The sequence below is a fragment of the Oreochromis aureus genome, linkage group 3, assembly GCF_013358895.1.
Source record: "Oreochromis aureus strain Israel breed Guangdong linkage group 3, ZZ_aureus, whole genome shotgun sequence".
In the NCBI taxonomy this organism is placed as follows: Eukaryota; Metazoa; Chordata; class Actinopteri; order Cichliformes; family Cichlidae; genus Oreochromis; species Oreochromis aureus.
The window spans coordinates 41,297,869-41,442,047 of record NC_052944.1 but is presented as its reverse complement, the minus strand read 5'-3'; the positions used below and the strand labels follow the sequence as shown (position 1 = coordinate 41,442,047).

Below are 144,179 nucleotides of genomic sequence, written 5' to 3'. Positions count from 1 at the left end.
TAGCCTCCCGAAAACTTTTGCTAGTTGCCAACTTGAAAGCCATCGCACGAGGCGTTCCTGCTTTAATTTTCCCCCAGTCTGGATTTGGTGATTGATCAGCTTTGAAGGGGTTTTTAAGCTGTCGAATGTAAAAGGCGTTTTTTACGTGGTTGCAAAAACTTGGGCGGTTTCACGTGTCTCTTGAGCTGCAGAGGGTTCTTCGAGTGCTGCTCGGGACTCAACAAAGGTGGAAAATAATTGAGTTCTAACGGCGTTGCTGAAGAGCTGCGGTGAGTTATTGGCTGTGTTAGGCTGCCAAGGCTTTCCCAAGACCACGCAAGGCCTCAGTGAAGGTGAGCTCCATAAAACAAAGCCGGCTGGAAGGTTAAACCTGCGGCAGGTGAGATTTTAAGGTAAAAAATGCAGCCCGTCTTATCGTCTGGAGTCATAAAGCAAGCGTGCGGCAGGAGAGTCACAAAGAGTCTCTGATCTCACACTAACACCTGTTTATTCGTATTACACGAGGAATATATACACACAAACACACTTACCTCTTTCAGAGAGTGCTGCAGGGGATTTTAAAGGTGGAACACCTGGAAATATACACTACATGAAATAAAACTGAAACCAGATCAAGACTGAGAGGGACAGTTTACCTCGAAATCATACCGGACATTTTTCCTCTGAGCTGTAATATTTAGAGCAACACCTTTATTCTCTGTTTCCTGTTTTATTTTGAAAGTATTTCATGCCTTGTTTCATGTGTGTTTCTGCTTCTCATCTTTGTCCACATTTCTGCTATTTCTAGCTGTCTCCACTGGCCTGCCTGCATTTTACATCATCTCATATAATCATCATCATATATATATATATGTATATATATATATATGTATATATACTGTATATATACACATTCTTCACAAAGGTGCTGGAAATTGTCCTCAGAGATTTTGGTCCATATTGACATAACAGCATCACGCTCATTCATGCTGTCAATCTCCTGTTTCACTCCATCCCAGTTGTGCTCTACATGACTGACATCTGGTGACTGTGGAGCCCATCTGAATACAGTGAACTCACTGGGATGTTCATGAAACCAGTTTGAGATGATTTTAGGTTTGTGCAATGATGTGTTATCCTGCTGGAAGCATCCATCAGAAGATGGCTACACTGTGGTCATATAGGGATGGACATGATCAGCAACGATACTCAGGTAGGCTGTGGTGTTTAAATGATGTTCAGTGGCCCTACGTGTGCCAGGAAAATATCCCCCACTCTATTATACCACCATCAGCAGTCTGAAGTGTAGATATAAGGCATGATGACCCTACCATTCGAATGTTGCTGCAGAACTCGGGACTCGTGAGACCAGCAACATTTTTCTATCTTCTAGTGTCCAGTTTTGGTGAGCCTGTGTGAACTGTTCAGTGCGAACTGTTCAGTTCTTAGCTGTGTGGTCAGTGTGGCCTTCTGCTCCAGGTCATCTGCTTGAAGGTTTGAGGTGTTGTGCGTTCAGAGACACTCTTCTGAATACCTTTTGTCAACAAGTATTTGAGTCATTGTTGCCTTCCCGTCAGCTCATTTTCCTCTGACATCAATAAGACGTTTTCACCCAGAGAAGTGCTGCTCATTGGATATTTTCTCTTTATTGGGTTATTCTGTGTAAACCCTAGTCGTGTGGAAAAATCCCAGAAGATCATCAGTTCCTTAAATAGAGTCATCCTGTAGATACACAGCCAAAATCCATCAGCATTGTAGTATAAGCTTCTTCTGATGCCATAATTTAACAAATCATTATAACCTTTTCAGATAGTTGGAAGGATTTAGATTCTTCCCTGCGGCTCCCAACAAGGTAGTAAGTAAAAGGTACTTTTATGTGCAGTTAAGGGCTTGAGCGTGTGGTAAGAACAGGGGCTGTAGTAAATACAGCAATAAAGGGACCTGGGTTCGATGTTTTTTCATCTTTTCTTCTTTTTGTAAAATAATTCTCCAGCAGTGTCAAGATCAAGTTCCAGTTGTTTGTCTCACATTTTGATCATCCTGTCTCATTTGATCCCTTTAGGTCTCAGTCACACAGGCCAAGAGACCAGTTGGCAACCTCCTGACAACCACCAGTATTCATCGACCAGCTATTGCGTGGTTGCTGGAGGCTGCTTGTTGTTGCCAGGTGAAACTGTAAAGAGCGTGCTGGACCAAAAACCTTGTGATGGGTTGGTTGCTATCAGATTGCCACGGTTACCCATAGTTTGCATGGAAGACACCAGCTTGTCTGCAAACACTCGCATTTTCCTCGACATTCTCACTGTCTGGTTTGAGTTTCACTTTTTGTAGTTTCACTACGGCTTAAATGAGTAGTTGACGAGTGTTTGCAGATAATTCTCTGTTGTCCATTAAAACCTACAGGCAGCTGTAGTAATCACTATGCACTCAATTTCATATTTGCAACAGGCAACAACCACCAAAAAAACCACTTACCAACCGGTTGCAAAGTACACACTTTTACCCTAGCAACCAGTGGTGACCAAGAGGTCACTGAGTTGTCTGTAGACCTGCATGACTGGCCAGGAATCATATTCTTTGACCAAGAGTTAGTGCTGGTTGCTGAGAGGTGTCTAAGCCTGTGTGACAGAGGGTTTTTTTTTTATAGCTGTGCAATGAAGTGAAAGCAGTAGTGTTTGTTTTAAAAGTGCATTATTTTGTGCTTGTTTTTAACGGTCACTGAGGGTGTGTTAACATTTTTGGGTCACATGATTTGGTTATTTTACACCTCATTTTGATCATTTTCATCCCTCTCTCTCAGTAGTTCTTCTTTTTTAATTTGCTACATATATCTCTTTACGGAAAACTTTGTGTCGCATTTTCACTGTTCTTCATCTTTTTTTGTTTGCGTCCTGTATTCATGGGGAATATTGCGGGTAAAGACCAAAGGCCAACCTCAGTAGATATTTAAAAGTTTAACACTGTTAAAGTCCAGCATTTTAGCTTAGCAGTTAGCAGTTGTCACCTCATGGTTTCAAGACAACACAGAAAAAATAAACTGCTTTTATGAGTTTAACCAGCAGACCGCAGGAGCACATTCAAGGCACACCAGACACAAAGTCAGGTTTAATGCACACAAACACTTGCAGACCTCTCAATTACACACACACACACACACACACACACACACACACACACACACACACACACACACACACACACACACACACACACACACACACAAACAGTCACCGCAGGGTGTTGGAGGGAGAAATGATGAGAAGATCAATCATCAGCTGTCAACAGTGGCTAATAGAGTATGAGAACAACATATTAACTATACTGGTTAGATTAACACTTAAACACACACACACACTCACTCACATGCACACAACTGAAGTGCATTAAAATACAAAAACCAATTCACTGCTGACTATTGATTAGTTTCATAGATGATTAGTCATTATTAAGTGACAGATACAATTTTACTGCACAAACGCAAAAAGGAACGCTGTGAAATCACACGGATCAGGCCACATGCAGACTGGCACACACGCACACACGAGTCCAGAGATATAAATAAAAAAGCACCGACTCAAACACAGCCTACAAATCAAGCCTGTTTGTACTGCTGGTGATTTTCTCTGTATTGTGTTGGTTTCGGTGGTAAACAGATCGAGCTCTGTGGAGACAAACTGGCAACGTGGCAGAGTTTCCTCCTCAAAGCTGCCAGACAGCAGCAGAGATGCTTGATTTCCGAGGGGTTTTCTCCTTCGCACACGCTCAGAGGGGCTGACTGAGAGCTGGAATTTCACCTGGGCGTTAACGGAAGAATGTGAACTCTCTTAACGCTCCAACTGGTCTGGGTTGAACAAAGGCAGTACAGAGGGGGGTCAAACCAGAAGTTTGATTATTCTGCACTCACATGAATAGTCAGAATTGCTGAAGTAAGAAGCAAATCCTCCAAATTACATGACTAAAATGTGCAAATAAATGACATACTCTTAAGTTTGTACAGTAACACCTCTCGTTATTATCAGTTTAACATAAAGGATAAAAATCTACTTCAAATGTGGGGTTGATATGCTTTAACTGATAATGCTGGTTGTGTTTCATGTTTTTCTTATTGTAAAATAAAAATAAATCTGTTAGGCAGTCATTAAATACTGTATCTATAGTTCCGGGTTACATTTTAAAAAGGTGGGCACTTACATTTTTGAAAACTTTTTTTTCAGTCAGCAGGAAAGAGTGTTTGAAGGGACTATTTTCTTTACAAAGCTGATGATTTTCAGCCGCAGACTGATACATAATTGATCATAAACATAGCCTGTATACAAAAGATGGATGTAGCCACTGTGTTGTCATCCACTGTGTGGATTACCAGTTTAATGCCTTGAGTTTTAGATGCCATCATCTTGTTTTTTAGTGCCATAAAAGTGACATTTGGAGAGGAAGTTGCAGCGCTAAGTCATCAGCTAACATTTGTTAGCCTGGTTAGCAAGCCATAATTACAGAACACAGATTCCTGCTGTGTTATAAGTAGCATACTAATAAAATACTAGAATCTCACTCAGTGAATCTGACGCATGTCGCTCTCACACAGGGCATTCATAAAATTAACTATGCATCCATATTTTTATATTAAAATGCTCCAAAAGGAGCCAACTATCATGATCGGCTCTGTGGGAGGTTGGGTGTGGACCCAAACGCAGGACTCAGTAGACCAGAAGTGAAAAGGCAGCTCTAATGCTGGTAAGAGAAAGAAAGAAAACTCAGAGAATGCAGGGTATGGAAGCATACACCCATGGGTGATGATGCAATAAAGGACAATTAAATGCACGCCAGACAAGCATGGGGAGAGGAAACAGCTGAAAACACCTGAGTGAAAACACCTCAGGCAACTAACCTAATATACTGGAGGGGAAAGTTAACCTTAACACGAGACACAGCGAACAACCACTGTCAAAATAAAACAGGAAACAACTAAACAATGAGCAGCATAGTTGAGGATGTGGGTTGCTTGCCAAATCTCTTCCAATGCCAAAAATCCTATTTTGTGACCAACACAACCGATGGAACAGATGCTGGTTGAAGAATAAGATGGCATCCCACAGCAGTGTGTGACCAGCAGGGGAGGAGGTGCCAGGCTGTCGTGGCTGCGCATGGTTCTTCCACATGCTGCTGAGGCCTCTGTTTGCTAAATGAATAAACTGTTACATTGCAAGTGTTTCTTTAGACTTCAATTATCCAATCCAATAAATGAGAGAAAATGAGACTTAATACCAGAATGAGCAACCCACAAATGAATTTTCCTTACATTCACCATTTAGGAGACAATAAACAGGCTTTCCAGTGGTACGAGATTTAAGAAGCAGTCGACCAAACAGAAATTTCCTTACGTTTTGTGCTACATTTATATAGACACAAAATCCATGTTTTGCACAAGGCTGTATCCATGTTTACTTTTGCTGTAAAGTTAGAGCAAAAACATGGGTAGCAAAAACATAAATATGCACTTAGATGGAATATGGAAGAAACATTTTGGCACTGGCATCTAGTGGTCATTTATTGTACTGCACGCTCAGGTTGATACCATAGCCTTACCTGAAATAATGTTCATAATCCGTTAAATAACTCGGAGAAATGCTTCACAGCATTGAAAGTCTCCATAATTCACATGGCTGTGTATCTCAGTGAAATCACTGCTCTCACTTTAAGGTGTGTATAATGGCATTAATGGAAAAATCACATTAAAGTGAAAATACTATTGACTCTTAAACAGGAAACTACAGCAGCACTCCTTTCTTTGACCTCCTTAACGATCCATTACAGCAGTGTGTGTGTGTTTGTGTATGTGCGTGCGTGTGTGTGTGTGTACTGACCTTTCCCCAGTGTTAGCCAGTCTGAGCCATCACAGGAGGTATTAATGGACTAATCACATTAAACAGAGAATCATTAATCATCTCCCCTCAGCGCTGTCACTGCCACGCAACGCCTAATCAACTCTATTGTTTACACACACACATGCACTCGCACCCAGGCTGGCATTAGCCTGGCACATACACTCATACACACACACAGGGAATGAGTGCGCACAGCTGTGCATTTAAAGTACACACACACACACACACACATATGGGTATGACGGGTAATGTTGAATCCAAACGCACATCAAAACTTACTAAAAACAAGCAAAATATAAATAAATAAATATAATTTATGTCATCTGTCATCACATTTTCCAACTCATTTTTATTATTTTTCCCACACATGCGCCCACCTTTCTCCTCTTTGTCCCTCTTTCCATGGTTTTGTGACATCTCTTTCTTAATTCATCCTGTCTCGCATCCTTTGCATTTACCGTCCATCTCTCCTCTCTAACCCTCCCTTCCTCCCCTCCATCCTGACTCTCCATCTTTCATCCTCTTCACTCCGTTTTGCTGGTTCAGCAGCGGCGTCATTAAGATGCCAAGTAAAAGGCAAAGACACACACACGCACACACCCAAGCACGCACTTTGCATCTTTAATAATCCCACACGCAGCTGAAAGTGACACGATGCTGAACGAAGCTAAATACCTAAAAGTTCATCCTAATCCTTTTTTCCCAAAGATGTATTCCGGATGTTGATTTTAATCAGGTTTCTAGCCGTCTTACTGATCAGCTGTCATATTACTATCAGGTTCCTGTTGTTTTCTAAACAAATTACCAGAGATGTTTTAAAAATATGCCATAATTTGATTATGCTTATGAGTGACTGTATGTGCTGTTTTCATCAAGTTAATCCACATTTCCTGTTTGTTTTCTGCTTTAAAAAGTTTCAGATTCTTGATTGGACAGCATATGTGGGCATGTTGTTGGAACTGATGAGTATCCCATGATGCACTGAGTGTTTTTCTTCACTCATCTTTGTTTATACACCCCTCTGCATTTAATCATTAGTTAGTATTAACCTCTGGCTCTCTCCCACAGTGTTTCTTTGTCTTGTTTTCCTTCTATCAACCCAACCGGTGGCAACAGATGGCCCCGCCCCTCCCTGAGCCTGGTTCTGCTGGAGGTTTCTTCCTTTTAAAAGGGAGTTTTTCCTTTCCACTGTCGCCAAAGTGCTCATAGGAGGTCATATGATTTTTGGTGGGGGGGTTTTCTGTATTACTGTAGGGTCTTTACCTCATAATAGAAAAGTGCCTTGAGGCATCTATTGTTGTGATTTGGTGCTATATATACACTTCTATAAATAAATATATACAGTCCCGTTTAAAGTTTTAGACCACCTGAAAAATGGCAAAAAATCATATTTTGCATGGTTGGATCTTAGCAAGGTTCCAAGTAGAGCTTCAACATGCAACGAGAAGAAATGGGAGTGAGACAACATTTTTTTGAGCATGCAATTTATTGAAAACAACGCTTAAACTGAAATAGGCTGATCAAAAGTTTAGGATCACACCTCCACAAAACACCAGTAAACTCCCTCAAAACAGTTTTCAAATTCCAATCATGAACTCAGTAATGAGTAGCTCTACCATTATTGTTGATCACTTCAAAAATTTGTTGCGGCATGCTTGATGCAAGGGTTTCCATGAGGTGAGTGGGAACATTTGTCCAAGTGGTGAAGACGGCTGCACGAAGGGCATCTACTGTCTGTAACTGTTGTCCACTTTTGTAAACTTCCCTTGCCATCCATCCCAATGGATCTCAACTTGATTTGGATCAGGGGAAAATGCAGGATGGTCTAAAAGAGTGACGTTATTCTCCTGGAAGAAGTCCCTTGTACTGCAGGCATTGTGTACTGTAGTGTTGTCCTGTAAAAAAGAAACAGTCATCAAGACAAGACAATGGGCCTCAGTCATGAGGGATGCTCTCTGCAACATCTGGACATAGCCAGCGACCTTTTCATGCCTCTGCACCTCCTGAAGCTCCGTTGTTCCACTGAAGGAAAAAGCACCCCAGACCATTATGGTGTCCCCTCCACTGTGGTGCCTAAAAAACATCCAAGGTGGGATCTGCTTGTCATGCCAGTAACGTTGGAAACCATCAAGGTTACATTTTTCTCATCAGAGAATAAAACTTTCTTCCACCTTTCAATGTCCCATGTTTGGTGCTCTCTTGCAAAGTCCAAACAGTCAGTTCCGTGGTGTTCAAGGAGACGAGGCCTTTGAAGATGTCTTTTGTTTCTGAAGCCCTTCAGTCTCAGATGCTGTCCGATGGTTATGGGGCTGCAGTTGGCAGCAGTAACAGCATTAATTTGGGTTGACGAATATCCAGTGTTTTAACGGACAGCCAATTGAATCCTCCGCCTTGGTACTGGTGACATTTTTGGGGGATTTTCCACTTGACTTTTTTGTTCCATAACCCTCAGGATCATTTAAGAAATTCCAAATGACTGTCTTACTGTGTCCCCCCTTTAGCAGTGATGGCGTGCTGCGAGAGACCGTGCTTATGCAGTTCAACAACCCGACAACGTTCAAAAAGGGAAAGTTTGTTTGCCTTTGCCATCAGAATGTCATGACAGTGTGACTACCTGACAGAAAATGACAATTAATCCATATTTTTGCACAGATTTGACCTTTTAAAGGCATGTGGTCCTAAACTTTAGATTAGCTGTTAAACAGCCTGTTTCAGTTTTCAATAAATTGCATGCTCAAAAAAATGTTTTTGTCTCACTCTCATTCCTTCTTGTTGCATGTTAAAGATCTACTTGGAAACTTGTTAAGATCTAATCATACAAAATATGATTTCTTTGCCATTTTTCAGGTGGTCTTTAAATTTTGATCAGAACAGTATGAAGCTGAATTGAACTGAATTGTAGGTTTTATTGTACACTGACAGCTTTTTAAACTGGTCATATTACATTAAAGTATTTGATTGTCAAGCTTCATTTAGCCCCAATCCTCAAAGGATTTCCTGATGTCTTGAGAAAACTAAAAGAAAACTCACACTTTTTCTGAACAGCGCCCTCTTCCTGTGCTTCCTTGTAGTCAATCCAGTTTGTTATCAACAAAATTTGATGCCGTGTCAGTAAACGAATGTCTTAGTGATTTACTGTTAATAAAATGCCACATGGGGCAACTTTAAAACACGAAGCAGGGCACTGAGGATGAAGGATGAACCCAGGTGTGACAGATGATGAATGTAAAACAGATAGATGGTTTATTTATTAGCAATTTTTTCCTAAAAGACGAAGGAATGTTTTTATTTTGTGTAAAGAGCTGCCAGTTAACACGGCACAGATATTCCACAACCCTACTCTTCTTTGTTTTTCCTCCGCTCATCCAACCTAACCATCAAAGTCCTGGAAAGTGTGTGTAAATGATTAGACATGGATAGAGGGAGGAAGGAAAGATCAGGGGAATTCCTGCGCAGCAAGTGCGAGGTGGTTGCACCTCCGGACACAAATAAAAATATGCATAGATGGAAAGAACGAGAGGGAAATCTAGAAGGGAAAAAGAAGGCAAGAGGCTGAGGTTTGAGCTAAAGATAAAAAAGTCCAAGATTTAATGGGTCTTAAAATAGAGAAGATAAAAGCTGAACATCCAAAGACTGAAAAAAAAAGACAGATGGGACAGCAAAGGAAAGGCAAGGATAAACACAAGCAAAACAAGGTAGGGAACTCATACTCTTATAAAGTCTATAATGTTTTAAAAAATGATCCTGAATGAGTTTTATTGGTTTGATGTGTTGCTGCAGATTAGTGGCAGACTGAGATTGAGGAGAGAAAGACTGACATGATTTGAAATTTGATGACCTTGAAATAATTTATGTAAAAAAACCCCCAAAAAACAGGGGCTATTTATAAGGAAGCTTGTTTTTGCCACTGAAAAGAAAAAAATGTGTAGAGTAAAGCTAAATCAAAATTTTGAGTTAGGTATCTTGAAATTTTGACTTTAAGACTCAAATTACTGAGTAAGCTGAGTAACCCAACTTTAAGTTTTAAGATAATAACCCAAAATGTTGACTCATGGCTTCCATAGCTTTATGTGTATAATTCATTCATTAGGAAGGGAACCTCCCATGATGTCCTTACATCGATTTTATGTATTTAAAGCATGTAAGTGGGCTAGCACACACATAATGCTTTACTACTTAATTTGAACACTTTTAGGACTTTCTTACTACAACAGTGGTGGGCAACTCCAGGCCTCGAGGGCCGGTGTCCTGCAGGTTTTAGTTGTGTCCTTGATCCAACACAGCTGATTTAAATGGCCAAATTACTTCCTCAACATGTGTTAAAGTTCTCCAGAGGCCTGGTAATAAACTCATCATTTGATTCAGGTGTGTTGCAGGGTGATATCTAAAGCCTGCAAGACACCGGCCCTCGAGGCCATAAGTTGTCCACCCCTGTACTACAAGGATCGTTTATTTATTTATTCAAGTGCTTTTTTCTCCTATGCCTAAGCACTTTTAACTTAAACTCCATCCCAGTATCTTGTCCATGGATATTTCAACAGGCTGGTTGGATGGATCGAACCACATACCTTCTCTGCCTGCTGAAACAAAACAGCCATGTAGTGCTGTTTATCCATCAAGATTATTCTGGTTTTGAGTTTTAAAAGGGTGAATCTCATATAAATCAGCATTAATTCCATTAAAAGAAACCATAACAGGTTATTCAAAATATCCACAAACATTTGTAGGAACTATTTGGGTTTTTTGAAGGGGGCTTGCCATACATCATCCACCAACAGGGTTTGGTACCTTTCACATTAAAGCCAATACCAATATCTATACCTGGAATTCTCTACAAGGAACACTTGATCTGTAGTTGCTCACAAATAATAAATAAAAAAGTTTTCTTACAAAATAATACCAGATTTTCAATTTTGACGCAGGACTCAAATGGAGGATGTACAGAAAAAGGTTCAGTGCTTTAGTGTGAATCGATATTTGGTTTCACCAACGAAATTTAGTGAAGGACTTGGTTGGTACCCAAACTAATGCAGCAACCCTATGACTGTGTAAGAAAAAGAGTGCACGTACTATAATCTGCATTTTAAAGCTGGATGAAGCTTCTGAAAAATGAACCCAATATGAAAATGCTATAAATCTGCATTTTTTTCATACATCATACATTAAGATGTATATTAGTTTATGACAAAATGGCCTTTAACTCTCAGGATTCACGCTTTCAGTAAACATTTTCATGGTGAAATTATGGTCTCAATCGCTAGTTTAAAGTCTTGTGTAGAGAAGACTTCAGAAAAGGGGTTTCTCAAACCAGTGGTGTGGTATCAAGGTATTCACCATGATTTTTTTTAAATGCAGCTGTGTCTACAGCAACTAACCATGATCAAAACACGTGTTCGTGACAGTGTGAGAGCAGGTAAACATTACCTAGCTGCAAGGCACTTCTGTTGGGGGATGTAGAGATCAGAAAAAAAAATTAATGATGTTACTACATTACCGCCTAACTTTTTAGTTTTTTTGGCACTTTGTGCACACCAAGATGAGTACTACTGAGTTCCATTATATTGAAGACAAAGTAGACAACTCTAAAACTCGCCAGCTTTCATCATTTCATCAATACCAGTGGAAACTATTTAATATTCTCTTTTTTAACAATATTGAAAGAAGAAAACAATGAAAATACAAGCAAAGCATTGGTGGAATATAAGAAAACAATAACAAAAGGAGCAATCACGACAAAAGTCAGGAAATGCACCAATCACAGGAAAAAGGAGTGTTTTAAGAGCAGCCGTGGCATATTTTAGCAAACGTCTAATTTTTAAGATGAAAAAGAGACAGAGCTAACCAAGTGGAAAACACCATCTAGAAAACTATGATTAAACCCGTCCACTGTAATAATGAGATCTGCTCCAATCCTTTTAACACCATCCTTCACACACACTCTCAAGCCCGGGATTTTATTTCAACCATATAAATTTAAGGTCAGACATGTAATTTGACTCGTGTTTTAATCACTTTATGGATTTCTTTAAGTGAGTGTGTGTAGCAGTATTTAAACTCATGCTGTGGAGTTACAAACACAACAAAGGCAAAAATACTACAATTTGGAAAGTTCTTTAAATAACTACATTATTTTGAAGCTTATGTTTGGATTATGTCATCTTATTTATAATTAAGAATAACCAGGTCAGACACTGAAAATACAAACCATCCCAAAGTGCAAAATGAATGCAACAGGAGTGAGTGCACGTGTAACCGTAGACATGCTGCACCAGCTGCTTTCCACCACCAGTGTTTCTGGTCACATTATACACCCTATTAATGACATTACACAGTCTTTTGTTACACACCTTATGTAATTTGTTATTCTAATTCAGGTTCATGTGTCTTAGGTAACGTTCTCTTTCATGCTTCTTTAATTTGCACTTAGTACTTTTGTACCTTTGTTTTCTGACTGAGCTGCTCTGGCGAAAGATCTGATCACGCCACCAAAGTGTAGCAGAGAGGAAACAGAAGAGGCCAAAAGTGGGAGTAAAGAAGAAGGTGATCCTGGAAATTTACTTTTAAAAAATAAATAGAAATGACTGATTTTGCACATATGTTTGAAACCTATTCTTATTTTATTCTTTGTTTTGTTTTTTAAGAGACACTGAGAGACAGATGGAAAATGCTGAAGAGAGTAATATGCAGAAAATTCAAACCAGAGACTCGCTGCTCAGTGCAGAAGGCCACACTCACAGGTGTGTGTTTCGGGTTTCACCGCTCTCGCCTCTCATTTGCTTTGAATGGGTTGACGTCATGCAGCATTGTGGATCCGTTACTCTGCTTCGCTTCAGTAGCTCTGCTTGGAGCCGCCAGTTGATGAAATCACATTTATGAAAACATCCAGAGGAAGAAGTTGATCATTGTGATGAGTAATGATAGAATGAGGTAGTAAGAAGCACGTCGCCAAGCTCATGCTAATAGCTAATTGATGCCAAGTCTTTCTGGACACTCAGCAGCCATCTTCTCCAGCCAGTTATTTGGTAAATTTACACCAAAAAAGGTTTTAAAAGCTTTTCTATCCACAAGATCATTAATGTCTTGTTACAGAGGGCTAACATAATCAACATCATCAGCACCTCTGGCATTGAACAAACTAGCATATCCCCTCCCTGTGCATGGGTGTTTGCTTTGGTGTCAGGTAAACAAACGGCAACTGTCAAGAAAATCGTTATATACGTACATGTGGAAGATTTAATACCTAACGGCTTGCTTCATAAGGTGTCTTGTGATGATGACACTCACCCAGACTTCGTTGTCTTGTCCCCACAGTGTTGCTCTGGGTTTTGGAGGTCTGTACAAGAGCATACTTACCAACGTCGAAAACACCTCGTAGGCAAATACCCACCCAAATGGACTTCACCATAGCAGCATTAAAAAACCTCCAAAAGTCAGTTTCAAAACACTGAGATGGCAACAAACATTAACCCTTAGATGCACGAGTGATTAGGAAAATTAACCCGAATAATGTCTTTTTATGCCACATTTGTCATTTTGGTTAAGACTAATCATTTGTATTATATTTGTTCCCACTCAAAAGATTTAATGTTTGACATATATATATATTTTTTTTACTTTTAACATCTTTAAAATGAGCTTCTCGTGTGTGACCTGTCATCCACTGGTGATGCCATTCTTGAATTCAGGGTGCTGAGCTGTGAAAAACTGTAGGCATTCACAGTGGGGATGTCAAGTATGTTGTACCGCAGCACCGTGGGCCACCTCTGTGTTTGATGCTTGCAGGTGTAGGTGCCCACCATCCAGTCATGGTGTCTACACCTCCTTTGGTCTCGTGGTAAAATGTGATCACTTCTGGTCTTTTTCACTTCTTTTCCTTCTGCTCTTTCTATTCTCCACTTTGCTGCGATGCATCGTGCTCAGGAGCCATTCCTCTTTTTCTGACACAGCTGAACATGGTAAGGCTGCCACTGAATCTAAAATCTGTGCTGTAAAACTCTCTGGGCTTGGAAGGAATCAGAGGAAGGATGTCTGCCTTGTTCTGTTGTAGTGTCCCCAAAACAGTGAAATCCTTCTGTAAGTGATGCTGGGCAAGAGGCGCACTGGAGATAAAGTTATCTGTGGCGAAGTTGCACCCTGTGTTTCTGAATCTATCGCACATCTTCTGGACAATGTTTGTGTAATCCATTCCATCTATTGCATGGGGGGGTGCGTGCTTTATAAAAGATCTTTCGACATACTTGGCGGGCTAGTTTGGCATGTCCTGTAGAAACTTGGAACTCCACCTGAATGGTACAAGCTGTTCATCTACAGTGACACAATTACTGGGGATGAATTGCAACCTGCTGTCTGTTAGTTCTTGCTGTCTAAAATCATTTTAAGCACAGAATATATATTCTTGACAATTGGTAAACAATTGGTAAGGAATCATAGACTCATATGAAATTCAATAGGAAATGAATGGGGGTCATTTTTTACCTACCTACCTGGAAGCTTGCAATAGTAATAAAAGGCAACTTAAAAAAAATAAATGGCATGTTTCCTGAGGAATAGCTGGAATACGAAACAATAACTTTTCATTACAAAGATATTGCAAGAAAACACCTCACTAACAAATGGCTGGTGCCACCCCAGACCAGATGACTAAGATGTTTCCTAACATTCACGCAACTTGCTATTTAGTAAAGAGCCGAGAAATGACATGAAAACAAAGGATTGGAGGAAACTTATACATAGGGTATTGTTCTGCACATCAAAGCTAAGTATGTCAAAGAAGTCTCACTTAGTGTGAAATTGTCGTTCGATTCTTCTAACTGGCTTATGACTCGTCCAAAGATTAGCCTTTGGTGTCTTTTTTTTGTCAGCTTTGTTGAGAACCATTTATGTGGTAGAAAAAGAGAATAATCTCTTTGGCAGAATGTGAATTAAATCAAGTGTTATGCTGCTGTAATTAGGTTATTTTTTATCTTGAAATTCTGTATTGAATGTGGCTCTATTTTCTTAGTGTGAAATAGGCTGCACTAAACTCCTAACTGGCTTATGAATGCTCTCTGCTGTGTCAAAGGCAAATCCTGTGTTCTGCCCCGAAAATGAATGTAAAAGATTCAACCTCTTAAATTAATGTCATTTTCTGTCCTGTCTGCTGCTTCTAAATGATTTCTGATATCCTCACACTGCTGTTTGAAATCTGTTGGAGGGTCTCTCTCTTGAAGAGAGACCACATTGAGGTATTTAATGGGATTCATGACTTTACCTACTTAACTACAGAGTTTATTTATTGTTTGATTGTTGGTATGGTGAAGGTAGGTGTGCAATATAAAAATTGCTGTGGCCTAAAATTTACACATAAAATTCTTCAGCTTAGAGAGGCATCCTGACTCAAATTCTACATTTAAAGCACCAGTTTATATTCTCCTTAATGCTTACATTAATGCATACATAAATTCCCTCGTGATTAATAAAGTATTCAGATTCATAAAGTACTGCACTGAAGGTCCATGTCTTTGACAAAGCTCTGCAAGAGGTTGAAGTTTTGAATTGCAGACGAGCTTGCATTTAGCTCAAAGACTATGACAAAACACGGAGACAATTCAAGTCTTTCATCCAAGTCATCCAAGAAAGCAGAAATGTATTTCATACAAGTAACCTATATCATTGTGTATTGTAAGCACGTCAGTACTGTAAATAATCTGCATATAATAATATTTGTCACAAGATACACAACATCATGATCACAAAGAGTCAATTTCTCCATATCTCAAGCTGTAGGTGAATCACAGCTGGTTCTATACACCACTACTATGCGATACCATTGTAGCTATGGACATGTTTTATGTGACGGTAAATAGATGCTAATTATATTTTTGATGTACTGCCAGTAGGTGTGTTCAATATGCTGATATCCCTCACAAAAAAATTGTAACACCAGTAACTGTACACCAGTGTTGGTCAAGTTACTTGAAAAAAGTAATCAGTTACTAATTACTGATTACTTCCCCAAAAAAGTAATCCCGTTACTTTACTGATTACTTATTTTCAAAAGTAATCAATTACTTAGTTACTTAGTTACTTTTTAAAAACACGATTTACAACCTGAATAGGTGATAAAGCGATAGATCTTTCAGCCCAATTCTACTTTTTCTGCATAATTCATCATACAAAATGTAATCAAATGGAAAAGTCTCTTTTTAAAACTTGTTTTATTAGTTTTAATCTTTTAACTTTATGCATCAAGCAAAAATTAAATTATATGCAACATTCTCTGACTGGAAGAAATTTGTTTAACATTTAAACCTATTTTCTGCACATTCCAGCACATAAAATAAAATATTTTTTGTGTTTACACTCACTCTTTCAAATAGATGAAAGTAAAACACAGCAGAAAATAAATAAAATCAAAGACTAGCGGTCCTGTTGCTCTATTTTCACCTGTAAAGCAGGACTGGGGTAGGCGGAGGTTTACCCTGGTGCAGGTGTGCTGCAGCGGTCAGTGGAAGAATCATGAGTTTCTCTGTGAATTTCACATTACGTCGTAGTACACTCGGTGCTTGCTTGGAAGTTTAGGGTTTTTTCGCTGTAAAAAGAAGTTTTCTTCCACGCTAACGGACACTAATGTTTTTGTCACTTTTATGGAATCAAACTCAAAATAAGGTCAGTACTTCCACGCTTTAAACGCTGCATGCTACACTCTGTCCCGCACTCCATATATTATGATCTGCAGACAGCTGTTGTCACGAACGTCGCACTCGCTTACGTCACTGTCATGAGACGTTCTCGCAAAAAAATCACGGTTTTAGTAACGCAGTAACGCAGGCGTTCCTACGATGAAAGTAACGGTAATCTAATTACCGTTTTTGCAATAGTAATCCCTTACATTACTCGTTACTTGAAAAAAGTAATCAGATTACAGTAACGCGTTACAAGTAACGCGTTACTGCCCATCTCTGCTGTACACATAACAGTAATGAAATGACTCAATTTGTTCAGCATTTATACTGAATTTATAAAAATGTAATGAGATTACAGTAACACATAAGTTTGATTGAATTGATTGAAAATTCTGGCATGTTTTGGTTCTGACAATGGAAAGATGCCAAGTAGACATGTTAGAGACATGTTTGACCAGTTTTTTGAAAAATTCCTCCCTCTTTACTGGAAAGTTTCAGAAGACCTGGAGGCTGGGTGGGATGATGGTGGTGGTCCCTGATATGCGACAGCTGGGATAGTATCCAGCCCTCCTGGAGTGACCTGCGGCTGAAAAGTAGACAAATAGATGGAACTGCCAAGCTATTTCTCTTTTCCAAACCATCTGGTATATTCAGTTATGATTTCACTGTATACCTTGAAAAATTAAACAAACACATTTGATGTCCAAAAAAGCCAAACTGTCATAATTTAGCACAATGAGGACCCATTGCAGACGCTAAAGGAAGGCAGAAATAAACAAAAAAGCTCATCTTTTATTGCAAAAGTCCAAAGAAACCAAATTCCATGTGGAAGACAGCTAAATACAGTGACAGACATACTTTGAAATAAATGTATGCAGATGTCACCAGAAGTAACAAACGGAAAACTTAAGCTATATATACAAGCTGATGCACTAAGGGGTAATCAGGGGAATAGGGAACAGGTGTGGAACAAATAACAGCTGAGAGACTAATCAGGATACCAAGACAAATGAAGTAAAACTAAAAGTACAAGAAACAAGAGAGGTGTTTCACTGTAATATAGAAGGGTCTTTATTTTACAATTTAGAGCACCTTGAGGTGACTGTTGTTGTGATTTGGTGCTATGCAAATAAAACTGGATTGAAATGATTTGAAAGGACTACCAAAACAATACAGGAACTAAATGCAGAGAAGCCTTGACCAAGAAGAACACAAGGGAAAAGCTATGAAAAATAACATGGGTAACTATACTAAAAAACAAAAATCCTAGCTAAGATAAAAATGGAAATGAAACTAATAATAACAACCAACTAGGAACCAAACAGAGTATCAAATAACAAGACTTAAGTCAGAGAAACTCTGGGCCAAATTTCAGAACCATGACGCAACCCTTTAGTGTGAAGGCCTTTACACAACACATGTGTAAAATTTGTGCAAATATTTTGTGGGTTAAAATACTTTTTGGACTCGCCTATTCTTGATGGAGCTGTTCACAGCAAACATAGAATTTCACAGGAAGAATTTGCAGCACTTACTTTTGCAGCTCGAACCACGTTTTTCAGATTTAAAAAAAAAAACAGAATAAACAGATCTGACCAATCAGGTCACTGTATTTGGCAACAAGTGTTGACATACCTCAAAACGCACACCGGTACTTAGTATAGAATGATATGGAAATAGTAAAATAATACTGTTTTACCTCAGGGACACAGCTAGACCCTCTTCCAGGTCAATCCGCTCTCTGAAACTATTTCTCTTCCTCCTCAGATGTGGACCTAACTCTGCCAACAAGAGCTTAAAGTGGCGCAATGATATCCTGAAATATGCACAAAAGCAGCCGTGATATAGCTTCATCTCCTGGATGAAATCATGAAATTATCCATGCTATTCCCTTCTGGAGAGAACTGGATAAACCCAGAATTTTCGTTTTTTTCATCAGGACCAGCTCATCATTGCTTGATGTCGACTTTGGAAAAAGGAATTATACAGAATTTGCATTTAGCAACTCATGTTAATAGTGCTCAATTGAATTAACTGGAATCTGTCAATCTATTGAAAACAAGGTATTCTCAAGCAAGTTTAAAAAGCAAATCTCTTTGTATATTTTTTAAGCCAGTCTGAAGGTGTTTAATCATAAAAGCCATTTGAGATATCTATATGCCCAGAAAGTGTAGCTCGCACCGGATCTAAATATGTGAATCAGACAACATTCATGACACAAATTGTGGTAATTGGGCTCTAAGGGTTTTAAGGAAATGTAACCCACCCAAATGGTAAGAAATTGTTCCAAATTTTTTTTGTACCCACTCAGTTCAAGAAAAACTAGGGCAGTTGGACAGAAAACAGCCTAATCTGGCAACAGGCGCCTGTATTGTTTGAGCTTCACTGACACCAATACAAGAGAAAGCTGGCCTCTTCTCCAGGAAACTCAGTTACATCTTTGAAGGTCTGACAATCGCACAACAATCAAAAAGCTCTATTCCCCATGTTCGAACCGAAACACAAAACCAATGTTTTCACATTAAATCCACTCTGCAGGGTTTTGTCGAAATGCTCTGCTATCGACAACGTTAAAAATCTGTACCTTTTAATCTTTGTTGTCAGAGCAAAACCCTCAAACAAACGTCTCACACAGACTTCCATTTCCTCAGTGTGAAATGGGCTCTCCAGCCGTCTTAACTGGCTTACAGCCGTCCCCTTCTGTTTCAAACATAAATCCTATTTTCAGCTCTCATCAGTCAAGAACAGACGCGAGGATGTCTCTGTTTCAATAACTCATTTAGCTGCACACACACTTGTGCTCGCACACACTCACACTGCCTGTTGCTACAGCTGCGTTTGGAGACAAATCCCTTTTTCTGCTTTGCCCTCTCAGACAAAAAACGCCCGTCTCATTTCTTAACACTGCCTGTTGCACAAGACAAAACCTCCTTCAATCCTCTTTTCCTCCTTCTTTCTTTTTACTTTTTCAGTGCCAAATTTTGCTCAGGCTTAAAACAGGAAAGAAGTCACTGAAAACAGGTGAACAGAACACGAATACTTCTTTTTTTCCCAGGTAAGTGTTGAGTAATTCTTACTGTGCAGCCAAACCAGGACAAGTGTGCGGTTACAGGAAACCTTGTCTCCATGAAATAATTCAAGAGGAAGTGCCTTTCAATGGTAAATGGTAAATAGACTGGTACTTACATAGCGCTTTTCTACTTTTTTCTACTTTATCTGGAGATCTATTCTGTCATATATGAACTGTTGCAATGTTAGATTTTCAATTCTGTTTTAATTATAGCAGCAAACACTCACAACAGGCTGTAAGTTAAACACCCTACAATGATACAAAGAAGATCCCAACAATCAGATGACCCAGTATGAGCAAGCACTGGGCGAAAGCGAGAATAAAAAACTCCCTTTTGATAGGGAGAAACCTCCAGCAGAACCAGGGAGGTGGAGCCATCTGACTTAATGTTCATTAAAACAAAGATAAAGCATTACAATGCTTTAAGTAATCTGATGAGCCAAAGGCTTAGAGCACTTGATCCCACCCACTATGTGGTAAAAATTCTCCATCTATGAGGGGCAGCCAATCAGACAAGCTTGGGGCTAAAACAGCTTTAGTTAGACAAGCCCAGTCACAGCTAAAAAATGAACAATTTGAATGGATTTTAGAAAATTACTCAGAGTTTGCTAGAGTCTGAGTTTCCTGGGTCTGAGTTATGGAAATTTCACCATCAGGTGATGAGCGCAAGAGTCTGTGCGGATGCCTGTGCCTGAGTGTGCAAACTCATCGGAGGAGAAGTTACATTACAAAGCACAGACAACACATGCTTCAGGCAGTGAAATTCAGAGAAGTGTAACAGGGATCTGCTTGGACATGGTGGCTCCAGCTTTCTTCTATATTGAAGGCCTTATCTAGTTACTGATGTCCATTTGACACTTACTCCCTAGAAAACTTAGAGTTCAATTAAAGATTTTGGGAATTATTTTTAAATTGCTTTATTCTTGAACCAATATATCTGCATGTAACTGCTAGGTCTCTGAGCTAGTCAGCGCTTGTTGGTGGTGCCTCGGAAGGAAGATTTTGAGGTTGTGGAGCTAACATTCATTTGTGGACAACACCTTTAAAACAAATAGAAAAACTCTTACAGCTACACCTCACATCTCTCTGCCCCTGTTGCAAAAATCACAAGCTTTAATAATTTTTGAAAAGCACAAAATCCTGGAACGATTAGACCTTCATGTACAACTATTCAGACCTACAGAGCTGTCCACTAATTTGGCTTTTGAGATAAAACCCAAACATTTGCATAGCCTCAAAGGAACTTTCCAAAAGAATGCATTCACAGATTGTGACATTGACTGAGAGGAAGGCTATTTATACACTTAAGGGTATAAATAAACTTTTGCTTCCCATTTTTTAATAAAGGAAAGCAAAAGTTTCATTTGTTTATTTTTTTTTTAACCAAAACCACCTGTTGGAAAACGGGCATCATCTCATAATCAGGGTCGTCTTACATTGTTGCCAATAGAGTTACACATTTCCCATTAAGGCCTTAATGGGAAATGTGTAGGTGCACAGTTGCAGTCTACTGCTGACATTTAAAGAAAATGTGTTTTATTGCTCATATAATTGGAGCACACTTTGACATCCACGAGACACATCTGTAAATCTTCACACTCGTCATCATCTGATTGGAAAATTAGGCTTTGTACTTAAGCCAGGAAACTCGTCAGATGTCGTCCTGAATTGGTGCCGACAGTTCGTTGCACTGCTGCACATCTGGGCAGGGAGAACATGTGAAAGAGGGGAAAAAAGCATTTTAATACCAGAGTGAGACAGAATTTACACGACCTTTTGTGCTCTCCATATCTCTTTCATTCAGTGAGTGTGTGAGTGTGTGTGCGCCTCTCGAGGCTGACGACGGGGTGTGAAATGGAGTCGCGCTGTAAGTGGATGTAATTGAAGCAGGATAATTAACCGTCGAGGCTCCTCTGCAGCCCTCAGCACTGCAGAGATGGAGGGATGATGTGGAGAAGAAGGAGGGGGGAATGGAATATGAGGGAAAGAGACGAAGGGGAAGAAAGGGAGGGTAAAAGGTAATTTTGGGGAAAACTTGAAAGCACAGAGGAAAGAGCAGGAAGAAATAAAGGCAGGGAAGAATGAAGGAGAGCAGCATTTTAAAAACAGAGAAGGTGTAACGGGGTGGACGAGAATAAACTAAATAAAAGCACAAAAATGATGAAAGAAATTGAAATAGCAGAGAAAGAAATGTGAAAATAAGAAAGTGAAACCAGGAAGAATAAAGAAAAACAATGAGTAGAAACAAAAAAGTGAAAGAAGAAAAGAGGAGAAGGGAAAGACAGAGAAGAGAACAAGAAAAACGTGGGAAGAAGAGACGGAGGGAAAAGGGAGACTGAAAAGGAAAAGTGCCCATTACATCAGAATTAAAGATTAATGTAAAAAACGATAGACACAAGCAGAGAGAAAACAGAGGGCAAAACTTCAGCGGCAAAAATAAAAGAAATAACTAAAGAAACAGAAAGAAAGCAGAGGTTAAGTTTTAACAAATGATTTATTCAAATAATAAAAAAAATTCTACCTTTATATGCAACAGTTAATTTAAAAAACACAAAATAACCACATTTTTGCAAAAGATCTCCAAAAAAAAGGAAAACATTGTTGGATAATCCCAAAAACTGATTTTAATGTAATATGAGTAATTTAATAATAGCCACAATTATTTAAGGTTAAAAAGAGAAGAAGACAAAGAAGAAGAAAGTAAAGAAAAGGAGGAAAACGAGGAAGATAATGTGGAAAGATCACAAGAGGAGAAAGCACCAAGAACGAAGAAATAGAAAATATTTTGAAGAAGACATTAAAAAAGACAAAGTAAAAACAAAGGCTGTGACAAACAGTGAGCATGAAGACAGAAAGAAAAAGGGGTTTAGTGGAAAGACAGAAACGTTAAACTGCTGTGAGAACAAAAACAGATTTGAAGGAAAGAAACATTTAGAGAAAATTGAATTATTAAGAGAAATGTTTATGAAAAAAGACAAGAGAAAAGCACGAGACAAGGATGGAATCAAGCAAGAGGGGGAAAGGAGACAAATGAGACACGTCAAACAAGCGAACAGGGAAGGGATGGGAAAAAGACAGAATCTCAATGGGGAATGTAGAGGAGTTCAGGAAAAATAATTATTTGGAGGAAGATGGACTAGAAAACATAAAAAGCAGAAAACAATGACAGAAAGAAAACAAAAGAAAAGAAAGAAAAGAAAGAAAGTGAGGAAGGATGAGGTAAGATGGGAAAGAGGCTGGAAGGATGGGAGGAAGGCAATATGGATGAATCAAGAATGCTTGACAAAGCAAAGGAAGAAAAGAGGAAAAAATGAAAGTAGACGGAGGAAATGCATCATATCTGAGAGAAGTAGAAAAAAAACAAGGAAGAAGAAAGAAGGAAAGAACGAACAGCAGCAATGCAGGTTTGTTTTTCCCAGCAGATAGAATCTCTGCCTTCAGCTTTCTCTGCGTTTTCCCACATCAGATCCGTCCTGCTGCACATTACAATCAGACCTCCATTATCTCCCATTAACCCGCCAGGAAACTCACTTCATTTTTTTCTGTTCCTTTTTTTTTTTTTTTACCTTTTCCAGGCCTTAAATGTTGAGTCTGACTGCTGATAAATTCATGTGACACAATCACTGATACATCTGAGAGTCAGCTCGGCCTAACGACTCTTTCACTCATTTAGCAGGAAACAGCTCATCCATCACTGCCACAGAAGAGATCCAATCACAATACAGGAAGTTTTTGGAGAGATTTAACATAAAGTTTCCTCAACTAAGGGTTATTTTCATTGTCAGATAATCTGTGGGATTTTTTTCTGGTTATTATTTAATCTTTTGGTCTAAAATGTCACAAAATTGTCAGAAATGCCCGTTTAGTTTCCCACGTTTTTAAAGCTGTTTGATTTGCCCAACCAAGAAGCCAAAAAAAGTTTAAAGTGCTGAAAACCCATTAATATCAGTGACATTTCAGTTCTTTATATGTGGAAAGTTTTTTAAAATAGTTGTATGAAATGGTGTTGCTTCCAAAATAATGTCCCTCCTCCCAATTATTCCCAAAGTTTGGCTTCTTTCCTCAGTTTTACATTAAAAAATGAATCAGTGACACATAAATGGGGTCAAATACACACGTTTGGAGATATATAATTTTTTTAAAGTGTCCTGATATGATTAAAAAATGTCTGCAGTGATGGGAAACATGGAGAGGAAGCAGGAGATGAGCAGAAAGTGAAAGTGGAGTTTGTTTTGAGCACCTGGGTGAAACAGGCAGGTGGAGTTTACTGATTGCGAAGCCAGAAAGTCTGACTGTCAGTGACTTTAGGTGGCCATTGTCTCGCTCCCTTTCTCCATCTCATCCAGCTTTCTGACTTTCCACACAGGCTTTAATGGCTTGCACCTGCCCTGCTCTGCTCTCGGCAGCTTTTTTCCAGCAAACCCTTCATCAGAGTTTTCGAAAATCAGCACATGTACAGTCAGATTGCCTGGTTTTTCCACATCCTGTCCCCCTTTTTTTTGGTCACGGTGCATCTCCTATTTCAGAATGACCAACTACTCTATGTCGGGTTTTTCCCCCATAAGCAGATGTTAACTTCTATATTTGAACATTTCTTCTCTTTCTTTTTCTGACTTTCATAGTTTGGCATATTTAAAATTTTGCTGCCTAACCAACTCTCTGCATTTAAAATTTGCATCCGGCATTTATAAATTGCCATGTATGTTATTTACAGAAGTATTAAAGTAGTGTTTACCAAAGATCTATCAATTTCTTGATGGTTGTCTCATAATAGGTAATGGGCAGAGTTATTATGGGTAGTGCCTCCCATCTCCTTGTGGACTTAAATGCATTACTGAACCAGTCTGCATGTCACTCACTCTGGCACATCCAAAGGCTCATGGTGAAGAGCCCCAGTTTAACATGATTTATTCGCATTTATTGGTGAAAAGTCAATCTGGTAATAACAAAAAGACACAAAGTTAATAGAAAAGACAACAAACAAACAAAAAAATGGGGCACAATGTTTCCACTTGCATAAATAAATAATAAATGTTTGTTTCCCTGGCTTGTTGTTGCCGAATGTAGCCTAGGCTGGACAATCTGAAGGTGACCCAGGTCCAAATACACAGTCTCTCCAGTGTGTTTTTGGTCTACCCTTGGAGTCTCCTACCAGGTGGACTAGCTCTGAAACCCTAGTTAGAGGCATCCTGATCAGAGTTCAGACTGATTCAAGTTCAAGCTTTTGCTCCTAAACTATCTCTATGAGGCCCAGGTGCCTGATGCCAAAGTTATGCTTCAGTGGAGGATATATTCAGAGCCCATGATGTTGTATAAACAAGTGGTTGAAGCCATTGCGGGATTTATATCTGTGTGGGTTGCATCAACAGCAAGATGTGGTTATAATTCTAGGAAGGTACACATCAGGTTACCAGGTGTAGGGTTACCAAAAAGTTGGCAGTTACGACATAGCTATGATGTAGATTTAACACAGTCAAACATATTTGTTCCTCCTCCTCACTTCCTCATTAGCCTGTGTTTAACAATGTGGACCCAAATACACTTCAGTTTCTTGAAGCAGTGACCCTCTATCCTCTAACTTTTGTTAGACAGACTGGTGATCTGTCATGGTTGTATCCTGCAAATCCCAGCCCGGTGACAGCCACCCTTACACACACCCTTGGATAAGAGCGCAAAAAAACGGATGGATCAGCATAACATGGTGATTTCTAGTTGAGCTTAAAATAGCAGACATCTGTAGTTAGGGAAGCATTAGAGTACTGCTCTTGGGCTTAGCAGTTACATTAGACATGTGCCATACTTGTAGTCCAGTCAAACTTGGCAAGTGGGTCAAGATCCATCCATCCATCCATCCATCCATCCATCCATCCATTTTCTTGAATCAAAATCTAGTCTGTCATGGTAGAGATTTTGAGGACTCTAGAGTTCTAACGTGTAAATCAAGAGCTGCCACGCACAACAGCAATCCGATACAGGGTAAAGCACCACTCCACACTCATCAGCAACACCCAGACATACATCAATTCATCAGTTTGGGTTAGCATGTGAGTCCCACTGGATTGATTTACAGAACCTGAAGCTGCCTTGAAGAGAGAACTTTGCTGACAGGTGGTGCAATCCAGAACAGAAACACAGTCCTTGTGGGACTACTTCCTCAAGGATGAGCAGAGGGCTGGGTATGAGGCAGACATGGAGGAATAATGGAAAAATTAAAGGTTTTAGACAAACTTAAGTAATGTAAAAACATGGATGTAACCATTTTTGTTGTTGTTGTTGTTGTTGTTTTTTGGAGACAAAACTGCCATATTTAGAGAAGAGGCTGAAGCTACCAGCTAATATTTTTAGCTGACTGAACCATAAACTGTACAGATGTAAGTACCTGTTAATTAATACTAGACTAATAAAGTACTAGACTTTTACTCACCAAAACTGGTATATAGACCTATATGATGCCCTGTACCACAGAGCGCACCATAACATCAGGCAGTCCATTAAAATGCCCTAAAAAGGCTCCATCAGCACAAACATAGTGGAGTTCAGTGACTCCAGTTGGCAGGATTGACCTCTTGCAGACACACTTTGGCTTGTCCTGTGTCAGGACCAGTGTTGGTCAAGTTACTTGAAAAAAGTAATCAGTAACTAATTACTGATTACTTCCCCCAAAAAGTAATCCCGTTACTTTACTGATTACTTATTTTCAAAAGTAATTAATTGCTTAGTTACTTAGTTACTTTTTAAAAACACGATTTACAACCTGAATAGGTAATAAAGCGATAGATCTTTCAGCCCAATTCTACTTTTTCTGCATAATTCATCATACAAAATGTAATCAAATGGAAAAAGTCTCTTTTTAAAACTTGTTTTATTAGTTTTAATCTTTTAACTTTATGCATCAAGCAAAAATTAAATTAAATGCAACATTCTCTGACTGGAAGAAATTTATTTAACATTTAAACCTATTTTCTGCACATTCCAGCACATAAAATAAAATATTTTTTTGTGTTTACACTCACTCTTTCAAACAGATGCAAGTAAAACACAGCAGAAAATAAATAAAATCAAAGACTAGCGGTCCTGTTGCTCTATTTTCACCTATAAGGCAAGGCAAGGCAAGTTTATTTATATAGCACAATTCAACAACAAGGTGATTCAAAGTGCTTTACAGAGACATTAAAAACAAAATAGATAAAAAGCATGATTTAAAATTGATTAAGACAAGCAAACAAGCAAACAAACAAACAAAACAGTATATAAAATCAAAAATCAAAACAGTAGATAAAATCAGAACAGTAGATAAAATCAGTAGTTAAAATGCAAGTTTTGGAATTTAAGCTTAAAAGTGTGGATTTGGTGCTTTATTCAAAAGCAGCTGAGAACAGGTGAGTCTTCAACCTGGATTTAAATAAACTGAGTGTTTCAGCTGATCTGAGGCTTTCTGGGAGTTTGTTCCAGATATAAGGAGCATAAAAGCTGAATGCAGCTTCTCCGTGTCTGGTTCTGACTCTGGGAACTGATAAAAGACCGGATCCAGATGACCTGAGAGATCTGGAAGGTTCATACTGGGTCAGGAGGTCACTGATGTATTTTGGTCCTAAACCATTCAGAGCTTTATAGACCAGCATCAGAACTTTAAAGACTATCCTCTGACGGACAGGCAGCCAGTGTAAAGACCTCAGAGCTGGACTGATGTGGTCCACTTTTTGGTCTTAGTGAGGACTCGAGCAGCAGAGTTCTGAATGAGCTGTAGTTGTCTGACTGATTTTTAGGTAGACCTGTAAAGATGCTGTTACAGTAATCAAGCCTACTAAAGATGAATGCATGGACTAGTTTTTCCAGGTCCTGTTGAGACATCAGATCTTTTATCCTTGAAATATTCTTGAGGTGATAGTAAGCTGATTTTGTTATTGTCTTAATGTGTTTTTCTAAGTTTAGGTCTGTATCCATCACTACACCCAAATTTCTCGCCTGGTTTGTGGTTTTTAGGTGTATAGATTGAAGTTCTCTGGTGACCTGTAATCGTTTTTCTTTTGCACCAAAGACTATTACTTCAGTTTTGTTTTTGTTTAGCTGGAGAAAATTGTGGCACAGCCAGTCATTAATTTCCTCAATGCATTTACCAAGAGCCTGTACAGGGCCTCGGTCTCCTGGTGACATTGTGATATATATTTGTGTGTCATCTGCATAGCTATGATAGTTTATTTTGTTGTTCTTTGTAATCTGTGCCAGTGGGAGCATGTAAATGTTGAACAGAAGGGGTCCCAAGATGGAACCTTGGGGAACTCCGCATGTGATACTTGTCTGCTCAGATGTGAAGTTACCTATTGATACAAAGTATTTCCTGTTTTCTAAGTATGTTTTGAACCAGTTTAGTACAGTTCCTGAAAAACCTGCCCAGTTCTCCAGTCGTTTGAGTAATATGTTGTGGTCAACAGTATCAAATGCTGCACTGAGATCCAGTAAAACTAAGACTGACATTTTTCCACTGTCTGTATTCAGACACATGTCATTAAACACTTTGGTCAGAGCGGTTTCAGTGCTGTGGTTCTGTCTAAAACCTGACTGGAAGGCATCATAGCAGGTATTCTGTGTTAAGAAGTAATTGAGCTGTTGAGAAACTGCTTTTTCAATGATCTTACTTAAAAATGGGAGATTTGAGATCGGCCTGTAGTTATTCATTTGTGTCTTGTCAAGATTGTCCTTTTCAGTATAGGTTTTATTACAGCAGTTTTAGTGATTCTGGAAACACACCTGATATTAAAGAAAAGTTTACGATCTGTAACAGGTCTGACTCCAAAGTCTTTGAGACCTTTTTGAAAAAACTTGTTGGCAGGACATCTAAACAGCAAGAGGAGGAGTTCAGTTGACCTAAGATGTCCTCCAGGTCTTTGCTGTTAATAGGTTGAAACTGTTTCATGGTATTTAAACAGTTTTTCGGTGGACACAGTACATATCCTGGATCTGCTGTTGATGAACTAATTGCTTGTCTAATCTTTTGGATTTTTTCTGTGAAGAATTTGGCAAAGTCATTGCAGGCCATGGTCGAATGAAGTTCAGCTGCCACTGACACAGGAAGGTTTGTTAGCCTGTCAACTGTAGTAAATAAGACCCGAGCATTATGATTGTTTTAGGTGATGATGTCAGAGAAGTAGGACCTCCTTGCACTCCTCAGTTGTAAATTATAATTGTGAAGTTTCTCTTTATAGATGTCATAATGAACCTGGAGGTTTGTTTTTCTCCATCTGCGCTCAGCTTTCCTACACTCTCTTTTTTCATTTTTCACCAGTGTGGAGTTTCTCCATGGGGACTTCTTCCTTCCAGAGATAACCTTCACCTTAATGGGAGCAATAGTGTCCATTACATGTAAAGCAGGAGTGGGTTAGGCGGAGGTTTACCCTGGTGCAGGTGTGCCGCAGCGGTCAGTGGAAGAATCCGCGAGTTTCTCTGTGAATTTCACATTACGTCGTAGCGCACTTGCTGCTTGCTTGGAAGTTTAGGGGTTTAAAAAGAAGTTTTCTTCCCACGCAGTGAACAGCGGACGCTAATGTTTTTGTCACTTTTTATGGAATCAAACTCAAAGTAAGGTCAGTACTTCCACGCTTTAAACGCTGCATGCTCATACTCATATTGTTGATCTGCACACAGCTGTTGTCACGAACGTCGCACTCGCTTACGTCAGTGTCATGAGACATTCTCGCAAAGATGTAGATCAGCCTCAAGTGGCAACTAGGGGAACTGCAGTTTTCAGCTATGGAGTTTTCTGCTTAATTAATAGTTATTATTCTTTTCTACTAGTCCTGTTGTCATGTCATCTATTTTTTTTTTTTTTTTTTGTCCTTTAAACTGTACAGTGGTAAAAATTTGGTATAACTTTATTGTGTTTCATAAAACAGGTTTGCATTTCCACCTACAAAGATTTAATACTATAGCTTCCCAACAGTGACTGTTTTCTTCTTTGACCTCAAGACCCAAAAGATTATACACCTAAACATTAAAAACACAATGTACATCCTCAATGACTCATTTATGACTGACAGACTTTTTATTGTCATTCAATATACAGCCAGCGCTGGATCAACACAGGAGAAAAAATTTATATAAATATAAAACTGTTTTAAATATATTAAAATATGTACAGCAGCAAAAATTCTATAAAATGCAATGATATGATAAAAATGTAAAATTCACATTTGGATTTTTTTGTAGTGGCAATAAAACTTAAAGATTAATTGCATTTAGCTGTGAATTTGCCTTAGCTGCACTTTAACTTTGTCACAGAAAGTTCAGTGTCCCTATCTGGGCATAGCGTTTTCAGCGGGAGATTCAACTTTCCGGGATTTCCTTAACTGGATGATTGAGCATCCATCAAGACATCTATATGTGTGTGTGTGTCTGTGTGTAGCTGTTAACAGAAGGTTGGTATTTTTAAATATTTGCACTTCCTCTGTCAGTTATTAAACTGCAGGTAAATTATGATCCTGTGACATGTTGCTGCTGCAATAGTAAAGTGTGTGTGTGTGTGTATGTGTGTCTCAGGAGAGAGGCAGCAGCATAGAGATACCAGATGCTACTGTGTCAGACAGGTTAGGTGTGTGTGTGTGTGTGTGCGTGCGTGTGTGTGTGTGTGTGTGTGTGTGTGTGTGTGTGTGTGTGTGAGAGAGAGAGTAAGACAGTGAGACGGGTGAGGAATGGGGACAAGTAATAGAGAAATGAAAAGTGTGTGTGCGTGTGTGTGTGTGTGTGCGGCAGATGGTGAGTGGAGATGGAGAGAGGCAGGTTCATATTGCAGTATCAGAATAACTCCTCATGTTTACTGTACGTTTTCTGCATCCCTGTGGACAAACTGTCAGTTTGGCCTCTCTTTACAGCTTCAACAGGCTGATCGAAGCCTCAGTCTCACTTTTAGCGATTAATTTGTGAAAGATAAAGTTGGAGTAAAAAGTAACACTCGTGTATTCTAATAAAGTTTGGACACTTGCAGCCATGTTTGTCTTTGTATTACTCATGTTGTGGGGATAAAAATGTGTTTGCTGTGAGTGTGTTTTAGTGTGAAAACTTGTAAAGTATTAGTCTTATGCCAGCAGTTATTGTGTGTGAACCTGTATTAGGGACTTTGTTTGCATAGACATATTGTGGGGACTAGCCTCCCTTATGGGGACCTATGCCATATATTAATATATTTCAGAGCAAAGACTTGTTTCAATGCAAGGTTGAAGTTTAAATTTACATAAGTGCTATACCTTCCACACCTGCAACACTCCACTTGGGTCCAGCAGATGGAAATTTTGTAATCAGAGGGTAAATGCAAGGCTTTGTGTGAATGTCTGTGTACCTCCCATTTCTTTATGACAAACTGGGGGTGGTACAGCTCAGACACAGACATTTTACTACAGGGGCACCAACTATGAAAGTGTTCTCCAAGCAGACTACAAAACAGGCCTATCCAAGTAAAGCTTATGTGTGTGTTTGCCAGACAGCCCTAAATTTAGATTTCTAATTCTTCTGATATTTAAGGAAGGCAAGGACAACTTTGGCTGGTCCCCACTTTGGGACAGACTTTCAAAGGCATGTTTGAGTGTTCAGACTGGGTTTGAGGTACTGACCACAAACAAAAGTACAAAAACACGCTAGTCCGTGTTAAGCAGACTGTCAAATTGTGGACACCTTGTCTTTGTGATCTAAAAATAATTTATTACTATGTAAATCACTAACTTTCAGTGACACATTTTAGTTTAAGTGAGGTAGTGGTTATGGTTTAAAGGGTGCCTGTGCTGCTGTATTTGTGAGAACTGGGTTCAGTTTTAGTCCACAGGTCTTTGGATATAACTTCAAAGAGCTGTTCTATACTAGACTTGTACTGTTCATATTGTGGGAGATGGGACAAAGAATCAGTCTGTATTAGTCACATTTCAGGAATCTGCTAGTTTGAGTTTTTGACCGTAGTAGGACCTTTTAGCTGGTTCACACTATTAGCCATTTTCCATCAATACACATAATCCTTGTGAACAATCTAGGACAAGTTATTCTAAAAAAAAATGCTGGCAACCACAGAACTGATGTGCCCACAATCCATGGATACAAGAGTGGTTTCCTCAAAAGAAATAAACAATAATTGGCAAAGACGGCCTACAGATTGTGACTAGTATGATATTCTTCCCATGGAAATTACTCCCATTTCTGCTACTGATGGTACAAATGTTGTCAAAATCCACAAAGCCAAAAAGTTCAGGTTAAGGTAAAGATGAAGTCAGCAAGTGTATTCACAAAGATGCAAGCACAAATATATGTGTGTGTTACTGCACTGGACCTTTTTATCAGTTACTCTGGATTATCCTCAGGCCTTTATCTCCATCTAGTGGTCTGATTGTAGTACTGACAAATAAATGTGATCCACCAGGCTGCAGCACTATAAAATCATCACTGTCCTCTCTGTCCTTTGAATCACTGTTGTATTTTTATTCATTCAGCCTTTTTGCACCTTTTTGCAGCTTTGCAGATGTGCTTAGATCACCAGGAACGCGGTGGGTCTCAAAGGCTCCAGTTATGCTTAATAGTCCCTATATGATTTGAGCACTTATACATTTATTCTTAAATTTCTCAGCTTAAGTGGAAAGTCAGCTGTGTGGCCTTGTCTTGTGTTGTGTAGCTATGCCAAGGGAAGTGGTCTATATATCAACCAGAAGTAGACAGAAGTGATGATAACACGTTAGTTGGTCGACCCTGAAGAATGCTGAAGTACTTTCATAGCCTGATAGGCAGTGACCATAAAGACATCAGAGGCAGAGTTAATAAAGCTTGAGGTGCTTCTAGCCACCTCTGTCACTTCAGGAAGTTGAAGCAACGCAACTTTAAAACCAAGACTAGGCTCTATAATAGTGATGTTAACTCGGTGCTACCATGTGGCTCGGGATGTTGGAGGGTAGTGCAGAAGGACATGAAAAAAACTGCCACCTTCCAGCTGTCTTAGAAGGATCTGCAACAGGAGAGAAGACAGCATCAGCGTAACTTTGTGCTGAACATTGGGGGGTCAAGATCTCTGTGTAAATAAATAAATAAATCTGGGTAAATTCCCAGATGATTAAACATGCAACTATTTTGCTGGTAATAACTGAAATGAGTAAAGAAAATCAATAGCCTATTTCGGCAAGATAATTCATAATTTCACTGGGGGGGTTTATTGGTTGGGTCTGAGTATTGGGGGGGGGTCATAACCCCCCTAACTCCTCTGGAAATTACGCCCCTGGAAGACGGCCTGAAAGATGAGGAGGCTAAAACAGATCTGCCACATCGTAAAGATGCTCAAAAAAGAATTACAAAAGCTGCCTCAACATCGACCCCTGCTGGACAGAAAAGGATGGGAAGGCCTAAAACATCTGGTGATCACAGCGGAACAAAATTATCACAGCAAATTGTGCAACAGATAAAGACCTTTATGTTGCTTTAATTCTCTCTCTTTTTTTTAACCTTTACACATGTAATTGAATATAGCACATTTAGTTTTTTAATCTGTTGCTGTCCTGAGTAATCACTATGTGGCTCTGTTTATATCTGTGCAAGATAAATAATCATAATTATCATATTCTACATTTCCAGATTTGCTACATTGTTTTCTTATAATTAATTTGTTAAAGTTGCTAACCTCTAAATATTTTTTATCAGTATAATCTGTTCATTATTCTCTTGATTGAACCACTCATTTACTTTGTGAGATGTAAAAAAAATAGTGAAAAAAATGTCAGCTCAGTCACTCAACACATGTGACACCTGCACTTGCCTTGTTTTTGTCATTTTTCATGCCATAGTTTATTTCTTTAAGTAACTGAAAGCTCAAAAATATTTAGTGTGCAGAATGTTAAACTATTAAGTAACTTGTAGCTGAAGTTATCAAATCAACATATTGGAGTAAAATCTGATCAAATATTTTACTTACCTCACAAATATGCTAAAATAAAAATGCAATAATAGTACCCGAAAATGAAAAAATAACGAAGCGTAAATGTGAAAAAGCTTCAAATGTACTCGCTTTAGTGTAAGTGTGTGAGCGTTTGCGTCTATGACGGTAGGAGATGAAAGAAATGAAGCCAAGTGAGGTTGTGTCTTGACCAACATTTCATATGTGTGCCATCTCTCTCTCTCACACTCACACACACACGCACACACACACACACACACACACACACACACACACACACACACACACACACACACACACACACAAAGTGCTCAGTCCATGCTGGAGGCGACTGAAGGCATTGCACTACTAGCCTACTTTTGGACAGGTCAGTCCTCTAAAAGCGTCCAGCCACCGTGAAATTCATATTATTCCTGTAAAACACACACACACACACACACACAGACACACACACACACATCATATAATGTCTCTTTATATACTGAACATGCCTGCATGTATAGATTTCATATTTCTGGATTGTTTTTCGTTCAGGCCGTCATGTTTTTGATGTTTTAACGTGTACATGAGTACTGTCCGAGCTCTCAAAGTTTATTTAATCTGTAACAGTGTTACAGATTACCGTTACCGTAGCTGATAATACCTTATGCACAAATAAATAAAAACTGCACCTGCAGGGTTTGAAATAAATGTAGAAGTTGCAAATATTTTAATAAAAATGTGTTTTACAAGCATAAAATTTAAATATGTCCATAAAAGTTTACTTTAATAAAAAGTAAAACCGATAGCTGTTGTTTGACTAGATGTACAATAAGCCATAAAAACACAACAGCACCTACTTTAACAGACTCATAAAGACATCTGAAAATGAATTTTGTATTGAAACATTTTTCTTGTTATATTCACATGTTTTGGCCTTTTTTAATCCAGTACATATTCACATATGTATATATGTATAGGGAATTATTATCTTTGATTCAGTTAACTACAGCATGAAAATGACACTTGTAATGTAGTGCATAGGTAGTAATGATGAACATGGATATATTCCTTAATATAAAAGAAAGACAAACGAAACAATTTCTGGTGCTTTTTTAGTCACATCAATACAGGATTTCTAACAGGTCTCAGAAGTAATCCTTGGAGAGCACAGAAAATCTCTGCTATGAGTAAAGAGTAAGTATCCGTTAAGTATTCAGTAAATCGAATTGCCCCCTGTGTGCTCATATAATGATCTGTTGTACTGTTATAAAGTATTAGATCATTATTACTCATGCATTGATGCTTACTGCAAGTAGAGCTGTACTCTTTTGATGTGGCTGATGTGGAGCTAATTTATAAACTATTTTGTATTAAAATGTAAGAAAACAGTGAGAACTCCTCATCAGTAACACAGTGACAGTGTCCTGTTGAGTCCCAGTCACCTGTTAAAAAGCATCAAATCACCACATTTCATGCAAATGATGATATTTTTAGACTAAATAATCAACTTTTTGTATATTTGTGTTTTGTAAATGTTTTTATGTAAAATCACAGTGTTAGAAGTCATTCTAAGCACTTCTTTTTCAGGTAAATGCAGTGAAATGTGAGTAAAGTTTGTTTATTAGGCGCTTTTTGCAGACACTCATAAAGCCAAAAGGAGTAAAACAAATAAGAATAAAAAAGACAAAAAAAAGACACATTAGATGGATGTAGATGAATATAAGTATGAGAAGATTGGAGCTATTATTCTTCTCAGTTATATAAAGTACATAAAAGTGTGCTTACGCGCAGTAATATTTATGTGCGGTAAATTTAATCCAGTGATTTCTCAGTGAACGAGAACCTGGATGAGGTCTGGCTGTCTGGAGACAACGTCAGCGTGCCATTGCGCATCCGGAGAGCGCGCGCTCCAGCGGCAGGAGCGAAGAGGAGGATGAACAGGATCGTGGAGGTTTTGGTGATGATGGTGATGGCGGGGAGCGCGTGAAGCCGTTTCTCGTGGGATTAACTGTCGTTGACATGGATTTAATGGACGATCATAGTTGTTTTAGTTGTTACTTCTCCTGAGAGACGCAGACAAACAGAAAGGAGGGGGAGAGATGGGGGACCGACAGCGGCGGACCGGGAGACTCGGGAACCTCACGACCAAGTCCCGGGTCTCCAAGGAGACCAAGCTCCGGTTGCGCGTGGTTTTCCTGGATGACAGCGAGCGCACGTTCGAGGTGGAGGTAAGCCCTTCACGGGGGGTAGTGAAAACATTCATATTTACTTTTCTGAGTGGATCCACATACAGCACGTGTCTGTCTTCAAAACAATATTATAAATGATCAGATATGTCGAATATGCGTTTTAAATCTGTCTGGATATTATTTTTCCATATTTTTATACAGCTTTCTGTCGCTTTGTTTGCGACTTCCTTTCCCTCCTTCCTGAAAAAAGAAAGAAATCAAAGAGGGGAAACCCACCACGGGCTCTGTTCAGACTGGATTCTTCTCCAACATTTACGCTTTAATATAAGAATTAGGATTATTATCTGTGAGTACCTGGTCGTGCACTTCTCTGGTCTGACAGGGTTTAATCTGCTGTTTAATATAATTTAAACCTGCTTTATAGACACTATTTTAGTTTTTTATAGCGTGCTTTGTACAGCAGAGAGTGTGTACTTGTACTAAAGTATTTATTTAGTTAAACTGCAAAACAGAAACTGACCATTTAAGCGCAAATGTGCTTCACATTTTCAGAGTGTTCCTTATTCTTAGGCACCAACATCTGACACAACTCCCTCTCTCTGATTATCTCTGTTGAACAATCAAAAACAGAAGAAGAGCGCTGCAAGTTATATTTATATAAATAGCAGATCTGTGGTCAGTATACTGTAGCTAATACTACCATAATCCAGGTACTTTTTTTTTCACCTGGGTTTCAATCAGTGGCAAAACTGCAATCAAAGATACAAAAGCACAAGATTGCTGCACTCAATAATCAACGAATGTATCTATTACAGATAACCACAGTCTGTATAAAAAGATGGAAAGGGTTTCAGGTCTGACAATCCGGTCTTTAAGTGATGACGTATCAACCCTGCTTCCGGGTCCAAACTACTCTGAGTTTATTAAGGCTGTTGTGTTTTTAACATGCATCTTGTTCTATTTAATCTGAACAAGCACCTTAAAAAAGTCAGTGATCACTGTCGGCCTCTCTCTGTTATTATTACCACTATTCATTTTAGAGCTCAGTTTTTAAACCCTTACGATGTAACTACAGCCCAGCCCATGCAGCAGTATATTAATGACTAACCTTATATTGTGGATGGATTATCTTAGTTGTTCTCCTGACTGAAGTTTGGTCCGTTTACATGCAATTGCATTTGTCCCTGGCAGCTTTCACAGCTTGGATTATATGATATGGAGAACACACAGGAGATACATGTGTGTTATGTCCTTTCCTGCTTGCACTTACATAACACCGTTTTACCTTAGTAGCTCCCAATGAGAACTACAATGTGAGTTGTTTGCCTACTAACATTAGCAACTTGAGTTTTAGTGTCATACCCAAGTGCAGTTTAGCACAGGTGAGGAGAACAATCAAAACCTCTCCCACCTGAGTTTCTGCCACTCTTGACTCTCTCTCTCTGTGTTAGTTTGTCCAGTAAAATAGGGAAAAAGATGAAATAGGGAAACAAACTCTCAAGCTTTCTGACAACACTGGTAAAGTTGTAACAGTTGATTGTTTGTCTTGCAGATGCTGTTTAGCAGCAGAAAAGTGTTTGTGAAGACAGATTTGTGCAGAAATTTCAGAGTTTATTAGCAATGCGTGAATTGTTAGGAATGTTCTCCCCCCTAAAAACTGAAATTAATGCATTAACGAGGCTCAAACCCCAGTTTCTGCATTGGAAATGGTGTGTATGAGCCACCTCCTGTCTAAACTTTCATTCTTTAAAAATGGAAAAGCTCCAAAATGTCTTTTCAGAAACTCTTACGTGGGCTGTTTCACATGGTAGGCACAAATGAGAGAAATTGTCTTTAAATATTAGTATTAGTCATCACAGTGACTAATACTGCCATTACTAATACGGTTTAATTTTCACTCAGCATTAAATATACTGATGCAGTCTTGAGCAACATAATGACAGGCAGAAGTCGGTTAAAAAATATCCTGTAACCTGATTTTATTTTATTTTTTTAAAGTTTCATTATAGTTGTAGGTACTTCAGGATTGCTGAACAGCATCCTACAGGAAGTGCTTCCAAATCCGCTGTTTGCATCACATTCTCCCAGTGTCCCTCCGTGATCATCTCAGCAACAGCGTGATACGTAGTCAATGTCACCAGCAGCCCTCAATGGAAGAGTGGATTAGGGAGCGATTGCAATGGTTTGGCCACATCTGCCGCATAAGCAACCATCGCCTGCCATATCACCTTTTGATGCAGCAGCACCCCACCCACTGGAGAATCAAGCGTGACGCGCCTAAGAAGACTTGGATCAAGCAAATTGAAGACGATTTTAAACAATGATGTCTAACCCTCGAGCAAGCAAATGTGAAGGCAGGAGACCACAAGGCCTGGAAATGCATCATTGACCAAGATGGAAACCCTATGGCACCCACAGTGACGTATTGGCTTCGTGGACAACCTCCCCTGCCAACCACCGCGCTACGGACAAAAGAAGAAGAAGAAAGATAGCCTGTACTGTTTGCATTCATACTTGTGCATTGATGTACCTGATCTGCCATCAGGACTGCCTGAGCTGTTCATGTTGGACTTGGACCTGATAAATGTTGAATGACAGCTGATTTTACTTTCACAGCAAACAGAAGACTTCAGAATCACCCCTGGCTAATAAGCGTGTCATTAGAGCTACGGAAACCAGAAAAATGGCACATGTCAATATTGTCAGAGAACTAGCTATTGCATTAGCGATGTTGGCAAGCTATTTTACAGTTACCATGATATATATTTCAACATCAAATCTATGCTGTGGGTATGCTGGAAGTTGATAGGTACCTACCTAGAAATGTTACTATATGTCTAATTGGCGCACTTTGATTGGTCTTTTAAGTGCTCCCATTTACTCCTATGAATTTCTGCCTGTTCTTGGACTCATTTTTCTCGTTTACTAGAAGAGAGAAACTTCACTGCCAGCATGTGTTTTGGCAGTGAAATAGCCGTACAGCAGAGGAACACCATCCTGAGGGATAAAAGCAGGCCACAGCGTCAGGCTCTTACATATGCAGATGCGTATACATATATGCAATGCAGTATCATCACTGTGCTAGCATGTTTCCAATGTTCGCATGGCAACAATTCCAGCTAGAGACACATATAGCCATTTGGAGTTGCATCAGGAAGTGCATCTTTCATGAAACTCTGCCTGATCTATCTGACATTATCAAGTGATACCAAGCAGAAATTTTATTTTATAATCACAACAACAGTCGCTTCTTGGTGACTTAATTAAGTTCTTTTCTAAAGAAAGATGATTTTTTTTAATGGTCCAAACAGCTGCAGATGTTTACCAGCTGTGTGAGGTGTAAACACTCTGCTGTCTATGAACGGCCATGTGCTGCTCTACTATCCAGGTCAGAAAAAGAAGACCAACTGGCCTGTTTTTCAACATGGTGACGTCGCCTGTGAGGCAGTATTGCAATCTAAAAAGAATCTGTGTGTGAGTGTGAGTGTGTGTGTGTGTGAGTGTGTGTGCATGGCTGGCAGTATTGTGCTAGCAAAGGAGCTCCATTTTCCACGCCCATGCTTTCTGCCCTGTCAGTTTCCCAGCGGCCTCCGGGGCATTAGCAGTACAAGAGGAAAGAGGAAAGAGAGCTGAAGGAAAAGGCAAGGATGGACAGAATAGGGCAAAAATAAAATGTGATAAATTTAGTAAGGGATAACATTACAACCATGTGCCTAATATTGTGTCGGTCCCCCTCTGTACTGCTGTGGGGTCTTTACCTTACAATATAAAAAACCTAGTGATGACTGTAGTTGGGATTTAGTGTGATATGAATAAAATTTAATTTAGCTTAATTTTGCTGCCAAAACATCCCTGACTCACTGAGGCATGGACTCCACTACACCCTTGAAGGCATGCTGTGCTATCTGGCATCAAGATATTAACAACAGAAGTCCTGTAAGCTGTGAGGTGGGACTTCCGTGGAACGGACTTGTTTGTCCAGCACATCCCACAGATGCTTGATTAAGATCTGGGCAATTTCAAGGCCAAGTCAACACCTCAGACTCATTGTTGTGGTCCTCAAACCATTCCTGAACCATTTCTGTGCAGTCCCAAAAAGTTATTTCTGTTCATCTGGATGTTGCGTTTCCAGTGGGAGAAATGTTTCGTCACTCATCCAAGTGACTTCTTCAGTCTCAGCTGACTGCAGGTTTCCCCAATCTTATAAACAGTACATTTGCATAATGACTGAAACCAGCCCACTGAAGGAACAATGGGCTGTGAGGTCAGTTCCTTAATCATTATATGCAAATTCTCATGACCATTGATCAACAATCACTGATCAAAGATCACTGATAAATGGCCATGAGTACCATTCACAGAGAGTTGGGGAATGGCTGCAATCACAGCATTGTAAGATAGTGAAAGATGTACCCTTAGGCCCCCTCCTCGATTCAAAGATGGTCTTTCCCTTTTCACGTAAATGGCCTCCTTGACTCTGCGCTCAAACCAGCGTTCTTCCCTGTCCAGGATGTGTACATCTCCATCATTGAAACAGTGTCCACTGACCTGACGAGGTAGCTCTTCTGTGTTGTGCCATCCTCTTCACCAGAGGTTGTTTGGTTTCCCCAATTCCTGGCAATCCCCCTGGCACTTAACAGCGTACACTATATTACTCTGTGTTGGGGGACCCGATCCTTGGGGTGGACCAGTTTTTGGCGCAGCGTGTTTTGGGGTTTAAAAGCCACAGAGACGCGGTGTTTTGCAAAAATGCGTCTCAGCTGTTCCGATACTCCTGACACATATGGGATCACTACAGGTTTTCGCTTGGGCAGCGGTTGTCCTTCTCTCCTGGATCGGCTGGAGCTTTCTTTAGGTGCCTTCCCAGCTTTGACAAATGTCCAACTGGGATAACCACATTTACTCAGGGCCTTCTTACTGTGATGTTCTTCTGCTTCCCTGGCGGCTGTATCTCTGGGGATGGTGTTCGCTCTGTGTTGTAATGTCTTGATGACACCCAGTTTGTGCTCCAGTGGATGATGAGAGTCAAACCTTAAATACTGATCCGTGTGCGTAGGTTTACGGTACACATCAGCTTTTAGATGTCCCCCATTACTGATGGAAATCTCACAGTCTAAGAAGGCTAACCTGCCACTTTTCATATCCTCCCTGGTGAATTTGATGTGTCGGTCCACCGAGTTAATGTGATCTGTGAATTGTGGTACGTCCTGAGATTTGATTTTCACCCAGGTGTCATCCACATATCTGAACCAATGACTTGGCGGTGTTCCAGGGTAGGATAGCAAAGCCCTCTTTTCCACTTCTTCCATGTACAAATTGGCCACGATGGGTGAAACTGGGGAGCCCATGGCACACCCGTGTTTCTGCCTGTAGAACTGACCCTTGTATGTGAAGTAGGTGGAATGAAGACAGTTCCAAAAGCAAACACACTTGGTCGATGCTGAGAGTGGTCCTGTTGCTGAGGTTGGTGTCATCCTGTAATCTCTTACGGACTACCTCCAACGCTTCCGTGACTGGGATGCAAGTGAAGAGAGATGTAACGTCGTACGAGACCATGGTTTCATCTGCCTCCATAATGACATCTCTCACCTTCTCAACAAAATCCAGGGTGTTCTGGATGTGGTGTTCAGAGCTGCCCACCAGCGGGATGAGGATCGATGTTATAGGTGACCAAGTTGATCATACAGACAATCGGCCTTAAAGGTGCACCCTGTTTATGTATCTTCGGTAAACCATACAGACTTGGTGTAGATTCCCCTGGGTATAGCCTGTGGTATGAGGTTTTTTCATGATAGTCTTTCTGGTTTAGCAAAACAGTGCACCTACCCTTGTCTGCCGGAAGGATGGCAATCTTGTTGTCATTACTAAGTGATGTGAGTGCCTTCCTCTCCTCCATGTTGGGGGTTTTGCATTGCTGAGACAGGCCAAAACTTTCGTCTGTAGTTGCTCTGCTTCCACGTCTGCAATACTGTTGTTTCGAATTGCTGTGTAGATGAACAGAATCAACCTTTTGGGATTCATAGGTTTGTTCCCACTGAGTGAAACTAAAAGAAGCTCTGACACTTCTACAAGTTTCATATGTACAGTGGAGAAAACAAGTCTGTATCTTTGTGTGAACATCCTTTCTTTTAAAAAAGGTTACCTTCAACTGTTAAAAACACAATACGTGGTGTATTTCTTTTGTTAACAGGGTGAATCCATGTAATCCTAACTAATCTTTCAGGTAGTGTTTATTTTATTCTGTTTCAACAGGAAGAACTGAATATGTTACTCATCATAGCTTAATGGTACACAAATACACAATACTGTTTGTCTGCTACAGTCTGCTGAATAATTATGGCAGCACCTTGTGGATGTTTAGCAAAGCTTGTAGTAGCTAATCGGTAAAATGTTAGACATGTTCTGTCATGCTGAATTTTTCCCTGATGTGCACGGTTCAGTCACTTAGGTCATGTTTTCTTAACCTTCAGATTAGTTTATCAAAGCTGTGACACCAAGACTGAGGTGAGTCCGCTGACTAAAACAGAGAACTGTGAAGCATCACTGGACCATGACAGCAATTTATATATTCGGTTTATGAACAACTTATGAATAAAGCTTACACGCATGAGTTTCCTCTGGAGTCTCTGGTTTCAGTCCAAAACTTTTAAGGTTAACTGGTTTGGGTCAATGACTGGTTCATCCCCCATTAACCCCCTGAGTTTTAATTTGTATCATTTTTGCTACATCTGGCAACTTTGTGCCCTCTGGTGCATGAAATACTGATCCCTGGTGGATTTTCTGTGAACTGCATGTGTCCAATTCACAGAAGTAAAATAAATAAAATGATGTAAAAGAATAATAAGAAATAGAAATAAACAGCAATAATGCAATTACTATATGTATGGGTAGAATTAAGTCCAAATATAAAGTACAATTAGAAATACATAGTCATACAAAGGTAGGACATACAGATTGTACAGGTGTTATTATATAAAACTGTATTATATTGTGTACATCCCAGTTCAGTAATGAGGCAGTGATTCAGTAGCCTGATGGCCTGTACAACTGTACATGTTGAAAAATAACAATTAACCAATATGTTGAAATTTAAAAGTGTCCGTACGTGATGGACATGTCAAGTGTTACTGCTTCCTCGCAATGTGTCATGACACCTATGCCAAAGGCAACTTTGTGCATGTCTTTGAGATTTGACAAAACCGCATTTGTTCCTCTGAAACAAGCTGGAACAAGCTAGCTCCATGTTGTATGCAATGAAGGCCTTTCACTAGTCAAACAGACACGTGTAAGCTTGTGCAGATATCATTAATGAAACTTGCTGTTTTGCTGTTTTCTGCTTTGAATTCACATCCAAAGTTGCACATCGCTCACTTTTTCCTCTGTTCTGCTCTGCTGGAAACTAACTGCTCTGCTGATCTGTGGGCGGCTTTTTGCTTCCAGTAATTATCAGTTAGGCCTCTTCTTCTCTCTATAATCAGTTACAGCTGCCATGTCCTTCGTCATCCTCCCTCTCCCCTAATAACCTTTCTCCTTCCCTCATGACAAGTTAATGAGGGACGTCCAGTGACCCCCCCGACAGGGCACTAAACACCAGCTATAAGACAGCGAACGCTAAAAAAAACCAAAAACGTGTCACTGCAGTAAGTAAACACCGCACAAACACCAGAGACAGGTTCAGCGCTCCATGTGGGCACCCTTTGATTTAAGCCTGAATTAAATTTCAGACACAGGGTCTTCAAAGCAGATAAACAATAAAGCAGTACTTTTACATGTTTGTAGCGTCCTTTGTATTTTTGTCTAATGTGGTTAAAGTGACCTATTCTTCTGATCTGACTCCATATTTCTATTCTTGGACTCTAGTAGAAAAGCTTTGCATGAGTTCAAAATAATCATGACGATGTGGGAGATGCACCTGACTTTACATTTTCCAGTGTGGCTTGATGCCCCAACCTCGCTTTAACTGGACTTTCTTCTGATTGGCTGCCCCTTAAATACAAAATACCTTAATAATGAGTGATTAAAATTTTAAAATATTTGGTTATATAAGATTGTGACAAGACTGAATAAATATCAGTTTGTAGAAAATAACAAAAGGGGTAAAAAAGAAAAAGAAAAGAAGGGAAAACAGAGGAAATATAACTGTTAGTTTAAAGGACAGAAATGGAGGTAAAAACAGGACATATCACAAAGAATCACCCAGTTTCAAAGTGATTTAATTTCTGGCTGGAGTCACAAACGTCATACGGAAATAGGGGGTCACACCGATTAGGTTGGTGTGCAAAAAAGAAGATGTAGCAGAAACTCTTAAACACTGTAATTTAACAAAAAACATTAAAGGAAAGATGCACAGCTTATATACAGCTATATAGCTAATCTGTTATAATCAGTTCATCATTTCCCCTTAAATGGAGCCACATTTGTAAGGGAAATACATTTGTGGATTGAGCAGCAGAGTTGAGTATGTGGGTTTTGTCCATGAAAAACTTGCCAGATCTTCTCTGGTAAGGCAAAACAATTTATTCTGCTTTTGAGTCGTGTTTAGTCCGAAGAAACAAGACATAGCAACAGTTTACAGTCTATTCATTGAACAAATGGACCTCAGTACCATGTGGAAGAACCATACACAGCCTGGTACCTCCTCCTCATGCTGGTCACCAGCTCGTTCACACACTGCTGTGGGATGGGATCCCATTCATCAACCAGCATTTGTCACAACTCAGCCTGTATAGTTGTGTTTTGGCATTGGCTGAGTCAAACACAAATGTGCTTACTTCCCCCCTTAAGTTTATATATCTATACATATCTGCCAGCAAATTGAGTTTACAATGACTCAGAAAGTCATTGGGATCCAGAGTCAGGGACATTAGTTGAAATACACCATTTTTACACCATTTGAACCCTGATGGCAAAAGAAATGTGTGAGACTTTCATAAAAGGCAAAACCTTCTAGTATTTGAAAATGTGCCTAATTAACCAACAAGTGAAAAAAACCCAAACCTAATCTTAACATTTCGCCTGACGTGTTCGCCATTAGGAGGTTAAGTAAGACGAGCAATGAAGGTCTCAGTTTCCATGGATACAGTTCAGAATTTTCTGCCGTCGTCCTCTGTCATGCCTCAACTTTTTCTATCTGTTGTCTTTTAATCATTTCATGTCCCCTATGCATATCTTCCACAGATTAATTAAATATGAAAGAAAAAAAATGGCCGTGATTATGCAAACTCTCATTAAGCAAAGTATTAGTGGATAAAGTAACTGAGCTGTAGCACATTTTTCTGGGCTCCCAGGAGCACTCCCGGACTTTAGTTTTAAGAACGTCTCAATTAAAAAGTCCTATTATCCTTCTCACTTTAATTCTCTCCCACTCTTTCTTCCAGCAAAAGGTTTTAGGTGGCGACTTCTACAACAAAGTGTGCGGTCATCTGAAACTGCTGGAGAAGGAGTACTTTGGCCTGGAGTTCAGACACCACAGTGGCAATTATGTAAGAAACTCTGGATCGCACAGATATGCACAGATCAGTGCGGGAGGTTTTGAATGTCTTAACAAGTTTCTGTTGCAGGTTTGGTTGGAGCTGCTGAAGCCTTTGGTCAAACAGATCAGATGTAAGTCATATCTGTCCTAAGATTAGTGCTCTGACTTCATATTTCCTTCAAATATTTCCAGATCTCAGCGTCTCCATCTGCACCATTGTCCTGCATCTATAATCTCACTCTTTTCTTTTCCCTTCTGTCAGACACCAATGATTTATTCTTCAGGTTTATAGTCAAATTTTTTCCACCAGATCCTGGACAACTCAAGAGAGGCCTCACCAGGTAAAGTCTGAGCATAGATGAGATATATGTTCAGCATAAGTGAAATGCCACAGTAGGTGTACTCATACTGTTTTGTGTGTGCACAGGTATCTTTTTGCCTTACAGATCAAGCAGGACTTGTCTAATGGCAGTCTGACCTGTAATGACAACAGTGCCGCCCTGCTGGTCTCTCACATACTGCAGTGTAAGCATCAAAGTGCAGCACGTTGTGTAATTATCAAAAATACTGACATAAAACCCACCTGCAACTTTGTAAGTTACGTTAGTTGGACGTCCTTTTACTTTCACAGCTGCTGTAATTGTTTTTGCAGCAGATTCAGAAAAGTACTGGAAACGTTCCTCAGACATTTTGGTCCATGTTGACATTAAGGCATCGAACAGACACAGGTGCTCATCTCAAAGGTGCTCAGATTCAGATCTGGTGACTGTGCAGCGTGTTTGAGTACAGTGAACTCATTGTCATGTTAAAAAAAAAAACAGCTTCATATGATCTGAGCTTTGGGACATGGTGTGTTATCCTGCTGGAAGCAGCCATCAGAGGATAGGCATAGGCAATAAGCAATGCTGAGCTGTTTAAATGTGTATCTTAACAAAATATCCTAGTACAATTACACCGGCACCACCAGTCTGACCTGCTGAGACAAGGCAGAACAGATCCATTCTGCCTTGTTGTGTTCACCAAATTCTGACCCTACCATCAGAATATTGTAGCAGAAACTGAGCCTGAGCCTATACTCCAATTAAATGTTTAAAACGCAGAGAAACTAAATATGTGTTTGCATGCATATGTATGTATGCTACAGCAGAGATAGGGGACTATGATGAGGAGCTGGACTGCCAGCATTTGGAGATGAAGCACTATGTTCCCAACCAGGAATATCTGGACCACAAGATCATCAAGTTTCACAAGAAACACAGGTATGAAGTGAAGCAGAAGACACTGGTGCTTTGTAGTATGTGGACAGTTTTGTCAAACTAGTGTTAATTTTGACCAGAGAGAAAGAGCAAAGTATTAACTGGACATAGGACTGTGCCTCTTTCCCCTATCCCACCCATAGGTTCTTTAAAAAACTATAGATTTTAAAATATGATCATTTTCCAACCAAAATGCCACTTTTGAAACCTATGTTTGACGTGTTGTTTGAGCCTAATTTTTGTTGGAATGGCAGAAGTGACTGCTGGGTCAATTTGGCAGCAAAACAACATCAATGTATCCAACTCTCCATAAATCAGTGGTTTAGGTTTATATGGATTGTAATTGTGATTCTTTGTCTCTGTCCATAGAGGACTCTCTCCAGCAAACTCCGACATCCAGCTGCTGGAGGTGGCGAGGAAGCTGGACATGTATGGAATCAGGCCTTACCCTGCCTATGATGGGGAGGGAATGAGGATCAATCTGGCTGTCACACACTCTGGAGTGCTAGTCTTTCAGGTGTGTCCATTTCCACATAAAAGGACAAATATTTTCATTTTTGTCATCAGAAACATTCCCTCTTCTATTAAGCTAGGAGTTGCTGTTTTAGCATAAAAAAGTTGGTTTGTGAAGTTACAACACAATAAATTTATTGGATCTAATAAACTAACAATCATTCATTATATGCGAGATAAAACAAGATATGCGAGATAAAACCTGAGGACACTGGTGATCCTTTTTAGTTTTTATAGTACCAATAAAAGTTTACAATTTCCATGTGCATTTCTCAAAAAACAACTAACACGTTTAGGAGAGGAGCACTGTTTGAGGCTAAATACATGTGCACATGCTACACTACACATTACATATAATCTCTCATTATTTTCTTCTTGTGTTTTTCCAGGGAAACACAAAAATCAACACATTCAGCTGGGCAAAGATCCGTAAGCTAAGCTTCAAACGCAAGCATTTCCTCATCAAACTACATGATAAAGTTGGGGTGAGAAACTGATCCAGTTTGGGCCACACGATTTTGCTTTTTGTCTTTTTAAGATTTATTTTTGAGGGTTGTACCCTGCATCTCGAGTCCTGCGGCAGACTTGCCACCTGGCCAGGGTGTACCCTGCCTCTCGCCCTAAGACAGGTGGATTGCAAATAGACAATGTAAAGATCAAATCTGATCCATAGCAGCTACCAAGTTACTAATGTAAAGGTTCTACAGCTAGAGTACTTGTGCCAGTTCCCAGAGAGCACCCTATGGGGGCTTTTAAGTTCTCCAGTAGAAGACTTTTTGGGACTTAAAGGCAGTGTTGGGAAGGTTACTTTTAAAATGTATTCCACTACAGAATACTGAATACATGCCCCAAAATGTATTCTGTAACGTATTCCGTTACGTTACTCAATGAGAGTAACGTATTCTGAATACTTTGGAATACTTAATATATTATCATGCTGTTTACAACTACATGAATGTCCTATTGCTGTGATTTATTACTGTTACTGAAGGTCCGCGGCTCCGAAACGTAGTAAAGGGACCTCTGGCTAATACGTCGGGTTCGTGTCGGGCTGGTAGCCGAAAACTAGCTTTACTTTGTTGTCTGGGTCAACTTTGCTTGCGGGAGACAGAGAGAGGCGTTGAAAGGCTTCTCCAACGGAACTTATTTTTTCCGGAGGAAAACACGAACACAGTGTACAGTTGAGTCTTAATAGCTTACTTACAGCTGGGCTCGTCAGGCACTCTTCTTGGCTGCAGTGGTTATTATTATATTTACATGCTTCCAGCTCCCGTTTTTGCTCCGTGACAGCTCGGACTTTTCCTTTCTCTCCTCCCTCGCTCACAGACACATAACGTGTATGGTAGTCCATTCTCCTGCAGCACGGACTACACTGCCCATCAGGCTACATGCTTTAGAGCTATGCCTGTAGCATTCTGCCTTTTAGCTTAGCACAACAACAACAACAAAAAAGCGCTCTCTCACCCAGGAAACACGCAGAGAGAGAGCGCGTCACCCTGTAACCATGGCAACCGTAACGCTGCTGCCTGGAACAACAGAACGTAGCTGTCAAACAAACCCAAACAATCCTGACCCGCGACAATATGAAACAGGGAAGTACCGCCGTGTATTCCATTTATTTCAACAAAGTAACTGTATTCTGAATACCACCTTTTTAAACGGTAACTGTAACGGAATACAGTTACTCATATTTTGTATTCTGAATACGTAACGGCGGTACATGTATTCCGTTACTCCCCAACACTGCTTAAAGGGGAGACAGCATGCTATACAGAGGTGGTCGTAAATATTTGACTCATCATCATCTTATTTCATGTCCATCCAGCCCTCGTGTAAGGATACACTAGAGTTCGCCATGGCCAGCCGTGATGTGTGTAAATCATTCTGGAAGATGTGTGTGGAGTACCATGCTTTCTTCAGGCTAGCTGAGGAACCAAAGGCCATACACAAAACTCTGCTGTCATGTAAAGGCTCCAGCTTCAGATACAGGTAAAATGCAGACAAGTGCACATAATGCTATAATCTGAAAGTGCATTCAAGCTTTTGTATAATACATATATATATATTAATCATCTTTTTGCCCAAAATCAAAGTCACTTACTTATTTCCAGTGTCTACTATGCATGAATTGTTCTCCAACCATTTATTGGTACATCAGCTGGATTTAAGCTTGTACACAAATATTTTGACTCACAAAACTTTTGACTTACCTACTCTTGTAATGTTTGAATAAACCATCTTTTCCAGCTTATCCAAAGGACAGATGACAGTCCACAACTCACAAGAATCCCTACTCCCTACTGATAGTATTGGTTAGAATTTAATCAAACTGTGCTCAAAGTCATTTACTGATTTATAGGCAAAAACCTGAGAACTATGATGGACTGTGAGCGTGTTTTGTTTTTTTTTTTTTTTTTTACCATTTTCTACTGATGAATATTCAGACTCTTTGTTTTCAGTCAGGGGTGGTAGTGTGTCCATCTAATGTTGGTAATGTTGTTTGGCAGTGGTCGCACCCAGAAGCAGCTGCTGGAGTGTCTGGGATCAGGGGAGAAGAAGCCTTCGCACTTTGAAAAGTGAGAGAGATTTTATTGATGCTTCAATTTCCTTTTCATAATCAAGAAGCTTATGAAAGGGAGCTTGAAGTACTTGAAATGGCAACATATTTTATTAAGCAGTCTTATGTAAAGGTCAAAGGATCAGTAACAGAGGAATCTTTTGTGATCATTTTTTATAGTCTGTGTATAACATCCGTTCTTTTATTCCTCTCTCTGTCTGTCCAGGATATACAGTCAGACAGACTATGACCCCAGACAATGTCGATCTTCTCCTGATCTCCTCACAGATGTCTCCAAACAGGTAATAAATATGACTGTTCAGTCTTTAAAACTATTACTTGACACACAATGCATATTCATGTCTGACAAAATTAAAACAGCTAGTGTTCTATTATCTTTTTTTAATGATTTTGTTTAATGAACTTGAAGATCTTTGGGTTTTTAGAAATTACATTACATGTTCTTGGGCTGTTTTTTCTTCTTTTTTACAGTTCTCTGATATTATCTAATACATACATACTCTGATATCATATTAGCCAATTAATTAATGGTAGCATAATCAAAATATTGTTCAGTCCTAACAAGAAATAAAAACAGCTCAAGTGTTCGTGCCTTTTCTTCTCAGGTGTATGAACAATCTCACCCATTCCCACGGTCAAGTCGTGCTCTGGTGGTACACAGCCAGGATCAGTTGGACCCGCATCACCGAGACAACGATACTGAAATCAATGAAAGAGGGGCTAAACGCAGCCATTCATGTGTTGAGGTGAGCCAGAGGCCTCGCCTCCTCTCCCAAGTCACTCCTCTTTCTCCATCTGTCCACCAGACAACACCGCCTTCACCCTCACCGAAGATGAGATCTGCTTCGATATCTGTAGTAGAGGACGCAAGGGGGGTACGAATCGGGACACAGCGCCAAGCCCAGCGGTTAGCTGGTGTCTATGGAAACCGATCTAGACGTCGACCCAACCCCCAGCCACATCCAGATGCAGGACAGCAGCTGGTCCTTCTCTACCCTAACAGCCCTGCCTACCAGTATCATCCTGTCCTCCCATCGTTCCCATTAGCTGGCTGCTCGCCACTCAACCGACATCCCTACTTGTCGGAATTTGTTGCCGTTTCCTCACTGGAACGAATTCCGCATACAAAACGGCGGGATTATGTGACAATGGATGGTATAACACGGCCATCTTTTTACCCAGTACGTCACGATTCGCCATCTAGTTCACCAATCAGGAGAAACCTCCGCTCCAGTGGTTCAGGTGGGCTGGGATTGGCCAGAATGTACCAACCAGGAAGCAATGGTGCAAGACTCATGGGCGTTGGACATACAGAGGCAGGTCATTACAGCGATGACTCCAACTTCCTTCCTGGGCTGCCTCGCCGTGTAGCCAGCCAACCTGACGTCAAATTACACCTCTCGAGGAGTTCAAACACTGCCTTTAACCCTGCTTCTGAGTTTCGCCCTCTTGGTTACTACCCCCACCTGACGCGCCCCTCCAGACCCACCTACCTCCCACTAAACTCTTCCCCTCTGCCTGAACGCCCCAGTTCACTATGTATGATTGGCAGCACTGCGGGAAGCTACAGTGACTCAGACCCGGAGGTTTTCTATCCATATTACTGCCCTGCCCCTCAGGTGGGCAAGATGGTACGGTCCGCTGGACTAGCCAGGATGAGGTTTTCATCGGGGAGTCTTCAACTTGATGAGGAGGAAGAGGGAGAGGAGGAAGAGAGGGAGCATGCAACAGCAAAAGAAACTGTAAAGAAGGAGCCAGAGGGTGAAGAGGAGAAGAAAGAAAAGAGTGAAGGAGGAGAGGATACAAAAGGAGCGGCAAAGGTTACTGAAGTGACGCTGTAGAAAAAGATTAAAACATTACAGCGGTTTATGATCACAGTCAAAACTGGAAGGATAATTTAAAATAGCACATCCTCTGCAGACTGTAGATAACATGATAAATGTATTAGATAAGAAGTGTGTTGTTTTGAGGTGCACTGGCAGATGAAATGTATTTTTTTGCCTTCTTCAAGTGAAAACCTCAGATTTTGAAAAGGGGCTACTGTTAAGTGGCTATTTTATAGGTGGAAGCTTACAAAAACAAGTAAATAAATAACATCAATAATAATAATTATTATTATTTTAGAAATTAAAGATGTGTGACAAATTTAAGCAGCCAACAATTTAAATTTTTTGTTAAGGTGTTTGAGCCACTACAACATTAATTCTTCAAGCATTCCTTTACCAGAGGGGTATGGGCACCATTTTTCTTAAAGATTTTCCCTCATTTCATGTCTTGATGATGATCATCATCAAATGGAGACACATTGGTCTCCTGAAGATGTTCATTTTAGTTGCGATCTGGTGACTGTGAAGTTCATAGGCTACTCTTTAAGCCGTGTTAACTATAAGGTAGGCCCGTATATAGGTGGAGGCACTGTCATCCTGAAATAGACCACTCACATCCCATACAACTGGTCAACCAGAACAACTTTCTATTGGTTTTCATTTTTCATTCCCTCTAAGGCAGGGGTGGGCCATTAATTTTTCCAAGGGACTACATGAGAAACCGGGACTGTTGTGGAGGGCTGCATCAATTCAGCTTATTGCTGTGGCCATCCAAAAAAGTCCCAGTTCCTAATGTGGCCCCTCGGAAAAAGGAAACCGCAAAATACCCCAAATGTCTTAATAGAGCCAACGGATCCTCACTCTAACGGTGCGTTCACACCGAACACGATAGACGCAACCAAAAAGCGCCAGACGCCCCTGGCTGGTCGCGTGCACATTCGCACCTTGACGTGGGACCAACGCGAATTGGTCGCGCTTCAAAATACACAATTTTCACGCGTGTGAAGTGGAAATGTGAGAGGAAGTAGTGCCAGACGGTATGTTTGCAAGATGGCAGCTGTCGATCTAGCGTTTAAAAAGAGAGTCTCCGTTCTTTATTTACTGTGGAGAGCAGAGCAGCAGTGTAAAGGACATCCTCACCGTACTTGGGGCAATCAGGTCCTCTAGAAGTGTGAGCAGTTTGGTGAGTTTCACCACTTGCTCCAGGAGCTGGGTCTGGATGACAGCCGCTTTCAGCGGTACCACCGTCTTTCCCTCGCCCAGTTTGAGGAACTGCTGTCCCGGTCGGTCCCAGCATCGCCCGCCTAAACACCAACTACAGGCGCTCAATCCCACCTGCAGAGCGCCTGTCCGTCTGCCTGCAGTTAGTAAAAGTGTTTAATACGGTAGTGCTTTATTGATACCTGTGCTAATATATGCTCATTTGAAGTCCCAGTGACTTCCCCACAACGGCTCTTTTAGGAGCCACCCACAAACCTCTAAAGAGCGTTCCTGCCTCTTTTTTTTTTTTTTTTAAATTTTCTTAATAAATGGAGCTTGCCTCCAAAATAAACTAACCTGTCTTTATTCTCTTAAATAATTGGTCTTCACTATGTTCCTATATAGTAGTATATTTTTTCATTAGTATAATATGAAATAAATTCTACATGTGTCAAATTGTGTGCCAATACTTGCTGTGTAGTAGAACTAAGACATTAGTCATTCCAAAAATTTATTTGAAATAATATTAAAATTCTCGTTACACAAAGCAGCTGGTGTCGTGCTGCTCCGGGTGGTTGGCTACGGCGGTGATTAGCCTTTCCTCCATATTGAATGAAGAATGAAGGGCTTTGGCTGGGCCTGCCCCTTTGAACTAGGTCAGAGCATCACGTCAACAGGCTCCTGAATGGTTGTCGCGGCGCGATTTGACGCTGGAGTTCAGATTTTTCCAACTCGAGCGGTAGACGCGATACACGCGAATGCACAAAATGCACCACACAAACTGCCGCGTGTATTTTTATTTGCGCTTCAAACGCGTTAGTCGCACTACTTGCTCGCGCGACTGATGCATTTTCGCGACGCAAATCTGCTTCTGAATTTTCGCAGGACCCCCAGTCGCGCTTCATCGCGCTCCTCCATTGACTTTACATGTAAACCTGACGCTCTGGTCGCGTCTATCGCGTTCAGTGTGAACGCACCGTAAGGGCCGAGCATTCTAGGCTGTGTTTTTCTCTTGATGTCTTTATGTGTGTCTTTTATGCAGTCTCTCACTTATTGACAGTATGGTTAAGGATGACTCACCAGAACGTATCACTTTTCCACATTTCTGCAGACCAGTGCCTGTGTTGCTTTTTTGCTTTGTAACCCCTTTCATTGAAGCACTCTATAGCTATGTGCAGTACATGTGTGAAAAGCATACCTAGGTTGGAAAAAAAAAAAAAAAAAAAAATGGATGAAGCAACTGTGATGTTAGCTTTTTGGCCACTGTTACACTACCTTTTGGAGCCAGATTTGACCATATTTGGACAAGTTATCAGTTGCTGGTAAAAAAAAAAAAGAAAAAAAAGAGTGATTGGTCACAACCCTCCTGAAATCTTGGCAGGTAAATAAAAATGTGTATTCCCCAATTGACTGGGAAGTGGTTGCCAAGTGAGAGTCACTAAATGAATATGGTATTGCACTGAAAACCTCTTTTTGATTGATTTGCTCACTGGCAGATCACTATGGTGATCCTGGTCGCATGGAAGACGCAGACTTGTCTACAAACCCTTGCCAATTAATCACCTAGTGGTGGTGAAACTCTGAAAAGTGCATCTATTGGAAAGTACTGATTTTATCATCTTTGACGTTGCTAACCACAGGCAGCAACCTCCACTGCCAGCTGGTAAGGGAAAATATATTTTTCACATAGTAATTAGTGGTTGCCAAGGGAACAACAACCGATCTGTGTGTAACTGAGTTTTGAAGTACAAAGAATACGCCAAGAATCTGCGTTCTTGGCATTACCTTTAATCGTCCATAATTGTCTATATTTCTATGTGATCTTCCTCACTGACTGTCCAAAGTAAAACATAAGCGTCATGTGTATCAACAAAGACCCTTGTTGCTACATCAAAAAGAAATGCTAAGAGAGAATGAAATCCCTGTTGCTGTTTATATGCATTTATAGCTATATGCAAACACTAGCCATACCCTTACCAGATAATCCAGCCTATCAAGCACTGGAATCTAACATTCACAGATTGTGTGGATTGGACTGAAGTCATGTGGAGTCTGTTTTGGTCCCAGTGGACCAGTGAACTATTAGCAATGTGGTAGTTGTACTGGCTTTAACCTTTCCCACAGACTAAAGTGGTGGTCAATTTGATCACGATCAGATGATCTGAATTTCACGTTGTGTTATTTAATGTTGCCATACTGCTGTATTTGGAGACATTATTTCAGACTAATGGCAATGGTTTAAAAATAGAGCAAAGCAAAAATAATAAAACAATCAAACACCAATAAAAAGAAATAATTTTTAATCTGTGTGAAAATGACTAAATTCATCTTGATGTCTGTTGGAAAAAGACCTTCTAGGACTTAAATATAAAGTCTTTGTGTGTGGGTATGATGCCTTCATAATGTTGGTGGAATCATTTTCTGGGTGATGTAGTTAGATAATGTATTGTTACTTCTGTAGAAAAAAAGTGAACTTTGGGTTTATATATTACAGTTGCACTTTGTCAATAAAGGATTAAAAACAAGAAGACAATTGTGTTAAAATGAATAAAGTGCAAAAATATATAATAAAGGAACTCATAATCACTGAATAAAACCCAGTGAAAGCAGCTGAATCAAACTTAAATATTTATTCATAAAACTCTAAGTCCCGCTACAAAAAATGAGTACATTGCTGTAAAATCTTACATCTTTCACTTTACATCTCCCCCTCAACAAGCATTGTATCCCTTATGATATATATATATAAAAAAAAGACAAAAATATACAGCGACTGAATTTTATAGTGTCTTTGGTACAAACTATCAGTAAAACCTTCAACTGCAGGTCCCTTCATGCCCTTGAAAAAACCTGCACTACTTTCCAATGTTGTCTATTAAGGAAGACATCGTAAAACTTTCTGACACAATCTTACCAAGTTTTCCAAAATGCTACATATAATGAAGCAGCCACTGGAAGACCTTTGTGTCTTAACTACATGTCAACATGTATTCTTTATAAAAAAAAAAAGAAAAAAGAAAAAAAAAAGATTCCTTTAATCTCACTGGGTGTGGGTTATCAAACGTAGTTACATTTATGGCAGCCATTTTCATCATTTCAACATCCTGTGCCTCAGTCAAAAAGACCGGTCAGTGACTGCATGGTAACCTCCAGTTGCTAAGAATGAAGGCGTATCCGCCTAATCAGTTGGCAAGTGATAAAAGTGTTTGCATTGAGTGTGTTGCACTGAAAGACTCGTGATTGCTTCGGTCACTAGCAGCTTGCCATGATTGCCAGCAGTCTGCATGGAAGATGGCGACTTATCTGCAACACTAACCAAACACCAAGTGGTAGTGAAACTGGAAAAAATTGTAATGGAAACAAAGGACATGTGCCTTATGAAATGTATTGGTTTCAGTGGTAAGCCAAATCTACAAAGGAACATTCTTTGTTTCCAGTTGGCACCACATTTTTCAAGGTTTCATTACCACTTGGTGTAGTTGATCAGTGTAGACAATTTTTGCATCTTAGGTACAAACTATAAACAACTGTGGCAATCTGCTAGCAACCAGAGCAATTGGTAGGAGGTTTGCATTGGACCTAGCAGGTGCAAAAACACTCCAGCAACCACTTGCCAATCGATTGGGGACTACACATTTTTTTCCCCCTCTACTAGGTCACCAATTGGTCTCTAAGCCTGTGTGATTAAAACCTTAACTGCTGCTAATTAGAGAAGGGCAGTAACAACAACAGCTATCTAACTTACTGTTTTGCAAGCTACTAAATATTTAGCTAGCAAGACTCTCGTAGCCCCCCCAAAATATATCTGGACTAACAGTTGTGTGCTGCCAGTGGCTTTGTTACTAAAAGTAACTAAACCAGCCTTATCCACATGGTAGCCATTTTCAGCATTTCAACTACTCACATCTTGCCAACAACTTTCAGTAGCTACAGTAAGCCTACCAGTTAACAAGCAACTGGCTACCTAGCCAAGCTAGCCAGAGACTAGTAGCTCTCAAAACTGGAGATAAGCTTTTAAAATTGACGGGGAAATTTAAAAGTTTAGGGACATTTGGACATTAAAAAGTTCCATAAATCCCCCACATTTGTACCATTTTAGAGTAGGAGGCTTTTCACCTTGAATATTCAAGAAAGTCGCTATACAAAACAGTAAAACTGAAGGATCTAAACTGCTTTAATGGAAACCACCTTGAATGAATTCTGGGATCAGGGAACTGTAATTGAAAGACATTACTGAAAAACAAAAACAAAAAACAAATGTAATATTGGCATATCATCTGTCTCAAGTGCTACTAAACAAGAATAAAGACATCTACAGACTCCAGGCAACTCATGACACAAAAACATATGACTGCTGATGGATGAGAACCTTCTTTGGTATTACATTTCCTTCGTGAGCCATTTCTACAAAGACCTCTTAAGAAAACAAGTGACAGCAGAAAATGTAGAAAATGACTGATAACAAAAAGAACTAAGGCACATTATGGTAATCAAGGCAGATCAGAAACATGACTTAAGTACTTAAAGACCTAAGATATGTCTCTTAATTATCCTCAAACATTAAACTCAAGAAGAATTCAGGGATCCTATGAAGGGAAAAAAGCTATAGACCAGATTTTATTTTCGTTATTGTTGTGGATTTTTTTCAAAATTAACCATAGGGAGATAATAGGTTTTCAACCAGCAGCAGGGAATATATATGTATATGTATAATATAGTGTATATATTACATTGGTAGTGTGTGTGTGCATGCGTGTGAGTGTGTGTTGAGATGTGTGTGTGTACAGCGAGCAGATACTGCACAGCAAATCTGCCTCGTTTTCATCATCCAGCAGCGTCACCGTAAAGGAAACACAGTCTCTCTCTCTCTTCATGTTTTTTCTTTTTCTGGGTCGATCCGTCCATCTTTCAATTTGTTGTGTATCTGAGGAGGGAGATATTTGGTTAACAAATGATGCGAAGGAGGATACAAATGTCCTGTTCTGAATAAGGCAAAGGAGGGAGAAAGAAACAGGATGAAGGGCAAATAAAAGCATCATATTCTGGCATAAATAAGAGAATAAACTTCCAATAAAAGAAATTGAGTAATGAGAGAAGGTTGTCATAAATAATAGAAAGAAACAGGAACGCAACGCTGTATTTAGAAAAGGAAGGTTACACTTCTGGTACCTGGCAATGATATGCGTGACCATCTTGTCCGTGATGCCTGGACAGATATCTTCAGCTATTCGAATGTTGCGTTCCAGCTCCTCGATGGCCAACCGCTGCTCAGAGTGCTCCTTGTGCTGTTGCTTCAACTACAGAAGAAGACAATAAGAATCATTTTTGAAAATCTTTTTTTTTAAATTTTAGCTCACTTCTCTCAGGTTACGACAAAGCCCTCTGGAAAAAATCTACGCCAAAGCCCAAAATCAATGGCAGGATAACTACACATTCCCTGGTCCCAAAAACAGTGTCTGAAACAAAAGGATGAGTGTATTGATGTTTAGGAGACTTGTGTATACCAACCTCCGTGAAGACTGGGGAGATGACTGTGGTGAGACTGGCAGATTTACTCATCTGATCCTGAACCCGACGATGAAGAGGACAAGAAAACAAAAGATGGTGAGAATCTGAGTTATACTGACCTCTGACGTCCTCATATTGCATTTAAAAAAATGTCTGAAGTGTGTACACATTGCAAAGACTGCAACCTGTCATCTGCGCAATGTAAATGACACATCAGCAGGTTTTCTCTGCATTAACATTGAGCAGAAGTACTTTGACAACACACTGCAGAATTCCAAAAGGGGGTCCAACCCAGTACTAGCAAGGTGTAACTAATAAAGTGGCTGGTGAGTCTAGATGATTGAGACTGAGGCATTACTATGAGACCATTATGGACCAGATTTCTGATTTGACTTTAATCCTCTCAAGGCAGGCGTTGCAGATTTGCAACAACCTGATTACCCCACATACATATTTTATGAGTTTTTTTACTCAGAAGTACCACTGCAGGACTTGGTTGTGCATTAGCAACTAAAACTTAATTTGAGCCTGAGAGGGTTAAAATACAAGTAAAAACAACCACAAGTTAAAAAACAAAGTCACACACAAAGGTTTTATTTCCATGTATACTAACACACAAGTGGTACTAACATTTCCATTGAGGATGGTCCTGCTATCTGACTTGTCCTGCTTCTTCTTACGGACGGTGGTGAAGGACCACTCTGGAGACTCGTTGTTTTCCTTATTGCTGGATTCACTTAAAGAAAAAAATGAACACATTTAAATGCACAGATAGATGTCGGACCTCTCTGCTGACACACTCCAGCTGAATCAAGTGAAATTACCTGTCAGAGTCGTCTGAACTGTTGTCACTGTGGTCCTCCTCCTTCCACCTCCTGTACCTGTCAATCAGCTCGCTGAGATAGGACGTCTTCTTGCAGTGTTTGACGATGAACTTGTGTTTGAGCAGCTCCTTGGCTGTGGGACGCTGCAGGACAAGAAAACAGATTTTATTTTTTTGTTTTTTTGTTTTTTTTTAGAAAAGAGAGAAAAAAACCCAAAACAGGTCATGATGTTATTAGTCTATAGATTTAAGATGGAAAGTTAAAGAAATAAAATGATTTTCATTTTTCCTGGAGATGGAGAAAAAGAAATATCAGAAAGAAAGTCAGAAAACAGAAGTGACCAGCAGGGGGCAGCAGGATCCAACTTAAACCACACAGAGAAAACAGGGAAGCTGTCCTGAAATATTCAAACCACCCAAACTGTAGGAAATGAAGCCATCTGCGCCAAGCTCACAAAATACTAAAGGAGTTTACAAGGATGGCGACTCAGCAGGCAAAGCCACCAATCAGAAGCCTGAGTTGCCCTTGATGCCCAATAGAGTTTGTGTGTGGGTGACTGTTAGATATAAAGTGCTGCATGAATGGGACTTTTAGCAGAAAGCACTCTGTGTGCTCAATCAGAGTAAAAACGCAGAATAGAAGTCCCAGTCCATGCTACTGTTTCCCAACACTGACAGCTTATGAATAATCTGGGGTCAATAACGCCACATATGTGGTAGCCTGCCTCTCTCTACAGCTGAAAATGCTAACATTTATGACTGATACAACATTAGTAGTAGTACAAGTGTAAACTAACTGCTGTAGCTGTGCTAGTTATTCATATTACTAGCTAATGTAAACACAGTCTAAGACGTGTATGCCGACAGCCTCGTCACTGCCAGGAAATTGAACTCGTCAGCTTTGCTAGAAAGTATACAGAACACTGTAAATGTTGCCTAAATATTGACAAGAGCGCCACTTATCCAAGTGCTTCCCACACCCTGGTGGGCCCAGCTGGGAAGCGGATGGTGTTGACTCAGGCTACATCAACTCAGCCCCAGGTTCACCTTATATCAGCCAGATGTCAGGTGTGTGGTGATATCTGGACCACGTTGAGCTAACGCAACTTCTAGGTCCATAAATGAGCTGTAAACGCCAAACGTAGCCCAGGTTTGACAACTGGACAATCTGTGTCTGGAACTGGTTACAATCTAACAATTTTCTCTGCTGCATGTGGTCACCAGTGTAACAAATACTAAGTAGCAAATTAGTTTTGCAGTTCAACCTACTGGTTATTAAGTTAATTTTTCGAATAACAAATCTGTTACTGTTACAATGTTTCTGGCTGCCGCTCATAATGCTATTCAGTTTCTCAGACTTCTTTCTAGCTGAACAGTGACAAATGCACGTGCCAGAGACAAGATTTAGGGAAAATTACTTGAGTATAAAAAAAATACTGAACTTTTGAAAGCAGGTGACTCATAATGTGTCATAGTCTCATAGACATCCAGAGTCTTTCGGTGACTCACAAACTAACAGATACTAAAACTAAGGATGTTTTCCTTTACATTTTTAGTTTAGTTGAGTTAGTTCTCTAGGAAGTTCGCAAAATTGTTTCACTTAGTTTTCTTTTTTTTTCAAAAGTTTATTTTTTTATTTTATTTGAGTCAACTAAACTGTATTTTCCACATTGAGTTGTAGTTTTTAAGTTTCATTTTAGCTAGCTATAATAACACTGGATCTTTTACACTGTCGGCTAGTAAGGAGCTCCATCAGCCAGCTACAAACAGACCGAGTGGGGCAAATTAAGGAAAATTAAAGCGAGTTTCTGGTGATGTGGTGAAAGAAATGCAAATATCAAAATGCTAAGCAGTGAGTTAAACTCAGTACATTTGGAGGTAAATGTACTGAAGGCTACATGAACTCTGGGTTTATAACAAAACACACAAGGCAGCTTATTTTGGGTAATTGAAAAAAATGACCTCAAAGTTACCAACACTGGTGGTCACATAAATGCAACTGCTCCAGCTCTTTCCCCATAAAGACGAGATCTGACGAACTCTCCTGTACACTTAATGGCGTTTGATGCGGCAGTATACATCAATAAAGACGTGGTTTGACGATCCATTGGGATCATTTCTGGGTTTTTCCCAAGGGCAGAGACCACCCTCACTATTTTCTGATGCACACCCTGTTTTTTTGTTTGACAAGCAGGAGTGAAATGCATCAGAAATCACTTAGTTCAGAAAAGAGAAACATGGATTACTCCAAGTAGGATTTAAAGGAGTAAAGCGCTAAAGTAAAACCAGAAATGTCTCAGAAATGCAGAGAGAGAATTTTAAGCACTTAAAACAACGCAGATTTTTAATGTGAATAGAACTCAAAGGATATGGCAGCTAAAAACTTTTAAATTACAGAAACCCCAAAGGTTTATCGCAATAAATGCTGACTGTGTGTGGGTCAGCTGTGAGTCTTACAAAAGAAGGGTCCTTGTTGAGGCAAGCCTCTGTGAACTCTTTGAAGCTCTTGGAGAAATCACCAGTCAGTGTTGGAGGAGGGGATTTGGGGATGTGGAAGAGCACTCGCATTGGATGCATGTCGGAGTTCGGCGGTTCCCCCTTGGCAAGTTCGATGGCCGTGATGCCCAGCGACCAAATATCCGCCTGGGAGGGACAAACAAACACATTTACATGTTATTGACAGTGATCAAAGTTTTAAACAGACTTTTTGCATGTTTATAGGTGGATTATGGGTATGTAAAGCAGACATACCCAGACAGCACAGGGCATTTTGTATTCTTAACAACAAAGTGATGGGAACACATGGAGGAATCTTAATTTTTTTTAAACCTTATAAATGACATTAAACATTCATGTGATTGGGTAAAGATTAGTTTAGCACAACTTTATTACCTAAGTTTATACAGGAATACAGTCTGTACAGCTATTAATACATAAAGGCAGAACCACACCAACATGCTGAGTCAGGCTGACTTTCTGTTTGCACGGTGGCTGTGACACCCACTAAACATATGTCAAGCTGGTTAGGAGGAACACACACACACACACACACACACACACACACACACACACACACACACACACATAAAAACACACACACTCAGACTCAGCAGTTACTCATGCATGAACGATTGAATATCCCATCTTCTCAACTTGCTCTAACAATCATGTGGCAGACCAGGCAAGAAGCAGACATTGTCTTATATAAATACACACACAGAGTTCAGCTGTAGCAGTGCTGTTCAGGATCACATTACTACAGGATGCTCAGTCACTATTTGATTGTTAACTCTGCCAGCTCCATTACAGTCACACTGACCATATGGCAGCATGTGGTAGGAAGCCGTACACACGCACACGTACACAGTCCTATGGACACTCAATAAATACCTACAGAAATTTATAAAACTACTTGATCTTATATGATCTTAGTCACAGGAAAATGACCAAATTTGTGTCTGTGGCCCGTTAGTTAAGTTGCACTCACAAAAAACCTAATAAAACTCCAGCAAATAGAAAAATGCTGCAAAAGCACTAAAAATACAAAGAAAGTCGAATAACATTTTATTCATATTGGCACAAATCACAACAACGATCACCTCAAGGTCCTACAAAAGATCCAAAATGACCCCTTTGAGCAAGCACCTGGTGACGGTGGGAAGGAAAAACTCCTTTTTAACAGGAAGGAACTTTTAGCAGAACCAGGGTCCAGAAGGGACAGCAACGTGCTGTGACAGGTTGGGCATGAGGGAAGAAAGACAGGGCAAAAACAGAAGGGTTCCTGGGGACACAATATCGTGACGGACCACCGGCAGAAGAAACAAAAACCAAAACACACAAAGGATTGCACTGAGTCACGCTTAAAAGAAGCACGGATTTCATCATTGCTGTGAGGGGGAAAACAAGACGAGGTAACGTGCGTTTTAATCAGTGATTCATATAATACTGTATATTCATGTTAGCCATTTACTGCTAGCTTGTAACTTCCGCAGGTCGAGCACTGCATTATTGTTTTCCCAATAACACTTCCGTTATGTTTCATCATTTATTTATTTTTTAGCTTTTGCAGTGTTTTCTTTCCTCTAATGTAATGTCATCAATTCTCTAATATGTAGAAGAATTAAAAAAATTAGTTCTGTGTCTGGAAAGGTTTTTTTTTTTTTTTTCAAAGTCCAAGTATAAACAAAAACTATCCAGGTGAGTGTATGCACAACTCTCAACTGTAGCTCAACATAACATAAAAGGAAGGAGGCACCACCTCGTTGAACTATTAACCTAGCTGGAGGCAGACCAGTATTATTTAATAAATAAATAAATAAATAAATAAATAAATAAGGTGCTCCAAGCCTCTTCCACCTCTAATACAGCCAAGTGATGCACAGCAGCTGATCTGTGCAACAGCCCAACCCTTACACTTATCTACAGTTCGATCTAGCTGAGGTTCCCCCCACTTCCTGTCTGTTTTTTTTTTTTTTTTTTACTTCTACGGACTAAACCACAGGAAACTGTGGTGTTGGTGGCAAACAGTAGGGCAGAGTTAAAGAAACATATCCAACTTGTAAATACGTTTACATTTCTCAGTCACGTCACTGTCATGAATCAGCCTCTGGCAGGCTTCTCCTCTGTAGTTACACTGCTCTCAGGCTAATGGCTGTTCAGGCCAGTCACTGAAAAACAGGGCAAGACTTAGAAATATAACTGAATTATGGGTTATGAGTGGCCATAACATAAACTAAAAAGATTATTTTTGAGAAAGTTGAAAATACTGCTGGATGACAGAGGAATGGAGGAAGTGCTTCTGTAAATGGTGTGGAGATTCAAATACTTCTAGTCAAAGTCACATGGTCGATGTATTAATAGGACAACTGACAGTCTGTGACCGAGTCTGATATGAGATCAGGCATCACACACACACACACACACACACACACACACACACACACACACACACACACACACACACACACACACAGCAAAGTACAATGGCTGTCTTCTGTTTGCAGGCTTGTTCTAACTTCTCAGGTTACATTTACATAACCGTTGGCGAAGTCTCCAAACCGCCTTCGGTATTTCAACAAGTTGCACTTTGTCTTCCTTCCCTTTAAAGAGAGTAAAAAAAAAAACAACAAAAAAAACAGTACAGGCTCAAACATTCATTCATACTTGAACCTGTTTTTGTTCTTCAAAAACTACATGACTATTACTTTAAAAGTACAAAAGAAAAAAATTTAAATGATAGTCTCCTCCTATTTGAGCAATTAAACTTTGCCAGAAAGATAATGAACGAGTCCGGCTTACATTAGTTTTTGGTCACATTTCCAGGTGATTTCAACAGTTTTATACACCTTTTATGTTACCTGATCCCTCTGAGGCCAAAATACACAACAAAAATCACAAAGGCATGCAGAGCAGAGGCAAACCGCACATGAAGGCAGCGTTATATATACGCACAAAGACACGTGATTCAAATCACATCAAGAGATCAAGTGAAAACACCCTAATGGATCTGCCTTATTTCCACAGAACACACACTTATGAAACAAATAGACAGAAAGCAGCTCCACCTCATTATACAAATTTCATCAGAGCTTTGCTCTGTGACCGGCATCAAAACCTGCGTGTTTGATGCCAGCAGGTGCATTTCTACCTCCATTCACTGCTGAAGTCTTTGTTTTGATAGACAAACAAAGGACACGGTGAGGGAATCCCTTCTAAACTGCGGACAAAGTGGACGATCATCATCATCCTCATCAATTAAAAGCTCAAATCACCAGCCCACAGGATGGCAGCGGCGTCTCCATTGGATGCAAATAAACACGAGAGGACTGTGGAAATAATGCAAAACGGGCCACAACAACAAATCCACGTGTGTCGGGTTGCTACAGCAATACGCAAACAGAGCAAGAGGAAAATCACACAGCTGGATAGCCTATTTTTTTTAATTTTTTAAGACCTGACGGGCTTTTCAAAACAAACATGAGGATATTACAAAGCAATATTTGCTTGTTCTGCATGTTGACAACTTAAATTAAGCAGATTCGAAAAAACGAAGGCCCAACGGCAGCCTGTCTTGGTATAAGGATGGGTGTTGTTTGAATTAACTAGGAAAATTTGCACTAATCTAAAAGATGGTTCTTTCAAAGTAAGTCTCAAACACTGATTAAAAGATTTCTGTTAAAGGCTTTTCCATTCAGGTGTTGTGCATAGGTAACAGTAATAAATAAAAAGGGAGTTTAAGCAAATCCAAATCCTACTCCTAACCCCGGTAGGTTTCAAGAGGTTAGACTGTGCGTCAATGTGCTTGAGAATCATTTCCGAAACTTCACTTCAGGCTGAGGCAAACAAAACAAGGCATCAAAGATTTATCATCGTACTTACGCAGCTAAAATGTGCACAATCTTCAGTTTTCCTCATAAACCTGTAAAATGTAATTACTCGGTTCCTCAAACAAACAAAACGGGAAGTGTGGGCATATTTAAAAACCTTTTATTTAACTTTTCTTAATAAGACAGATGTTTGAGGATGATGAGAGTTTGGAATTTCAAAGCAGAGTTGCTGCTAATGCTACGCTAAACTCTGACATAACCGCTAGCACCATCGCTCTTAAGACTTCATTCACACAATAAAATCTTTAATCTGCAAAGATGAAGTTTAGCTTTCAGCTCCATCATGTTTTAATTACCTCCCTCACAGTTTTGGTTTCTGTGACTTCCACTTTTGGGTTTAATAAAGTTCTGTCTTTTTATTAGTTGCTAAATACAGCACACAGTTGTTTAACCTGACCTTATGCAGACCTAAAGGTACCACACTGGTGCCTGGTTATGTACATCTTCAGCTATGCAGATTGAAGGATATTAAGGATATGCTACCAATGTAACCATGCTCGCCTGGAGGGGGATGTCTATTAACTGGAAGGTCAGTCCCAGCTCCTCCAGTCATGCTGAAGGGTCTTTGCACAGGATACCGGAAGACAAATTGCTCCAAATGCATCCACTACAGCGACTCTGTTAGTTGTAAAGTGCTTGACGGTACTGAATAAAGTACTGTGTGAATGGGTGAATATGGCTTGCAGTAAAAAATGCTTTGACTGCTCAGTTAAATTAACAGCATGTGCTCAAATTGAGTAGAAAAGCACTACATAAGTACCAGGCCACTTACCATTTCGCCTGGCAGTGAGGACACTATGTGCAGGTCGCAGGCTGAGAGGAAGAATCGTGCAAAAAACACTGAACAAGGGAAAAATAAACAAACAATGGCTGCATGTGGACAGTTTTCATTCTTTCCAGTTCTCACGTTCAAGGCTTATTGAAATCCTATATTCTCCGAGGCATGAGCTAAGCTAAAGCTCCAATAACAACACTCCACAAGAGCTGCCCCACTTGTGACACTACGCAGCTACAACAGGTAGAAGAACGTCAGCAAATCTCTGTGTAGTGTTTGTATTTGTGACTATGAAAAGCTATTAGCTGAATATAAGACTAGTTTTATACTTGATTTTGTTGTGAACCTTGTCCAAAGTCATTAAACTTATGAGAAAATCCTTTTCTCTCAAGTTTAACACATTTATTAGACAACCACACAATATAAGGTTTTATGCCACATCTGTCCTAAATCAACAGTGTAGCTAATCCACCAGTATATGCAAGCTCGTTAAATGAAATCCAATTTTAGGCTATATTTTTTGGGAAACCCCCCCAAAAAATATACATGCAAAAACGACGACAACAACAAAAGTCTAAAAATAAATGTGAAAACTCGCTTTGCCTACAGTCCTTTTGTGCAAATTAGACACATATAGAAAGGTATGACTGTCATGCCGTGCATACTTATGGCACCTCAGACATAATTGGATAATTACAGTTTCAGGGAGGGGGCTGAGTGGATGTGAAGAAGGACAGCACAATAGAAAGTATTTCATTTGTTTTACATTTAAGTCTTTCGTGTATTGTCTCCGGCTCCAGTGCAGACGCCGTTTGTACAACTGCAACTAAAACGTACATTAATGAAATTAAATTCTGATCAAATTTGGCAGTTTTTTTTTTTTTAAGCACATGCTCAGCAGAGTTGTCGAGCTTATTGTTACATGGCTGTTGTTGACTTTAAGTTACAGTTTCATACTGAGATGGAAGTGGAAGTACATGCTTCAGGTTTTGATGAACTTTTTCCATGTTCACGCTGTCCTGGTGATGTAAACAAGCAGAACCGTTGCATAAGACACTTCCTCCAAATGTCTCTTATCTGTACAGCCAGAGTTTGCTCATTTTGAATAAATTTGAGGTGGTTCTTCATTCTGAAATTCCCACTACCTTGGAGCTTGTAAGCTAAAGATTATGAATGGCCATTACGAAATCTGCAGCAGTATAAATGGGTGTCTTACCTTGGAGTCGTAGGCGGACTGCTGGATGACCTCGGGAGCCATCCAGAATGGCGTTCCCACAAAGGTTTCCCTCTTGATCTGCGTGTCTGTCAGCTGACCTGCCACTCCGAAGTCCGCCAGCTTCACCTGACCCTGCTCCGACAGCAGGACGTTGGCAGCTGCAGAGAAGTAAATAATTTAACCTTTCTGCAACATCATCAGACTGAGTAACATAATCAACTAATGGCAGTTATTTTGTGCAATAAATGTAATTCTGATTCTAATGCTGTCAAATTAAACTCAAATGGCAAAAGAATTCCAGATTTCCACTAAAGCAGCCATCCTTCTTCCCTGAACCCTACAGCTAAGATGTTGAGTGCAAAGTTAGCACATATTAAGGAATAGCTATCAGTTTCTGGGGGTTTGAAATAATCTATCGCAATAATCCTCGACTCTTTCCTCCATCAAGTCGACTTCTGACGACCTCCCCTGTACTCTTAATGAGTTTTGACACATCAGTATATATGTATAAAGACGTGGTTTGACGACCATTAGACTAGTTTTCTGTGTTTTTCCAAGAGTATCTGCACAGGCAGAGATCCCCCTCACTAACTTCTGATGCACGCCCAGTCATTTTGTTCCATAAGCAGGTTGAAATATGACAGAAAACTGCTTCAGGCATTACTCCTAGTAGGCAATCAAGCGGTAAAGATTTAAACACATCGGTGTGAATCAAACTACTCAGAGCTCATGTTAAACCTGCTCTCTGGCCTGTGTGGACGTATCTTTAGTATAAATCTTCCTCAGCCTCCTTAGAGCTGTTTCGCAGTTGGGAATGAGAACATGTTGAACTTCTTCATCATTTCTATGAGGGTGTTTAATTCCTAGCTCAGTAATACTTGAGTGTCACAGCCTCGCAGAATATGACAATCTTTTGTCAAATGTGAGAAAATTAAGTAGCGATCAGTTTCAACAGAAAGCCTTCTGCATGAATCCTGCAGCGTTAATTAAATAGACTGGCTTCCGATGAAAGATGTCGTGGAGATCAATTGTGGGAAGTTTTGTTTCCCCCCAAGGCACCAACACCTGCATCTATGATATATCTGAATCAGTGTTGGAGGTCCAGGCTCTACAGTCTACGCAGCACCTGCCGCACCTTTGATGTCTCTGTGGATCTTCTTCTCAGAGTGCAGGTAGTCGAGCCCTTTCAGGATCTCCTTCAGCATGGTGGCAATTTGAAACTCATCAAACGGGCCCGCCCGCAGCTGCGCACACACACACACACACACACACACACACACACACACACACACACACACACACACACACACACACACACACACACACATGCAGAGTGATGACACGGGTATAAAATGCACTGTGATATGCCGGAGACTCACAAACACACCCTATTCCAGTTTCAATCAAGACAAGTCCCAACACAGAAAACTAGACAATCAAATGTTAATGAATCAGATTTTCTCATTTTAAACAGACTTTGAAAACTTTGTTTTTATTTTGATTAAAAAAAAATTAAAGTTGAATTTCTCTGTATTTATGTGCAAACAGATGTTTATTATCATAAGTGAGAATTCTCCAAAAGAGGGAGGATGAGACTAAAGGAGGGGAGATTTAACGCTTTATGCATCTATTAGTGATACTTCAAACATTGGCTGTAGTCATTACTTTATATTACTTCACTTTCTAGGTTTCATGGACAATAAATCCTCTAGAAATGGACTTAAGGACTCACCAAGTCGAGTGCTGAGCCCCCTCCAAGATACTCCATGATGATCCACAATTTACTTCCCTGAATAACAGAGAATTACAAATAAACTTCCAACAATGTGCCCATAAAAATGACTCAACTACAATATTCTGGGAATAAAAAAAAAATTCCTTAGTTCGCAGTAGGTGAACACTTTTACGTGGAAAAACAACCCTCCCCACTCCTGTGGAATTCCTTTTAAACCTGAATCAGATCGACTTCTGGGCTGAATGGAAATATCCGCCTTACCTTCAGGTAGGAGCCGTAGTACTTGGTGATGTACGGACTGTCGCACTGACTGAGCACCGTGATCTCCTGCTGGATGTCCTCGATCTCATCCTCGGCCTCCTCAAGATCGATCGTCTTGATGGCGACGACGCTCTGAGTGCGGTTATCGATGCCTTTGAAGACCTGCGGAAGGAAACGGGAAGCAGAGAAGGGAAAAAACGTGGATATAAGAAAACGAAAGAGGATCACCAGGAGAGGAAGAAGAGAAAGAGAGATGATAAAATGATAAAATGAGGGGAAAAAAAGAAGTGAAACTAGGAGAGAAGATGACAAAAAATGATAAATTACACCCACCTCTCCAAAAGACCCTTTTCCAATACGATCCAATTTAGTGAACAGCTCCTCTGGATCGAGCTGAGTACTCTGAGGAGAGGAAGAACAAAGAGTTAACAGGAGTTAACAGCCCTTTGACAGAAATAACATTAATAAAGTATTAGCAAAACTACCGGTCTCAAACAAATTAGGATAAATGCAGAGCACCAAACAAACACAAACAGACTCACACTGTTCACTTGCAAATAGATTAAAAACACATTTCTATCATTTCTAATATCCAGAAGCAGATATCTGACTTATCCAGAAGTCATTTGCATGCTGGGCTAATCGTTGTACAGACATCATGACGTGGAACGGCCAGTCTGATTCTGATAAACATCTCTTGTTATTAAATAAGCTGTAGTTTGTAAAAATACTTTCAATTTCCATGGCAAATTATTTGGCAACGGAAAACAAGATTTCTGTTACTGTAGCTCAGCAGCGCTGTGACACTTGAGATCAAATGGATCCAAAAACATTTGCACATCCTGTGTGTTTATTACACATTTGAATATTATATAACGTCCAGTAAAACTCTGTTGGCTCATGAGTGTTAATGCAACAACACACTGAGCTTATTCAGGCGGGCCACCCAGGTGTTACAATCACGTGTAAACTGATCAGGAATTACTAGTAAACGATTAACTCTTATTTTGAAAGTTCAGGCCATTCTATACGCTCCTTCCCATCTTGCCTCAACTATACCATCCTGGACTCCAGCCACCCGCAGGAGCTTAGTTTAGGGGCTTATCCTCTAAACTTTTCAAGATGAAACCTCCTCCAGAGCAGGTCACGTGAGATTAACAGGTATGAAACCACAGCCTACTGACCAATCAGTTCTCAACAATCCAATTCCCCAAACTGTGTGTGTATTCCAAGAAAGGCCCGTGGATCTCAGCGCTCAGGTGTCAGGAGGGTTTCAAGAGCGTCTAAAGTTTTTGTCTGTCTAGATTTATACAATCTAGATTCTTTTCTCCTGTTGGCTGCAAGCTAGTTTAACCCCCCCCCCCAAAAAAAACAAGAATCTCAATATGGTAATATGATCCTAAAACAGGGAACCTATTTGTACCTGTTGACCTTATAGGCTATTGTTCTTCATTTACCATCGCAGCTAAAGGAATAGACCTAAAACTCTGTTAAGCACTTCAATAAACAGTGAGTCAATGTAATGGATTTTCACCTGTTAGATCCTCCCTTGTTTGCTCTATAAATCTAATTTCTAAGAAAGACCTGTTCAAGTTAGCATCCACACCCTAGCTGTAGCATAAAACATTACAGGCCTTTCAATAAAAACATCCACCGGCCTCCTTCATTGCATTCCTTATGATGCTTTGGATGCAGGAATGTTTAAAAGTTCAGGTCTCTGTTAATTATTCCTTGTCAAAGGTGCATAACACATCTACCATCACAGCTGGTGACCACTGGCTACAAAGATAAACTGGGAGTATCTCTTTATATAAAAATACATATGAATGCTGTTGTTTGTGATTCAATAATGGCCAACAAACCAAATCATAAAGAATGCAATGGCTAGTCAGAGACTTTGCTGATTTGTAGTAAAATGCAGAAATTCATGATAAGAAACTCAAGTTCAGTCCAACTGTGCTCCAGGCTTATTGGGTGTGTATGTATACATTTGTAATATATGTGTTCTGAAGCTTTCTACTTTAATACATGTAAGTGTGTGTGTGTGTGTGTGTGTGTGTGTGTGTGTGTGTGTGTGTGTGTGTGTGTGTGTGTGTGTGTGTGTTTAGCACCATGCATTACATTAATTTCATTAGCGTAATGACAATAAAAAGTCTTAAATCACTGAATTAATTATAGTTAAAAATCAGCTGCTCGTAGAGCCGTCTACGTTTCTATTTGGGAAAGGTGACCGACTTATCCAGCTGATAATCGCCTTTAGTCTCTGAGCCCGATTGCTGATGTTAGTCTAAGAGAAGCCAGACAACATTAAGATATCCTGGGTGTGCTGACCTTGCTGTGTAAATACAGGTGCCTGCTCTGCAGATTCGCTGCAAGCTGGAGGGTCACCCTAACCTGCCGCAGGTACGGGGAGGTCAGCGAGGCTGCGGTGCAGAACTACACTGCTTATCTTGCTATAAAGATTCTCAGATGAGTTACTAACGAGTAAATGTTGCCATTGTTTTTGCAGGATTAGTTTTAAATATAAATCTGTGAATTTAGGCAAAGAGAGAATAATAAGATATTATAGTGACTTTTAACGTCTTGATGCATGCTCAATCATCCAGGTAAGTAGATCCCAAAAGTTGATTCTGTTCATCTGGACGTAGCGTTTTCAGTGGGAGAAACGTTTCGTCACTCATCCAAGTGACTTCTTCAGTCTCAGCTGACTGCAGGTTTCTCCAATCTTATAAACAGTACCTTTGCATAATGACTGAAACTAGCACCACTGATGAACAATGGACTGTAAGGTTAGTTTCTTGATCATTAATATGCAAATTGTCATAAGCATTGATCAATGAATTGGTACAGTGACTTTTAACATTTTGCGATATGTTGAGTATTGCAGCAACACATATCGCAATTTATCATCATTTTTCAAATGCAAATGACATCCTTAACGTTACACTCTGTTAACATCTGACTTTTTCAATAAGAAAGATCTCACTTCAGTTTTATTTGCTGCAAAACGAGACTGAAGAATGCAATACTGTTGCTAAAACCTGCCTTACATTTTGCCGCAAGATACAGTTTAAAGATGTACGGAGGTTGTTGTAGTATTTTTACTCGTGTGACAGAGCAGTTAGCTTGATAAAGCTACTTCCTAATTCAGAGCAAGCCCAGTGTGTTCAGTGTTGGGTGGTTTTTCAGTTAAGTTAATGCAAGTCTGGACCCCCAACATTAGTATCCTTGTATCGATACAATATACCAATGCAAAAATATCACCACACTATGCTGTGTAAACTTTTCCACCACCCCAAATGTTTTGTATGTTATATTTCAAAACATGCGTGGGTTCTCTCCGGGTACACCGACTTCCTCCCACAGTCTAAAGACATGCAGTTAGTGCGGTTAGGTTAATTAGTAATTCTAAATCCCCCATAGTTGTGAATGTGAGTGTGAATGGTTGTCTGTCCCTATGTGTTAGCCCTGCGATAGACTGGCAAACTGTCCAGGGTGTACCCTGTCTCTCACCCTATGGGAGCTGGGATAGGCTCCAGCGCACCCGCGTGACCCTGACAAGGGTAAGCGGAAAAGGATGGACGGACAGAAGGAAAACATTTGCTTTGATGGATGTAAAAGTCCAAGCTAAAATGTTTTTCAGGACACAGAGACATTTTCTGTTTTGTTTTACACAGTATTCATCATGTATATAATGACAGTGACAATTCTATTTATACAGCACATTTCATTTACATGACAACTCATTGTGCTTAACACCAAAAATCAAGGTGTAAAAATAAAAATGTTGGTTTAAAAAGCTTTAAAAGGCAGTGAAAACAGAACAAAACAAAAACACCTATAAGATATAAGACTGTATCAATATGAAGCCATTAGTGAAACCAAATAAAAGATGAATTATTATAGCAACAACAAAACCTGCAAAAAAAGAAGAAAAAAGTTTATCACATTCCCAGCAACCTGCCTTATTTCCTCACACACAAAACTTTGCAACATGACTGCAATGTTGTTACCACACACACACACACACACACACACAGAGCCATGAAGCACAGAAGGAAACAAGCATGACAGTTGAAGATAACAGGAACTGAACACACACAGCTGCCCGACCACACATGCACACACATGCACACACATGCACACACATGCACACACATGCGCGCACAGTACTTATCTGAGTTCTTACACTCATTTCCTAAAAGCTGCTGCTGCAGCTCAAAGCACAGCACTTAGGCTGGAATACACGTCACTTCAGTTCATTTGTCCCGTTTCTGCATTCGCACAGACTCAAAACCCTTAACAGGTTTCCAGTGAAAGCCGCCGTGGACGTGACACAAAAATGAAAAGAAGCCCAAAAAGGAGTAAGCACTCAAAGCTGAACACTGACGAGCAGGCACAGACAATTTCACAGAAATCTTGAAAAACAAGAAGAAAAGTTTTCATCAACAGGAAGACAACATCCATGTTTATCATCGCTATGCTTCACATGCAGAAAGAGCTCAGCAGTTCAGACTGACGCAACGTCAAGTTATTTTTTAAGACTGCAACCTTCCTGGGAAATCCATATACACTCGAGCCACATTTAAAAGTTTGACACTTTTAACCCTCTGAACCAATAAAATAAAAGCACACCTCTTAAAATAATCAGAAACACAAATTTAATTCAGTGTCACACACTGCGTTTAATTCACCACCCTCTGATTGTCAAAGTCTCTTCAGAGTATCACGGACAGAAAATGGCTCAAGTTTCGCAAACATGGAAGAGCATAAAGCTGCATTTTTGTTAATGACCAGCAGGGGGCAATTCACCCGGTTGTTAAAAGAAGCCAACAGAAAAGCATCCCTCTGCTTCCTCGCTCTGTGACCTCAGTAAGCACCTTTTTTTATAAGCTCAGTCTCTGATAAAATACAAAGTAAATCTGCAGAATCTTCTTTAATCGAGAAACTTCTAAGACTCATAAAAGAGGATAAACCAGGATACCGTCACTGGCTAACGCCTGGCAAATGCTGAAATTTCCATCTGATTTTATATTTTCTGGTTTATTTTGTAACTAAAGTTAATGACTGTATCAACAGTTGCCCAACATCACTGTGAGAAAACCCGACTGATGACCGGGCTTATCAGCTTTCCAGCACTCTGTGTCTAAAGCTACGTCCACACAGGAGGCTGTTTGCAGCGAAGTGGTGGCCAAAGTCAGCAGAATGTTGTCGCAAGTACGGGCGAAAGAACCAAAGGGATGTGGACAAAGATAAACTTCTAGGCGAGCGACTGAACAACTACCTACCACTGAGAGTGAGGAATACCGGTGGCTGACATATGACACAATATAAATCCATTAAAGGATAAGCCAGGCAACCAGAACCTGAAATGTTGGAAAATGACCAGCCGCAAGCTCACGGCAAATCACTTCCTGTGTGTACACAGCTTTGCTCTTTAAGTTCAGCCCCTGTGCGCCCTGATTTAAGTGACACTAAAACGACAACATCCACCAAATTTAGCATAAAAGTGCCAAAAGCGGAATGGCGCTCCCTTGAGCCCAACAAATACATATCAATATTTTCAGAATCAGCGCATATGCTGTCTGACGTGAGTAACTTTGACTAATTGTAAGATCGTATCACCTAGTCACACTGTTTACACTCTCTCAGCGCCGTCTGCAGCGCATGTAGCAGAGTAGCATCACAGCTGAGCTGGAGGTGGTACCAAGTGTTGTCCTCACTAGTTTGTTAAATACGCTCAAATGTAGTTAAAAGTTATCTTGTAATTTTCCTTTTTCATTAGCCTGATGGACTTGGAGCAACTCAGCTCAATTTTTTTTGTTGTTGTTGTTTTTTGTTTTTTTAAACGACCCATTTCCTTAGCAGGTGTGCAGTCGTATTTACCAGCTTTCTTTCTGGTTCACAGTCAAATTCTCCTACTTTTCTATGAAGAACAGCTCTAAACTCTCGGACTGTTCCCACCTCTGCGCTCTCCAAATCCTGCTAACAAAGCCTCACTGCCGCAGCTTGCAGATGGGTTACGTCATGTAACTCGCTCTTACTCTGAGTGCTCCATAAACAGACATATCTGATAGATCGAGATCTCTGAGGCAATCGTTGCTGCAGTTTCTCGCCTGTTTTTCTTGATTTTTACCACAGTTATGGGACCAAATCTGCTGCTGGTCTTTCTGGTTTTATCCGTGTCAGTCAACAGCATGACAGCATAACCGACTTCCTGCAAACAAGCAATGCTTTACCTTTCCTCTGAGCTCACTTGACTCATCTTTATTTCGCAGCCATTTTTTGCAGCGGGTTTTATCTACCCACTTCTATTATAATCTGTAGGTAAGGATGTGGTCTACTGCATGAGTTACAAACGAGAAGCAAGTCTGTAACTCGTCCACGTGGTTTTTTTATAATCTTTCACAGGAAAATGTTTCAGTTCAGTTACAGATTACATCATGTACTATACAGATCACACATCAAAGTCGAGACGCTAAAGTCCAAAGTCCTAAGTTGCCCTTCAGTGGTCTGCAGACTAAACGGCGATGAAACTATCCAGCACAGAATGTGAGAAAAAGGAGAGTTCAGACTGAAGGGAGACACTATTAAGATAAGAGAGACAGGCCTCTCTTTAACGCTCAGTGAAAAAGTAACCTGCGTACGCATTTGCTGGTTTTAAAAGAATTGCATGAAATTAAAACAAACAAGCAAACAAAAAACTTCACGACAACAGACAAATTGCAGTGTGATTACAAACTTCTGTAAAAGCTAAATTACTGTAAGCCAACTGTAATTAAGAAGGAGGATTTTAAGAATCCTGCAAAGCTTATTTACAATTACAGTTTAACAGCAGTCGACCATACTGTATGATCCAAGATCAGATGTTTCAAATTAAATTCTTTTAAATGAAATTACCAAATAAATCAGTTATCCATCAAGGCTGTGTGAAATTTATAAAAACATGCAAAAGAACAAAAATTGAAGATTCAACATTTTGCTTTTATGTCAGGATTTTTGGGGGTGGTCTTAAACATCCTACGCTTCTAATATACTTTAAGGTCTAGAGACTGGCCGCTGACCCTCTGGCAATCTCCGGTGGAGGTGGGCAGAGCAATCCAAATATCAACAGTATCGATACCAGTGCTGGTATTGGTATCAGATCCATACTAGCATGACAGGATCGATAATTGTGTTAAAGAAATTAACATGTTTTTGGTAATGAAAAAATATGCAGTAAACGTGCACAACCTTTTTGTGTTGATGGTCACGTCTGTTGTATTTATAGCCTAGAGCACATTTAAACAACCAACGTTGGAGCCAAAGTGCTTTAGAGACCGACACATTTACATTTCAGCTCTCTTAAAACAACACTAATTAACTGTTTACTAACTATTGCGTAAAGTAAAAGTTATACACAGTGTTCATTAAAATGTGCTCAGCAAACTGATGATATTTTCTCATGAATCACAACACACTGCTCTCTCCTAGTATTAGTATCAGCACCATATCAGCAATAGCTCTGTATTTGCTTGGTACGGGATAAACACCAAAATCTGCAGCACATGGGGAAAAATGTCTATTTCTTGGCCAGTTAGTGACTGGTTGCTGGCAGTTGCAAGGTATAACAGCACTAAAATGGTCAGAAATTGACACATACAAAAAATGGAAAACGCACGCCTTCAAAATAAAAGTACTGAATAACTGCATTACTACTAACATATTTGTAAACATTTGTCTTTGACTTTACTTACTTGGAGAATGTTTGCAGTTTTATACAAACTATAGGCGACCTCAGCAACCTGCTGGTGACCAAAGCAATCACCAGGAGGTTGTCAGTACGGTATACTTCTTTCCAACCAATGTCACTGAGCAACCACCAGGAACTCCTCCCCGACCTACAGTATTTTTCACTGATCCATTTCTGAATCTCGGTGACTGGGGCAAGTAACTGTAATGATTACATTAATTCAATTCCCAACAGAATTTATCAAGTTTAGTTTAGTTCACATTTATTTGTTTAAACTTCAAGAAAATTCCTCCAATACTTGTATATCTCCACAAACCAGTATATCTCCACAGTCTGGGAGGATATGTGACTCATGATCTGCTATACGGCTTTATGTAAATCGCAGCTGGATGAGAAGGCTTTGTGCGACGTGCATTTTCAATTCAATTAAGTGTCCATTAACTGTATACATATCTGGCTCTTAATATGATTCTTATTTCTCAGTGCGATACACTCTGGTCCTTTTTTGTGTTTTAAATGCTGGCTTCATACCCCCAACAAGTGCTTGTTATTAAATGCACTCACATTTTGTCCTCAGACTTGGAGTAGCATGTAACAAACGCCATCACACAAGTGTATGATATTCCTATGACTCTGCTTGAGTTTCGTCTCTGGACTAAAAAAAGAACGCGCACACAGAAGCGCACACAGTACCCACAATGCTGCCACACCCTGTCAGCAAATACAGCGGTTACTGTTTAATGATACTTTTAGCTTGGTGCAGAGAGGCGAAGACAAAAAAAAAAAAAAAGAAGAAAAAAGGATGAATGCAGAAATGAGAACACAGCAATGCAGAGCATGACAATTACTCAAAAAGCTTGAAAGCTTGCTACCAACAAACACAATACAGTAAAAGCACCATGACGCAGGAGCAACCAGAGGAAAACATGCCTCTGTGACAAAATAAAAGAACATTTGAACATGCATGAAAGTATAACTAACAGCTGAAATGACAAAAGCTGCAGTTATATCTTCACATTTAACAGCTAGGCACACTAGGAAAGGGGGGCTGTGGCTTAGGTATTAAAGCAGGTCATCTAGCAATCTAAAGGCTGGTGGACTGACCAACTCAGTTTGTCAAAGTACTAACTAGCAAGATACTGAAAGTAAGTTGCCCCACGTGCATCCATTGGTCTGTGAATCTTAGATAAAAGCAAACAAATCCATTTAAAATTTACATGAAAACAATAAAAAGCAATAGATAATAAAATCAAGGCACTAATGTGACAGGATGCGATAGAAACAGGAGATAATTAAATCATATTATTGATGCCTGACTGAATCTAAAGGGATGGCTTTTCCTTTGACCTCCCCACCAACATAGTTGTTGGAGCCTCATTCCAGCCGGCCTTCAGAAAAACCTGGTAACACCCCTGGTACAGTGAAGGGAATAAAATGTAGTTTGGTTTTTGAAGAATGTGATTAAAGGTGAGAAATTGTTAAGAAAAACTGAGTGTAAGTACAGTAAGTAATTTAAAAAAAAGTAATTGTCTTTTCATTACAAGAAACCAGTCACAAAGAGTGGTTAGAGAGGTGTCAATAAAAACATTTTTACTCTTGTCTAAATGTTGTACTGCTTCTAGGTTTGTCGACTGGCCTGACTTTTTTAAAAATTGGACTTTAGGATAGTCATCAAGAATGTAACTAAGAAACACGCATCAGGAGGATTACATGACAGCATTTAACTGAGCTGAGCTTTGTGGTGAAACACAGTTTGAGGTAAAGAAAACACAGTTTTGGGGAGTGACGGAATACATCTACCGGTGTTACGCATTTAAAATACAAAATATGAGTAATTGTATTTTTTTATTTTATTTTTTTTTTTTTTTTACAGATACGGTTAAAATAGGTGACAATTACAATACAGTTACTTTGTTGAAATAAATGGATTACATGGTGGTCTTTTCCTGTTTCATATATTAGGCTTTCCCCTCTCTTATTTTGGTAATTAACGCATTGCCAGAAACCCAAACAAAACACGCAATAAGAGGCTCTAATGTTAGAGTCCTGTGTATGTTGATGGTGTTAGTTATACAATGGACCTGGAGCCAGCACCACAGAGCCAACAGTGCACGGGCAGGAATGCATTTCTTACTTGGAAATTCCAACACCACTTCGTATTTAAAGAACAAAGGGATGGGCAAAATCTAACCGTGCAATGCAAACTCTGCTTGCCAGCAACCAAGCTGCTCTCAGCGTCAAAAGACTCCAACCTAAAGAAACATCTGGAAGTAAGTTCTTTAAAAAAAAAAAACAACTAATGTTAGCCTGCTGGAACTACCTTGTTTTAATTGTGGTAGCTACCTGGGTTATGTGCCACTTCAGTATCTTCATTGTACCATTGCTGTGTAATTTATTACTATTACTGAAGGCTGTTCGCCACCAAGCTAACATCTTGTCTTATGTTGACATAAGACAGTATATATATTGTCTATTCAGGGAGATTTGGGTTTAACAGCCAACTGGTAGAGAAAATCAAACAAGAATTTGCAGGATGTGATTGCTATATTCATGTAGTTGTAAAAAGCATGACAATATATTAAGTAATCCAAAGTATTCAGAATACATTACTCACATTGAGCAAATTAACAGAATATGTTACAAACTACATTTTGGGGCATGTATTCTGTAATCTGTAGTTGAAGACATTTTAAAAGTAACCTTCCCAACACTGAAAATGCTTTAATATTATATACATACATACATGTTAGTTTGGTAAAAGACAGGATTTTTAAAGGACCTTTTATGATAAAGAATAAAAAACATCACAAAATATTTTGTGCTCCAATTTTGATCCAGTTGAGCCCTTTACAAAAAGACAGCTCCAGACTGCGGGCCAAAAATTGAGAAATGAACTGAAGCGTGGATGAAGAATTCTAAAAAGGCTGAACAAAAACAAGAAGCGGGTAAAGGGAAAAAAAAGAAAAAAAACCCAAAGAGATTACTCTTTTCCAGCTCAGGCTGAGATAGTTATTTCTACTCTTGGATCTGCCTGATATCACATCATAAGACTGCTAACTTTAAGGGGGGAAAAAAAGGAAAAAAATTCATTCAAAAAATAAAAAGATAAAATGTTTCTTAGCATGTTTGCATCACTTTCTTAGCATCAGTTCTTGTTTGTTTTACAACTGGCAGTGACAACATGGTGAACCTCTTTATCATTCCTTTAAATATGTTTACTGTAATTCCCAACCCAGCTACACCCACCTGTCACAGCCAATTAAAATACCTGTGTGGGTGTGTAAGCCCTTTGACATATTTTCGGTTTACATAGCTGTTTTTCTTTGTAAATTGAATGAATGATTACTCTCAGGTTCCAGCATTTAATATTTGTTAAATATTAAATAAATGTAATATACCCATGTTTAGGGTATCTCAATGTTATACCAAGATCTTGCTGAACAATGTTCAAATTATATTCATTACAATCAACTTACATTAATGATTGTCAGTGAATTCAGCAAAGACCTATTAAAAGGACTGTAAATAAATGATGGTGTTTGAAAAACTGGACCCAGAGGACATTTGGTTTCAAAATAATAACAATTTAAAAGATAAATCAGTCAACAAAACAGCTCCAGCTGCATTTAATATATGGCATTATCCCACAGGACTGGATGACTGGATGACAGCCCCCCCCCCCTTTTTTTAAAGTGTTTTCTGACATTTCATGGACCAAAAACATCAAGAAATCAAGAAAACAAAGTGGAGAAAAAAAAGAGAAAAGAAGGAATCATTCATTGAAGCACAAAAAAAGGGCATACCCGAAATTGTAAAAGCATCTAAATAAAATTTATTCTAGAAAAATCTACATGAGTGAGGCAACAAGTTACCAAAACCAATTAAAGCCTTTGGTACAATCTTGTTTGTCATCCATAATCGCCTGCCTCATAATTCACTTCAAGCCAATAAGGAAGTCCTGAAAGTGACTGTTTATATATCAATTATGATGCAAGAATATGATAAAAGAGCCACGTGGCTTCCTCAAAGACAAACAAGAGACAGAGGGAGAGAAACTGCCCCCCCCCCACCCCCACTATCCAATCAGCATCATTTATCATTTTCAATCACATTATTTTAGCAGCGTGAGCTCAACGTTGTTTTTTTCCCAGTAAAGGTTTTATCCTCGAGCCATCATAAGCCTGCTGATGATAACAAAGAAAAACAGGAGTTGTTGGCCCTCTGTGCTTTCACCCAAATGACTTTAAGAAAACTTTAGCACAAAAATGTTTAAATCAGATGTTATTTGTTACATGTTTAACGCCACGAATAAAGAAGTATGAGCAGACTGAGGATTTTTAAGTGTTGTTATTCCTCTTTGGCCCTTTAAATGTTCATATTTCAAATACTTTCAGTGTTTGGTGTTCTCCTTTCAGGCCACAGAGTTTAGGAGACTCTTACATGTGAAACTAAACAATACATGTCTTTATCCTCTCGAAACGTTAAGCTGCAGATGTTTAAACTTTTCTTTCTCTGCAGTAAAAGCGCAGAGGCTTCACGTTTAGTACAGTCGCAGGAAACACGCTAAAATCCACCGTCTTTCAAACTGTGCATTTTTATCATCACTGCAGCATAGATGTAATTTTAACTGTAGGTAAATAACATGCAAAAACACTAATGGGTGGTAAAACCAAGAATAGCACCCACAGGCCCCGGGTGGTCTCTATGGGTGGTTTTGAGAGAGTCTGTATGAAAGCTGGAGCTGCTGAACCTCTCAGCAGCAACAGCGTGCTCAGGTCTGCCTTCAGGGAGGAAGCACGTCAGTTGGGGGCGTTTCCACCGACACAGAGATGGCTCTGTTCTGGTCGGGGGTTCTGTGTTTCCATCAAAAGGTTTGGAAAGCAAACAGTCAAAGCTTAAAATAGAAACAGCTAAGGCACAAACCAAGACATTACTCTTTAGAAGGGGTGGAATTTAATATTTTAGGCACCGTCTGTCTTACAAACATTCCTACCTACACCTGTGCAGTAGCCATAACTAAACTGAGAATTTTCCTACCATCTTATTCTTAACAAGCATTTTACACCTTGATTTGAACAAATTAAAAAATTAAGCAAAGCACTACTAAAGTTTAATGTGCAACTAGTGAATTTACAGGTCATTTCACAAGAAATGAATGACAAAAGCGTCATTTTAAACACTTTTGCACATTTCTTCCCTCCAGTTCCCATGTTAGAGATGATGAGCTCATATCCTATATAGTGATATGACCCTTTAAAGTTTACCCATGAGAAATGCTTTGATATGAATTATCAGAAAATGGGTAAAGCATCCAGCGTACCAATTTTTGCTTCTATTTCTTTACATCACAAACATTAAACTGGGTCAGTTTTGCTACTGAAACTCTGAAGCATGAAAAACATGATTTTCCTCTTCACAAAGTGACACTTTCGGTCGACGCTGCAGTTTAAAACACAGCTTAAGGCCCAGATTTACTAATGTGCCAGTGGAAACGTTTTTTTAAACGCCAAAAAAAAATTAAATTTAAACAAATGTAAAGAAAAAAAAAAAAGGACTATCTGTATTTATTTAGGAGGGATTTTTGTGATTGACTCTGTATTTCTAGGACTTCCTTCCTCAATGCCCAAAATATAGGAAGAAGAACACTTAAATCAGCTAATCAAATGTTGGCAACATTCAATTTACTGCTAATTGTACCGATATTTACCAACAAAAAAAAAAGTAAGTTCATTTTTATTACAAAGCAATAAAAATATGACAGACTGCACATGTGTTAATAAGCAGCACAGCTTTACAGGTGATTTAAAGCAGTTATCTGGTAATATCACGTACACGTTATTTGGCCACGTTTAGTAATCCCAGTGTTAGAGGTGTTTTTAAGAATCACTTCCTCAGGATCCGGATTGCAATTATGAAGTTATGAAGGCTCATGTAGCTTCAGGGCCTGTAACTTGTACCTGTTGATGTCACAGCGTAGACAGAAAGGTTTATTTTATTTATATTACTCTAAAACGTACATAACGTAAGATACATTTCCCTGAAGTCCTTTCACCTTTACTGCAGCACATCTTTATTTCATTTTCAAAGTACTAAAAAATTCCATCATGGACTCAAATTTTGGCGAGGTTTATGTACAGGTGATATACATTGTATGTGACATGTGAAATACATTTGACATGGGGATGATGAAATGAACATGTATATTTCAATCCCCAAAATTGGGATATATTCATTTATTTATTTATTGCGATGTTTTCTATAGGTGTGACGATGTTGCAGCAAAGTTTCAAACTGGCCCATCCATTAAGGAGGATGAGAGGTACATACTATATATGCTGATCATAAACTACGATTGACATAGTAAAAAAGCGTAGAATTGCCATTTAATAGCTGTAACTGAATCACGAGGCACCAAAAATTAAAAAAAAAAAAATTATAAAAAAAAAATCCAAAAAGGACTTTGTGAAGCAAGTATATCAGGAGGTCATTGCAAACATTCACCTGTCATGTGAAAGTACTGAATCATTAATAACCTTTAGAATTGACTAGGAAAAACTGGTTTTGGGTTTACACTATAAAAATATAAACACATCATAATAAAAGCAGGATTACATGACCCTGAAAGGTCACACTTTGCCCTTTCTGTTCCCGGGTGGGTAACAGGGGGAAGTTAAAGATTCAACGGCCACTCAACCATTACTGACCATTATACAGTCTGTTAGGTTACTGTTAAATTATCCATTTTTATAAGACTTTAAAAAAAGAAAAACAGCTCTAGTTATTGTTTTACTTCGGGTCTGATTAGACATGCATCAGGGGAATTTTTAAAGTTGGCTTATCAGTTAGAGGCATTCAGAAATTAGACTAAAGGCAAACAAACCAAGTTCCCATACTCAGAAAAAAGGCGTTTCATGTTAATGTTTAAGCAAATGCAAAATAGCTCAGGTGTGTTTACATTCTGTTTGTCACTTCGATAAATACTTTAACTGGCTTTAACTACGTTGATATCAAGTGGGCACACTGGAAGACTATTATATAACCATATTATATTAAGGTCACAAGCACCATTAACCTCAAGAAACTGCTGAAAAGCTAACGAGTCAGCAGGATCACTGGTTTAATAGATTATCTGGTGCATGAGAGCAAAAAGTTGCAAATATAAAAAGCAAATATTCTCTGAGGGTCATTACTGTAAATCACTTTAAATTGACTGCCATAAATATGAACCTGCGCCCCCTTTAAAACCATACGACAAACGACAGATACGTGTGTGATGTGTGTGTGAATAGAATATTCAGAGAATATTTGCAAATGACCGAGTTTGAAGCATACCCTAAAAATAACAAACACCACAACTACAAAAAAGAATAAATGTAGTAAAAGAGGAACTTCATCTGGTCCTGCATGACTGAACACACCTGCTTCTCACAGCTGTTCAAACAGCGAACCATCACTGAATCTTCTGATCAAATTATTGGTAAAATACTGACTTTAGTTTGTGTATCAGTATATCGACTGCTCAGCTAATAACACGGCGCCACTCATTCTATGGAGAAGAAACACCAAATTGTAAGTAAGTGTAATTATATATGAAATTATATACGACTACCACATTTAGATAGTAAAATAAATTTCTTGTTTAATATAAGTTGGAACTGGTTCACATTTCCAAACTTCCTGAACAAATTCCTATTGAATCAGCGGAGCCAATTTCCATTCCTTTTATAGCCTCTAATATGCTTCTGAGATTAGATACGACATGTTTTATATCCCTTAAGACTGATCTCACACAGAGACTGATGATGTATATATGGTGACGACACACATGGGCATATCACAGAGCAGGTGATAAGAGGTAGAGTCGGGTTAGGTAGAAACACTAAAGAGAAATGTTTAAAGTTGGGTTGTCAGAGGTCAGTGAGCTGCTAACACACACAAACATGACGCTGCCTGGGAAAACTTGGACAAAGCTGTGGAAACTCTGTGTGCAACTGATCAAGAAAGGACCGTGTTTTTACTAACAAGTGTCATCCAAAAACAAGAAAAGGCTGTGTGTGAGTGTGTCCCCATTGGAGGTCAAAGGTCACAGCTGCTAGAGGAGGAAGTACAAACACAGCATTCTCCAAAATAACCTTTGCAGACAGCATCATGTGAAACTCTCAGCACTCTTTAACATTTCCTCTTTCACATGACGTGATGCGTTGAATCATCCAAGATGCGAAATTTGCAAAACAACTTTTGTAAAATGATAATGCCGCCATGCTTTCACCTTACATACCGACTTATTTTATTATACACAAGAAGAAGTTAAGCCCTTCACTACTCCTTCCTCTAAGTCAAAACCCAAGAGTAGCTTCTGGAGGTTGGCAGTGGTTCATGTCATAAAATGCACTGCTGTCATGGGAAATTAAGTATATATATTATTTGAAAAAAAAAAATGAATACCTGAATCCTGAAAATGAAAATCTACAAACAGCACACCCAATCACGACGATTTTTGCCTCATTTCCCCATCATTTAATTATCTTATCATTATTGTGAGAGTCAAAAAAACGGTCCATGCTGTAGTTTCATGTCACATCTTCACATATAACCGACACTTGCGACACAGACGTGTCTGGGCATGCACACACACATGTTCATGCCTGACTGAAACGGCTACACAGGATCAATCGTCATCAAGTAACAGAAATCAGAGGGAGGACACCTGTGATGACTAGACTGGGTTTTAAACTGGAGCGTAATGTGCCTGCACCTGGACACTCTTTAGTTTTATTTCCTCCTACTGGGAGTGTTTGTTGCATGTAGAGGAGTGGAGGAGAGACAGGTGGGCCACCTGCACATTACATCTATGGGAGCTGCAGGGCCACTGAAACCCATGCTATGAAGCTCCCAGCACACAGCTCTTATGCTGATGTTAATACCAGAGGAGGTCTGGACCTCTGCAGTTACTGAGTCAGGAGGTCATTGGCTATTTTTATGCACCATGTGCCAAACTGACTACAGGCGCTCAACCTGGCCACCTACCCAATGAATGAAGACATCCCTCATCCAGAGCTTACAGAAGCCACCAACAAAGACCTTTAAGCACTTTATATAATTACCACGGCTATTCTGCATGCTTTTCTAAAAACATGTTAGTCCTCTGAAAATATTTTATTTACTGTGTGGCAAATACCTTCTGCAATATTTATCTGCCTCTGTGTCTGTTCTCCTATGGTGGGACTACAACTCTACGTATTAGACTGCAGGTGCAGATGGCAGTTCTCGGTCCTCGAGCAGCCTCGGTGAGCGGCCGCATGTAAATGGCTCTCAACATGCTGCTTGTTCTGGTTTGACTGGCTCTCCAACTAACAGTGAATCCTCAGAGCAGAAGAAAGACTATAGCCAACAGCTACAGTTCCATACGTTGGGAGTTGGAGTATGTCCAACTGCAGGATGAGTGACTATGTGGGGAGCAGGTGAACCACATTGAGGATTGTTGTTTTTGCCCTACAGCCAGTACTGAAAAATCAGAGATGAGAAGGGCCAACAGTAGGTGACTGGTAACAAGTGAACTATCAAAACAAGTTCAAAACAAGTAAAGTCTAGGGATGGGCAGCCAAAATAAAAGCTACTTTTGGCTGGTCCCTTATTGACAAGTCGCCACAGTGGCTGGCCCTGCACTTTTTTTGCCAGATGTTTTTGCAAGATGTCCTTCCTGACGCACCCTCCAAGGAATTCGTGTTTCCTCCTCAGGTACCTGTATCAGGTAAATAAGTAAACCAATGCAATGGGTTTACATTTAGTCAAATAAGATCATCAGTAAATAAATGTTATCTACAAATAATATTATTGCAAGCTTCTGCAAGCTTTACCTGGCAGTATCTGTATTTTAATCAATTTTTATTCAAATTTTGTGACTGGGAAACAGCACATATTCCTGCCACCTACTAGCATTAAAACTGTATTACCTACACCCAGTCGGCAATAAATTACGTTGTGGCTACAGAGCACCAATTCACACTAAATCAGCCTGTGCCAAATTTCAGAACGAGAACACATTCGGATTAGAGAACAAAAGATCGCAAGACCATGTGACATCACTCACACAATGTATTGAAGAAAAACCAACCACACAGGGCAACGGCAACAGCAAGCTGAAAGTTGAAAAGTGTACCATGTTTTATAGTCTTTAGGGAAGGCAATATCCTCTTTAGTGGGTGGCTGTTTTTTGTTTTTATTAAAGCAGGAAAACCCCATATTTAAAGACAATCATTAGTCCTATAAGTTCTTGGAGCTGAGGGAAGTAGCTGGAGTACCTGGAGGCAACATGCAAAAGTCCACACAGAAAGGCCCCACTCAGCTGGCGAATTCAAAACTTCTTGCTAAGAGGCGACAGTGCTAACCACCAAACTACTATGCAGCTTATACCTAATCCAACATTTAAAAATTATGCCCCCCACCACAGCTGCCTGCGTTTAATCTAAACGCAGGCAGCTGCACAAGATGATAAGAAATTCAATGCTGAGAAAAAAAATAAAATAATAATAACCACAAATTATAAGTGTTTGCTATATTTAGAGTATTTTTATCACTTCACCAGACAGCCGTTTCCGATGAGGAACTGAAGTAATTATACCGTTCTCTCGAAATCCCCCAGACTCCTCAGACAACAACAGTAATTTTACCTCACAGGAGTTGCCGATCTGCCGCTGCCTTGTTTAAGGTTACTGTGTGGCTTTGAAAGACCACCAACTCTTTTTGTTTTGAGGGGTTAATGGCTGATTTATCTACCAATTATTCTTCAGAAGAATCAACTAAGTGTTCGGTAGGGTTATATAAAACAACTCAAACCACAAAAATGACCAATTTCAGTCACATAAGAAATAAAAAACCATCAGAATTATAACAAATTGGTTAATTTTATAACTTCCCAGTCATTTCTGTATATTTAGCATCTAGTTTTCTCTGGACTCAAACAGGTCTCATTTCCTCAAAATGACGTTGAAGCCATTAGTGAGTGAAACTGAAAACTTGAATGACTCAAACTCCGTCCAACACAGGAGCCGCTTGTGCCGTCAGGCAGTTTCTGTTTATACGTTTTCGTCCAGGAAAATGTGAAGATAAACAAGACAAACGCATGAACAGAGGGGTGTGAGAATGCTCTACTATGATTCAGGCTGCAGAAAGACTGACTCACGCTCTACAATCAAAACTTGCAGGCAGCTGGCTGGTAGCTGCTGATAATTCCTCACCCAGGAAAACACAAGCACACCACCTTCAGGGTGGTGGAGCCTGTGATTATATATAGCCACACATATGTACAGGCTGTGAGAACTGGAGCGCTGAAAAGGTGCAGTCATAAAAATTACAAAGAACAGAGGGAGAAGCGGCCACTCCCAGGTGTTTGATCAGGTGTCTGCCACTTTGACAACAGCCTCGTTCACATCAGAACCGGAGGATCCGACTTGTTTACAACAGGAAGTTTCAACAGAAGAGTCTGCCTCAAACTGCTGAACTGATCCCCTTATGGAGGAAGTTCTGTTTTTCTTCATTGAGAGGGGTCAGAGCATTTAAAAAAAAACCCAAACAGCTCAGCCAAGCTTTTTGTGACTACAGTGGACGATGCTCACTAAAGGACTTTACAAAGCAGACGTATAAAACAAAACAAATCTGACCAATCAGACCACTGCATTTGGCAACAAGTGTTTTTTAGCTCAAAACACACACACACAGGTACTCAATATACAAATAGTAAAATAATACTATTTTAGCTTACACACAGCTAGACGCTGCTCTGTGATAATTAGCTCCCTGAAACGCAACCTGCCCCACTGACATCCTGAAGTCTTTAAGAAAGCAGCCATGAAACAGCTTCAGCTCCTGGATCAAACCATGGAGTTCTCACTGCTGTTCAATGTCCTCCAAAAACTCACTCAGTGTCTAAATGAAGTTTGAATCAAATAAAAAAAAAAAAAATCAGAATTTTGTAGTGGTTGATGCTAGTCTGCCAGCTGAGTTAACTTTAAGTTGGTTTTTAAGTTGCTGCACTTCCAGTCTAATAAAAGTCCAAATCCACACCAGCCACACCTCAGTTAGTAACATTACGCAACTGTTATTCAGTGAGGCTGATAAAATGCTAAGGTTTGATTGGGATGAAGCCGGTTGCATGGCTCTAGCCTCATCTGATTGTTCAGTCAATTAGTTTGTTTCTCTCATCAAGCAAATTCAACTCTTTGTGGCTTCAAGGAGTGCAGCTCAGCACTTTACCACTTATTTAGATAAAGAGGGGTGCCATTTCATCAGTGAGAGGAATCAGAGCATCAGCTTCAGTGAGAAATGACAATGTGTTAACATCAACAGGAGTGAAACATTACAGAAACAAAATAAAATCATTTTAAAGTCTCCATTAATCGTTTGCAGGGAGGCACTAATTCGATATTTGGATTGGATGAAGCTCTCTCTGCTGGTTTCTCTCTCTCGCCATCACTTTCATTACAAGCAGTGTAACACTTGCTGAAATACTCTATGGCACTTATGGTGATATAATGTGTTGTCGTCACCTGGCTTTATATTTTTCAGCTTCCCCTCTGGGGAATGTGCCCCAACAGGAAGAACCAGGAAAGGAGAATCTAACATGACCGTTATTAACAGCAGCAAAGACTAACAGCTGAAATTAAACTGGAGTGAATAAATTAAAGGAATAATATTAATTATTAATTTGTTTTATTATGTTTATCCGTACCTTAAATTTAGAAAAAACAAAAGAAAAACCTATTACCAGTAGAGTTTATATTCTTAGACATAATTGTTTCATAAAGTTATGAAAGCAGTGTTCAATTCATTGTCTTACACAAAAGAACGATTCCCAGTCCCTTTTTCAAAAACATAATCACAGCTTTACTACTGGATTTCAGCTGATACCCAAAGTCATTGATCTATATCAGATCAGAACTGTAGAAAGTAGGACTGGTACATCTGTGGTTGCCATTTCTTGGCCAAATGAAGGCTGGCTAAGTATCCTAAGTATATTTGACTTTGAGGGTGATTTGACTACCTAGATTGACAAAATATGTGATTCAACTAAACTGTCACATTTGGTTCAAGGCCCGACAGAGTGACAATTCTAATAATATTCTCAGAATTAAACATAAATTCATATCAACAAAATTTCTTAACGTAGCATGAGGCAGAAGGAGTAGAAATGTATAAACAGAAACCGCCTGACGGCACATGAGGCAAATGTGCCGAGTTGTTACCAGTGGAATCTGCTTCAAGTTTGTTCTGTTTGACAGGGAATGACCTCCTAAAACCCCCATAGGGCACTAAAACTAAAAGCCCATTACTGAAAAAACAAACATCATAAAAGCGTGTTCCCGCATACCTGCCAGCACGTTGCCAATCAATCACAGCATTACACAACCAAATCACTGTGCCATATCAGCTGAGTCATCGGATTTTTCTCCTGTGACAACCAACAATCCCAAACATACTGGCAAGATGCTTCTGATTTGCGAGTGTGACATCATGCATTAATAGCTGTGTTTCATGTTGTGCTTGATTTGATTTTAGGCATCAGTGGAAATTTTTACAGCTCATCAAAGATGAATTTTCGCCCACGGTGTTCGGCCTGTGTGGAAAAATAAACACGATTTTTATATCCCAACATCGCAAAATTTTCCACTGATTAAGCATTTAATCCCACTAATGAGACTTCATGATCAATAAAGATTAGGCCTCGCCTAACCTTGTGTAATGTAGGACTATTGATATTAGAGAGGGTGTTTGTCAATCACTTTATAAGTTCAGTGATCTCAAATGTGAATACCTTGTGCTTTTCTTTTTTTCCCATGTTGGTAAAATGGAAATCTTAAGTTTTGGCAAGTCTGCAAGGTTAAAAAAAGAAGAAGAAAGCATTTCAATATAATAAACGTGTTTTTGAGGGCATTTGTTAAGCGAGTCATTTTCATTTTAACACAGTGTGGAAACCCACGAAAGAGCTGACACAACGATGTGATGCCCAAGGCAGCAAATATCACAGTCAGACAATGAACTTATTATTCGTAACAGACTGTAAAAGACATAAACAAAGGAGTCAGCTGGGGGCACTTGTGTAATTTTAATGATTGCACTGTTTCAAAATGACATCAAGCTTAATTTTCTGGATTATGTAAGATTTCTTTCAAAAGAGGCTCTGAATCATGGTCACAAGCCAGAAAGTCAGCCGACTGATATCGTTCAGGCTTTACAAAACATTTTCCGCAGAGCTGGGCTCTCAGCAGCTTCCACTGATAGCAGAAAGGAAGGACTAGAGGAACTAGAGGCACAAAGTATGTGTGAAACTGATATCATGAGCCACAAATCATCCATTTTGCTACTGTCCTGCTTTTGTAAACTCATAGGAGACTGCAATACTTACAAAATGAGGCTACTCCAGCACAAATTTTGGGTTATTTTTTGAGCTGTCTAATCCGACAACTGTTGCAATAATGGCAACCATGCATCTTAAACATGCTTTAAAAGGAATTTCTGGCTACCTAGGGGCAGTCAAAACAAGTTTTAGACATTAAGCGAAACAGACATGTTGTTTCCTCTTCCAAGTTTGTTTTGCTTTAGCAGGGAAAAAATATCAAGCTCTTTAGCTTAGGTAACTTTCCCATTTTACAATTGTTGGTGCTCAGTTATCATGATCTGGAGTTCTTTGGAGCATTTATTAGGGATGTTCCTGTTGACTAAATTTACTAGTTGTCAACAAGCATCGTTGGTACTGACTACTGAGGGCAGTAACTTTTAAACTTCTACTCAATCATTTAAATACATCCATTGTGTTTACTAAAAAGTAGAGCCACATGGCAGCTTATGAGGCTGAAAAGTAAAGCCAAAGTGCTAAGAATGGCAGTTCCTCTAATGGCTTCTTACTGACAGCTATACTAGAGGTGAATTTTTATAGTAGCTAGCTAGCTAGCTTTCACTTTGGCTAATTCAAGTCACTGTACTGGCCCTTTTGACTCTATGAATGACTTTAATGCCTTTAATCCATTTTGTACTAAATAAGATGACCGGATTTATAGTTTATTGGACTATTAGCCTATTCATTATGTTATTATTATCTTTTTTAATGAAGTTTTTATCATTTTCCTTAGTTAGCATCAAATGAGCAGAAATACTTATCACCTGATCCTTTCATACACTATAAATTTAGCTTGCTAACCAATCTTGTCACAAGGGCTCGCCACAGCAGCTGGCGCCGCATGTCTAGTTGTACGCCAGATGCTGTTTCTGATGCATCCCCAAATCAGGATTTTATGTCTCTGCCTGCCTGACAGTGTAATACGGTCAATTGGTTAGCATTATGGTGATGCTAGGTACCTTCATCTTTACTACAAATTCTGGTGTTATTTCCGAGTGGTTATAATATAACTAGCACCCTTTTAACGCACTTAGCGATTCAATTCTTCCATAATATAAAAAATATTTATATCACCTTTAAGCTACCAGAGACCAAAGTGGCAAAGTTACTTATAGATTTAGGCCAACAATACATACTCTTGGGCCCCGCTGGCTATCAACTGCTTAAAAAGATTTCCAGCCACATAAGCAAATATATAATATTGTATTTTTAAAAGTTATCTGAAAGCCACCATAACTGATATTTATGCTTAAAAGAATAACTACCCAACAACTAATACATTTCCTGTCACCTAATCCACTGATCAGGTAGCTCCAGTCTTGCACAGCACTTTCCACTATGCATCATTGCTCTTACTGGCAGCAAACCTCGCTGTTTGCCTCGATGCTGCGGCAGCTGGTGCCGGGCGTCAGGTGTGTTGATGTAAGCAGCCTGTGACACCATTTGTGGCCCCGCCCACCTGGGATGCACAGAGCAGACACGGCGAGCCAGTCCCACAGGTAGACACACCTGAAAGCCGGCTGAGCAACAGGTTGGAGGCTTTTACACGCTTCTAATTCATGTTACACACCTTTTGTTTCTTACTGGCACAAGTCTGGCATACCTGCAGAGTTTCCTCCAATATGACTTCCAATGGAAAGCATGATCCCGGAGTAGATTTTAGACTAGACAAAAGGTAATGGATGTCCTATAAAAGATATCAACCAATGCTGCCGAGCAACAGATACAGAATAGGTCATTAACACATGGAGTGTTACGGGAAATCATGAAGGATAGACACACCTTTGGGTTACGCATAGCTCACATCATTGAGGAGATAAAGACAGAGGCCTATAAAATGTGTCACTATGGAAACATTACATAAACACAAAACTGATATAATCAGAAAATAAGTCAGGTTCAGGAGAATTAAGGTCAATGTAATGTGAGTCTGCGATATCAGACTGATAATAACTAAATATATGGATGTGATAAGAGGCAGATACATTTTGTTATCATAAAGTGTGCCTGGATTACAAGCAGCACATTAAGTCACAATAACTGGATTTTTTATAAGTCTTAAGTCTTAAATACACAAGAGAGTTAAATAAACTCATTTTTAGAGCAGCAGAGTCACACTGTAATTCATCGCATGTATATATCAGACGGTATGTAAACCACAGAGTCACACTTCAGCTCGGGTTGGTAAAACAAAGTCACAACACAAGCCATCGTGACACATTACAAGACACTGTAAACTAAATATGAAGCAACAAAGCCAAAATATAAGCCACTACAGAAACACTGTAGTCACACTTTTACAGCTATAACCACCTTGAACATACAGTAAACTCAATAATGATATAATATCGATATATATTAGTTCACATTAAGAGATGTGAACACCATGAAATAAAATCAAACTAGTTTTAGGGAACCAGAGAGACATCATGGGTACACTTTAAATTGTATAAACACGACAAATTCGCTATTTCACAAAGCTCACCTTATAAATCATCATGCACACATTATAGGTCACATTAAGAGATAAGGTCACTCTAAACTAAGTGTATAAGCTTGTATGCAAGTATTACAGTTACCCTTGAAGTCACAAAAACATCCTAAGAAGTTACTGTAAGCTTATTTTTATAGAAGCCGAGTCAGCTTATAAATCTTTCTATGAAGATTACAGTTGCATTTAAAAGATTTAAACACTCTAAAATAAGCTTAAACTCGCTATAAATGTGTATTGTAGGGGCACTTGATGCAACATAAACAGCTTCAATTCAAAATTTAGACTAAACTTAGAGCACCAAAGTCACAATATAAGTTAGTATAGAAGTATTATAGTTATACTCTTTACAGATATAAACAACCTAAGGTTACAATGAAGTCGACTTGGAGAAGTTTAGTCACATTATTAAGCAAATACCCAACTTTAAAGGGATTTAAACAGCATAAAATAAAAAGAAACTCAGTTTATGGCCTCAGAGTTCCATTATGAGTACACTTTAAATGATAAAAAAAAAAAAAAAAATACCACAACCTCACAATTTCAATAAGCTAAATAACTTTATAGGTCATTAAATCCACACTATAGGTCACATCAAGATATAAAGGCCCTGTAAAGTAAACTTTGAGAAGTTATGATATAAGCTGCTACAGAAGTATTGGAATTACACTTACTATAGATATAAACACCCTAAGGTTGATTGAGCAAGGTATTGAGCAACTATGTAAATATAACACCCAAATGTAAGGTTTTTAAACATCATAAAATAAAAGCTAGCTCAATTTAAGGAACCAAAGCCACATTTTACACAAGTGTAGCTTCATTTCACAGCCAATCTGGAGAAGCTACATCACCTAATGAGTCAGCACATGTACATTATAGGTCGAATAATCAGGTAGAAATGCACATCATTAGTAATATTATGTGCAGTAATATGATAACACTATGTGAGCTTTTCACCATAAACTCATTTTCCACAGCTAGACAAGATCTGAGAAGTCACTGTTCCCTAATGTTTTTTTACTGGGTGTGGAGACCTATGTCTGTTTATTTGAATACACAGTGCTGTATGTTAGTGTGTTTCTATGGCTCAAATACACAACAGGTAATCACTCTTACAAAGAAAGGAAACATGAAGCAGTTGCACAATCTCCCCTCCACTTCTCATAAAAACCAGCTCCAGTTTTCCCTATGAAGACGATTAAAAACCCAGAGAAGAGCAGCAACAGCAGCAGCACGTCCACCTTCCTCCTTACCTGCATACCAGGAACTTCCATGGTTACTTCGAAGTATGAACGCCCTGTTCCTCCTCCAGGTTTGTCACTTTTTATCCTCCTCCTTCTTTGACTCCTGCCTTCTTCTTTATATATATATATTTTTAAAAATCCTCGTCGAGCTTCTTCACAATACAACAAAGCTCTCGAAAGAGAAATAAGTAGACAGTTTTGACTTCGAAGTGAAAGAACTGTATCCGAGGGGAACGGCGGTTTAACTTGCAGGCGGCTGAAGTGAACAAACTACAAACACACAGTGACAGAGTGAGCACAGAAGAAGAAGTGGACGGAGAGGATGACGCGCAGGTTTCTGCCTCCTTCAAGGGAGGAGCGACGGTGTGTGAATATCAGCTTCGCATACACCTCTACTGCCACCTGCTGATCATAACTGTTCCTGTCTGTGGTTCATGCTGCCTTCAGGTGTAAGTCCAAATCTGCTTCGAATTGACAGCTGCCCACACTTACCAGCCACTTCATTAGATACATCGGTTCAGGTCGATTTAATTTTATTTATATAGCACCGATTTAGAACAGGAGGCACTTTGAGGTCTTTAGACTGAAGGGTAAGATTTAAAAAGAAATCCCCATGATCAGATGACCCCCATTAGTAGATGCTTTGAAACAGTGGGAAGGAAAAACTCCCTTTTAACAGGAAGGAACCTCGGGCAGAACAAGACTCAGGGAGGGGCGGCCTTCTGATGCAGCTTGTTAAGGGTTAGTGGAAGAGAGCCAGAGATTCATATCAACAAATGTTTAAATATACAGTGTGTGAAAAAAGGTGCCTGAAGAAGAAACAGTGCATCGTGGGAATCCCACAGCAACATAGACCTATTGCAGAGTAACTAAGGGAATATTCAGGGTCAACTGATCCAACCCTAACTATATGGTTTATTAAAACCCTTTTATACTATATAAAACTATATAGTGTATTATTAAAATGCTAATGCTAAAACGCTAATATTTACTAAGTAAAAATATGTAACAGGAGTGCCTAACGTGGGGCTTGAATCCACAACCCTGGGATTAATACCTGGGAGTTAGCCATGCTTGGAAAGTTTTAAGTCAAATCTTAAAAGCAGAGATAGTGTCTGTCTCCTGAATCCAAACTGGAAGCTGGTTCCACAGAAGAGAGGTCTGAAAACTGAAGGCTCTCCCTCCCATTCTACTTTTAAATACTATAGGAACAACAAGTAAGCCTGCTGTGTGAGAGTGAAGGTCATTGAGATAAGATGAGGCCTGATTATTCAAGACCTTGTATGTGAGGAGCAGGATTTTTAATTCAATTCTGGATTTAACAGGAAGCCAGTGAAGGGAAGCCAATATAGGCATTCTCTTTCTAGTCCCTGTCAGTACTTTTGCTGCAGGATTTTAGTTTTTAGGACAGCCTGACAATACTAAATTGTGGTAGTACATCCTAGAAGTAATACGTGCATGAACTAGATTTTTAGCATCACTCTAAGACAGGATGTTTCTGATTTTAGAAAAACTGTCCAAATACAAGAAAGGAGGCCTATATATTGGTTTAACATGCTTCAAAATTCCTTACTGTGTTACTGGAGGCCAAGGTAATGACATCTAGATCAAGTGTCTAGTTAGATACAATGTTTCTAAGATTTTAACTGATTGCTAAAGAAAATATCTGTTCAGCCAATCACATGGCAGCAACCCCACACAATTAGGCAACCGTGTTCAATGCGACCCACTGAAATTCAAGACGAGAATCAGAGGAGCGTCTCTGGCTTACTTCAGACCTGGCAGCAGAAGACTGCACTGGTCTTTTATGCTGCTCCTTTCATCAAAGAACAGGAATTTGAGGCTACAATTCACACGATCTCATCAAAACTGGACCATAGAAGGTTGGAAACTTATTGCCTGATCTTTTTGCGTCTCAATGTTTGCTGAAACATGAAGATGGTATGTTCACAGTTTGACATAAACAACATGAAAACATGTATCCATGCTTGGCACCCCATTATATCAGTTGAGCACCACAGCCTACCATAGTATTACTGTTCACCATTCCTTGGTTATCACAGGATACCCACGTCTACTAGGTTGACTGATAGCTCTATTAACTGCTTAAGTGTATCAATAAAGGAACAACAGAGCTAAAGAGTTATTTGTTGAGTCAAATGTTATTTAATCTCTTTTGAAGACAAAGAAAAACAAGATAAACTGGCCCTTTAAACATGAATCTCCTTTTCTCGACGGTCCTGGAAGGCGGCTTGAAGTTTCCATCTGACGTCACCCGGAAGCGGGGGACGGGGGGTGGAGCCCGGGAGAAGATGGCGTTTCTTCGCTGTAGGCGAGATCCCTGCGGCGTTATCTGCCTGATTTTAACTTACTTCAGCGTGTTTTATGCGGACTATGTGGTCATACAGTACGTGCTCATCCCCGCGTACTCGGACAGGTGGGTGTTTTGTATTTTCGCGCATTTTAAATCCGTAAAAAATCCTTCAACATGTCGCCCGCCTCTCTGCTCTGCCTTCATTCATTTGACAGCAAACAGATCAACAGTAACGGCATCCTCACGATTTCATCCTCAGCTCAGTCAAACTGAATCAAATCTCGTTTGTTCTCACTGTAATGTGGCTTTAATCGCGTTCCCGTTCACGTCTTTGGCGGTTTTTGTTACCGGGCTCGCGCTCCATCACAGGTGGCTTTCAGTTTGTTTTCGTAGCTGAGGCATTTCATTAGCCTGCTCTGGAGCTGACGAGTCCAGCTGTCGTTCAAAATTTTGGGTAATTTAAAGTTGTTCTGCCTGTCTGAGATTAAAAATCCTCTTTAGAACCAGAATCACAGCTTTTCCTAAACCAACGAGTGTTGCTCTTTAATTCGTCCTAAATTCAAAACTCCGTTAACCAAGTCTTCATGTCAAATTCAGACGTTCCTGAGCTGAGATGGGCTCACTTCCTCAATTTTCACCCAAATATTTTAAAGGTTAGCGTCACAAAATTGTTTGTGTATGTGTTTATTTATTTTTACTCTTATTTTCAGTCAAATGTAGTGCTTTGTGCTTATTTTTGTACAGTTTTATATGAAATTGGATGTAACCAGGACTATTTAGAAGCAAAGGAGACATTTATGCGGACTAATATTTCTGCTGTAAAACGTATTTTATTAAAATTGTAAAGTTGTCAAAGTTACAGAGCAGTCATCCAGCCCCTTCAGAGAAACTTATGCTCAGTTAAATTGTAGTTTAATGCAAAAAATATCAGCTTTTCTTTGTCTTTTGTGATCATGAACTTCATTTATAGGATATTTAAATGTACCGTGGACTCACTGAAGCTCTGATGACTTTTATCATTGTACTGCTGTAGGGTCTTTACCTTAAGCATAAAGCACCCAGAGGTGACTGCTGTAGTGAATTGGCGTTATCTAAATAAAATAAAATAAAATAAAATTCTCCTAAGAAGATTAAATGAGGAAGTGTAATAATCGCATGTCTCTTCTGTGTCTCTGACAGTGTGTGGTGTACTCTCCACGGGTCAGTGTTCAACCTGATTCTGCTGCTGCTGCTTGCCTGCCACTCCAAAGCTGTCTTCTCAGATCCTGGTCAGTAAAATCACACACACACACACACACACACACACACACACACACACACACACACAGTGTGTCAGATTTAGCTTTCATAAAGTTAAAGTCTTTTACACACCAAAAAGTTGATTCTGTTCATCTGGACGTAGCGTTTTCAGTGGGAAAAATGTTTTGTCACTCATCCAAGCGACTTCTTCAGTCTCAGCTGACTGAAGGTTTCCCCAATCTTATAAACAGTACATTTGCTCACCACTGAAGGAACAATGAACTGGGAGGTCAGTTCCTTGATCATTACAGTGCTCCCTCGCTATAACGCGGTTCACCTTTCGCAACCTCGCTGTTTCTCGCTGTTTTCATGTTTTTGTTGTTGTTGTTTTTACAGCGCATTGTGTTCTGTGTCCTGATTGGCTATAGACCATTGTCAGTCAATCTCCTCCGTGCCATGTCTCCTGTACAGTACAGAATGCGTTCAGCTTGTCAAATTTACATAAATCTTCGATCGCTAGCCGTGTGACTCTGAAGTGCTGTACTGTATGTTTGTAAGTTTTCTCCCCAACAAACACAAGAATGTCGACGAAACATCGTCACCTGCAGGTGCCTTTGGTTTCATTCTATAATACTGGACTTATTTTTCTAGAAGGTTTGAACTTTGAGAGTGTTTAAACAAGAGAGAAAAGTGTGAAAATGTTCATGCCTGTCTGAGAAAAGTGTTTAAAGTGTGTAGTGAGGGGTTTTACAGCCTTAAAACATCTATAATAACTATAAAAAATAAAGTTGGCTACTTTGCGGATTTCACCTATGGCAGGTTATTTTTAGACCGTAACTCCTGCGATAAACGAGGGACAACTGTATATGCCATTTCTCATTACCATTCATCAAAGACCACTAATCAATGGCCATGAGTACCATTCACAGGGGGAATGTTGGGGAATGGCTGCAATCACAGCATTGTAAAATGGCGAATTATGTACCCTTAGGCCCCCTCCTTGATTCAGAGATGGTCTTTCCCTTTGTCACGTAAATGGCCTCCTTGACTCCGCGCTCAAACCAGCGTTCTTCCCTGTCCAGGATGTGTACATCCTCATTGAAAGAGTGTCCACTGGCCTGTAGGTGTACATAGACTGCAGAGTCCTGGCCTGACGAGGTAGCTCTTCTGTGTTGTGCCATCCACTTCACCAGAGGTTGTTTGGTTTCCCCGATGTATAAATCATGGCAATCCTCCTGGCACTTAACAGCGTACGCTATATTACTCTGTTTGTCTTTTACTATTCAGATCTCAACCAGCCAAGGTTGCACATGTCCAGGAAAACATCTAGATCAGTTTTACAATCCTGGAAATTGTGAGTGGTGCTAAAAATGTGGACAGCAAGGCAGATAAAATCCAGATTCAAATGTGGGCACTTGTTGCAAGATGACTTCTTTAAGCTTAAGTTTTGGGTTTTTTTAAAAAAAGGAAAGCTTTGGTTTCGCCCAGTGTTGCTTTTTAGCTTTGCACTAGAGACATTCAGGGCTGGTAGCAGTCTCCCTTTGTTTCAGGGTAATGCAGATATCGTTTTATAAACTACTAACTTTGCTCTTTGAAAGTTTTTCAGCTCTTCATCATAATTTCTTTCTCCATTCAGCTCACAAAAACATAGGGTCAACTTTTCACTGCTAGTCCATCTTTTTAAGTCAGGATTAAGCACAATAACTAAAGCCATTTGAAACAACTGATAATATCAGCACATACATGTGTTTGGCCCTTGTGCATCTATCTGTGCATCTCTACTTAGTACACAAAGTTGCCCTAGGAATCAAAGAGGTACGCTAAGGTTGACTGCAACAAAAAGAAGTCCATAATTAGAATAATTAGAATAGAATAGCTCTTTATTGTCATTATATGTATACAGTGAAATTGTAGATGCACCACTCGACTATTGTGGAAGAAATATAAATAAACAAAACAAGAGTAGGGAAAACGCACTCTGTCGAGGACAGAAAAAGGAAAACACACACTGTGGGTTCTGGGTGGAAACATCCAAACAAATGTCTTTTGTGACTGTGTGTTCAGGTATGGTGCCTCTTCCTGACACGGCCATCGACTTCTCGGACCTCCGCTCTCAGTCGTCTCGGATGAACGAGCGGGTGAGTGAAGAACCAAGACACCTTTTGATTCTCCTGATGATACACTCACACAAACTAAAGGTAGTTTCAGGAGAATCAGGTCGGGAAAGTTTTCCGCAGTTTTCCTCGGTCACGTGTAGCACACCTCAGGGTAACAACAGCATCAGACACGTTCGGACTGCTGGAAAAATCCTCTGTGTGGTTTAGGCAAGAAAGCCGCCAGAACAGAGGAGGAAGGAGGCAGCACAGATGACGCCCACTCGCTCAGGAGAAAAATGTGATTCTCACACGAGCGGAGGCTGAGATCACAGAGTCGCCAGGTTGATGTCCAGAAAATTAGAGAAATAGAAGTTCAGCCTGAACATGATTACGATACTGCAAGCCGGGAAATCTGATATTTCTGACTTGTATAGACGAAAAATGAAGATTGGCAGACAGCAGCATTTCTAAGTGTAAGTAAATAAAAGGAATTTTCATCCTTCCCTTCGATGAGCTGCTGTCACTGTTGACAGCATGAGTCAAATATAAGCACAAAAGTAGCTGATGTTGCGTTTTCCATTAAATAAAGTAACCCTGTAACTCTGCAGTGCTGTCACAGAGAGAACTGGGTCATATTTTCGACCTGGTAAGCTGTATGTTGGCTTGGGCTTGTTAACCAGCTGCTCAGAGCCCTGCTTTACCTCCATGTAACCACACCCGTCATTTCCATGCACCGTCAGCTCTTCTCGTCATGCTGAGATTTTCAGTGGGAGTGAGCAGAATGGACAGGATTAGAAACGAGTCCGTCAGAGGAACGGCTCAGGTCGAGCTGAGATGGTGCGGACGTGTGCAGAGGAGGGAGAGTGGATATATTAGACAAAGGATGCTGAAGATGGAGCTGCCAGCCAGGAGGACATGCAGGGGGTTGGAGAGAGAGAGTGAGATGGAGATGATCCATTCTGATCACTCCTAAAAGAAGAAGCAGCTTGAGCTTCCTGTTGTATGGAGCACAGCGAACGAGCGCTCCAGGTCACATGGTCATGTCTTTTAGGTCACATGTCTCCAGCTGCTAGCATCACCTCCGTCGTAGCCTGGTTGTACTCGACAGATGTTTATTTATTTTCTTCCACCTCAAAGGTTGATATAAGTTTGTGTTTGGTTGAAGCGGCTCTTTTATTTTGGTATTAAATCTAAATCGCAGGCTGCCACACTGCTCTCACTGTCGGTCGTGCCTGGCCTCGTCTTGTTGTGCACACTACGAAACATAAACGTGCGGTGTCGCTTTAGCAATGATGTCAAGTGAAAATTCAAAGACGACATCAGCTCATGTCAGCTGAGGATGATGGGAAAAAAAAAAACGGCAGGCTGTTGGGTAACCTGATTGCCTGGCTGCTGGCCTATTTGGACCAATGACGGCGTTTCCATCCTTCGAGTTCACCTGCAGCAACCTGGCAAAAAGATCAGTCACTAATCTGTAGCGTAGTTTGCTGCAGGCTGACAGCGGTTCACTTTCTCAGTATCAGTAAAACCTTTCGAGTCGAGGTGATGTGATGCTGTCTGCATTTTTAATGACATGGGGGTGAGAGAAGGGAGGAGAACTGAAACGTGTGGGTAGATTTCTGCAGGTCTGAGGGGGGAAAGTGCTGGTTTTTATTTGTAGCAAGCAAGACTGGACAGCTTTTAAAAATGTATGCTTCACAGGTCAGAGCAGAACCAGAATGATAGCTGCATTTTAATCCCACAGATTATAAAAACCTGTATGCGAGCAACACTGACGCTAAAAGAACAAACACTGGAAGACCTCCAAATTCCTATTTTTGTTCCCACCCTGAACTCAGCAGTGATGTTTGTGGCTTGAAAATAAGCAAAAACAAGCCGAACGCTAATGACAGAGAGGGAGTGTCGGAGGATGGCAGCTCCTCTCTGAGCTGTAATTTTACCAGGTTTGCACCGTGTTTATCTCAGCGCTCCTTCATTCATGTCCCAGCAGCTGCACTTGTGTCTGCTTCAGAGCGTGTTATTATGCTCTTACGAGCTTACATCTGTCTGTGAAGTGTGTTCCTGCCAAAAAAAGGAAACCCTGAGTGCGTGACTATAACTTTATATCATATTGCATTTTTTTTCAAACTTTAAAGCAGAAATGATTGGTGCACGTGCAGCTGCTCCTCCTCACCCTCAGCCTGCACTTGTGAGTGTTTGAGGTTTTAACAAATGAACTGCTGCGCTGCTGTGTTCAGGGCTGCGAGGGCTGGACGGTGTGCAGTCGCTGCGAAACCTACAGACCCCCCAGAGCGCATCACTGCCGTGTCTGCCAGAGGTGCATACGCCGCATGGACCACCACTGTCCCTGGTGAGAACACGCCCTCATCTGTCCGCCGGCCTGCCACCCCCCACCCCCCACCTTTACTCTCTATTTTTACACCTCCAGCATCTTCTCATCTGTGGTTTTCTGATGTGTGTCATTTTTAGGATCAATAATTGTGTCGGGGAGCTAAACCAGAAGTATTTCATCCAGTTTCTCTTCTACACTGGTGAGCACACAATTCACACTGCCTGTCGAAATGATGACTTTTTAGGAAACACACAGTTTTCACACGCTGGAGGTCTTCACAAAAAAACAGACAAAAGTCAGCTCTGGGTTTGCTGCCCCAAGTGGATGTGTGAATGTGGTGAGCTGCTGCTGCTGCTTTCACCTCAGTTTGAAAAGTCAAGGCAGAGCTTCTCAGGCTGTGATTTGTGATGTGACGTCTGTGCGCAGGTATGGCCAGCCTGTACTCCATGGTGCTGGTGGTGTCGGCGTGGGTGTGGAGAATAAGGAATGAACGAGGCGGTGACGCAGAGAAGGAAGGCGAGGAGACGCCCAGCAAACACCTGATAGTGTGAGTCAAAGCAACCTGTGACAGCTGGTTTTCAGGGTGAAGCGTCAGGCATGTGACAGTTTCCTTCTCCTCTTTGTCTCAGGGCGCATTACATCATCCTCCTCGTGGAGTCGGTGCTGTTTGGTGTGTTTGTCATGGTCATCTTCTACGATCAGGTACACACACACACTTTAAGTATTAGAGATCAGTCTAATGAAAACATGCTGTCAGTCAGAAGTGATGCAGTCCCTATTGTGTAGTACACAGCTTCTTCCTGTCTTTGTCTTTCACAATAAAAGACCTAGACATACAGATTACATTCCTGTTATGTATATCTTTGGATTAGTAGAGTGAAATGTCATAAAAATGTCATAAAAAACCCTAAACAGTGTTAAAGAAATGTTACTATATCGCATCTTTGACCGGTGGGTAGAGCAGGTCAAACGTGATATTAATAAGACGACCCTGAGATGTGTGTCTGTTTTCTGCCAGTAACGTTGAAGCTCCTTAAAGAAACAAAATGAAAAAAATCACGTGTCCCCGTTTGTGGTTTGTCTTCTCTCAGCTGGTCTCCATAATCACAGACGAGACTCCCATCGAGCAGATGCGAAACAAGCTGATGATTAAAGACAGGGCCTCTTCGTCCTCTTCATCCTCCTCCACCTCCTCCTCACAGCTGCCTCACCACCCTTCACACACCCGCAAGCCGAAGCTGGCCCTGTTGCGGGAGGTCTTTGGGAGAGGTGCGCTTGTTTTTTTGACACCTACGTCTCACCGGTGCTCCAAATACATAAAGCACTGCTTCATCTCTCTTTCTGTCTTTGAAGGTTCAGTCTTTTGCTGGCTTCTCCCGCTCCACTCCAGCCCTCCGTCAGTTGGTGGCATCACCTACTCCGCCCTGCCCGACTACGACGTCTGACCCGTGGGCACAAGAGGGGACGGAAAGGAGAGGAAAATAAAGGGAAGGCGAGGGAGGTTTTTGTGTGCTTGTGTGAGCGCGTGAATGAATTTTTTGCATATTTATGATGTCTTATCTCTGGAACTGAGGGGGTGAGAGTAAAAGGGATGAAGGCCGAGGTGTGAATGAATGAATGAAGAATGAATAATGCACCAAATATGACACTCCTCCAGGACCTAAACACAATGTTTTTGCTCATGAAAACCTATTTCTCATCTTTCCCGGCACGAGGAGAGAGCACTGACCGCCCCCCCCCGATGTGTCCCGATGTGCAACAGCAGTTATAGGAAAGAGCTACTCCTGTGTGGACACTGGGATTTGACTGGTGTGGCTTTTAGACAGTTTCACACTAAACAGGCAGAATTAAAAAGGTCTAAATATAATGTCCACTACACCCGACGACTCCAAATCTGTGGGAGGGGGGGGAAATGAGACGCGCAGTCGCTTCAACGTTCTTTAAAGAGTAACTCAAAAACAGGCACAAGTCCCCTGACGAGGGTTTAAATCCTGACAGGCGTAGAACACGACCTTGTGATTCCTCATGTTGCGAGGGTGAGTCGATGCCTGTCTTTCATGTTCGGTTCAAACAGCGATCACCATCAGCTCTGCCTTTAACAATAGATTTGATGTCAGCTCAGTTATGAAACTGAGCTTGGCGTTATACTTGTGAGCCATCTCTCTTTATGGCACGATGATTAAAATTTAGATAAACCTCCAGATTTTTATTTGTGGAATTTACTTTTCTATTCAGTTCAATTCAGTTTTATTTGTATATCGCCAAATCACAACAACAATCAGCTCAAGGGGATTGTAAGACCCTACAGTAATACAGAGAAAATCCCAACAATCAGATGACCCCAATGAGCAGGTGAAACTACACGACCAGCTTCGCATGATTTACAATTAAAAATAAGCCTTATTTATATTAAATAAAGCTCCTCCTACTTTAAGCCAGCTTTCTTCTCATTGGCTGCCCCTGGTCACTCTGTGCATTTGTGTATGTGTGAAACTTATCATTTGTACAGAGAGCGTGTAACCTCATCTGTCCAAAACTTCCTCCAAATATGGGTATGGAGTCATTCTTTAATCCCGTGAGTGTAAGAAGAGGAAAGCCCGTCCTTTGAGTTACTCTTTAATTAAAATGCCTGTGACGTTTCAGCCACCGTGACCAGCTGATGTCCATTAATAGTCACATGCCAGTCAAATCCCAGTGCTTTACTGCTTTATTCAACCAGTATTTATGCTGGTGATTGTTTTACCACTCAAGCTTTCATCAGCCTCCACAGGAAGTTTCTAAAATAGGTCAGTTCAGCTTCCTGGTTCATCTCAGTGTTTCTTAATCATACACTGCAGCACGAAAGAGAGACTATTTGAGTTTTTATGTACAGTCGAGGTTTATTTATTCGGGATGCACTGATACTGAATTTGTTTGGTTCTCTGTGTTTTGACTTGTTTTTAGTTTGTTTTCCGTCCACACTGGTGAAGCCTTGTGGTGCAAAACATGTCAAGCTTTAAATTTTGTTTATGCAACTACTACCATGGTATGCTTTGTATGTATGTATGTATGCTTTTTCAATCTACGCTGGTGTTCAACCAGAAAGTTTATCCACAGGGATATTTGTACGTTTTGATGGTGGGGCTCTATTGGGAATGACTAAGCCCTCTAATTGAAGCATCCAAATACTTTTAGTCACATAGTTTATTAACGTGTTTACGTGGAGGGCAATTAATTATCTATTTTTATTCTCGTGCTCAACAAATCTTAAATTGTTTCTATATTTATAACATTCCTTCGTTTTATTCTGAAACATAAATGGATTAGCTTCTTGTGCAGTCATGTACCAGATTAAGAGAGTCCAGGATTACAAGCGTGTGTGGGAATGCTGAATTCTTGTTTGGGGTTTTTGTTTTTTACTCTTCATTCTTCTGTTTGACGTGCTACTAAACTTCATTACATTTGCAGATTTCTTACACTATTATTACGCACACATGCACACACACATATAGTTTGGTGCAATTGAAGGTATAAAAAAGAAGCTGCTTTTGGGGAAAAAGGATTTACTACACTGAAATCTGTTTTGACAGTGAAACACAAACACAGAGTACACCAGTGAGTATTCTGCTTTATCTCAGTGAAGGGACGACTCTTAACTTATTTATGGTTTCTAACTATTCTGTGGAGTTAACTCTAACAAGTGTGTATTTTTATGTGAGGGGTGGGGCTGCCTTTCACTGCTGACCTGTTACTTGGATATATTTGAAAGTATTAAACCTTAAGTGACCAGAGGCGGGCGATTTATCAGCACATATTTTTTACAGAGGAGCACAGGAAACACTCTCAAATGGATGATGGTGATCATGTGATACATTTTATAAAGTAAACTGGTGGCTTTGTATTGGAAAGAGTCAGAGGTCAGACATGAAGGCAGCTCCACCGTCGGTGTGGTTTTATGTATGTTTGTATATATTTTTTCATTTCCTTGTCCAACCTGGGCTAAACAATATTCTGCGAATTGTCCATTTTCTCAGAGTACTCACTGCAGCCCTCAGAGGTTTTGATCAAAACTTGTCAGTTGGGAGATGAAGTTACATGAGTTAATCTGCCTTTTTTATATTTTAACATGTTTTTGGATATGTATTAACAATTTAAAGGCAAAATATTAAAGATTAGAGAGATGTTATGAGACAGCTGTAGAAAGACTTCTAGTTCTGCATTCACATTGTGAACAACTTGGTGCCGCTGGTGCTGAAACGCATACTTTATTTTGACCTTTTAACGTTACACTTCATATGGCTACATGAATATAAACAAATTATACTAAATATTTTTACAGTAAGAATGAGTCAAAAATTGTTGAAGCACACATGTACTGCTATGTTTTTTTTTGTTGTTGTTGTTGTTGGTAATGTGGACATCCCGCATATCTGAAAAAATATGTACATCTGGGGCTAGTGGCTGGTTAGCTTAGCTTAGCATTGGACCTAGAAATTAGATTATCCAAAATCAGAATAGCAATGTGCGGTGTCAACCAATGAAAGTGGCTTGAAGACCATAGGTGGAGCTTTACGTCAAGTGCTACTACTGCTACTTGGACGATCACAAGGGTCTTTTTCTTTTTTTTAGACTTAGCTAGAAAAATTACTTGGCTATGCTAAAGAAAAGATTGCTTGACTGTGCAAGTTGAGAAATTAGGCTAAATGTACCTACACTGCAACAACATAACAGAAATTGATTGCAATAAACTTGTCAGAATGCATCCTTTCAGGGTCAGGGCTAACTAACATAGTAATATTTTTCAAAAGAAACACCAGCATTTTTATTACAAGTTAAGTCTGCTATGACAATATTTCCAGAGAGAAGCTCATCTTTAAATGGGAACTGATTCGAGGTAGACTCTGGAGGCCACTGTGGCATTGCACTGGCTCAGTATGAACCAGTCTCTGGCCACTTTCAGTGTAACTGGGTGGCTAGCTGGCTTAAGTCCTGATTATACTTGGACATGGACAGATGGAGACATGATGGCAGAGTTGCTGTATTTTAATGTAATGTCTCAGCAGATGAGTCCATTAAGTCAGAAGAAACATGCGGGTTGGCAGATGTCTGCACAGACCCTGGCGCTCAATGTCTGACGAAGAAAATTTATGTGACTTAAATACCAGCGGACTCATGGCTGCAGAAAGTATAATTAAGGCTTAACAACCAGCATAGGCTTTAGGAAGAACTCCGTAGACTTATGGGACTAGGTGTTTCAAAGCTTTACAGAAAGATAAGCTAATAAACTGCTAGCTTAAACGTGCATCAGGGTATTATTCTTAAACACTTGCACAGTTGGTTGATTCTCACAAAGATCCCCCCACATGAGGAAAAATACAAGGCTTCTGGAACATTCAAACTAATAAAGATTCAGTATTTTCTAACATTAAAATGTTAGTTTAAATTTTGCCTTTAAGCTCATCATTTTCCTCCAAACTGTCAAAGAAAGCAGAATCTCGTGTTGCTCAGCTGTGAGGCGAGCCTTACTGCCAGGTAAATGCAACATGTGGAGCGTGGAAAGACTACGAATGCATGGGACGATTCTCCAAGGCTCTTGGACCTTTTAAAGAGAAAAATCATACGTCTATATGAGGTTTTTACTGTTTGTTTCATTCTAATTTATTTAGAATTATGTTGCACATTGGATTTTAAATGTAGCTGCATTTTGTTCACGGTGTGAAAGCACGTTTTTGGAGCCAGGGGTTCTTCGAGCTGTACGCTGCCTTATTTCTGTGGGATTTTGAACTTTTATAGTGACTGCAGAGGATGGTGGAAGGGTTTCCGGAAAGTTTCTCATAACCGCTCTCATGACAGACAGAAACACTCAGTCCTCACCCAGGTTGGGTCTCTGCTAGCTGTACATAGGAAAGTTCATATTTTCTATCAATGATGTGCAATTCTCATGAAGGGACAGTTCCTGGAGTCTTTTTTGTTTTTGATCAGTTTGAAGCAAAACGAGGTTTGAAATGTTTTTGATCTTGTGAACGTCAGAGAAGTCCAGAGGTACACAAGGTTTGACGTTTTAATTAATCTCTCCTTAAAATTATTTTTGGTCTAATTGAGGGTTTATTCAGGGCTGAACAAAGAGTCCAAAACATCACTCACAAACGAAACCAACTGTACCTCAAATTTGTCCAACACCTAAAAAAAAAAACACAAAAAAACATTTTAAACTGTAAATGTTTTTGTCCAGGTGTGTGTTTGTATCATCAGCGCTTGTTTTTGTTGAACCATGTCGGGGCAGTTGCCTCCTTATAATTGATTCTGTTAAAATCCAGCATAGATGTTGCTAGCTGAAACAAAACCAGCGCACCTCGTGTGCTGTTTTACTAGACAGCAAGAAGGAATGTGCGCACACACAAAGAGGGCCTGAAATGAATAGCTAGCCGCCAGTCAAACACAAGCGCTAAATCAGAGGATATTTTTTTTTTGTAATTTTTTTGTTTATGTGAGCCAAATCCAAAAAACCTTGAAAAATGATATTTTGAGATTTGGGAAGATATGTTTTCAGATTGGGTTGTTGGTTGGCTAAAAAAATAAATAAATTTCAGAGCCCAAAGAACAGAGTTTAATATCATGTGGCTTCATGATGAACAAGTTTACAGCTCACTGATATTTTATTTATTTCATGTTACAACCTTGAAACCGTGACCTGTGTATCATTTCTACTGATATACTGCTCTGGATTGTTCACCTGGAATTAAACTGATGTCTTTTAAACTACTTTGGCTCCTTTTGGTTTTTCACGGTGGTTTGTGTGGTTTTACTTGTATTTTAGCATTACATGTACATCCAATAACGATAACAACAAAGGCAGGAGTTTCGAAATATTCTGAACATTATCAGACATGGCCCTGTGTTTAAAAAAACAAAAGTGATTGCCCCCTAAACCTTAGCAGCGTTTCTGATAATGCAATGAATCTTTTACAGCGCTGTGGAGGAATTTTGGTCCACTCATCTTGGCAGAATTGTTGTAATTCAGCCATATTGGAGGGTTTTTGAGTAAGAACCACCTTCTAAGCTCATGCCACAGCATCTTCATGAGATTTAGGTCGGAACTTTGACTAGACCACTCCAAGGTTTTCATTTTGTTTTTCTTAAGTCATTCAGAGGTGAACTTGCTGGTGTTGTCCTGCTGCAGAACCCAGTGATCTTTAGCTTGAGGTCAAAAACACATGGAATTCATGGTTTCATTTACAGTACCAGTGCAGTACCACAGCAACTCTTCCAGGTTATGATTCAGCAAAACAGCCCTAGACCATCACGCTACTACCACCATATATTACTGTTGGTACGATGTCCCTTTTCTGAAATGCTGTTTTAGTTTCATACCAAATTTATTGGGACTCAGACCTCACAAAAGGTTCAGTATTTGTCTCACCCAGATGTCTTGGGTATCATCAAGATGTTTTTTGTTTTTGTTTGTTTGTTTTTTGTCAAATGTGATATGAGCCTTCATGTTCTTTTTGGACATCTTGAACTTTCTTCCGTGGATGCAATTTTTGCCCAATCTCTATCTTATTGTCAGGAGTCCTCTGAACTTAACCACAGGCTTCTCATGTCTCAGTTATTTAATGTTGTTCTAGGTTATTTTGTGACCTCTGGATGAGTTGACGATGTGCTCTTGAAGTAATTTTGGTTGGCCAGTCACTCCTGAGTAGGTTCACCACTTTTACACGTGGTCTCCATTTGTGTGTGATGACTTTCACCTAATGAGCCACACTTTGCTCATAACCTACCGGGTGTGTTTCCACACTTTCCGAAACAGCAATTAAGCCATGAAACCATTTTATATCATATTTTATGATTAAAACAATCAGCCAAGGTATACACAAACCTTATATCTGAATTAAAACAATTTAATGTTAAAAATCCCCAATAACAGCTAAAAAAAATATCCAAGCACCAAACTTCCTCCTTGGTCCCTCCCAGAACCTTTAAGTAGCGTTAAATTTCCTAGATACACATGAATACCCCAGAGAGATAAAGGACAGTGACTGCTACTCCACAAATATATTATTCACACTTTTCATAGCCACATCATAGTAAATTACATTTATGGACAATACTGTCTCTTTATCTTAATATGGAAATGTTTTCCTAAAGTCCTACCTAAATTGGAAATGTGCCCAGAACACCATTTGCTAATACAATAATACTAAATCTAAAAGAAACACCTCTGTCAGTACAACAACCAACATCTGGCATCATCAATTGATCAACTGATTTTTTTCAAATTCAAAACTTGCTCATGCAGAGAAGTCATATCAGAAGTATATTATTAACCCTCAGCAGACATCACACACTAGTCACTGAGTTGTTTATGTTGCACCACTGGAGGGCGCTGCAGTTGCACCAATCTGCGGGTCACTGCTTCTCAGCTGTAGAATGACATCCTGTGGGAGTCCATTTTTCACGAGTGCTGCTTTAATCTATGGATTAAAAAAGGAAGACTGAGTTAGAGTCACTACTTTCTCTGCTTAGTGTAAGCTACACTCAGGTCCACTGGGTCCTTTTATGCCTCATTATGTGGACAAAATGTCACTATCAGGCACACCGGGAATACCAATGAGTTAGACTAGGATCTTTAGTGTTTAGAGCAGAGCACAAGAAAACACAAACATTTAGCATTTTTTAATCTATAAAATATCAGTCTGGGATTACGATTTTTTTCAGTTTTCCCCAAGTACTAAGAATTCAGATGAGATAAGAACAGACTAACCTGATTTAGGAGGGTGTCCTTATCAATCTGAGACAAGCCCACCAAAGAGGAAAGCTTCATGCTCAGACCTGCAACATCTACAAACACAACAATTCCATGTTATAGGTCAGAATTGTCTTCTGTCTGTTTAATCCGAGATCACTCAAAACATGAAAAACAATTTTGCTTAAATCCATTTATAATTTTGTGACGGGTAAACCAGTCATACAGTGTGTTGTAATCTGTCCATAATAACGTCTCTGCTTTACATAGTTAACATTGCTGCAAGCAGCTGCATTTGACAAAAATCAGTGGATCTTATGTTTACATAAAACACAATGGTAGATGTACAAGGTAAATTTAACACCATAAAAGATTTAATCCAGGAACTTGGCTAATCATTATTCACACTGCAAGTTAGCTTCCTAGCTAGATGACATAAAAGTCCCTAAAATTTCACCACTCCTGTATAACATTTGTTACTCTCTAACTTACTTTACATTAACTTCTAGGCTTTGCTTAACAGCTATGAGTTAACTGAAACAAACAAGTCACTGTTGCCCCAAATCTGTCAAGCTGGACTAAGTCTCATGAATTACTCACAAACTGGTGTGTTGGCTGGAGTAGGTGTTGGTGTTGGTGTTGATAATTCTGTACACAAATATAAGTTAAAAAAAAAAGGTTATTAGTGAACGCTATCAATCCAGTAAATAACTGTTGACATTAAAACAAAGAAAAGTTGTACTCACTGATATCAACACTCACAACTATGCATCGAAGCTCAGAGTGATACTTGGTTCCACTGTGGAAATAAATCAGCTTATTCTTTACATTTTTGAAGATAAGCAAAGAAAGAACTTTGAATACAGACAATATATTTCAAAGTTTATAATAGTTCATGGAAATCTGATGTTTTGTTTTGTTTTTCACATTTGAGTTCATGATTGAAACACAACAAAGACGGACAAGTAGAAAGTGACTTCAGCGTTTCCAGATATGCAGTAGTTAACAATTTCTTCATAGTAAGCTGTGTGCAGATTCTTTAAACAAGCTATTATTATTGTTAGCGCTGGTATATTATCTAACTTACACTGGTTAAATAGTGGAGTTTTGTCATTATCATGAAATATCTAGTTTCTCAATTTCATAATGGGCCCATGCAAAGGCAGAAATCTTCCCTCAGCCTGCAGTGAAGAGGTTCACACATAGAGAGACTGAATTGTCAAATACAGATTTCCATTTAAGACCATCCCACTTCTGACAGTAATAAAAGTATTGGGTGTGTGGGCAGCCAATGAGACTGGGTATGTGTGAAATAGGTATTAAAGAAGTTTGAGCATGTGCCAGAAGCAGTCATACACTCCCAGGCTGTGATAGTATTTATATGGATGGGATGGTTTGACCATGTTTGGACCATGAGTAGTTTTCTATAGTATATTTCTCTTTTCATTTTCATTTTTCTAATTTCTACAATTTTCTTATATTCATTTTAAAAGGGTATAATGTAGGTACTAACTTGGAAATTGCCTGAATAACAAAACAACAGGGGTGGTCTTCTCCAGCTTGTATCTTGGATGGTGTCCACATCAGGGTGAATTCTCCTGGTCCTGTTTGATTCTGGATTACATTGTACGGCCCACTGAACAGTAGCTCAGAGATCCTTCGTATAAAAAGTAAAAATCTGTTCACTTACATTTCAAAAAATGTTCCTACGTACATGTCTACTGCTGCTTTTCCATTGATATTGTCAATAATGTTGCACAGCCTGCAACAGCTCGGAAACCGTCAACGAACCGAAAAGCAAAAAGCTCAAGTGACATTTCCAAAACATTTTATTTAAGTTTCATTTTTTTTAATTTAATGTTTTTAATCTATTTTTTCGAGCTACAGCAGTAGTATATTGATAATGCCTTTTTTGACTGTCAGACTATTTCAACTTATCACTTGAAAATTTCAGCACAATTTCACCACAAACCCATTAACATTGTCCCTTCAACATCTTTAAAATCTTTTACTTTAACTTACGTAGAGTTTTTTGCTTCTGCACTGATGCTGATTTCCAGAGTCTGACTGACATTAGTGTAGAGCTGAGCTCTGTGGGCTGGGGTTGGAGGCAGGAAGTTGGGCAGAAAGTCTCCTTCTGTGCAGGATGGCACTGCAGAATCAACTGAAAAATGACAGAAACAACAATGTTTTGTGGTGTAACTCCTAGCATGTCCATAAATGAGATGTTTCTGTTCTTTGATCAGCAGCACCAAAATACCTCTGCATCTGCTGGGTGTCCAGAGAGTAAATTCTTGTGTAATTGGTGTTCAACTATCTTTCTGTGTGTGAATTTCATATCGCCAAATTAATAAAGGAGGTCATGAAACTGGAATGACCTTTGGCCAATATCAGTCTATCTGTTAGTTTTTGAGATGGTTCAGGTTGGTGATGAACACTGGACAGATTTTAACTTCAGAGCAGATCATTGGTATCATTGTAACTCCAAAGATTATTAAAATATGGAACCATACCTAGCAAAACAAACCGGACTGGTATTTTGCCAATGGCATCCTTGGTAGTTATTATAGTCTGTGACCCGTTGGTTTGAGTCAGTGTGATGTTCTTCATGGGAAAGTCTTCCATCATCACCTGTACTGCATACGGACCTTCATTACTGCTGCTGGTGGGGCTGAATGACAGGGTACAAGAGGACTGCAAGAGGATGAAAAAGGATATGAGGTCAAATCAAACTATCCACAAATCAAACTGTCTAATTTGACATTAGATTAAAAGCGATACTTACTGATGAGAGGCTGAGGACAGACGGTGGATCACAAGGGTTACACTCTGATGGTGTGTTTCCGTATCGGCATTTAACCTCATCCCCATCAGGGTCAAACATCAACAAGCTGACATTTGTCTGACAGTTTGAAGGAACTCTGAAAAAGAGAGAAAGTTGTTGTAAATTTTTGTTTATGCTTGTGGATCATATTGTACTCAGTTCTCTCTATATTGACTAGGTTAGCATTAGCATGCTGGCTAGTCAGAAATAGAAATAGAAACCTTGACTGTTCTCATCAGCCCAGTGGATAAAAACAACGTTCACCAGGGACGATACAATAGTAGATAGATACAATAGTAGATAGATACAAGGAGAATAGAAACCTATGGTTAGTTGTCTGGATCCAGCCACTCTTACTAGATTGTATCATGTCATCTCAACAAGAACAAATTAAGTTGCTGAATTTCATGCAGATGCTACATGATTTAATTACGTTCACCATAGAAACATGGAATTATTTAGTTCAAATTTCAAGTTTGGATCTTGTGCATGTAGCAACCACCCAATTTCATTTTTTTGAGTGTAAAAACTGTTCAGTGCATGTTTTAAAAATAAGATATTCATCTGGATACTGAGGATGTGGCTGCTTCAGCTGCCTGTCGACTACAGCCTGATTGCCGCCCATCAGGTATCACCTACACCCAATGACGTCACTGAAGTAGAACTCTACTTTTCTTGTTGCGCCGTTTTGTCCCTTTTCCGATTTTTAATGAAGTTCCTGGAAAAATAAGGGCTAAAAAATAAGAAATTAAAAGTTTTTGCTTTGTGTGACTGGACCTCTGTTCTACATGGAAACATTAACATGTGTCCTTCTATAATTCATACTGTGAACACTTTTGACAGGGAAGAGCACGACTGTTTCAACATATTTGCCGCGAGTAGAGGCATAACAGAGGCACAGACAGTGAATAAGCTTACCTAATAACTGGGATGATGGTGGTCTGGGGTGACGAGTTTGCTTTGCCTGTGTCGGAACGTTTTCTCAGTTCAAGCCGTGCTTCAGTTCTCCATGATGTGATATTGTTTTTTATACCATTTATCCAGTCACCACCAGAGTACCTTCAGTGCAAATTTATGGGAGTCAGTTTACATTATGCTTTACTTTGTATAGAAAGTATTTACAAATATCAAACTCGAAAACGATATATGTTAATAAATCATCAGCTGATCTTTAATTAGTTATTTTATTTTTTGTAGCACCACAAAGGTGCTTTCCTGTGGTCCTGCAGTTAAAATACAACCATGACAGTTTAATTTGATTTTGTACTATATCAAGGAGTACTCACGCTATTGTGTACACATTGCTGAAAGTCGGCAGAATATAGATGTACTCCATCTGACACCACTCTCCACTGCTCTCCTTATCGACCTTGTTGAACTGATAGAGCTCGTACCCACAACTGCTATTTTGGCAACCATATGAGTAAGTAGCATAGCAGTTGTGGCTGTTCAGCACATAGCGAGCCCTCAGCTGTAAATTTATAGTGAATATGTATTTGCCTAAGTATACTTTATCTAAAAAGGTAACATATTTAAACAAAAACAAACAATGGTATAAACTGTAGATTTACAGTGAATACATGTTTACTTTACTTTTCTACATTTAAATAAAAAAGAAAAAAAACACACACAACAAATTTAAAGATAAAAAGAAGAAACTGTACATACCAGGACAGATCCATTTATTTCAGTGACTTTTGTGTAGTAGGTCCCAGTGCCATAAAAATAAGCTTGTTGTACGTTGAAGAAGTCAGAAGCCTGTGTGCTGCGGACCAATAGCAGAAGAAGCCACACGGACAGCGACATAGTGACTCCTTGTCTGTCTCTACAATGACAGTAAATTGTTAAAAACAATACACTCACTTGCAAAGACATCCTCTCTCTAACTCACTCTGCTGTTTTACTTGCCTTTTGTTTCCCACATACCAACTCGCTTCGATGCTAAACCGTTAAACCTGGTATGAGGAAATATTTCAAGCTCTTGTGATGGAAGGCAGTGAATGCAAGTATGTCAGTATGAGATTACTTTCTAAACAGAAAATACAAACATTGAAACTACTTTTTAATCCAAGCCTCATAAAAATCATCATTTTTGTAAGCATTTTCTCATTTACAACCACAACAGAGGTTGTTGAAAAGGGTCTTAAGCTATGAGTCTTCTATTCCTATGAAATATCACCTGTTTTATACAGCAACATGTGTGGACTTTAAGAAATGCAGTCCTACATGTTTGTTTAATATGCACATTGAAGGACATATGCTAATCGAAAATGACCCTCCAAGTAGGGCTGGGCGATATGGCCTAAAATCCATATCACGGTATAACTTGAAGCATGTGCGGTAACGATATATATCGCGATATATTTTTTTCTTCTGTATAACGTATTTTACACACTATAAGGCACACTTAAAATCCTTTAATTTTTCAAAAATCGACAGTGTGCCTTATGTATGAATTCTGGTTGTGCTTACTGACCTCGAACCAATTTTATGTAGTACACGGCATCCACAAATCTCTCAAAAAATGTTTTAGTACAACTTTGGTAAGCTATGAAGGCGCACCGCTTGATGGATTGCCGAAGCATTACGGCTGCCATAGTCAGGAGCTTTGCGGAGTAATCTGGGTCCAAAACTCCCTCTTCTTCAGGTCCCAAAGTCAAACGAACACTGTGGCATCACTGAGAGTTAAAAACTGTCTAAATTCTTTCGTCTTTAATAAAATGATCAGCGTTGCTGCTTTACCAGGTGTAACAATTAAGTTTAACATCCAGGCATCCATGAAAACAGAATTTATTAAATTTAACGGAGTTAGAAGTTAGCTTTGCTAGTTTCGCTAGTTACCTAAGCATGATGTACCATGCTCTGACAGAGATTTCTGAAAAAATTAAAACGTACAGCTCTGCTATCACTTCCGACATAAATGAAGACAGAAAACTAAACAGCAGTGACGTTTGTAGGGTTACTGAAGTTGGGCTAGCTGGTATATAATGATGTGCTATGTGATCGCTAGCAACACAGCTATGTTAGCATAACATTAGCACAGTGAAGCTGAAGGATGAATGCTAACTTTTTTCCAATCGATAAAGGTTAACGTGAGGGTTTCTGGTGGTTATGGACAAATGCAATCGCATGGCAGGATGCTGTAAACGGACCAAACTTCAGTTAGGAGAACAACTGAGATAATCCATCCACAATACGAGGTTAATCATTAATATACTGCAATGACATGGGAACAGAGCAGCTGTGATAGAATTCAGCATTAATGAATCAATGGCACGGAAGTGGAGGAAGCACAGTTTTTGGCTTTCCCTATATTCCAAAAGTGCTTCGTCTCTTTGCTATTACTGTCGCCCGGCATAATTTGCAGATGATGTTGTTTGCAGACGCTGCAATGCTTTCGACCAAAACAGGCGCAGCTTGATGACACCATCAACATGCGCTATCGCGGTAGAGCGGTATAGTCAAAATCTCTACCGTTGGCCAAATTTATATAGTTTCTACCGTATACCGTTTATACCGCCCACCCCTACCCCCAAGTTTCCTCACAGTGTTACTGGAGGCCAATCTAATGCCATCCAGAGTAAGAATCTGGTTAGATACCATATTTCTAAGATTTTTAGTCCCAAGTACAATGACCTCAGTTTTATTTTGAATTTAAAAGTAGGAAATTAGAGGTCATCCAGGTCTGTATGTTGAGAGCTTGCTGACTAGCTGCATTACAGTTTGGTATGGTATGGAAGCTGCTCTGCCAGCAACCGAAAATCACTACAGAGGGTGGTGAAGGCAGCAGAGCGCATCACTGGCATGAGGGTTCCTTCCACTCAGGACATCTGTCTTCAACGGTGCCTCTGCAAAGCACACAGCATCATCAAGGACCACAGCCACCCAGCACACTAGCTGTTCTTCTTGTTACCATCTGGCAGACGTTACAAGAGTCTGTCTACAAGACTCAAAAACAGCTTCTACCATCAAGCCATTTGACACCTCAACCACAACACTTAAACACACACACCAAACTCCACAGGATGCACACAGAATATTTCCTACAGTTTCTCAAGTACATACTACACTCTGCACTGGTCACTTCATTTTTATTAGTATTTAAATAAAAATAAAAACCCTTACTCCATGCATTACTGTACTAACTGCCACTTTAAATCTTGTACTGCTCAGTTGTACTGCTGCTCATATCCCATTATTCTGTTCAGTATTGTTTATTAGATCCCTCCCCGTGTTGTTGCCCTCTGTGTCTCCCTCTGTGTATTTAGTGATGTGAGTTATTGTGCTTTGCTCCCACTTCTTGTGTTCCGTGTTTATCTCATCCCGTCATGTGCTCCTCTCGGCTGACTCTGTGTGTTACGTTTAAGGTCCGCGTCTTGAGTCAGTATTTTCAGTTCCATGTCCTCCCTGTCTTATTATATGTAATTGTCCTCAGCTGTGTTCCGTGTGTGCTCCTATGTCCTTCGTTAGTCTTCTGTGTATTTATGTCAGAGTCTCCCTTAGTTCCGTGTCGCTTCATCCCTTGTCTTTCACTGTGTGTTCCATCTGCCTGTTCAGTTTAGTCGCATGTCCAGTTTAGCCAGTTTTCTGTTTTGCCTGCAATCAGTAATAAAGCTGAGTATCTACAAGTTCACTTTGCCTCTGTGTGTCCTGCTCTTGGGTCCAGCATTTCTGCCTGCCCTCACACAGCCATGACATTTAAGGCTTATTTTAAAGAGATTCACAGATTTAAGATTTAACAAATGCCAAATGTTATTATTTTTATTAGTCAAAATGTTAATTTACAAATCTTAATATAGCGGCTCTGTGGGCACTAGTGACCTAACAGCAGCAAAATAAAACCAGAAGTAATTGGGTAATTGCCAAAACCTTAATATCCTGCTGCTGATGAGCCACACTTTGGTTATAACCTGCCACGGCTGTTTCCACATTTTCTAAAGTGGCAATTAAGCCACAAAACCATTTTATATCATATTTTATGATTGAAACTATTTTCCAAAGTATACATAAACCCTATATCTGATTTAAAATGATATAGCCCTACAAATTCCAAATAAGAACTTAAAAACTCCTGCTTCCAACTTTCTCCTTGGTCCCTTCCAGAACCTTTAAATAGCGTTCAGCTGCTTAGATACACATGAATACCTGGAGAAGACAAAGGAGAGTGACTGCTACTCCACAAATGTATTACCCACACTTTTCTTAGCCACATTATAGTTCATTACTTTCATGGATAATACTGTTGCTTTTATCTTAATGGAAATGTTTTGTCCTACCTAAAGTGAAAATGTGCCCAGAACACCATTTGCTAATACAATAATACTAAATAATCTAAACAAGTAAGCAAACACCTCTTCAGTACAAGATCAAATATCTGGCATCATCAATGACTTTTTCAAATGCATAATGCAAAAAAAAAAAAAAAAAAAAAAAAAAAAATCACATCAGAAGTATTTAATCAAGTCACTGAATTGTTGTTTATGTTGCGTCAGTACAGGGCGCTGCAGCTGCACCAATCTGCAGCTCACTGCTTCGCAACTGTGGGAGTCCCTTTTCACCAGTGCTGCTTTAATTTATGGACTAAAAAAAGGAATAGTGAGCTAGAGTCACAGAGACAGTGACAGAACATGATCTTAGAAGCTGTGTTCATGGTTATACACTCCCAGGCTGTGATAGTCTATGTATGGATGGGTTGGTTTGACCATATTTGGACCATGAGTTGTTTTCTATAGTATATTTCTCTTTTCATTTTTTTTTAATTTCTACATTTTTATTATATTCATTTATAAAGGGTATAATATAGGTACTAACTTGGAAATTGCCTGAATAAGAAAACAACAGGGGTGGTCTTCTCCAGCTTGTATCTTGGATCGTGTCGTGAGCTCTCTTGGTCCTGTTTGGTTCTGGATTGCATTGTACTAAACAGTAGCTGAGAGATCCTTCGTAGAAAAGTAAAAACCTGTTAACTTACATTTCAAAGAACGTTCGTATCAAGTTTCACTTGGCATCTTACCCAGATTCCAGGCACATGCAGGAAAAAAAAAAACTTTTAATGACAGTTTTGCTAAATAAAAGGATCTGGCTTGCATCAGACACATTGCCATTAACCAATGATCACCCTTGATGGCAGAGCTTCAGTGAGTTTTGTGTAGTAGGTGCTTGTGCCATAAAAATAAGCCCGTTGGACGTTGAAGAAAGAAGCCTGCATCCTGCAGACCATTAGCAGCAGGAGCTACACAGAGAGCGCCATAGTGACTCCTTGTCCGTCTGCATTGACAGTGAATTGTTGAAAACAATAATGCTTGTTGACAAGGGCAGACTCTCTCTTTCACCTTTTATTGCCACATACCAGTTCGCTTCGATGATAAGCAAATAAACATGGTATGAGGACATATTTCATGCTCACAAGGTTGAGATTGTAAACAATAAACGATGATAAGCAGTGAATTTAAATATGTCAACACGAGATTCCTAATCAGCCTCATAAAAGATTTTCTTTTGGTTAAGACATAGTTTTGTTTTTTAATTATTTGTATTTTGTTTATTTTGTTTAAAAATCATTTTTGTAAGCATTTTCTCATCTACAACCCCAACAGAGGTTGTTGAAAAGGGCTTTAACTTTGAGTCCTCTATTTCTGTAAGATATCCCGTTTTGCACAGCAACATGTGTGGAAATGCAATCTATACTGTCATGATTACCATAGTTACTTAAATATATATATTTATTTATAGTTACATTTATACTTACACTTAAAAAAAGTTCCCACATTCAAATGGAGAATTATTTTTTAATTTCAAACTCTGGCATCTTCCTTCATTTTATTTGCTTCATAATTATTTGCTCTTGTCACGGCCGGGAGGCCAGCACAGGTGAACAAACTCAAATGGAGAGACTTTTATTTACAATAAACAATGTGACTGACAGGAGAATAAATCTAAGGAACTTTTCCGGGAGAATCCTGAATATCAGTGCCCCTCCCGAAAATCTCCCGGAGCCACAATTCTCCCAAATTTCTCCCGTTTTTCCACCCGGACAACAAAATTGAAAAACCATATCCGAGACTGGCCCAGCCAATTCCAGTTTCCAACAATGGCTACTACTATTGCAGCTATTTAGTTTTAGTATTACTCTTATTACTCTTTCTGGGTCGCAAAATAAACGTTTAACATATTTTCAGGTGAGAATGTAGCTGAGTAAACTTCAAATATCTGAGCTGACGAAAACAGCAAACTCCCGGCACATCGATTTAGGCTTTGGCCCACATCAGTCTAAAATTGTATGTAACCACAAATAACGTGTTGCCATGTCCACCAGGAGAGACTGGACAGTATGGATGTAAAACAAATATGTCAGCACTTTATCTCAGTTAACGAGAGGAGAAGGCATGTGTTTGACTCCTTCACATAGTGGACATTGAGTTGTTGTGTGGGGCACCAGTAGTCATTGGCCGTTTATCAATGCCCAAGTACGCGAGTACGTACTCGCGTTCTCGGTGAGTACGTACTCGCCGAGAACGCACGGGAGTACGTACCCGCCGAGAACGCGAGCACGGACTCGCGACATGTACAATTGGAACACCTGCGTACGTGATGATGTCACCGGTCCGGAGTTTTTACTGCCGTCCCCTCCTAATTTAACTGTAAGTAACATGTTATGAAGCTTAACTTTAATCACAGCCAAACTGGTTTACTCAGGAACAAATAAAACACTGAAATAAACCAAACATTAACATTTAGAAGTGATCTAAGTGACTTATATATCATTTTTAACCTCAGTAGTGAAACCTCTAATAATAAAAATAGTGTACATGTACATACGTGTACATACCTTAATAAAAACAAGCAGGTGAGATGTTAGAACGCTTTTATTTCTATTCTAGTGGACACTCAATACTATAGACAGCTGCTGGAGTTTCTTTAACCTGAGTAGTGAGAAGTCCGCGAGCGGGGGGTTGAAAACGATGTGCCGGGAGTCCGCTGTTGAGTTTTGGATGAGATGCATTCTGGGATATATAGCTGTCCCAAGTCCACACCGATGCATGCTCGATAAAACGGGCGGATCGAGAACACATCCGGGACTTCGCGTTCTCGGCTTGATGCGTTTCAATTGGAACAGTACTTGGTCTCCGACTGATGACGTATCACGAGTACACGAGAACGCAAGTACGCATATTGATAAACGCCCCATGTCTGTTGCTGTAACAGTAGTTCATGTTTAGAATAAAACATCCCAGTTCACTGAGTTGATCGGGGCAATAGTGCCTAAAATGTTGCATAATTTTGCTGAGAGATCTTTTACTTTGTGGTAATCTTAGAGGAGTAGTTTTATGGACAAAACCCACCAGGTCATTCAGTGTTCCCTTAGTGCTAATGTATCAGAGATGGTGTACTATAACTGAAGTAATGTTGTTAAGTCCTTAAAGTCATATTCTTTTATTGTCATGACTGTATTTGAAGCTATTTTTATTTTTGTATGATACCTGATTTATATGGAATATGGCTGAAGTAAACTAAAGTCTAAAATACTTAGTCAGTCATTTGTTTAATAGTAATTTAACATTATATAATTCACATATAAAACTATGAAATGTAATTTTAAATGGTTTAAAAGCATGTAGAATAGCACATGTAAGCAAGTATATTTCTCCTTTTTTATCAAGAAGCAAAGACAAAAAGGAAAAAAAAAAAGAAACAGCGCAGGGTTCGGTGGTTGAATCATCCGTCCCCACCAACACCAAAACCAAATCTACGCCCTTGTGATGCACCATGAACTAGAAGAGTACAATGATTAACTATGAAGACAAATGATACTATGAAGAGTCATTTACTAGGAACATTGCTATGAGGAAAACAACGCTATGAAGAAACACAATAATCATGAATGAAGCAATACTAAGGGTCCAAGGAGAGAGTGGAAAGGTTGGAGAGGACAGGGGACACGGGAACCTGACACTGGGTAACTTCTAGTGCAGGAACCCATGGGGTGTAGGAAGTGAGGAGTAACAGGGGAGTGGGGGCGATACGTAGAGGGGAGGTGGTCTGGGTGAGTCAAAGTCCAACAAAGAATCCGTGATTTCCAGAGAGCAGGGCAGGGAGACAGGCAGGTGGAGGAACTTTGTATTCATTCATTCATTCACTTTTGAATTACACTTTTTCCACTTAAGTGAGTTTGTGTCTGGTTTTAAGTTACTCATGTACTTTCTGTTGCATCAAAACAAAGTCTACTGTTTGCATTTTATACAGCCATTGTACCTGTCTTGTTAACCCTGTTTTGAGTCTCAATGCTTGAGACTTGACCTAAAAGAAAACACAATACACCAACTCCACGTAGCAGCTTTCAAATAGAAATCATGATTACACAAAATAAGTTGTGCAGTCACAACGAGAGCAAACACAATGAGAGTAAACATTGGAGTAGCTTTTGTCAGGTCACAAGTGTGAACTTTGAATGATGAACTTTATCCAGCCAATCACTTGTAGATTCAGGTTTTTAGATCCAAATAAAATCAAACAACTCAGAGAGATTCTCTGGAAAAAACAGAGTTCTTGAAACAGAGTTTATTGATTAATGTGGTGTCACGATTGAGGAATAACCAGGGACTGTAACTAAGATATTGACAACGCCACCTGGGGGAGGGCGTTACACCCCAGGAAAGATTTCTCTAGCCAATGTACGTGTTGCACTGGCTACCAAAGCCCACAGACTCGTTATTAACGGCAGAGGTGAGACAGATGAATTTTACAAATCAAAGTTTATTAAGAACTACTACTAAAAACATAAAATTATAAAATCAAAAAGACACCTAAGGTAGCAGGGTTGAGACGGCAAAATAGATAATTAAAACATTTTATTAACAAAACGATGATTAAAACGACCAGACTCGCTACCACGATGTTACCCTAAAAACAATCACAGTATGATAAAAGAGCAACGAAACAAAATGGTGGAGACCGGCCACTTGAGGAGGCAACCTACAGGGAGGAGTGCCCAAGGGTGCCACCAATTACTCACCCGTGTGATTTCACTGCAGACCTCACTCACACTAAACTCTAAATGGTGCAATCTACCTATGCCCGGTGTGTACACTCGCATGCATCGGGGAGGGGATTCCACCTCACGTGCCTAGCCCCTCAACAAGCAGCTGCACCTCCACTAAAGCAATAAAAGAAAGCATAAAACGTTAAACAAATTAGTAAAAGATCTACATAAAACAAATACACCCCAAATCACTGTTCGTTATAAAAGTATTGCGTTACAAGCAAAACAGCATATGACAAAACAGCAGCAGTATAGTGGAAACCACTCTCTAAAGGGCAATACTGAGTAGCTTTCCTTGAGAGATCTGCAGCGCTTAACTGCCTAATGCTTGCAGCCACCTTGGATGGACAAGACTGCCAAATGCCTCCTTCTGGTAGTGAAGCGCAGCTGTTTCTTATAAGCCTGCTAATTGTCGGCTGGGAAGGTGTGGATGTCAGTGGTGCGTTTGTGGACATCATGTAAAATCCTACCCCAGAATCTACTTCACTACATTAAAATTATAGAAAGCAAAACAGAACAGAACACAAAGCAAGCCCTGGCGTGTAGAGCCTTAAGCACAAACAGCAGACAGAGACAAAAACACACAAAAACAAACAAAGAAAAAGACTGGCAGGGACATTTCAAAACCTTCTTTTATGGGCGCTGAATCTTCAACTCCTTTTCCTTAAATGTATCATGGCGCCCCTCGAGGCAGACGTGCTTGCTTGCTCCGCTCTCAGATGCCGACTTGTTTGTTGTTGTTTACTTTTTGTTCTCTTTGCACTGGATAAGTACTGTGCACTGTTAACATACCCGAGACAGGCAAAACTTGACATCGGTAACTCATACAATCCTCTGGACTTTACCCTCCCACCGGAGCTTCAAGTCATCGTTCGCCCCGGTAACCGGTAGCGCTTCGGAGATGGTGACGTAAGCGAGGAAAGAGGGGGGGCTTCATGCTATCCTAAAAGCTCGAGCTAGCCAACCACCGCTACCCAGCCTTTTGTTAGCCAATGTGAGGTCTCTGGAAAACAACGAGCCAGGATCACAACACAGTGGGAAATTAGAGAATGCTGAGCTCCTATTTTCATAGGAGTGCCGCGGGAGTTCTCAGCTCTGTTTTTGGCCATTGTTTACATCCAGCTGCGAGCTGACTCCGCAGCAGCACTCGGCAAACTCTATGACGTCATCAGCGCATTAGAGACTACTCATTTAGATTCTGTTTTTATTGTTGCTGGTGACTTTAATAAACGCAACTTACGCGCTGTAGTTCCAAAATACCACCAACACGTGGCCATTCCTACCCGTGACAAGAACACCCTGGATCATGTCTACAGCAACATACATGACGCATATAGGGCTGCACCACACCCCCACTTTGGACAGTCTGACCACATCTCTTTGTTCATGTACCCGGCTTACAGGCAGAAACTGAAACAATCCAACCCTGCCACCAAACCTGTTAAACTGTGAACCCCAGAGACTGAGAGCATCCTACAGGACTGCTTTGCCCAAACAGACTGGGATGTGTTTCAACCTGAGTATGTGACTGGGTACATCAGCATCTGTGTTGACAATATTGTGCCATATGGTACGACATATGCTGAGTACTCGATCTCTTGCATTTAGATCAGGAAATGAGACGGAATACAAAGCGGTGAAGTGATAGCTGGACTGGCCATCGGGCCCGATGGGCCGATGGTGATTTTTTGTTTTTGTGGGCCGATGGGGGTTTTTTTCTTCGTTTTTTTCCGTAACGGTATAAACACTGAAAGGTGGTGGATTGGCCAGATGAAGGGAGATGTGTTAAAATAACTCAATTGTTTGGTGGTGGCTATTGCGGAGCTTCTACAGATTCAGTAACATTAGCAAGTGGTGGAGGCCAGCAGATGTAACACGCTGGCAGGTGGATGACAGAAAGGCAGGTAGAGCAGAGACCTGAGGCGGTGAACTGAACTTCAGGTAAGAAGTTATGACCTGCAGTCTATCTGGGTCAGATATAAACCAAGTTTAGGTGGAGTTTATTTTCGTTATGCTGACGTTTTACAGTCAGTTACAATAACTCGTTTCTATACTGCTGGGCGGCTGCTATGATATTATTGATGTTGAACTTGTTTTATCTTATTTATAAGGTTAGTTATTAGATCTCCAAAAGTTGAATCTGTTCATCTGGACGTAGCGTTTTGTGGGAGAAATGTTTCGTCACTCATCCAAGTGACTTCTTCAGTCTACGTCAAACGCTACGTCCAGATGAACAGATTCAACTTTTGGAGATTTACTTTCCTGGATGATTGAGAATGCATCAAGACGTTAGTTATTAGAGTTTCCAACCGTCCCGTAAAAAACGGAATCGTCTCGTATACAGAGAAAATAATGCGCGTTTCATATTGAGGTGCAAAGGAACACAGTTTGTCCCGTATTTCAGCTACAATGAAAAAGACACAAAGCTGGAGTTATTCTGTGTCTTTGCTGCACAGCTGCCTCTTCTCCTTTCATTCTCTCCCCTCCCTCTCCTGTTTCTACTTCAATCATGAAACTGATCAATGATCAGCTGATCGGCTTTTCTCTCTTGTTTGTTTGTCGCTCTGAATCTTACAACAAACGTTTTCATCTGATGTGAAATGTATAGAAATCCATTATTGTACATAGTATTTTTTTCAGGGTCCCATCATAATTTCTTCAGAAGTAGCTAAGTACTGTTTATAATGCCAGCATTTTCCCACATTTTCTAGATTCTGTACCAGTACTGTGTGTAAAATGCCATCAAAAAGTCAATTAAGTTTTTCTTTCTCATTTGTCTTTCTATCTCCTTTCACTTTTTAAAGGTTGCCATGTTAGAAAATATATTTTGCCCTGCCATTGTCAGGGTAGGTGTAGAAAACAGGACTCGTATGCAGGACTCCTTTGGGAGAAGACAGTGGATTTATTTACAGTGCGGTAAAGGTGCAACAGTTCAATATATATAGTGATGGGGTGCCCAGGTGTGGTCTCCTCCTTCTCCTCCTAGCAGTGCTCGTGGCCATGAAGTGAAAACACACGTAGTGACTCCTTCCAAACAGTAATCCCAAAAGGTGGTCCAGCTCCCGTGATCTCTCTCTCTCCATTTCCCTCCTGGTGGCAAACACACAAACACACGCAGAGTAACTAAACAATCCTGAGCTCAACATAAACTGCCACAAAAACCGTCGGCGCTGCTCTACCGTGCTTCACACAATGATCCAGCGCTGACTGACGCTCGATCGCCCTGTTAAGACGGCAGCCCGGGAGATGGCGGATAATTGGTTACAGCTGGTCGGCTCCGATCAACAACAAGTGCGGTCAGTCTCTGCGCGCGAACACTCTCGGGAATGCTCGTCACCGCTCGGAGGTAAACAATCCCGTTACGAGAGCGAGAGAGAGAGAGAGAGTGGGAGAGAGAGGAAGGGAGCAACATACACACAATAACGCATGGGCAGGCAGCCAGGCAAGGGCTGTCGGACCATGACAGTACCCCCCCTTTAACGGGAGCCTCCCGGCGACCGACCAAACTTGTCCGGGTGCCGCCTGCGGAATTCTCTTACCATAGCGTCATCGAGAATAGCGGATCGCGGCACCCAGCAACGCTCTTCCGGACCATACCCTTCCCAGTCCACCAAGTATTGGAAGCCCCTACCGCGGCGCCTAGCGTCCATAATCCGCGTTATGGAATATGCAGGTGCGCCATCGATAATCCGGGCAGGTGGTGGGGACCCAGCAGGCGGGCACAACGAGCTGGTCCGGACTGGTTTCACCTGAGAAACATGAAACACATCATGAATCCGCATACTGCGGGGCAAAGACAACCTCAATGTCACCGGATTGAGGACCGACTGAACAGGGAAAGGCCCGATGAAGCGGGGACCCAGCTTTTTGGACTCAGTCCGAAGGGGGATGTACCTGGTCGAGAGCCACACCCTCTGGCCAACCTTGTAAGCCGGCGCCTGAGTGCGGCGGCGGTCCGCCAAACGCTTGTTCCGTTCCGCCGTCCTAAGCAAGGCTGCCCTAGTAGCCTTCCAGGCGCGCCGACATCGACGAATATGATGTTGGACAGATGGCACGGCAAGCTCACCCTCCATGACAGACAGGAGCGGAGGTAGATAACCCAGGGAGGCTTCAAAAGGCGACACTCCCGTTGCGGTTGACGTACTGGCGTTGTGGGCATATTCAATCCAGGCCAACTGCTCGCTCCAAGTGGACTGGTGAGACGAGACGACACAGCGTAGCATGGCCTCCAGTTCCTGATTCGCCCTCTCAGCTTGACCATTTGTCTGCGGGTGAAAGCCAGAAGACAAACTGACCTGGGCCCCCAGTTCCGCACAAAACTCCTTCCACACCCGGGAAGTAAACTGGGGCCCTCGGTCCGACACAATGTCTTGGGGAATGCCATGTAAACGGAAAACATGCTGGACAAGGAGTTTAGCAGTTTCCAAAGCAGACGGGAGTTTAGCCAGGGCCACAAAATGGGCTGCCTTGGAAAACCGGTCAACAATGGTAAGTATGACGGTATTACCAGAAGATGGCGGCAAGCCGGTGACAAAGTCCACCGCAATGTGAGACCATGGGCGGCTGGCGACAGCAAGTGGCCGTAACTGACCCGAGGGTGGAGAGCTAGGAACTTTGTTCTGAGCACAGATGGTACATGCAGCGACATACTCCTGGACGTCCTTCGCCAGAGCAGGCCACCAGAACAAGCGTTGTAAGAACTTGATGGTACGGTTCTTACCCGGGTGGCAGGAGAACTTAGCTGCATGCGCCCAATGAATGACCTTGCCACGGACAGCTGTGGGAACATACTGTCGGCCCGCGGGGCCCGAACCAGGATCAGGTTCCAGTCGCTGAGCCTCCCTGATCAACTTCTCAATCTCCCACGTCACCGCACCCACCACACAGCCGGCTGGGATGATAGTCCTCTCCTCCTTCTCCTCCTCCCCCTCCCCACTGGAAGCAAACTGGCGCGAGAGGGCATCCGGCTTGGTGTTACGCGACCCTGGCCTGTACGTGATGACAAGATCAAAACGAGTAAAAAACAAGGCCCACCTGGCTTGCCGGGCGTTGAGGCGTTTGGCCGTCTGCAGATACGACAGATTCTTTTGGTCCGTCCAGACCAGCACCGGATGCACACTCCCCTCCAGCCAGTGGTGCCATTCCTCCAAGGCCAACTTGATTGCCAGGAGCTCCCGATCCCCAACATCATAATTACGCTCTGCCTGGGAAAGACGATGGGAGAAGAAGGCGCAGGGATGGAGCCTACCTTCCACTCGTTGGGAAAGGACCGCTCCCACACCAGAATCCGATGCGTCCACTTCCACAATGAAGGGTCGAGACAAATCTGCTTGAATGAGAATGGGGGCAGAGGAAAACAACAGTTTCAGTTGCACAAAAGCCTGTTGGGCCTGGGGCGACCACACAAACTGCCGTTTCGGAGAAGTGAGAGTAGTCAACGGCAACACCACAGTGCTAAAGTTACGAATGAACTTACGGTAGAAGTTCGCAAAGCCCAAGAACTTTTGGAGTGCCTTCCGGGTCTTAGGCCCTGGCCACTCCACCACTGCCTTGACCTTAGCAGGATCTGCTCTCAACCGCCCCCGATCAATCACAAACCCCAGAAAAGACACTGTCGAGACGTGAAAGTCACACTTCTCACCTTTGACGAACAGGCGATTCTCCAACAGCCGTTGAAGCACCAGTCTGACATGTTCAACATGCTCCTCATGAGTCTTGGAAAAAATGAGAATATCATCCAAGTACACAAAAGCAAAGTGGTTAATGAAATCCCGAAGCACATCATTCACCATAGCCTGAAACACCGCCGGAGCATTGGTAAGACCGAAAGGCATGACCAAATATTCGAAATGGCCTAAGTGCGTGTTGAATGCGGTCTTCCATTCGTCCCCTTCTCGAATACGAACCAAATGATAGGCATTGCGAAGGTCCAGCTTAGTAAAAATGGTGGCTCCCTGGAGCAACTCAAATGCGGACGCTAACAGAGGGAGAGGATATTTGTTCTTGATGGTTATTTTGTTGAGACCACGGAAGTCAATGCAGGGGCGAAGGGATTTGTCCCTCTTTTCAACGAAAAAGAATCCTGCCCCAAGCGGAGAAGTGGACGGTCGAATGATGCCAGCGGAGAGTGAGTCGGTGATATAGCGCTCCATGGACTCGCGCTCAGGCTTGGACAGGCTGTATAGGCGGCTGGTGGGCAGCGTAGCTCCTGGAAGCAAATCAATGCCACAATCATAAGGTCGGTGAGGCAGAAGCGATGAGGCCAAACTCTTGCTGAACACTTTAGCTAGATCCTGATATTCAGCCGGAACAACAGAGAGATCAGGAGTACTGACAGAGTCCTTCGCCACAGTCGGCGTCAGATTGGGAACAGCTGACCGTAAGCACTGCTTGTGACACCACTCACTCCATCCCCCCACACTACCCTGGGCCCAATCTATCTGAGGGTTATGACGTTGAAGCCACGGGTAACCTAACACCAATGGAGTATCAGGCGCCTTAAACAGAAACAAACTTATCTTTTCAACATGATTACCAGAAAGAACCAGCGTGATTTCATGCGTGCGATGTGTGACTTTGGCCAGCACTTCACCATTGAGGGCAGCCACATTTAAAGGAACATGCAGGGAAACGAGCGGGACCCCCAATCTCCTGGCTAAAGTCTCGTCCATAAAGCTCTGTTCCGCGCCTGAATCCACTAATGCATTACAGGAATGAGTTATGGACTGAAAGATAAGCTTGGCGGGGCAGCTGAGGTGGGGTAACACATCTCCTGTCGCACCCATCAGTAACCCCACCGCTACTGATGGGCCGAATCTTTTAGCCGGGACGGGCAAGAGTCTGCAAAGTGCCCTTTCTTTCCACATGCAAAGCACTCACCCATCTGGCGCTTCTTCCTCCACCCCGGCTTGTTGAATCTAGCTCGCCCTAGCTGCATTGGCTCCTCCTCCGTCTCCTCAAGCTCACGCTCCCCTTGACCTCCCCCATCAGAAGAAGTGCTCAGCCAACCACCTGGGCTCCCTGTTGCCCGGCGGGCTCCCTCAGCCCGCCCTCCGTATTCTCGCATGTGGTCATCAAGGCTGATACACAAATTAATCAAAGCGTCCAACGATTTAGGTAATTCTTTGGTGGCCAACTCACGTCTGATTCCTTCATTCAGGCTATTGAGAAACGCCCCCCGAAGTGCTTTTTCCTCCCAGCCAGTTTCCTCAGCCAAGATCCAAAAATCCACAGAGAAATCCGCCACACTCTTTTTGCCCTGTTTCAAAGAAAACAAACGGTGAGCAGCTGCATCCGGATTAGAACTTTTATCAAAAACACTGCGGAACTTGGTCAGAAAGTCAGGATAAGAAACATTAGGGTCGGAGCGCAACACTGCCTGAGCCCACTTCAGGGCTCTCCCAGTCTTGAGTTGCACCATGAGGGCAATCTTGGCACCGTCGGTAGCATAGGCGTGAGTCTGTTGGCGAAAACTCAAGTCGCACTGGGTCAAGAAGCCTCTATCTAAATCCCCTGAAAACTTTTCAGGCACAGGTAAGGTGTGCTCACGCATGGGTGGAGGTGGGGAGGGAGGAAGAGGGCAGGCGGCCGCAACGCTTAAGGAGGGTAACTGAGGTGAAACATTAGCTGCTGCTGGGCCAGGGGATTGCCACATACCTTTGAGTTCCGTTACTACCTGAAGCAGGGCGCCCTGTTCCTTAGAAATATGCTGAAGCATCTTCTCGTGTCGTTCTAATAGGTCCGCCTGAAGAGATAGCTCCCGTTGTACAGGATCGGAGTCCGCCGAGTCCAATGCTGGCTGGATCATTCTGTCAGGGTAGGTGTAGAAAACAGGACTCATATGCAGGACTCCTTTGGGAGAAGACAGTGGATTTATTTACAGTGCGGTAAAGGTGCAACAGTTCAATATATATAGTGATGGGGTGCCCAGGTGTGGTCTCCTCCTTCTCCTCCTAGCAGTGCTCGTGGCCATGAAGTGAAAACACACGTAGTGACTCCTTCCAAACAGTAATCCCAAAAGGTGGTCCAGCTCCCGTGATCTCTCTCTCTCCGTTTCCCTCCTGGTGGCAAAAACACAAACACACGCAGAGTAACTAAACAATCCTGAGCTCAACATAAACTGCCACAAAAACCGTCGGCGCTACTCTACCGTGCTTCACACAATGATCCAGCGCTGACTGACGCTCGATCGCCCTGTTAAGACGGCAGCCCGGGAGATGGCGGATAATTGGTTACAGCTGGTCGGCTCCGATCAACAACAAGTGCGGTCAGTCTCTGCGCGGGAACACTCTCGGGAATGCTCGTCACCGCTCGGAGGTAAACAATCCCGTTACGAGAGCGAGAGAGAGAGAGAGAGTGGGAGAGAGAGGAAGGGAGCAACATACACACAATAACGCATGGGCAGGCAGCCAGGCAAGGGCTGTCGGACCATGACAGCCATGCTGTTTATTGATGTGGTAAATGAATGGTTTATGAAAAACCATAAAATTCAAGTAGAAAAACTTTATATTTTTTACTGTAACAACCACAAACATGTTTATTGAATCATATTTCATAACTTTAAATACAAATATAAATTGTCAATTTTAAAATCAAATACACGTTGCAAGTTTTGCAAACAACAAAGTTATTTGCAGTCATTTACCTTTTACCCTTTTTTAATAACGATTTCAAACTGATTACATAACAATCAAGTGTTCTGCATTCAATAAGATGCCACACAAATTATCTGTGCCACTCCAAATATTTCTGTCGACTATAAAGGAGAACATCACAGCCTGACACCTGCAGGTCTGACAGCAGCAGATGTATTCATCCTGTTTCTACCTGGAGACAGCAGTCGCCTCATTGTTCTGACACACAACAAAACTATCCACAACACTACACACTAACTACACGAGACAACACATTAACTACACACTCCAAACACGCTAAACGTCACAAATCTCTCACATCTCAAAACTCGCTCTCTCTTTTTCTCCTGTCTTTCTCTCGCTCTCTCTCTCTCTCACCGTCACTCCTAAAACTTCCCCCTCTTCCTAAACAACCAAATGTCATGTTGCCATATCATTTTTTGATTGGTCAACATGGTGCATTTTTCCACCAAAACGAAAGGGCTGTTTTTTGTTTTGGTTTGGTTTTTTTGCTCATAAACAGAGAGTGCTTGCTAGCGCTGTCCTTAGACAGTAAACGTGACGAAACTATTGAGGAAAAAACGCAGCATATATATTGTTTATCATGACTCTGGTTTTACGTGGCCTATCAACACAATTTAAAAACTGGTATATATCACCTTGTTGCTTTGTCGTCTTGAAGTGGTCATGTGATTGGCTTACCACGACTACTATATTCTTCCTCAGTCAAACAGCAGCACTCATGCGATGGTTTTGCCCCCTTAGCTCCAGGTGTTGTGCCAAAAAGTGATCCTCTATCAGACAGTGAAGGCCGCCCGCGGGAGCGCGTGCAGCTGCTTAAAGCTGTAGCGCCCAGATTACTTAAGTAGTCAGCTACTTCCGTGCAACTGATATAAGGTGCAGTAAGCTGAACACAGCTTCAACCGTCTGTTTGTTGAAAAATAGTAACGGACCGCGTTTTGTTGTTAGTAACGGTAATGGCGTTGTGACGATAGGAATAGTAATTAGTTAGATTACTCGTTAACAGAGATGGGCAGAAACGCGTTACTGTAATCCGATTACTTTTTTCAAGTAACGAGTAATGTAAGGGATTACCATTGCAAAAACGGTAATTAGATTACCGTTACTTTCCCGTAGGAATGCTGCGTTACTAAAACCGTGAGTTTTTTGCGAGAATGTCTCATGATAGTGACGTAAGCGAGTGCGACGTTCGTGACAACAGCTGTCTGCAGATCAACAATGGATAATATATCAAGTGCGGGAGAGAGTATGAGCGTGCAGCGTTTAAAGCGTGGAAGTACTGATCTTATTTTGAGTTTGATTCCATAAAAAGTGACAAAAACATTAGTGTCCGTTGTGCGTGGGAAGAAAAATTCTTTTTACAGCGAAAAAAACCCCTAAACTTCCAAGCAAGCACTGAGTGCGCTATGACTGTAATGGGAAATTCACAGAGAAACTCGCGGAGTCTTCAACTGACCGCTGCGGCACACCTGCACCAGGGTAAACCTCCGCCTACCCCAGTCCTGCTTTACAGGTGAAAATAGAGCAACTAGCCTTTGACTTTATTTATTTTCTGCTGTGTTTTACTTGCATCTACTTGAAAGAGTGAGTGTAAACACAAAAAAATATTTTATTTTATGTGCTGGAATGTGCAGAAAATAGGTTTAAATGTTAAACAAATTTCTTCCAGTCAGAGAATGTTGCATATAATTTAATTTTTGCTTGATGCATAAAGTTAAAAGATTAAAACTAATAAAACAAGTTTTAAAAAGAGACTTTTCCATTTGATTACATTTTGTATGATGGATTATGCAGAAAAAGTAGAATTGGGCTGAAAGATCTATCGCTTTATCACCTATTCAGGTTGTAAATCGTGTTTTTAAAAAGTAACTAAGTAACTAAGTAATTAATTACTTTTGAAAATAAGTAATCAGTAAAGTAACGGGATTACTTTTTGGGGGAAGTAATCAGTAATTAGTTACTGATTACTTTTTTCAAGTAACTTGACCAACACTGCTCATTAATGAAAAAAGTAACGCTGTTAGTAACACCGTTTCTTGCAACACCGTTATTCCCATCACTGCTGGCAGATGGCAGACTATTTTTATCAAGTGCATTTTTACATTCATCCTTTTTTCGATTACATAAATTATGGGGTGAAATTGGACCTCCAAACATGGAGTCAATTATAGCATCCCAAGAGTCTGATTTTGGTCTTATCTGACCAAATTATATTCTCCTAGTACTTCACAGGCTTGTCTAAATGTTGCACTTTAACATGCATTTCTTCAGCAGTGGAGTCATGGCAGTTGAGTGCATTATTCATTGTTTTCTTTGAAACAATTGTACCTGCTGATTCCAGGTCTTTCTGTAGCTCTTCACATGTGCTTGTTGGCTCTTGGACAACTCTTCTTAAAATTCTTTTTGCTCTTTTCTCTAAAATCTTGCGAGGAGCACCTGGTCGTTCCAAGTTTACAATAAAATGATGTTCTTTGCACTTCTGGATTATGGCCCCAACAGTGCTCACTGGAACCTTCAGTAGAAATCCTTCTATAACCAATGCCATCAGTATGTTTTGGAAAAATAAGGTTGCATAGGTCTTCAGATAGCTCACTGGTTTAAATCATGAGATGTTTCTTGTAATGAGACACCTTTTATAGTTTGAACTGAAACAGCTGATATCAATTTGCTCTAAGTGGCAGGACTTCTTTCTAATTACTGATATATTTTAGTTGTTTTCAAGACTTTCCATGCCCTTTTGCACCACCCATTCTTCACGTGTTCAACATCCCTGTGTTATTTCTCATTATCACACATAACTTAATTTATGGACATCTGTGGTTTGATTTCTTTGCTTGTGTGGAATGGACAGAATGTTACCAATATCTGGTAAGAATTTCATCTCAATAGCAGCTCTGTTGTCATCTGTGGTGTTGTTATTCATTATTTATTTTAGCCACTGTATTTCTAATAGCAACAACTGATTAGAGAAGGTATAAGATGAAAGAAAGAGGACAGTCATTTAACAACCAATAATAAAATTAAAATGTGAAATATATCTTTGCATAAAATGATCAACAATATTAGATTTCATTGGATTTCATTCGATATTAAAGAAAAACAAAAATGAATGAGTAAATAAACTTAATGAACAGATAGAATTCAAGATTTTTCTGCAGGTAGATGTTCATGTTTTAAAATTGGGTGGTGCTGCAGCCACACTCATCTGCATCGCGCTGCTTTTGAGGTCTGATGTGATATCTTCTGGTCCTGTCAGCACATGGTTAAAAAGGAACAATGAACTTCAGGTGTTACTGTCATTAACCATGACTACTAATACAAACTTTCCCTGAGTTGTAAAAAGAAATTATGTGATACTGTGAGAAGTTTTTTGGCTTTATAAGAATAGACTCACCTCAGCTAGCAATGTGTCCACATTCACCTGAGACAAAGAGACAAAGACTCACCATTATATCAATAGCAAGAAGAGTTGACTGTTACGATATATATAAACATAGACACATAGATACTTACTTATAAAGGATGAGAATTGAAAGTAAAGGTCCCATGATCAGAATAACTGAAAGAAATCGAACATTTTTTAGTCCAACATCTATATAATGTCAAAAAACAAAGAAAAAAAAACCAATGAAAGTTTAGGTGCTAATCTTGATTAAAAATGTTTATCAACGATGGCTTTTTGTTGTGCTTTTATTAGATGTAAGAAAAAATACTGGATGAACTTATAGATGTGAGACTCATAGTTCAAATATTGGTGAAAAAATAATTATATTTTTAGCTAGTAATTTAATGTTGCCAACAAGATGGACCGATGGTGATTTGTCCACAAACCAATGCATTTTTTCCCATACAAGTATTTCGGCTAAAAAGGAAAATGTGAATGCTGCAGCTCTTATTGACGACATGAACAATTTGGACTGACAAGATTTTTCACTTAATGGAAGGCAGTTCTTTCATTTTCTCTTGATAGCCTGAATCTACTGAATCAGACTGACTCCCTGTGCGTGACACTTCAAAGCTGGTGTTTTAGCTGGAGGGGTACATGAAAGAGTTGTAGTTGCTTTACTTTTATGAGTTGCTCCAGCTGTAGTAGTTGCTTCACTGGGAAGAGTTGCTCCAGTTGTAGTAGTTGCTTCACTGGGAAGAGTTGCTCCAGCTGTAGTAGTTGCTTTACTGGGAAGAGTTGCTCCAGCTGTAGTAGTTGCTTCACTGGGAAGAGGTGCTCCAGTTGTAGTAGTTGCTTTACTGGTATGAGTTGCTCCAGCTGTAGTAGTTGCTTCACTGGGAAGAGTTGCACCAGTTGTAGTAGTTGCTTTATAGGTATGAGTTGCTCCAGCTGTAGTAGTTGCTTTATTGGTAAGAGTTGCTGCAGTTGTAGTAGTTGCTTTATTGGTATGAGTTGCTCCAGCTGTAGTAGTTGCTTTACTGGTAAGAGTTGCTGCAGTTGTAGTAGTTGCTTTATTGGTATGAGTTGCTCCAGCTGTAGTAGTTGCTTTACTGGTAAGAGTTGCACCAGTTGTAGTAGTTGCTTTACTGGTAAGAGTTGCTCCAGCTGTAGTAGTTGCTTTATTGGTATGAGTTGCTCCAGCTGTAGTAGTTGCTTTACTGGTAAGAGTTGCTGCAGTTGTAGTAGTTGCTTTATTGGTATGAGTTGCTCCAGCTGTAGTAGTTGCTTTACTGGTATGAGTTGCTCCAGCTGTAGTAGTTGCTTTACTGGTAAGAGTTGCACCAGTTGTAGTAGTTGCTTTATTGGTATGAGTTGCTCCAGCTGTAGTAGTTGCTTTACTGGTAAGAGTTGCACCAGTTGTAGTAGTTGCTTTATAGGTATGAGTTGCTCCAGCTGTAGTAGTTGCTTTATAGGTATGAGTTGCTCCAGCTGTAGTAGTTGCTTCACTGGGAAGAGTTGCTCCAGTTGTAGTAGTTGCTTTACTGGTAAGAGTTGCACCAGTTGTAGTAGTTGCTTTATAGGTATGAGTTGCTCCAGCTGTAGTAGTTGCTTCACTGGGAAGAGTTGCTCCAGTTGTAGTAGTTGCTTTACTGGTAAGAGTTGCTCCAGCTGTAGTAGTTGCTTTACTGGTAAGAGTTGCACCAGTTGTAGTAGTTGCTTTATTGGTATGAGTTGCTCCAGCTGTAGTAGTTGCTTCACTGGGAAGAGTTGCTCCAGTTGTAGTAGTTGCTTCACTGGTAAGAGTTGCTGCAGTTGTAGTAGTTGCTTTACTGGTATGAGTTGCTCCAGCTGTAGTAGTTGCTTCACTGGGAAGAGTTGCTCCAGTTGTAGTAGTTGCTTCACTGGGAAGAGTTGCTGCAGTGGTTGTTGTTATAATTATTTCTGACTCTGTGAATCAATTTAAGTAGAGATGTTAAATTAAATACATGAATTTGGTACATCAGTAGCAAAATGTAAGACTTGGGAGAAAAAGGTAATGGCTTTGCTCACTGTTTCCAATGCTCACAATGACGCATCGAAGCTCTGAGTAGTACTTGGTTCCACTGTGGACATAAATTAATGTAGATTCATCATTATTTTTGTTACAAATTATAATTTTGTTCAAATCTTTTTGGTCCGCGAAGTATTCACTTTCAGTCCATCCATCCATCCATCCATCCATTCGCTTCCGCTTATCCTTTTCAGGGTCGCGGGGGGCGCTGGAGCCTATCCCAGCTGTCATAGGGCGAGGCGGCGGGCACGCCCCCTGGACAGGTCGCCAGTCTGTCACAGGGCTAACACACAGGGACGGACAACCATTCGCACTCACATTCACTCGCACATTTACACCTAGTGGCAATTTGGATTATCCAATTAACCTATCCCCACAAGCTGCATGTCTTTGGACGGTGGGAGAAAGCCGGAGTACCCGGAGAGAACCCACGCAAACACGGGGAGAACATGCAAACTCCACACAGAAAGACCCCGGCCTGATGGTGGAATTGAACTCAGGACCTTCTTGCTGTGCGGCAACAGTGCTAACCACCGTGCCACCGTGCTGCCCATTCACTTTCAGTCATAAGCTTGTAAATAAGTAATGGTTTATCAGATTTAAAAATACGATGGTGTTCAATTTAGCAGAGCTGAAATAATTTTAGTCAGACAGTGCTTAACAAATTTATTAGAGCACCACCTAATGTAATTTTTATGGCACAGCTGTCCTGTAATTTCTATTTCTTTCTTATTAACATGCCAAGTTATAGTCATTTGCTTGCATTGGCAAACAGAAAAATGAGAGAAGTCTGTCCATCCATCTTTTGCCTGTAGCTTCTTCAGGCTGAGCCCACCTAGGTCTCATGGGCTAAGGCCTAGCCACCAGATACTCACCCTGGAGCCTCTTCCCCAAGCCTGGCTCCAGGGTAGGACCCTGGTAATCCTGTCCTAGGCAGGGTACACCTGGACCCTTGGTGTTTTGCTCAACATAGGGGGTTGTCTGAATTTAAGTATGTCGGCCCAAAACATTCAGTTTATTTGCCTAATAAATAGCAATATAAACATTTTTATAGAAGTTTTTGACAGGTTTCTAAAATATTTCTGTTTTTTCTTTTGTTTGTTTTTATGATAGCTGGTCTAATACATTTGTTAAGTATTGTAGTCATTTTCCTGGACTTCATGTCATCTTCTGGCTCCAACTGTAACCTCAAAAGATGAAAAAGTTTACTGGAAAGAAAGTCAGTCATGCAAAATTTCAAATGGGAAAATAAACCTTAAAAATAATGAAGTAAACAAACAAACACTCCTAGAAAGTGTAGATTTCATACAAAGACCAACATCAAAACTGGTCATTTTATAAAATCTACAAACAAAATGTGTAAGTCATTTTCAAGAAGTTCACTCTTAAAAAAGTTTACACTTCAACACAGCCAAGCTTTCTTATAATTTCTTTAAGCAGTCTCAAGGAATAGTTCTCCAGGCTTCTTGAAGCACAGAAAAATCTGCTGATACTTTTCTGTATTCTTAACTCCTTCATTTTTGACAACACGTGTGGCGCCATACCATAACAGAGATGTCAGCATTTTTGCAAATAGCCATAGGTACCACTGTTGTACCTCTCTCCTGACCACCTCCGTCAGTAATTTGAACCAAAAAGTTCAAATTTGGATTAGTAACTGCTTCATAATTAATCGTCACTGCTTTTCAGTGCAGTTCTTGTGCAGTTTGGTATACATCAGCCTTTTTGTGTTTTAAGTAGATACCTCAACTGAATGGCTAGATGCAAGACATGATTTTTGAATACTGTTCATCTGCTGTCGATAGATTTTTAAGCCTGTCACTACTTTCAAAAAAAATTTAAGGATGCACGTAGGGATAGGTATTGTTTAGGTTTTATCCAATACCGGTGCCAAACCGGTAGTTTTGAAACGGTGCTGGTGCTTAAATGGTGCTCGAACTGGTGCTTAAAGAATGGAGAACAAAAACTTTGTCCAAAAACCTCTTATGTTTTTATTTTTAGCAGTCTCTTTTTTTTGCAAAATGATAGTTAGCCTTTTCTGTTGATACAACATGAAGGGAGTGTCTGCTATCAAACAAGAAGACAGCCGCATGTAACTACGACGGTGTTTGCTAGTTCACCTTACATGCATTAATTTAATAACGCGGTTAGCCTACTCAACGTAAATTACACACGAACAACATGAAGCTACTCACGCAGAGAAGAACGGCTGCTGCTGCCATCATCATCCGTCATCATTTCTGCTACACTGGCAGGGCTAGGGGCCAGGACTCTACTCTTCGGGTTCTTGGGGGATGTTGCTAACTCCGGGTCCGATAACAGGCACCACACCCGCAGTAGATGTGCACGGTGTGAGGTCTCGCAGCAAGCTATCAAATACGGTGCATTTCTCAGCTTTTAAAAAACCGCTATGCGTCGCCAGGTGTTTCATCAGATTCGAGGTGTTACCTCCTTTACACAGTATCAGCTTAAAGCACTTGTTGCAGGCTGCTGAGTTTGCATCTTTTGCTGTGAAGTACAGCCAGACTTTTGATCGCTTTGCCTCGGGCATTTTTAATCTGTAGCTCTGCTCTAAAAGAACGTACGTACCTGGCCCCGCCTACTATCCTCGGAAACGTAAAATGATTGGCTAGAATCCAAAGTGTATGACATCTCAGGAAAAAAAAGCACCGAAATAAACCACCGAAATGTGCGCTGCTTTTCGGTCTGGTTACTACCGTTTATGTCAGAACCCGTGCCATCATAGCACCGGATATCGGTACACATCCCTACATGCACCACACATCAAGCTTAGACATTCAAAGTTTGAGGCTAATAGCTATCTGAGAATCACCTTGTTGGTGCAAAAATACTATTTTATTCCTGTCAAACTGTGTTATCTTTGGCATTTTTTATGGAATCAACTGAAGAAATAGAAAAAAATAATGTGTTTTTGAAACAGGATGCTAGTATAGCAAAGAGCCTAAAGATACAATTGAAAACTGGCTATTGGGGAGTAGAGCTAGTTACATACTACTTCCTTGAGTTGGGATGTACCCATAATGCTTGGATGATTCATAGGTCATTTCTCAGGAAATGGTCAGTTACAAGGGCTAAACTGAAAATTAGTGAAAAAGCAGCCAATGTGTGAAGAAAACTTTAAAAAAAACTCCAGAAAACCTGGTGAACACTTACTTAAAAAGACAAGAAAGCCCTTCTACTTGAAACTGCCTTACAAGCAAAATATGAAATAAGAGCTATTCAAGACTTTTGCACAGTACAGTATCAATCAAGTTACTTACTTGGAGTCTGCCTGTATAACAAAGCAGAATGGATGGCTTCCACCATATTCTCTTTCAGACGGCATCCATGTCAAAGTGAACTGCCCTGGTCCTGTTTTTCTCTCAGTTACACTAGATGGACCGCTGAACAGCAGCTCAGAGATCCTTCAGCAAACAGAAAAGCAAAGGCCTCTTTACAAAGATGTATTAGGAATTCAATGTTAGATGTAATAGAGACGAATAGTATCACTCCTTTGTCACATTCATTGCTGTCTTGTCAAGCCTGTCTTATTTATCGATAGTTAAAATCAGATTCCTCAACTAATCACCTGGAAAATCCTTACCAACTTCCACAGATGATTTGTAGAGATATATCTCTAACAAGGTTCAGTCCTGAAGATTTTATTAACATTTGAACATATATATTACATGTTAAAATGACAATGTATTTCCCTTTCACTTACGTAGAGTTTGTTGCCTCTGCACTGATGTTAATTTCCAGAGTCTGACTGGCATTGTTGTAGAGCTGAGCTCCGTTGGCTGGTGTTGGAGGAAGAAACTTGGGCAAAAACGCTCCTTCTGCACATGATGTCACAGCAGTATCCACTGAAACAATACATGAAACATGTTTGTGAGTCAGGATGATCAGTTCAATCAACAAGTTATATGTACAAGTTATTTAGATACTTCAACATTTTATCAAGATTTGGAAGAAGACCCAAACTGTCACCCTTAGATACATAGAAAGAGTTTAGGATGTACAGTAATGACCCTGGAACCACCTAGGTTCAAGCCCCGACAGAAACTGAGAAAGTCCTGACCAAGAAAGAAGCCCCTGGTCTAAAATCCACAACTTCAAGGTCCAAGACAACCTCAACGATGAGCCATATGCCTTCTGGAGAAGAGTTTTATTGTCAGCTGATGCAAAGACTGAGCTATTTACCTTCAATGACAAGAGGCAGGTTTGGAGGAGTAAAGGAGAGGCTTTCAAACTTAAGAACACTCCTAGGTTTGAAAGCATGGTGGGGGTAGCATCATGTACTCGAACTGTTTTGCTTCCTGGTATATTGCACAAAATGGATAGAAGAAGGAGGAGTAACTCCAAAACTAGAGATTCTAGTTGTTGCCAATAAAACCGATGCAGATATCCGTACAGCCCAGAGGAATGTAGAATGTGGTAATTCAATTTTGGGGATGAATTGCACTATTTAAAAGCACAGATCTGAAACACACACACACACACACACACACACACACACACACACACACACACACACACACATACAACAGTTTAAAGCTTTCAGCTGTAAAACAGTGACTCAAACAGTCAGCAAACTTACGTCATAACTGGCAGGATGGTGGTCTGCGGAGATGAGTTTTCTTTGCCAATGTCAGAGCGGTTCCTCAGGTCTATCAGGGCTTCAGTTGTAATGTTATTCATGACTCCATTCGTCTCATTATCACCAGAAGTCAAGTTACTGCCATAAGTCCAATTACCACCATGCAGCCTTCAGTAAAAATTTGTTGGAGATTTTCACTGTGCTGCATAGTGTAGAGTAGATATGTACTATACACTAGAACAATCAAACCTAATATATTTTTTTTTATTATATCAAATATACCAATCACTTTTCCTACTTTTCTTTTGATAAAGTCAGTGTTTAGTTGAAATACTGAAGTTTAAGAGAAGGTTGTTTAGATTTTCATGAAAATGTTATTTCTAAGGTGTACTCACTTTACCAGGTGCACATCTTGGTCGGGAACCGGAACATAAAGGATTTCCTCCATCTGGCACCACTCTCCTCTAATTTCATCAATTTTGTTTAGTACATTTCCACAACTGCTATTTTGGCAAGTATATGGGGAAGCGCTGTTGCAGTAGCGGTTGTTCAGTGTACACCGAAATGTCAGCTGTGGAATAACAGTCAGTATGCTTTTACCTAAGGACAAGCACATTTCAAAAAGTAAGTGCATTTGAAAAAGAAAGCACACATACCATAGCAGATCCATTTACACCAGTATCTTTTGTGTAGTACGTCACTGTGCCATAAAATCCAGGCTGCTGGTTGCTCAAGAAGTCAAAAGCCTGTGTGCTGCAAACCACAAAGAAGAGCAGCGGCAGCACAGAGCGTGACATAGCGAGTCTGTTTGTCTGTGGATAAGATTTTGTCCTAA

At 40.3% G+C, this 144,179-nt stretch overlaps 5 protein-coding genes across 5 annotated transcripts; 2 read left to right on the top strand and 3 right to left on the bottom strand.

Annotated features, from left to right (window-relative positions):
- Positions 1 to 35,585: 35,585 nt before the first annotated feature.
- On the top strand, positions 35,586 to 52,003 carry LOC116311096 (FERM domain-containing protein 7). The gene is made up of 12 exons (XM_039600573.1): positions 35,586 to 35,714; positions 45,053 to 45,157; positions 45,236 to 45,278; positions 45,410 to 45,488; positions 45,575 to 45,672; positions 46,292 to 46,406; positions 46,773 to 46,920; positions 47,306 to 47,401; positions 48,742 to 48,905; positions 49,424 to 49,492; positions 49,700 to 49,775; positions 50,100 to 52,003. The coding sequence occupies exons 1-12, from the start codon at positions 35,586 to 35,588 to the stop codon at positions 51,333 to 51,335; spliced, it is 2,358 nt and encodes a 785-aa protein (XP_039456507.1). The 3' UTR covers positions 51,336 to 52,003.
- A 3,132-nt stretch (positions 52,004 to 55,135) lies between these two features.
- On the bottom strand, positions 55,136 to 95,488 carry stk26 (serine/threonine protein kinase 26). The gene is made up of 12 exons (XM_031729610.2): positions 95,096 to 95,488; positions 69,558 to 69,626; positions 69,225 to 69,386; positions 68,961 to 69,017; positions 68,364 to 68,472; positions 67,229 to 67,386; positions 61,309 to 61,494; positions 58,853 to 58,995; positions 58,659 to 58,764; positions 58,029 to 58,085; positions 57,690 to 57,817; positions 55,136 to 57,444 (listed from the first exon to the last, which is right to left on the bottom strand). Exons 1-12 carry the CDS (start codon positions 95,114 to 95,116, stop codon positions 57,429 to 57,431), a joined length of 1,212 nt encoding a protein of 403 aa, XP_031585470.1. The 5' UTR covers positions 95,117 to 95,488; the 3' UTR covers positions 55,136 to 57,428.
- Positions 95,489 to 97,348: 1,860 nt separating this feature from the next.
- Positions 97,349 to 109,808, top strand: zgc:77880 (zf-DHHC domain-containing protein). The gene is made up of 9 exons (XM_031741852.2): positions 97,349 to 97,523; positions 98,580 to 98,668; positions 100,704 to 100,777; positions 102,973 to 103,085; positions 103,205 to 103,266; positions 103,494 to 103,614; positions 103,697 to 103,769; positions 104,159 to 104,336; positions 104,421 to 109,808. The coding sequence occupies exons 1-9, from the start codon at positions 97,399 to 97,401 to the stop codon at positions 104,510 to 104,512; spliced, it is 927 nt and encodes a 308-aa protein (XP_031597712.1). The 5' UTR covers positions 97,349 to 97,398; the 3' UTR covers positions 104,513 to 109,808.
- Positions 109,809 to 110,964: 1,156 nt separating this feature from the next.
- On the bottom strand, positions 110,965 to 116,419 carry LOC120433746. Its single transcript, XM_039600566.1, has 11 exons — positions 116,282 to 116,419; positions 115,900 to 116,084; positions 115,532 to 115,672; positions 114,575 to 114,710; positions 114,303 to 114,483; positions 113,812 to 113,953; positions 113,303 to 113,446; positions 112,536 to 112,588; positions 112,390 to 112,437; positions 111,808 to 111,884; positions 110,965 to 111,517 (listed from the first exon to the last, which is right to left on the bottom strand). Exons 1-11 carry the CDS (start codon positions 116,417 to 116,419, stop codon positions 111,407 to 111,409), a joined length of 1,356 nt encoding a protein of 451 aa, XP_039456500.1. The 3' UTR covers positions 110,965 to 111,406.
- A 19,571-nt stretch (positions 116,420 to 135,990) lies between these two features.
- On the bottom strand, positions 135,991 to 143,445 carry LOC116312544 (integumentary mucin C.1-like). Its single transcript, XM_039600561.1, has 9 exons — positions 143,345 to 143,445; positions 142,948 to 143,009; positions 142,469 to 142,610; positions 142,026 to 142,169; positions 138,744 to 138,796; positions 137,373 to 138,641; positions 136,820 to 136,865; positions 136,701 to 136,727; positions 135,991 to 136,555 (listed from the first exon to the last, which is right to left on the bottom strand). Exons 1-8 carry the CDS (start codon positions 143,443 to 143,445, stop codon positions 136,724 to 136,726), a joined length of 1,821 nt encoding a protein of 606 aa, XP_039456495.1. The 3' UTR covers positions 135,991 to 136,555; positions 136,701 to 136,723.
- Positions 143,446 to 144,179: the final 734 nt, after the last annotated feature.

Bases quoted from the DNA above. Each gene is read 5' to 3' on its own strand.
- LOC116311096 (XM_039600573.1), top strand. From the start codon at position 35,586: ATGGGGGACCGACAGCGGCGGACCGGGAGACTCGGGAACCTCACGACC. The intron at 45,489-45,574 runs GTAAAGTCTGAG...GTGTGTGCACAG, and splicing joins CTCAAGAGAGGCCTCACCAG to GTATCTTTTTGCCTTACAGA. The intron at 45,673-46,291 runs GTAAGCATCAAA...TGTATGCTACAG, and splicing joins GGTCTCTCACATACTGCAGT to CAGAGATAGGGGACTATGAT.
- stk26 (XM_031729610.2), bottom strand. From the start codon at position 95,116: ATGGAAGTTCCTGGTATGCAG. The intron at 69,387-69,557 runs GTGGGTGTAATT...TTCCTTCCGCAG, and splicing joins GAAAAGGGTCTTTTGGAGAG to GTCTTCAAAGGCATCGATAA. The intron at 67,387-68,363 runs GTGCGGCAGGTG...ACTTCTCTGCAG, and splicing joins GATCCACAGAGACATCAAAG to CTGCCAACGTCCTGCTGTCG.
- zgc:77880 (XM_031741852.2), top strand. From the start codon at position 97,399: ATGGCGTTTCTTCGCTGTAGGCGAGATCCCTGCGGCGTTATCTGCCTG. The intron at 97,524-98,579 runs GTGGGTGTTTTG...TGTCTCTGACAG, and splicing joins ATCCCCGCGTACTCGGACAG to TGTGTGGTGTACTCTCCACG. The intron at 103,770-104,158 runs GTACACACACAC...GTCTTCTCTCAG, and splicing joins TGGTCATCTTCTACGATCAG to CTGGTCTCCATAATCACAGA.
- LOC120433746 (XM_039600566.1), bottom strand. From the start codon at position 116,419: ATGTCGCTGTCCGTGTGGCTTCTTCTGCTATTGGTCCGCAGCACACAG. The intron at 112,438-112,535 runs GTGAGTACAACT...ATTTGTGTACAG, and splicing joins AGTTGTGAGTGTTGATATCA to AATTATCAACACCAACACCA. The intron at 111,885-112,389 runs GTGAGTAATTCA...TTGTGTTTGTAG, and splicing joins TCCAGCCAACACACCAGTTT to ATGTTGCAGGTCTGAGCATG.
- LOC116312544 (XM_039600561.1), bottom strand. From the start codon at position 143,445: ATGAATAACATTACAACTGAAGCCCTGATAGACCTGAGGAACCGCTCT. The intron at 138,797-142,025 runs GTAAGTAACTTG...TTATGTCCACAG, and splicing joins GTTATACAGGCAGACTCCAA to TGGAACCAAGTACTACTCAG. The intron at 138,642-138,743 runs GTGAGCAAAGCC...ATTGATTCACAG, and splicing joins CATTGTGAGCATTGGAAACA to AGTCAGAAATAATTATAACA.